The 101242-nt window shown below is 39.8% G+C and overlaps 5 protein-coding genes across 5 annotated transcripts; 2 read left to right on the forward strand and 3 right to left on the reverse strand.

Moving 5' to 3' along the window:
* Positions 1-15925: 15925 nt before the first annotated feature.
* Positions 15926-28465, reverse strand: LOC310997328 (uncharacterized protein; the record flags this gene model as incomplete). Its single annotated transcript, XM_083987003.1, has 18 exons — positions 15926-16065; positions 16510-16692; positions 17796-18010; positions 18130-18230; positions 18367-18493; positions 19887-20058; positions 20153-20307; positions 20411-20514; positions 21049-21459; positions 23265-23404; positions 23518-23700; positions 24557-24771; positions 24878-24966; positions 25193-25319; positions 25437-25608; positions 25719-25873; positions 27875-27978; positions 28046-28465. The coding sequence occupies 18 exons, from the start codon at positions 28463-28465 to the stop codon at positions 15926-15928; spliced, it is 3213 nt and encodes a 1070-aa protein (XP_083843129.1).
* A 7121-nt stretch (positions 28466-35586) lies between these two features.
* slc22a21 (solute carrier family 22 member 21) lies at positions 35587-44128 on the forward strand (the record flags this gene model as incomplete). The annotated part of the gene is made up of 9 exons (XM_083987231.1): positions 35587-35985; positions 36807-36910; positions 37998-38152; positions 38267-38438; positions 39458-39584; positions 40595-40692; positions 42355-42569; positions 42672-42854; positions 43989-44128. 9 exons carry the CDS (start codon positions 35587-35589, stop codon positions 44126-44128), a joined length of 1593 nt encoding a protein of 530 aa, XP_083843357.1.
* Positions 44129-46665: 2537 nt separating this feature from the next.
* Positions 46666-51823, reverse strand: LOC310997329 (organic cation/carnitine transporter 2-like; the record flags this gene model as incomplete). Its single annotated transcript, XM_083987004.1, has 10 exons — positions 46666-46805; positions 46904-47086; positions 47416-47630; positions 48198-48289; positions 48427-48559; positions 48702-48873; positions 48985-49139; positions 49367-49470; positions 49602-49784; positions 51617-51823. The coding sequence occupies 10 exons, from the start codon at positions 51821-51823 to the stop codon at positions 46666-46668; spliced, it is 1584 nt and encodes a 527-aa protein (XP_083843130.1).
* Positions 51824-52668: 845 nt separating this feature from the next.
* Positions 52669-61822, reverse strand: LOC310997330 (organic cation/carnitine transporter 2-like; the record flags this gene model as incomplete). Its single annotated transcript, XM_083987005.1, has 11 exons — positions 52669-52738; positions 53572-53707; positions 53797-53979; positions 55872-56086; positions 56246-56346; positions 57363-57489; positions 57799-57970; positions 58057-58211; positions 58782-58885; positions 59701-59883; positions 61616-61822. The coding sequence occupies 11 exons, from the start codon at positions 61820-61822 to the stop codon at positions 52669-52671; spliced, it is 1653 nt and encodes a 550-aa protein (XP_083843131.1).
* Positions 61823-63935: 2113 nt separating this feature from the next.
* Positions 63936-71720, forward strand: LOC310997331 (sodium-dependent phosphate transport protein 2A-like; the record flags this gene model as incomplete). Its single annotated transcript, XM_083987006.1, has 16 exons — positions 63936-64071; positions 64171-64314; positions 64443-64554; positions 64656-64851; positions 65288-65383; positions 65823-65874; positions 66147-66314; positions 66454-66570; positions 67172-67296; positions 67699-67811; positions 68341-68624; positions 68721-68942; positions 69048-69110; positions 69638-69738; positions 70392-70472; positions 71616-71720. 16 exons carry the CDS (start codon positions 63936-63938, stop codon positions 71718-71720), a joined length of 2115 nt encoding a protein of 704 aa, XP_083843132.1.
* Positions 71721-101242: the final 29522 nt, after the last annotated feature.

Consider the following 101242-nt stretch of genomic DNA (forward strand, 5'->3'; position numbering starts at 1 on the left):
ATATTGGAAAACACCATAGACAGGCTAACGGAAATTACCAACGCTATCGTGGTAATTTTGAACCAACACACAGATGTTATTTTAACATAAACATGGCATAAGAAACACGGATTTTCATAATAACCACAAGCAGATATTTTCTCTGCTCTGTGGAAATAATTTCACTTTTAGGTTTTTTTCTTTGTTGTTTTGAATGAGAAAAAAATACTAAAGCCTGAAACCTGAATGACTTGAAGCTTAAATGTTCGGTGATGAGTGTGAATTCTGTTCAAATGCAAAACAGTGACGAAAGTTATGGCCCATTGTTTATTCTAACAGTTAGAATAAAAAAGGAAGCACACTGTGTGATGTTTCGGTTCGTGGATTCGGTATTCGGCAGAAACCCCTAGATCAGGATTCGGTCCTACATCCCCCCTGTCCCACCACCACCATGACAAAACTGGTCCAACGCCTCAGAAACAAAATCATACACGACGACAACCTCTCCATCAGCACACACAGCTGCTGCCGTTAGGACAACGCTACAGAGTCACCTGCCCAAAGAAAAACACCTGGTGCTCACTCTCCTTTAACACTGCTTTTTATCTGTTAATGTGTTTTTAGATGTGTTTAGAAATTTTAATTTCTGCCTTTTTTTAATGGCAAGTATTTTTTCTGTTGTAAGATGACTCTGACTTTTCCTGCTCAGGTTCATCAGAGTATCTGCTTCCTCAAAACTTTCTATATCCGCATCACATACTGAGTCAGATTTTCAGTTTTCCATGCAAAAACTTTCTTACTTATATTGTTGATGCTTTTATGATGCGTTCACTGACTGATCACAGGACAAACTCTCTTCTACATGAACTTGGCAACTGGTCCAGGTGCAGCAGTGCTGTCACAAACTGTGAGTGTAGATAGATATATAATAAAGTACTATCTATCTATCTATCTATCTATCTATCTATCTATCTATCTATCTATCTATCTATCTATCTATCTATCTATCTATCTATCTATCTATCTATCTATCGATGTAGTTGATGTAGAAGAGAGTTTGTCCTGTGATCGATGATGTTTAGTCAGAGCAGGAATGTAGCAGTGTGTATGTAATCATCATCTCTCTGAGCTCTTCTCTGCTCTTCAGGTTTGTATTTGTTTGTGTTGTATTGTAGCACCGTGCATGCGTTTGTGTGCATATACAATATGTATCCATCCGTCGTCTAAACCTGTTTGTCCCGGCAGATGCCAGATGCCAGTTTACAGGAAACAGGAGCTGCGTTCGAGAGCAGTTACACTTGTTTCTAAAACAGGCCGCCGTCCACCTGTGTGAGTATTCACTTTGTTTAATGTACAAACAACTACATAAGAAACAAACAAACACACACACACACAGGAAAGATTATTCTCCAGATATTAATAACAACTCACACACGGACGTGAAACATTTGCTAAAGTTTGACTCAGAAACAGAACTGGGCCGATGCCAACAAGTGTCTTTGTGTGTGTGTTTGGTGTCGTCCATGTTGTAATATCAATGAACCCAGACAATTAAACACATTAACCTCAGACGGTTGCTCCTGTCAATATTAGTTTTGTATTATGTTACATAAATGTGCCAGTGTTCAGCTCCAGTTTGTAATTCTTTTTGTACAAGAGGGAGATTTTGCATCGGCAGACTAGCGATATATATATTTTTATTCTGTCCAGTTTTTGCGTCTCTTTTTTTCCTTCCCTTAGTCCTTTGTGTAAAAATATAATCAAAAATACCATAATATTCAGTTTATACTGTATACCCCCTCAATGCTGGGGGAGCATCACTCTGGTATTATCCTATTTTCCCTCTTCCTGTTTTTTTTTTTTTTGGTTTAGTCTTCCTGTTTCATCTTCCTGTTTTGTTGTTTGTTTCTTGTTTATTTGCATCTCCTGTGTGTTGGGTTGTAAACACCGTCCGCTATGGAAATATTTTTTACAGTCTATATACAGTACAAGCCTCAACATTAATACTGTTGGTTGTGTTGTTATGTAACCAGACATTTGCCACGTGTGCATTAATATAAAACGGATTGAATGGGTTTATAATTGATACTCTAATGTATAACTGATGGTAACATCATAATTGACTCTCTCTCTCTCACAGAAAGTGACATCATCTAATACAGAGAAACAGTAATGGGAAACACGGCCACGGTCTGACAGTTAAAACCCAACAAGGTAAATCCTGTTTTTGCATGACAATGACGACGTTTCACAGAGTCACATGTGATAAGTTTATTAAACATGATACAGGTTATATTTATACTTTATAGGTTACTCATAATTCATATGACAGCTTTTTATTCACAGTCACAATAACCGCTTCTCCTTTTGCACATTTTGCTTAAATGATAGTTTTACTTCTTCTTACAGTTTTACTTTTTATTCTTCACTTGTTCTCACCGTTCTTATCTCGTTTACCGCAGTTTAATATTTCGATCTCGTTTCTTTACATTTTATTTATTGTGATTCCTCCATTCGATTTAATTTGTTGTTGAGTTCTCGTGTTGGACTTTATATGGTTTTACAGTATGACGCCCTGATACTTGTTTGTTTTTCCGTTGGTTCCTTCAGGTTCCTGTTTTGTTTGTTTTTTTCTCTTGCATTTTAAGGATCTAATATTGATAAAGTTATTATCATTATTATTATTGGCTTATTTGTACTTTTTTAATTGCAGTGTTATTTTTACCCGAGTGATGCATCCATCAAACGTGGGCGTAGGCTACTACAACTCTGTCTGTCTGGTGTCATTCGCAGGATTCCTGGTTTTATTAATTAATTTGCTATGAAACAATGCCACAAATAGTAACGCACATTCACCAACTGTGAAGAACAGGAGGTGGATTTTCAGGTTTGGACGTTTCATCTCCTTCTTTTGCTACTGCTGAACCAACAGGGAACATACCAAATGTCAGAGGTCACAACATTTAGCCCGAATGATTGACTTTAATGTGCATAGTACGATAGTAATTAAAATACTATGGGGTGTGATCAGATGCTTCGCGGAAACAACTGATCCCTGATCAGCCTACAGGATCACTGACATTGTCACATTCCTGCAGGCTGAGCTGCCGTACCGCTTCACATTCATCTGATTTATTACCAACCTTAAAATAAATAAAGAGACTGTGGATGTTGCAGGAACAAGTCGAGGTTAGAGACCGGGTCACATGATCCGTTCTGGCCTCGCACAGATCTAATGACTCACCTGATCATCAAACTCTGCATCTAAAAAACGCCCACCAAAATGATAATGATAATAATAAAAAAAATGGAGCTCAGCAGTTACACATTAGTTTCATAATGAGTCAGCAATGCTTCATTACAGCTTACTCCTCAGCCCACGGCCCCGAGCTGCTGCCATCAATCACAGCAGCTGCTTCAGCTCCTCCCACAGACTCCTGTCATCTGCACAACACTTGCTCTGAGCGGCTTTGCACAAAAACACAACTTCAGGATTAAATTTTTTTTTTTTTATGAATTAACAGGATTTAGTGTGTTAGTATTTACTTTACAAACTGAGCTGAAGGGCAGATCTGAGGAACCACAGACTCTTATTGTGAAAAGCTGTGTGTTCATGATCTGGGAGAAGAAGTTGTTGACTCAGTTTCGATCTGAGATGATTGAAAACAAAGGCAGGAAGCAGAGAGCAGCAGTCTAAGGTTTTATCTCACCAACTGGAACCAGCATGAAAAAAAAATGAGAAAAAGATGTGTGTCGTCATGTGTGTTTAAGGATATTTAACTTCTGAATTTTAACTGTTTAAACCAAAGGGGTCGTAGGCTAATAATCACTCTCACGCTAATTTACTGGATCAATAACAGTCAGGGCGTTGCCAGGGCAACACGCACCAACCACTGATACCAGCTGATGTGGAGTAATGAGTCAGACCTAATGATTGATCACATGAACATTTTAACGCTGAGTATTTGTTTGCATGTGAAGACTTGAAGCTGAATTAAGAGCATTTATCTCCACATTTGTGTCTGAGTGTGTGAGTGTGTGCGTATGTGTGCGTCTGACATAGATAAGGAGAGAGAGAGAGAGAGAGAGAGAGAGAGAGAGAGAGAGAGAGAGAATGAAACTAATAGCGGTGATAAGTCTGCTGATTTACTGGAAACACCAGAGCTGACTTTAAGTGACAGAGAGAGAGCGTCAACAATCTGAGCTGTGTCGACTCACAGCTGTTTAAACGGTTAAATGTTTAATGATACCTGGTCAGGTATGTGTGTGTGTGTGTGTGTGTGTGTTGACTGTGGGGAGAGACCAGCGTTGATATGAATCCACTGTTCAGTCCAAAAGGAGACAAATAGATAAATATAAACATTAAAACTGTCTTTCACAAACCAGCTGTCCTGTCCTGTGCTCCACTCAGACAATCAGCTCTAATCTCTCACTTCAGCGTTGAATGTTCAGGTAAAGAACGAGCAGGTGTGTGTGAATCCGCATCTGTCATTTTAAATTAATGTGCAGGAGGAGATTCAAGAGTGAATCAATAATAGATGATGAATCGGACGGATCGAGACTGATGTGTCTGAGCAGAAACCAAACGATGGGCCGGAAACGTTTTTAATTTAAATCTGAACTTTGATGACGAAGCGTCTGTGTGTCTATAATAATCGTTACACTTTGATGCAAAGTCTGTTTAATTAAATACTGTACACGTCTTTATGCTCGTATGACATGTATGTTTGTGAAGCAGATTGGTGCAAAGACTGTTTGCTTTTAATGAAATAAACTTATCTACATATGAACCAGTTCTAACATGTTAAACGTGTGTCAAAGTTTGATCTTGACACAGACAGTTGGAGAAGGAGCAGAACTGCCCAACGGTACGTTTAACTAACAAAGCTCCATTCACTGCCTCATTAATTCTGTTTTCTGTCTAAAAAAAACAGATTTTAACTTATTTGACTGACTTTATATCTCACATTTTATTCATCAACTAATATATCTGTTTTTTACTCTTTGATTTCTGCCTCTTGTGAACGTAACTTTGTAAAGAATGTAAAGAAAAATCAAGTTTTCTTTATAATAATGATCAAAAACCTTCCATTACATAATAAGCCTGAAAATCACATGAAATTTCTTATAGTTTATTGTGTTGTTTCCAAGTTGGTTCAGACGAGGTGAGTGTTTTCTAGTCTTTTCCATATTGGTTTAAACCAGACGAGACGACGGCGGCGACTGAGCAGCAACGACATGAATCAAAACACAGGTGTCTAAATAAATACAGAACAAATAGAAAAGATGAACCACCTGAGATAAAAACACAGGTGTGATGTCGACCATTTGATATAGACACTAAATATTCCTAAATCCTAAATATCAGAAGGTTACTGGTCTGTCACATTCACTCTGATTCACTGTATTTTTAATGTTTACGTGCTGATTTGTTTGCCGTCCCGCCAAATACAAACGTGTTGCCGCTGTGGCGACGGGCCGGCCTCATGATGGTGAAGCAGGAGGCGGGAACAGTGAGTGTTTGTGGAGTCAGATGATGCCCTGCTCTTTGCAAGCAGAGTGAGATCTGGACGATAACAAACTTGCTGCAGCTTGTTGAAAATGCCGTTTCAGAAGAAGAAGATGAAGATGAAGAAAACATATCCTTTAAGAAGAGTGTATTTTGACAGTTTACCGAACAAAATCACAAACAAACAAAAGTTCCCTGTCCTCTTTGAGTGAAAGAATGACGTGTCTTCCATAACTTACAGTGGACCTCTGAGTTAATCAATAAATCATATACAACATTGTAACTTATCCAGACCACTCATCTATTAATGTGGTGAAAAAAGCCTCAGACCCGGCTGAAAACATCTTCTCTCCCTCATCATTAGTTCGATCGGATCCTTAAAACAACAGACTGGACGTCTTCCAGTGTCTCAACATGACTCGACTTCCTGTCAGCAACCAAATACATACAGCTTTGGACTTAATAAGTTGTCAACGGAATAAATTATTTAGAGGAGTAATGAGCTGCTCCCACAGCCGTGCCTATAGTTGTTCCAAAATTCCTGTGAAACGAAACTTATCAAAACCAAAACACAAGAGTGTGAGGACACACACACACACAACACGAAGCTGCACAACTCAGCTTCTCCTGCCAAAGACAAAGACAGGGCAAACACAAAACAAAGATGTACAATGGTAACAGCTGTCAATTTATGGAATAATCTGGCAAATGACCTAAACTCATGTAGTACAATAACCACTTCTTTATATTAAACACTTAAGAGTAGGATGATCAACTTCTATAATTCTTCTATGCTGAAGAGTTTTGGGGGGGTTTGTTTGTTCATTAATAAAAAAACAGTGGATTATAGTGTAACATAACCTTTTTTGTAATAGGGTATGTGAATATGATACGCTATGCTTCAGCCTACACCTTCTTTATTTCTTTATTTGTTTGTTTCTTTACTTTGATTTGCTTGTTTTTGGTTGGTCGTCTTTTCTTGGACCTTGTCTAGCTGCTGTATTCATGTTGAGTTGTAATTTCTTTTGCACAATGAGGTGCTGTGTCAAACCAAAGACCGAAATAAACTAAACTAAACTGCCTGCATAGTCAACCTGACACACACAGCGACAGGTTCAGGCGAATTGTTCCAGATGATATTAAACTGACATTGTCTATTAAATCATTAGAAGCAGCTCTGCCTCCACAGAGTCTGTTCATGCAATAAATCATCATAATAATAATTTATAATATATTGTTTAATATTATAACTCTCACAGGAGCCATTACTTTAAAAAAACTGGTTTGACTTTAGTTTTCCATTGCAGAACTACAAGTTGTGATGTGACATTTTTTACAGTGTGATACTTGTATTTAATGTCTTCCTCATGTTTCTCTTCTTAACTCTGTTTTAGGGACCAAACTTGAGTGAATATGGGAACAATCCCAAGATGTGACAGCATATCCTTCTGCGTGGGTGAGGACTGAAGGTGTGGGCGAGAGAGATAAACAAATAGAGGCAGAGAGAGAGGGAGGGAGGGAGTCTAAGTCAGCTGACTTACTGGAAAGCCTTAAGCCATGTTTCTGCAGAGAGAAGAAGGTTGCAAGAGTTAGCTGATTTACTGGAAAGACTCGAACCTGTCAGTTACTCTGTTGATGTTTGATGCTGTCCTACACACACGCACGCACACTGTGACCACGTTACCACACTGTGTCAGACCAGCTTTACCAGGCAGCAGTTGGATTTTATCAGGTGCAAACCTCATGCAAATTCACATCATAACAAGTGAACGACTCACACACACTGACTCCTGCAGTGAAAACACCTGACCCAGTTTTGAACCGGGTCACTTCACCTTTTTATCAATAACTTCTCACACTTTCTCATATACAAATTTGTATAACACACAGCTGCTGCTGCTGCTGCTGCTGCACACAGTTTCCCCTGATGCTTTTCATGCTTTTTTTTTTAAAGTGTATATCTAGTTTGCAGCAAACATACTGTAACATGCATGCCTGACATTTTTATCTGGCGTGTTCACCCCTCTGACTGAAACAATGGAGGAGGTCTGGTTTTTTGGGTCATAAATCCTGAGTGCAGGAAGTTTGAATGAGTCCAGTCCTCGGCTCTCGGCCTGTTTTGTTTATCACTCGCTGGGCTGCAAGACAAACTGCTTTTGAAAGAGAGAAATGTGACTGTCACCGCTTTGTGAATAAACCTATTTAATGATTTAAGGTCTTACTGTAAGTTCGCTATGGTGAAATAAAATCATCTTGAAAAAAGAGGATTTTGCTCATGTTAGAGAAGCACATCCTCATCCCTTAAATGATAAACTATAAACTATCCTCCTGCTCTTCTCTGTCCTTGTTTCTGAAAACATGCCTGTGTTTTGCTTTTTGCATTATCTCAATAAAATAATTTCTTTACTATAGTGCCAGCATGCCTCCCCCCATCCCCAGTTGCCCTCATACTGTAGTTCGGCTATTTTAAACCATAACACCCACCCACAGGCTCACAACAGCCTTTGTGCTCAAATTTTTGGAGAATTGTGTCACGTTATTTGAGGGCGTGTTTTCCTGGGAATAAATTCCAACAACTCTCTGTATCCCAAAGGTCGATTAACCCCTTTTTAAGAAAACATCGGTGACTGGGCAACAACCTGGAGATGGTTGGCAGTCAACAAAACACCTGACACACTGACACACTCATCAATGATTCAGAGAAACTTGCATTAATCAACCTGTTGCACTGATTCACCGAAGGTTTGACAAATAATTCCTGCACATGGCGGTGGCAGGTCCAGTGATAATAATCTAAAGAGCAGCAAGAACAAACAAGTTGGCAAATTTAAAGATAAGTGATATGGTTTCTAAGGGAACCAGTGGGCACATCTGGTCTGTGAACATGACAGGAGCAACGGTGAGTCCTGAACCTCTGCAGGAAAAATAACACACCACTGCTCATCATTACTCCTAGAATATAATAACAATAATCCAACAAGCTCAGTTGACGAGGTTTCTTTTCCACATTTCTATATGTGTGTCAGGTTGTATAATGGTATGTGTGTCACAGTAAGAAATTATCAGAGTCAGCAGTCTAAACATGCGTCTGGATGGAGTTAGTCATTCAAAAATAACGAGGTGTGTCTGTTATTTAACACTGTGGACACGCTTTGTTCACATTAACCTCCCTGTAAATGACCCAGATGTTCTACTGTTGGTCTTTATAGTGTATCTGGTGTATATATATATATGTATGAGTGTATAATCCCATAACATGCACCATCTATATGTAATTCCCACAGTTCGTCCCCCATTCACCTGAACTGACCTTGCATTGTGAGTGCCTGTGTGCTGCCGTGCCATCTGCTGTGGGCGTGGCCACAGGTGAGGCCAAGTGGAAAGTTATAGCAACAACAGTAAAAAAAAAGAAAGAAGAAGATAAACAAAGAGCGGTGAGGTTGAATGTGCGGGCCGAGAGACCGGTTAAAAAAAAACATACCTTAGATTTTTATTCACGTAAGTTTAGGAGAGCCTGTTTTCATGTGGTTCAACAACCTCACCTCAGCTCTGCAGCACTGACACAAGAGCTGAGGTTAAACACCACTCTGTCTGTCTGTACCTCAGGCTGCCATGTGGCTTGTCAGTAGTGTAATGCATTCAGTACTTATTTTTTTAATTATTATTTTTACTCCAAGTTAAGAAAGAATTCCTCTTATTTCTTGCAACATTCCTCCGAATCCCCCGAAATGCAGAACTGCACACAATAGCTTCTCTGTGTTTTCTAAGAAAACATCATATTTCTCCAGCTTTACTCTGACAACACAATTTGTTTCACGAGAATCTCTGGTGGATCAAAATCTTTAAATGTTCAGGTGGTGGTAAATGTTCAACTGTTGCCTCATGTTGCTGCCACAACAACAACAAAAAAACTGAGATGCATTTAGGATTAAATTCCACATTTCATGTGCACGGCCCACTTAGAGCAAATTCCCCTTTACTTTATAACCCCCTGATAAGATAAATAATATAAAAACCCACAAACACATAATGCAATTAAAGAAAAGATTGCTGAGTCAGGAGCCTCACAGCTTCTCTGTAAGGTTTCTCAGCCACACTGTGACCCGCTCTGAGCTGCAGTCTCGATTTCTTCTAAATCACGTGACTTCATTGAAAAGCCCTGTGAAGTAGCACCGTCCGACCAGCAGGTGGTGTTGTTCAGCGCCGAGGCATTTCTCAGAAACAGGCCCCCGAGTTGGGAAATGAACACCTAAGTTTTATGGCCTCTGTATCTCCTGCCAGTGTAAACTAAACTGCACCTTTACAGTAGCAGCCGGATGAACCACCGTCTTGTGACTTATAACTTTGTTTTTATTATGACTTATGTTATTACTTTGTTTGTCTTATGACTATTACTTTTCCCCTCAGGGCACCTGATCAGGTAGGTTCAAGTGGATGATTTGGCTGCTGGTTCAGTGAATGAAAGACAACATTAACAATGTCTTATCTCGCCACATCTCAACTATTATGCCCAAATCTGCAAATGCCTCATTGTTTTTAGAGAATCAGGATGGGTGGAGCGGCTCGCAGCAGCACAGCAGCTCAGTTACCAGTCATAGAAATAGCTTGGTAAACAAAGTCGTAGGAAAATAAGATAACATCCAACAAACTATGTGTGTGAGACTGAGTGGAACTGGGTCATTTACTGTCAGGAGTCGGTGTTTGACTTGAAAACACTGTGTTTGTGTGTGTGTGTTGAGTTTATCCTTCTGCCATCAGTGTGGTAGCCGGTCGTCTGTTTGACAGTTGTTACATCTCAAGAAACTGATCATAACTGATAAGAGAGACACTCAGGAAACAATAGGGTTGCATGAAACCTCAGACAGAGACAGACATACCTAAAAGCTCAAAGGTTAGTTACCATGAACCGTGACACAGACAGACTTACAGCTGAAGATGAGCAGCACAGATCTTTGATTATCTCTTTTTTTCTCCCCTCTGCACTGTGGAGGAATGAGGAAGTCGGCATTAGCTTTGTGATGTCTGTGGCACGGCTGTGATACTTGTTGGTGCTCAAAGGTTCATGAAATGCTGTTATGTAAGCCCCCCTCCTCCTCCTCCGACCTCAGCTTCTTGGCTTCAAACCTAACTAGATCAAATTTCACAGCCCCCGATTACAAGATTCATTTCCGGTTTGTACTGTACAACTCTTTTTTTACACACACACACACACACACAAACACACGTACAAACTCCAGCTCCATACGTGACCATGTCAGGGTTTAAGTTTCAAGTTGAGCAGGTATCCACAGAGAGTCAAGTCACACTGAAACCCCCACACTTCCCTTTTTTTTTTTTTTTTTTTAATTCACAGGCACCAACAACCACCAGATAAAACGGTCACAGTGTCATGTGTTTTGTACCGTGGTCTCTGACGCCATCTAGTGGTTTGTGGTCATAATACAGCGTTTATGGACCAACACTGACCTCTGGTGGCAGGAATAAGACACAGAAAAGAAAAGAAAAGAAAAGAAAAGCCTGAACTCCACCAGCTGTGACCTTCTCCTGACCTCACCACCAACCTTAAGGGTACACTAGGTACAATGACAAACGCACAACAACACATTTACATGAACTTAAACGCATCACTCGCCTCTCTGAAGAGTAAAAGGTTCATTATTTGACCCTAACACTGAGGAAGTGCTATGAAAAACACAAACCACTGTCTTTCCTTTGAATGTAACAGTAACAAACATCATATAGATATAGATAGTGACTGGGAAACTGCATATATATTAATACTGACGACCAGACTGGTAGTTATCATTCTCCAGGATCAAGTAGTCAACTGAAAGATGACAGAAATCTGATTGTTTCACTTGTTTTGAAGCTTGGTCGATTACAGATAATTGACTAATCACTGACTTGCCGATGTGTAAACAGTATTTCAGTGTTGCATTTGGTCCAAACAGCTCCAGGTTTAACTACTTCAGTATCAATGGTTGTTCTTTGCTTTGTATTTCCACTTACTTTACTACTATATAAGAGATAAACTTTTTTTTTACTTTAAGCCTAAGGCGAGAAACTACAGGCAAAAACACTGTTTTTTCATGCATTGATCAATTTTGAGATTTTGGGCTATTTTTCTTCTTTAACAGGTATTCTTTCAGAAAAGTCGAAAGAAATGGTAGAAAATCCACATTAGGGTGGTTATTTTACTTCATTTTGTCTCTTTCGTCTGTAGATTTCTCCTAAATTCACCAAAAGTTATGATGCTACAGTGACAAACTGTACTGTGTACCTGTTGTCTGACCCATGTCATGTCAGGTATCATTGTAAAGCTCTCTCTCCCCTGAACAGTTGGGTCCAAAAATTTTAATTTCCTCTGTATCCGCAACTAATCGTAAAAGTACCATTTACATTAACAATCTATGGAATTTTATAGTACAAGTCTTAATAGGCCGTTTTCGCAAAATGAGATTTTCCTCAGGTTTTGAGCTAGAAATCTCCACTTCAGCAGCACTTACAGACACCAAACCTTCCAGTTTTATTCTTGTCTATATTCTGAAGGTTTTTACAGAGGGGATTGTTGATATATCATTCACAGCCTCATTCATACAATATTTTATGTAAAGCACCTTGGTCAACCTAGGTTGTTTATAAGGTGCTCTATAAATAAACGTGACCTTGACCTTAACATTTTATCCCTAAAAACATGCTGGGATAAGCTGTTGACAGTATTTTCTAATTTACAGAGTGATAAAAAGAGATATCCAAAATCCTCCGTGGTAAAAACTTCTGACTCTAATATGTCAACAAAATAAAACAAGAATTTTGAAAGTGGCTTTATCCATTGTTCAGATTTCCGTTCTGGAAATGTATGCAAATTAGCACATATTTCATTAGATACTGCCTCATTTACATATTTAGACGTAAAATTTGACAAAACTTGTAATACAAAAAATATTTGTCTTAATGTAAGTGATAAACTTGGGAGGTTTTATGGCGATATCTGTTAGTTAAATTTTTTTTACCCTATTCACCTGTAGGCACCTTAAGTTAGTGAGGGTTTCAAATAAACAATATAAGAGTAGTTCATTAAATGTGATGCACCGATAATACTTAGGTTACACAGCCTTTTAATTAACTGAATTATACAGTGTATTTTTTTTTATATTGTGGTATTTTAGTGGCGTGTCCTAATCAGCTGTACTTATCAGTTGGATCAAACACAATGCTGTGTCACGAGGTCATTTCCTGTTTTGGATAAGTTGCGGAAAAAGCACTTATAGAGCCAGAGTAGAGTCAAAACAAAACCTCAAGTTCAATCTCTGACAATTGAGCTGCACACAGGTTCATCATCAGTTTAAGAACAGTTTTAGTGTAAAATAGAACCAGTAACTCCAGATACCTTAACTGTAGTACAATAAAAAGAAATATGTACAATTTCCATACATAATGAAAATGACTGAGCAAAAGAACAAATACAGAAGCTCGTTAAGTTTCTATTTCATACACAGACTACTAACTTTGTTTTTTATTTTATTTTTTATTACCGTCTATATTTAACAAACTACACCAATAAAATGTTGTTAATCCATTTATCAAATTCCAAAAACCTACATGTTTATATGTAATGGAAACACACCGGCCACTGAAGGATACACAGCAGCAGATGCTTAGAAATAATCATTTACAGTATATTATCTTTATTTAAAAGGATCTCGTCATTTAAGCCTGCAGCGCGTTTGGCGACATCTGGTGGCCATTTATCACATTTACATGTATTTACATTTTTGACTAATGCACCGTTACTGTTGTTAGGAGGAGACTGGGCAGGGCTCGGAGATTTAAAAAACAATTAAAGACCCTGAATTCACTCACAGTGAATCAAAATTACAATGAAATTAATGAATAATGTTGATGTTTGAGCTGTTTTAGCTTCAAAACTGGGACAAAAAGTTCAGTGTCTTGTCCTGTCTATACATTTCCTATATGTTCAGATTTTGATATTCATATATTTACATTTACTACATATAGGACCTATTTATGTATGTGCACATACACACAGACAGATATACATACACACACACACACAGATATAGGCCTATTCTATAGACAGTTATAAGATGACTGTGCAACGAGTGGGAGGAGAGAAGAAGAAAGAGAAAGAATAGAAAATAGGAAAAAAAAGAGATCAAAAGATCAAACGAAGATTAAATGATGACGATGTTTTGGTGTCAACTGAGGTGGAAAAAAAACTTTCATTAACACACGATCACAGATCAATAGAGATAAATTGTCTTAGGTAACGACACGTTTCAGGAATTAATTTCTCAGTTACGAGAAGAGGTGGAGTTTAATTTCAGAAACATCAGAGCTGCTCTTTCATTAAAACCGATTTAAAAGCTTATGTTGGTTTAAATAAATAGAGAATAAAACTCACCTGGAGCTGTGTCTTCGTGTGTTTATTCCCTGTGCAGATCGGAGGAGGTAATAATCCACAGTGAACAAAGACGATCGACGGTTAGACTCCCTCCGTGTTGTTGACTCTTGCTTTCGCTTTTACTTCGGTGTAACCCCTCCGGCGGAATCTGCTTCAGCAACAGCAGCAGCAGCAGCAGCAGCTGACCTCAGATCAGTTCACCACAGGCCCTTCCACTTAACTGCAAAATGAAAACAACGGCTCCGTTTTAGTTTTTAACTCACAGACTCAACGCCAACGAGAAGTGTTTTGTGGTTTGATTTCGACTTTAAAGCTGCAGAGAGATTCGTGTTTAGACCGCTCACCGCTGAATCCTCGCAGCAGCTCTGAAGTGAAAGTGCAGAGTCTGCTGGTGGTTGGACTTTCCAGGGAAACAGATGACGCGTCAGCTGCAGGTTTAGTTTAACTGCACCAATGATCCCCCCCACCCCCGTGACATTCAGATCAAAACCAGATACGCGATTTAACTGGTTTTAATGTAAAGGAAACCACTGTGATCAAGCTGCAACACGCTGAGTCACGTTTAGTGTGAAAGCGTCAAACAGCTGCAGGTTTCATGTGCTGGGCTGGTTTTTCTTTGTCTTTATTGTTATGTTTTTTGTTTTTAAGTATTTTACACTGTTTAAACTTTTCTTTTTAAAACAGTTTTATTTACACATTTAGAGCTGAACAAAGTGTTAAGACAACTGAATAGTGGATGAATTGTTCGTTTTGTGTTTGGCTGCAGGTTTGAATCAACAGTTTCATCTTCACTGTAAAATCCTGTGTATGATATGAAGAGTTGGAAAAGCAGCTTTTACATAAATCTGCACATTTATAGCACCGAGAGATCAGTAGCTACGACTGACAGTGTGCAAGTTTTATTATAGTGTTTCACTGTTATGGTGTAGAAAACTGCAGCTTTGCAAAGACAAAGTTGGACATGAAAAAATGTTTTTCTTCATTTTCATAAAGCTATATACAGCGATTTTTTCCCCCTATGTTTTTTTCCCCGCTGGAATTTTTTTTTTTTTTTTTTAGCTGGCCCTAATATATTCTTTAGTAGTTTTAAGACTCATAGGAATCTAAATAGAAATAGAAATATCACTCCACATCACAAATACAAATTGATAAAAAAAAATGCACTGTTTATCAGTTCTCATCAGTGGCTCATTAAACATCTTGATTAATCTTTAATGTTATTCATCACGCTTGAAAAATAATCTATTATTGACAAAAAACTTCACAGCCCTCCGTCAAAAAAACACAAAGACTCACAAAACATAAATACACTCTGAGTTTCCTTTTTTTTTTTATCACAGCACTTGGAGATTATTATTTAATCCATTGATAATAAAAAACAAAACAAAAAAAACATTGACAACATAGTTTATAATAAGTTAAGTGGGTTACAAATACAATAATTCTCCATAACAACATCCACACGCTACATTATCTCTTACATAAAATATTCATACAAAATAAACAGAAAATAAGTCACTTGCAGTCTGTGACCATTGAAATAAATGAAAACTAATTATAATTTTGACTCTTTCCTCTGGTTTTCAGTCGCAATCTCTCCATTTTCTGCTTCTTTTGCTTTTCTGTCTCGTCTCCTGTGGTGGAAGTGGAGACATTAAATGTCATTAAAGGTCTGACATGTCTTTGTTACATTTATGTTGCAGTTTTATCACAGTTTGTAAAGTGACTCATAAGTGAGACTGAGAGTAAAATACAAACAAATAAAAGAGTGAAACTGAAACTAAATGACATCTGTGTCTGTAAAGTTAAAACAAGCTGTGCAAATTATAATCATCATCTACACTGATAATTATTTTGTTTATTTGTATAATAATCAGAGATATATAAGGTGTAAAACACCGTATCGTAGTGTAAGAAGATGATGCTGTGACTTGGTAACGTTTTATTGAACTGTTTTTAGCTGAAAGTCAAAGGTTAAATTTAACCCTGTGCCTTTTTTTTAGTGTGTTAACTCACCTGCAGATCTGCTGCATCTGTGATACGGTCTCTGGTAAAGCCTTCCCAAAGGTCTCCGGCAGCAGGAGACACAAGACGGCTCCAGAAATGGCCAAACAACCCATCAGGATGTAGGGCAGAGACTTCACATATTGTCCTGCACAGACAGAGAGACCGTGACCATGAGACACAGGTAGAGGAATCACACACCTGGACATTCAGGAAGTACAAACCACAGCTACTTCCTGCTTCCTGTTCACTGACTGTTGGCATAAATATGAAACTTACTCATTTTGTGAGAAACTAAACTCTGAGATTAATAGAGAAGATCTGACCCCATAGTGACTAGTTTTGTCGTTATTGCTGCAAATTATGTTTATTTACAGTCTGTAAACTTATTTTATTCACTTTACTGTGATATAGGAGGAAGGAAAAGAGCAAAGTGTCACATTTTAGAAGCTGAAACCAGAAAAACAAACCAAAATGATGAAATAAACTTGATCAACTCATCAACTCTAATTGACTGATCACTGCAGGTCTAAACTCCAGTATTAATTCAACCTACTTAACTGCTCATTAACAGAAAACTAAGCCCACTCACCCAGGTAGAGGATGAAGGGGGAGATGATGGTTCCTATGCGAGCGGCCATGGAGCAGCAGCCCATCGCTGAGTTTCTGATGACGGTGGGGAAGAGCTCGGACGTGACGGCGTAAACAATACAGAACGCTGCCGTGAGGCCGAACTTCCCCAACATCTCCAGAAACACGGCAACTCCCGGTAAACCTGCGGAAATTACAACAAATGACAACTTTTATTACAGCAAATGTGTGAAAACTGACCAGTCGGGACTCTGATGATGGAAGCTTTAGTCCATCGGTTCATTATTTCAGTGAGTTTATATAATATTCTATTCTAGTTTATATAATATTCTATTACCATGAAATATTAGACTTTAACAACTCTCTGGCTTTTTGTATCGCACCAACATAAGATTCACCTTTGTGGATTTAGGTTAAAGGAGCTACACGTAAGAAAAGTACGGCAAGTAATCATAATGTCACCAGAGAGTAAAGAATTATGTTACTTTGAAATATTGATCTAACTGACAACAATAATACAGCCAGAATATTCACATATAAAAATTGTATGTATTTATTTTTGATTTTGTGTTTTGGCCTGTTGCTCCACCCACCGCTGAATCTCCCAATCACAAAGTCGTAGTAGTATGTTGCCAGTTCCCACTGAGCTGCAGCTACAAGCATTGTGGATAATGTCTGATGTTACTAACATTAAAAGACCTTGCTATGACTCTCAAAAACATCTTGACAAAAGCAGAAACAAAACCAGTATCAGGAGATAAGTTTGAAAGATGGAGACGGCTGAAAGAAGAAGAACTTGAGGACAGATGTCGGAGTGGTTCATTTTCTCCTGGACACACACCTCGCTTTTCGCACAATAATCTGTATCCCCAGTGCATGTATACAGCTTTATACGGTTCATTTCCCATTCATTTCCTTCTATTACTATATTGTAACGGTGGCGTAGAGACTGTGTGAGTGAGTCTCACGCAAAGCTGGAGTAGGGCAGAGGTTAACATGTAGCTAAATATCTGGCAACCTCAAGTCTGGGGAGGAAAGGGAGGGGAAACAATGCGCTGCAGTATTTTGGATTTGACAGCAGCAACAATTTTGGCCTCAGTCTGACATACAGCTCCTTTAAATATCTTTGTGTCCATCACAAGATGAAATGTGAAACTTTGGCAATCACCTGGTTTTTCTTCTGGTGCTGGAATCGAATAAATTTGTCATCAATTGAGGAAGATCTGAGAGTCCGTTAAAGTCCTTGAAGCACCAACCTCCCTCAGGAGCTAAAAATGTGATGGTTACCTATGGGGATGAGGTGAACACAGAGGATCATGGCGCCTCCGAGGAAGAGCGAGGACGACTGACAGAAGCGCCTGGAGCAGCGCTGCAGCAGCAACAAGGCCATGATGTAGGCCGGCACCTCGGTGGCCGCTGAGAAGAAGCAGTTCAAGTACGGATCTCCGTGCAGGTTGGACGTGTTGAGGATTAAAGCGTAGTAACCGATGGTGATGACGATCCTGCAGAGACAATGAGAGGAAATGATAAGAAATATGTTGATTTCTGTTTGATCAAAGTCTGTGAATGAAGGTTTTTTGTCTTTTGGTTGATGTGATGTAGAAGCACATTGTTGACTTACCACAGCAGTGAACACAGTAAAGTGATAGAAAACATGTTGCAGCTTCTCAGGATGACCATAATGCTGTATTTCTTTTCTTTCATAGCCAATGCGTCTTCAATCTGAAAAAAGGAGGAGAAGAAGAAGAAGAAGGCATTTTCAACATGAAACATGAAGCATGAGCGCTGCTGCACAAACAGACTGAAACTGTGCACGTGATGATGATTGATTATAGTAAAGCCTGAACCATGAACTCACCTCAGCTTGTGTAAAAATGGCGGCCGGAGCCTCGATGTGATTGGCCTTGGCGGCGGCTCTCAGGATTTCCTCGGCCTCCTGCACTCGTCCCTGAGAGAGCAGCCAGCGAGGAGACTCTGGGACCAACCTGCACAGAAACAGCATCAGATTCACCGTGTGGACTATCATTTAACATCATTAAACACCTCTCTACTGATGCACTGGGCCTGTTTGGGAATATCTCTCATGTACTCCCTGCACCAGGTCTCCAGGGGGCAGCAAAGAGCCCCTGACTTACTTTAAAGGGACAACGAGGAGTTTCTATTTGGTTATAAAAAAGTTTCACGTTAATGTGGATGAATCTACGCTACCCACACTTGTTAATGGCTCCATTTTCGATAAATATATAGTTTTGTCTCTATCGTTATTTTGTTATTTTAATTAGTGGCGGAAATGCTGGGCGAGCCGACCAGCGTTTCCTTACTTTCGGTTTCGCGGACGCTGCCCGGCGGGTCATGAGAATAACGCCGCCGAATCACCGTTTATGGTCGGAACTACGACGGTATGTGATCGTCTTTGAACCTCCGACTTTCATTCTTGTCGAATGAAAACATTCTTGGCAAGACGTCCGTCTTGCGCCGGTCCAAGAATTTCACCGTGCGCGCGGAGGCTCATGGTAAGTGTAGTATGAAAACACTTTGCTTTCCAAAACTCCTCGTTGTCCCTTTAAATAACTTGGACAAAGAAGAGATTGTCGGACCAGTTGTTTGATCAAAACCAAATGTAGTTTTTGTTTCACTACTTTGTGTGATCAGACATTAAGTAAGTTTCTATCTGCTTTTTATGAACATCGTCACAGTTGCCAAAGAGTAAAACAGCAACTTTTTATGTTTTCTGAGAATTTTGGTTGTCCACTCACTGCAGCGTCTTATCTTATTGAACGTCTTTCTTAATTTGTTTATTTCCCTGACTTCCTCTGTCCCTTTGTATCTTTTTCATATCCTGTTTTTGGCTTTCATCCTCATTTTCTTCCTCACTCTCTTATACTATATTTTATAAATATTTTTTATTTGGGGTGGCTCACTGTGTACCATGACCCTGCACCATGTGGGCCCAGTTCTAGGTACAGTAGCCTTGGGGTTTGAACCCGACCTGTGGTTATTCCCCTCTGTCTCTCTCCACTGTCCAAATAAAGGAAAAATGCTCAGAAAATAACTTAAAATGTTTTATCTATCTGTGTCTGTTGTCTGTATCGTATCACTTACTTTTTCACAAGCAGTGATAAGTTTCTCACAGTTTTTAAAAATGATGAGTCAATGCATTTTTTTAATTGCTGGTTGGTGATATCAAAAGCAGTCAGCAAAGTAAGATGGCAAGCACTTTTAAACTGCTATATAAATATATATTATTATAATAATTATTATTATCATGAGTCTTTAACACAGAGAATTCACACTTTTCCTGAAGTCACGGTGTCACTGAGTGAAACCACAACCAGACCAGACAGTGGCAATAAAAACATAATGTATGAATGTTCTCACCACCACAGAGGGATGTAGATGAGGCCGGACGCGGCCATGGGAATCAGCAACATCCTCCAGTCACGGAGGAAATAGGCGACTGCAGGCATCAACATGTAGCCGACAGCCGAGGCCATGAACACCCCCAGAGAGCAGAAGACCACCCGGGCTTTAGGGTTCAGGATCTCTGTACCTGTGGGTGGGAAAAACAAATACATATATGATATAAATATGAAGAAATAAACCCTCTTTACAAACATATGATCAATACTGTGTGGACAACACACCCAGCACAAATGCGATGATGTAGTTGGAGAATCCACCTGCTCCCACAAGGCAGAAAATGAAGGTGAAGATTTCCCAGTTTGGAGAAAAGATCTGAGCTGTGATGGTCACAGTCTGAAGAATCATCATGACGAAGAGCGCCGGCTTCCTCCCGTACCTGCGGAGGAGATCAGTGCAGCTCAGTGTTAATAGATATCAGATAATATCATGTTATTTACCTGTAACAGTGGGTAATTAGTAAATTAGTAAGAGCTGCAGACCTGTCAGATATCTGTCCTGAGATAAACGCCCCCACTAACACACCGACGTAGTTCATGGAGGTGGTGAGTGGACTTTTATAAGCGTTATCACACACCAGGTCCCACTGTGAATCAGTCAGAGCAGTTAGCACCACACAGAAATAATGATTATATGAACTAAGTAATGTTATTACAGGTCATTACATGACAGACTCACAGTTCCTTCATTTAATAACAATAGTTATAAGAATAATCAATTTCAATGTGCTTTACAACAGCATAGATAATTAAATCCCCAGTGCATTTCAAAGTAAAATAAAAAAAATAAGTGATAGAAGAACATTTTAAACTATTATCCTGATTTTGTGAGCTGCAATTTAATTTCACCTTTTTTTTTGTTTTTCAGATTATTTAGTTAATCATACACCTTATTTACTCATGTTAATTATTGTTTAACTGAAAGCAGAAGAGTTTAACCTTTGACCCTGACAGTGAAGTTGACACTGACAGTGAAGTTAAAATGGTCCTGACTTTAAACCTTTTTTATTTCATAGATTATACGTCTATTGTTTAACTTTTTGGTTTCCTATAGGTACATGAAAGCTGTTAAATATCATATCTATGTGAAGAAAGGTATAAGCGACTCCTCACTCACTCACCTCTGTGACGATGGTGGACTGGTAGATCTCCCTGCTGTACGTCCATCCGTCCACACATCGCTCCAGAGGAATCTCACTCACATTCACATCCACGTTTGGGACAAAACCGTGCTGAGAAAAGTTCCTGACAACATCGAGGTTCAGCCTCGAGCACGAGCTGCGCTTTGTGATCCCGTCCACCGTTTCCAGAGGAATGGTCACGTTTCTCCACATCTCACTGATGCTGTAGTTTTCAGTAGGGATGAAGCACTCGTGAGGCGGAGTGTCACCTACAAACACGATGTAAATGCCAATAAACCCGTTGGGGAGGATGCTGACGGCGAGAGCTAAAAAGATCCTGATCTGAAAAGGTCCCCAAGATCCGAGGAAGGACGTGATGCTGTCGTAGTCTCTGATTTTGGGGTTTCCCATTTTTAAAAAATGATTTAAAAATGAAGTAATAGAAGGAGAAAAGACGAGCAGCAGGTTGTCAACACACAGGGATAAGAGAGAGAGGGGGTCAGCTCTGCTTTACTTTTATACAGCAGCTTCAGTGAGTCCGGGTGGTTACTCAGTGACACCAAGCAACTCCACAGCTCAGTGGAAATCACACCGACACTAACAAAACCAACCCTAACAAACATCAACATCACATGCGTTCTTGTGTTACCTGTTTGTAGAGCCACAAAAACGTTCAAATACATTTGATTTAGACTGAAAACAAAAAGAAAATCGAATCGATTATATAAAACGTTATTCAATGAGATTCATATTCCAAGAAAGCTCAAAGAGGGGAGTTAATCATTCTCAAGCAGATGAAACAGTGTAGAAGCATCTCATAATCTCTCTGGCTGTTACATGTGAGGTGTTTATTGCTTCTGGTTGAAGATAAAGAAATCTCAGCTCAGTTTCCTGCAGAGCTCATTTAACTCCTCCTGTATAGCCTATACCGGTGACCAAAGTCCTGCTGCACAACAGCCTGAGGCCCTTTAGTGCACAATATACAGTATAATGTAAAAGTTTTACATAACATCCAGCAGCTAGTGAATGTTCAGTCCTCAGATCATAAATGCATAAACACTGACTGTAGTTTTTAGATCTGGATTCATTTACACAAGCCTGTGGATCCTCAGATGACCTGCATGGGTTATATCTGTATTTATCTGAGTCATTATACCAGTTTACATCTGTTTCTGCTTCTGTAACAAATAATTTAAGAGTTGCACACCTGCACTTTGCATATTACATTGCACACATTACATTGAGTTATTGTAAATGTGTCACATAAAAAATGTATACAGGTTATTATTTTTTTCGTTAATACTTTTGCTAGACTAAGTTAAGTGATTTTATTTCTTCTAAGTTATCTTATCTTTTATAGCTAGTGTATTCTATTGGAGCTGCTGTGACACCACAGTTTACAAAGGATCAATAAAGTACTTTTCTATTCTTCTATTCTATATCGAACTATAGTCGTTGGAAATGAGCTGCCTCCATAGAAAACCTAACCTCTTTTTTTTTTCATTCAAGGATGAAATCACCCCAGGCTGTGTATTAAACTCTCTAAACAAACTCTCTAAAATAAACTCTCTTGAATTAGAAGGGTTCATATGTTCATTGTTTTAATTACACGCATTGTTCATGATACAAATTTAGAGTCTGATCAGATTCCAATGTTCATATAAAATTTAAAGATGTCTTTTTTTTCCTTTGCAACATTAAAAAAAAAAAGTTATTGAACTAACAACCAACAACTGAGTATAAAAATAACAGTTATTTTAAAAAGAAAATGATAACAAAACAAACAAAGAGTTCTTGGAAATGGGCTTTTGAATCCCCACTATTGGTGTTTAATTTTCAAATTTCAGGTTCTTTTCTTTCTCCGTCTATGGAGCCAGTGTTTGCACATCTGATTTGGTGTCATGTTGAATGGGTGAGTTCCCTCTGCTTCCATATTTGTTCTTTTTGGATCCACTACACAACCTGGAAAAGACAGAGAAAGTGGTTAAAAATGGAAGAATGAGCAACACATATACCACAATATACAATATAAACAATATATTTAATATTCCCTATACTGCAAATGATCACTTTTATATATTTGCACTTCCTGTGTGTGAAGATATCAGCATTAAAATGTACAGTATCCTCTGTTTATAATGGGATACAATGAGAAATTCAGTTCATCTTCACATAATCAGCTCACAATCACGTTCTGTGACCTTAGTGAACAGTACCAACCCCTGACACTCCTGCATCTGCTCCACTGTTTCTGGAAGATCTTTGTTGAGAGTTTCTGGGAGGAAGAAGTTCACCACAGAGGAAGCGATGGTGAGACTTCCCATCAGGATGTAAGGCAGAACCTTATTATAAGTGCCTGTAGGTTACAAAGAGGAACATTTAGAAAAAAAACAACCAACTATTCAATGAATACAGACAGACAAACAAAAACACTGTGGGCCCGAGAGAGACTGAACCATACAAACAAACCTAAGTAGATGACGTATGGAGCCGTGATGCTGCCAATACGAGCGGCGGATGAGCACATTCCCATGCCGACGTTCCTGAGCACGGTGGGATAGATCTCAGCCGTGTAGATGTAGACGATGCTGAAGGCCATGGTGAAGCCGAACTTCCCGGTCATCTCCAGAGCCAGAGCGACAGACTGCAGGGCTGAGGGGGAGGAGGAGGAGGGGGATTTAACAAAATGAAGTTTTTGATAAACTGAACAGCTGATATTATCTGATCATATCAAGGTATCATGTGATTGTGTTTGTATGATTTAAGGACACACTGTTGTTACGTATTGAAACCCTCGCTGCATCCATGTGAAGACCACATAATGATTTACAGTTCTAGTGTAAATTACACAATCACCAGTGGTACAGTAGTTAAAAGTTCCTGGTAAGCAGCCTGTAAGCTGTTTTGTAAGAACTTTCCTTGTTATTTACATATTTCTAAGAAACTGTCACATCCGACCTCAAGGTGCAACTCAATGTGCTTTACATAAAGACAACACATTTAACAGTAAGAATGAGAAAGTACAGGAAAAAATAATATATATATATAATAAAAATAAAAACTATACTAAAATAGAGCATAAAATATGAGTTTGGAGCATGAAAGATTAATTTGTATTAAAACAATTAAGAGGATTTACAGTGCAGATCCAAGATTACGATTTAAATTTCTTTAAAAGAGCTCAGCCATGAACATGAAAAGAGAAATATTTTTAACCTGGATTTAAAAGTGCTTAAAGTTGGGGCTGATTTCAGTTCTGCTGGTAGTTTGTTCCAGTTGTGTGCAACATAACAGCTAAATGCTGCTTCACTGTGTCAAGTAGGCTAGAGAACAAAGTTCTTTGGCATAAGTTTGTGAATGTTACAATAAAAAAGTTGTAGTCAGTGCAGATAACTGACAGGAGTATCTTGGTGGTCTATAAATGATTAGAAAAAGAACTTCGAGCCGATGAATTTCTTTTTCCAGTGCTGCTACAGGTATCTATCTTCTGGAACAGAAGTGTTCTTACTGTCTGGGATGAACTGGATGAGCAGGAGAACTCCTCCTCCGATGACGAGGAACGACGACAGGAGGAGTCGTCGTGGACATTTCTTCAGCAGCCACGTGGACACGACATACGCCGGGACCTCGGTGGTCGCCGAGAGGAAACAGTTCATGAAGGGGTTTCCACTCAGGTTGGACGTGTTCAGGGACAAACCGAAATATCCGATGTTTATGGCCATCCTGGAAAAAGCAGAATAACACGTGATCAGGAGATGAAGGTTTTCTACTTGTTTCTTCAAAAAAAATGTGTCACTTAATTAAAAAAAACAAAAACAGAAGCACTCACCACAACAGGAGACACATCAGTGTGATGCATCTGATGTTCTTGGATCTCAACACATCCAGCATGGTGTAGGTTTTACACCGAGCCGCGGTCTGCTATCTCAAACAATACATGAGCAGATTAGATTCAGACTTTGGGATGTTTCATTCCAAATATCATCAAACACTTTCAGGGACAGGAAATACATTATGTAGTATGTGGTCAGTTGACACATCTGACCCAGAGGAACCAGGAAAAAGCTTTTTTACTCACATTTAAAATCTGTTCTGGGCAATAAAGACTTTATTTAGTGTTTCCATGTCTTGATGTGGACATTACCTCAGATCGCTTGAATATCACAGTTGGAGCTTGAACTTTATTTTTCCGTGCAGCCTCTCTCACGATGACCTCGGCCTCGTCCACTCGACCCTGAGTGATGAGCCACCGAGGAGACTCTGGGATAAACCTGCAGAAAAAAAACATTTAAATACAGCTCAACACAGCAGCTCAGACTGTGGATGTTCACTGTCACTGTGCACAGACTGTATCAGTATCGGTCAGAGTGATGGGGAGATGAACGCACCACCACAGAGGGATGTAGACCACCGAGGTTGCAGACAGGACAGCGAGCAGAGTCCTCCACTCTCTGATGCCGTACGCGATCCAGGGCAACGTCATGTAGCCGATGCAGTAGAAAAGAAACGCGCCGAGAGTCGTGAAGAGAACTCGCATGGTCTTACTCAACACCTCCGTCCCTGTCCAGGACAAAAAAAATGAAAAGAAAAAGTCACATCAGTGCTATTCACACTGATATTTGTGCAGTAGCGAAACACAGAGTTGGTGAGGAGTGTTTCACAGTTCATACCAAGAACAAACGCTGAGATGTAGATGGAAATCTGTGAAGCTCCAACGAAGAGGAACATGACGCAGAACATCCTCCATGAATGAGAGAAGGACTGAAGCAGCACGGAGACGCACTGAGCTGCAAGAGAGATGAAGACCACCTTCTTCCTCCCAAACCTGAAACGATAAAAATACAAATCAATTACGGAGAATCACAGACACAGATCAAGGATGAAGGCAGTGATGACCATGGTGTTCATCGGAGAGAAGAGAAACGTCCATTGTTCAGCTGGTAATAATAATAATAATAATTTTATTTATATAGCGCCTTTCATACATGAAATGCATTAAAAACGGTATTAATCAACAATCAGGCAGTAAAAATACACAGTGACAATAAAACAATAGCAGTGATAAAACAAAAACAATCATACAAATAAAATTAGGCCAAGTTAAAAACAAATCAATTTGAGGAAAAAATAAAAAGATAAAAGATACCATACTCAGATCCCTAATTATATGCTCTATTAAAAAGGAATGTTTTAAGTCGATTTTTGAAAATAGAGAGAGTATCTGCCCCACGAATTTGAATTGGTGGAGTCTGTTCATGTCTTTGATCAGTCGCCTCTGTGGGTCATTGATACATTATTAACTTTATTTATCTTAATATGAACTCGATCGAGCTCTTTGTGACAGTGATGGCGTCCTCACAGCTCCAACATAGAAACAAGCTGCAGAGATGTATTGTATCTAAATACCACAGATGAATTTATTGAGGACAATGCCCTTAAATGTCTTTACTGTGAAACCTTAATGTTACACAATAATCAAAAATCTCTAAAACTTCAACCTCCCTCACCCTCACCCCTCCTCCTCCTCCTCCTCCCTCATTTCTCATCCACTGAGTTTTCACAGCTGCGTCCTGAGCTGCGTGATTCTCTACGACCCTGAACACAACACTGAACTCCATTAGAGCTGAACCTTTAAAACAAATACCGTCAAGTAGTTCACAAAGTACTTTACTGTAATGTACTATACCACACCTGTCGGGTTCCACTGACATCTAACAGCTGCACAACGTCCAGATCGAGCTGATTTACATTTGTTTTTTTTAATGGACAATAAGTAAAACCGGTACAAACCAAGACAGTGAACTAGGAAGTTAAACTGACAGATAAATAACTACTAAATAAAAGAGAAGAAGTTATCATCTGTAGCTCAGTTCAACCTTCAAACTGAGAATCCAGGAGAAGTCAGAGGAACTTGTAAATTCCCAGTTTGGGATCAATAAAGTATATCTATCTATCTATCTATCTATCTATCTATCTATCTATCTATCTATCTATCTATCTATCTATCTATCTATCTATCTATCTATCTATCTATCTATCTATCTATCTCTAGTTGAACATCCATAACATTCATTGTCTCGATACTTTGCCCTAAGGGTGTGGATTGTAGGAGAATGAGAGCCAGGTCACTATGACCTGGACTGATGTTGAATGTATCAGGATCACACCTTGGTTAAAGTACAAGACAAGTAAAATTGAGAGATGTGGCCCCCCTTCTTTAGGATTTGTGATAGCCAAAGAGGATGAAACCTATCCACCCACACACACACACACACACCCTGTCTTCGGTATAAAAAGGTGTCACGTCGTTCTGTAATGTTCGTAGATATCTCTGACTACGTTGTTAATAGGGCCGCTGTGAATAAAGAGATTCCCCATCTGACACCTGTGTCTCAACCAGCTGATTCCTCTTTTAATCCACCTCTTTCTGCCCATACAGGATCCACTTCTAGAAAACTAACCCTGTCTCTCTTCATGAGGACAAGAGCATTTTCAGATTTGTGGAACATCAGTGATTTCAGCGAAAGAAACTTTTATCTGAGTGGAAATGAGTAATGTCTTGGAGAAAGTGAACTCCACCAGTAGATGGGGCCGTTGCTGCATGAATGACAGCTAATCAAGTCCAGCTCCACTGTTACAGTCACTACAGTATCCTCACTTTGTAAACCAAAGTCCACACAAGTCAAGTTCATCAGCTTTTTTTGGGAAAGACTTCAACTGAAACCCAAATTTCTTTGTTGATAACTGCACCACTCGCCTGTGCAGCAGTTTAGGAACAGAGATATGAAGACACAGAGCTCATGAAGTTGAATTTTGGATGAGTTACCTGTCAGAGAGCTGCCCTGAGATCAACGATCCAACGAGGTATCCAACAAACAGAGTGGACGAAGCAAAGGGAACTTTCCACTGGTTATCACAGACAAGATCCCACTGTGGACAGATGTGAATGTGTCAATTACAGATGTGTTTCAGCAAAAAAAAACAACAACAAAAAAACAGTAACAAACACGTGCATGTTCACACTGACCTCAGTGACGATGTTGGACTGGTAGATTTCTTTGCTGTAGCTCCATCCATCCAAACATCCCTCCTGCTGCAGGCCGGTCAGGTTGACGTCTCTCCCGGGAACGAGTCCCTCGGCCGAGAGGTTCCTCACCACGTCCAGCCGGTACCTGCTGCACTGGCTCTGCACCTCCTCGCCGTCCACTATCCTGAAGGGGATGACGGCCTCCCTCCACTCCTCCGTCAGGTTCACGTCCGGAACGAGACAGTGGTGTTTGGGAGCTGCTCCGACAAAGACGATGTAAAGCCCGTTGAACCCCGTTGAGACGAAAACTGTGTTCAGGAGGAAGAACGTGTACCAGAAGTAAGGACCGGTCTGTCCCAGGAAGGCAGTGTCTTCATCATAGTCTCCCATTCTTTAGAGTAAAAATAAAAATACCTCCCTTGGCTCAGTAGGGAGAGAAAAGCCCCAGTGAAATTCCTTAGGGTATGAGACGTTGTATCCGTCTTAAAGTCTTCAGCTTTGTACCAGAGTGGTCGGGTTGAGCTCTGTGTGGGGCAGAGCGAGCCGGTCCCTCAGTGGGACGGAGTCACAATCCTAAAAAACTTCTGTTCCTAATCCTCATTAAACCTCATCTGAGAACCACTTCCACTGTCGAAACCGAGCCCAGAGGAAACTATTTATCTGAGATGAGTTCAATGAGACACGTCTGAAACCTCTGACTTGATTTTCTAGAAGTGAAATGATCAAAAGCTTCAGAGAGAGGCCGGTCTGCCCACCCAGCCCCCGCACCACTGTGGTGGTCAAAGTGGTATTTTCTCTAAACAACATTCCTCACTTTTAAATACCCCAAAGAAGTGCACGTGCCTGTACTCTAAATGTTGCTAAGTAGCATTAAGACTCCCACTGGACTATTTTTAAGCCTCACTACAGAGGCAAGAGGAAATTATAATAAATCTCAATATTGGCTTCATCAACTTCATTTACTTAAATTTAGAATTAGAATAAACTGGTAAAATTGGTTAAAAAAAAATTCTGAAAACTACACTTAACTTTATAGTAATGCATTTTACGCCTTTTACCTAAATACACATGTTTTCTGCATTTTTATTGTGAATCCTGATGATCACATGAATTTGTCTTCAATTAAATGTAGATTTGGGTTGAGAAATGGTTAATGAACTGTTCCCAAAGTGCTGCACACACACACATACACACACACACACTGTGGTGATACATCTTGTTCTGTTCACAAACACACACACGCCTGCAGGACACCACTTAGTGCTACATCACAAAAATGTGAGCCGTGTACAGATGCAACCTCAGTTCGACCCCGTTGACCTTCTAACAAACCCACTATCACAGCTGGATCAGAGCGTAAACACATCTGTGCATCTGCACTGGTTTATCAATGTGACCGGTAATGAAATGTTTACAGTGCATTTTAAAGGTTTAAATTTATCTAATCTAATCCAAACTAAACTAAACTATAATCCGCACAATCTGAAAACTCATCATGTTTCAGTTACAAATGATTTTTTTTCTCTCTCAGTTTCCTATAATTACAGAATAACACTGTAATGATACAAGACAACTGAATAAAACCGCATTTTAACTAAATGTAGGTGAATTATGTTATATTGGACCAGTTTACTGCAACAAACTAAATCACAGAAAAGCTTAATTACATATCGATATTAAAACACAAACTGCTGTCAAGATGTGTTTGTTCCTGTCTTTCTTTTCTCTTTTGGAGAAATTTAAAGTGTATTTCATTAAAAGTTGCCCTTATTTATCCTCATCTTTAATAGTCACACCAAGATGATAAGTTGTCTTAAAATGCTACTAATGAAATAAACCTGTGTAAAAAAACAACCTATTTTAATGCGGGTTCTGTTCATGTCAGCCTTTATCTTTCTTATCAATCACTATTAATCACTTCAATCAAAACTTCCTCCTCACATGAAGATGATCAGGAATCTATAGGATGTGAATGTGTCAGTGTGTGTGTTTTTACTCTGCTGTGCTGTGCTCTGGTGATTAAGGACGTTTAATTACATCACTGTCGTCTCTTATCACTGACGACTCCCAAACAACAAAAAAACAATCAAAAGACTGAACGATCCTCTCTGATGAACGTGTGATCCTGTGAACCAGGAGAAGACGATGGTCACGTGCTGCTGTACTGTAGGTTTGTTATTGGAGTAAGTTTGGTACTGTATGTGAATCATGAGCGGATAATGAGCTTAAATGATTTAACCACGTTATCGTCATCATCATCATCATCATCACGTGTCGACTGAACATCCGTTTGACTCTAAACTAAATGTCAATAGATCGCTCTCCTTTCTGTTTATCTGTTCTGTTGATATTTCTAAATGCTCTGGTCATAAACCACAGTTTGCTTGAGGTTATATATATACGTTCCTCGGTTTCTCCCTGAAGCAGAGTCTCTGTCTAATCATTAAACTGGACTTGCATGGCGCATGCATGTAAAGAGTCCCATCAGCTGTTGAGGTCGTCGTTTACACAGTTAAAGTTTTTATTGAGTGTGAGTGAAAGTGATTTCCTGCACATGACACGTGACAGCACATGAGTGTCATCAGCACACACACAGAAAGAGCTGGAGTTTGGTGTCTTTCTGTTTTCTGTGGGTGGACGGGGGACTGACTGTGGCTTTATTTTAAGGTTTTTTTTGTCCTGTATTATAATTATATATTATTTAAAATGTTTATTAATCTATTTATTATTGATTTTTATTATTGATCATTCACAATTTTGAGCTCAGTCTCACTTTTGATTTATAATTCAACATTTATCCTTTAGATAATATCACCAGATATTACCTAATGTTAGAGGTGTCTTGTTTTAGATCTTTTAAAAAATATATTATCTTATGTCTAAAAAAAATGTAATGTTGATTGGTACAAGATTGATCAGTTAAAGCGTGTTTGCTTCATCTGAATTGGAAAACGTGGAACGTTTTTTTCTCAGTTTTGTTTATCAGTTCTTTGCATTTATGTTTATGTTTTGTGTTGATTTATAAAACTGGTTGAAGATTGTGTATCACTCATTAAGGGGAAACGATCATACATGTAATCAACATCAAGACAAAAGCTGTGTTGTCACCTTGGGCAACAGATAATATATCACAGTTAAAGTGGAGATAGAAAGGTACAGAGAGCAAGTTGTGTAAAATGAGAAATGTTGAAAACTGTGTGTTGCTATTGTGGTGAAGGAGGGAGAGAGAGAGAGCTGTAGTGACTGTCTCTTGCTCGCCCTCTAATGATGGACTGACAGTTGTTGGGTTTTTTTATGCCTCCATCTTCAACACACACACACACACACACACACGCACACAGCTGCACAGTGACTAATTCATGCTGTTATTCCATGCTGCACGTTTGCTTCAGACAGACAGGGCCCCGTTTCAGGAAGAAGCAGGCTCAACAAACTCAAATCCCGAGCTCCGGGTCGACTGAGCCTGAGCTGGAAAACTCTACGTTTTTGGTTTCAGAACAGCTGATCAGAATTAGTTTGGTTCAATCAACCCTGAGTATGTTGATGAGCCTATGGGGGAGGCGCTTTCACCGTGAACACAAGAAGCCATCATCACATTCACAATGACAGAAATAAAGAAAGAAACAGAGCCGCAAATTTCACTCCAACCCAACTGGAGAGTTTAACGGCGGCGCATGTGGAGTATGAACATTATACTGCAGTGCACTCTCTAAAAAACTAGGAGAAAACAACAAAACAACTAATGCTATGTGTTGTCATGTAGCTCACTTGGTAACACATATATCTTTGCAGTCAGCCCGGGTTCGAAATCAAGGGATTTGCATAGATTTTGGTCAGCACTGCATTTTCTCATGATTATAGATACAGTATAAAAGAGTAGCCTATGTGGTTGTGTGTAATCTGTGGCCTGATGGCTATTGATTTGTTCAGCTGTAATCTACTTCAAATCAAACAGTAAGACATTTAGCTTAGTTTCATTCTTGCAATATTTGGCTTCGGTTCATTTAATTGCTGAATAGTTGCTACTGTATGGACAATTTCTGCTCACACTGCCCCACATGAAAACCTGCTCGGTCTTGTCTTATAACAGAGCCACATGAGCCGTTGTCTATGATGTGTTCACTGTCTCCGATGTAAATTTAAAAAAAGAAAGAAGAACTTTTAAAAAGCTGCTGTTGGTGAAGAATCTAATGACATAGGAGTCGCTATGGCACATGTTGCCATAGCGACTGACACTGATCCGGTTCATCTCAGGCTCAATATACTCATAGTTTCCACTCATCCTGCTTTCTGAAACAGGGCCCACAGGTGTAGTAGGTACAGATATACACACTGCATATCTCTTTATAGATACTGTGTTCCTGTTTTAACTATGGTTTCTAGTTTATTTTTTGTCTTAATTTGTATTTACAGTTGTTACAGTTGTTGCTCTTTGACTTATGGGAGACCAGGGACAGTTGCAACAGTGGATGGTTGCAATATGTCATTTTTCTCCGATCAGAAACAAGAGTGATGACACTCACACTGCACATGCTCAGTTGGATTTCACTGATTTTTGAAAAGATGCTCCAGGATTTATTGAAAACAAAAAAAGAAAAGAAAAAGTTTTTGAGGTATGAACGTTTTTTTTTTTTTTTTTTTTAGGTTTATAGGCTACATGTCTGTGCCCTTGCATTGGTGCAACTGTGTGTTTAATGTGCAGAGGAGGATACAGTGAATAGTCTAATTATCTAAAAAGTATAGGCTACATATCTGACTCCTTACATTCAAATGCAAATTGTGAAGAATGTGGATTTTGTAATAATCTTTAAATTGTTTTGACTATTAACAGACAAACATTTGGTATGTCTAATCCAAACTGTCTCTGAGCAACAGAGTCAAATGCAAAAAGTGTTGCAACTGTCCCCAGTCTCCCCTAACATGACTGTCTGCACTTGTCATGGTAAATTCTTTGTAGGCCTACTTGTCAATAAAAGTTGTTGTGATTCTGGTGATGGACAGAAACTTTTCATCACTGAAATCTAATAGCCTATATTTTTGTGTTTTGACATCCATGCACTTCAGTTCAGGATGAACTGAGATGACACTTAAGAAGCTCTGTAAAGATAAAATATACTGCTTCTTCTGACCTTTGGTACCGTTTGTTACCATGCGGTGTTTTATTGTCTGTCTCGTCTGGGACCCTGTCAATCTGCTGCGAGTTTTTTTTATTTTTTTTTATAGATCTTAAAAGTGCTTTGGTCTCATATTGGATCAAGGATTGCTCGGTGAACTGAGGATAGGCTACCACGCAGTGATGGGAATAACGGCGTTAAAATAAACGGCGTTACTAACGGCGTTATCTTTTTCAGTAACGAGTAATCTAACTAATTACTATTTCCACCGTTACAACGCCGTTACCGTTACCGACAATTAAATGAGGCGCGTTACAAACTACTTTGAAGCCGTTGTCCTCCGACTTGGCTCATCTCAGACACAGAAGCTGCTAAACTGTTGTTGTTTTTTCCTCCTCTCCTTTGGTGAGGGGAGGGGGGAGGAGGGAGGGACGAGACAACCGCATAAGTGATGATGATTGGTTGAGGCAGAGTAAGGTTTCATGCTAAGCCAATCAGAGGCAGTGTTCAGTTTGTACACAAACCACACACGCACGCAGTTTAGCCTCACACACACAGACTAGCAGAGGGAAGCTGCCGAGTTCGGGAAAGTGGAAACAGACACTACTTTAATCTCCCTGAGGTAAAAGACAAGAACATGTGAGGTGTAGCTACATTATGTCCCGGAGCGAAGTGTTTGTCCTGAGCTTCTGCTCACCTGACTCTGTGCAGCTTCTTCATTAAATCCAAACAGTCCGACACAGCGACGCACTGCTCCTCTTTGACCCCAAAGTCTCTGTAGCTCATCAGCTGGAACTCTTCCAGAGCAGCTACAGCAGCGTTGTGACCTCAACCATGGTTGGTGAGAGCAGAAATGTTGTTGTTGTAGTGAAAATGGGCGGGCTCGTGAAGACGCGAATTTACACAAAGTCAAAACGAGCGATAAATCGCATTTCTCGCGTATCTCGCGTTTGGTCGCGCGTATAAACTCGAGCGAAAAAAAAGCGTTCCTCGTTTCACACGATGAAAAGGACGAAGACGCGAAGGTCCCGTCGCCATAAAAGAATCGGGTGTATTGCGTCGCAAAAAAAAAAAGTCGCGTCTACCGCGTCTCGCGCCTAATCGCGTCTCGCGCCTAATCGCGTCTTTGCGTCACGGCCTTTTACACCGCGGACGTAACGAATAAACGGTGACGGTGTGAACGAACAACATAGAACAGGACCAGACGTGGCGTTGTTTCCTCTTTTCACCTACAGCTCCACTCTCCCTTACTTACACTAACTACTGTTATTGTTGAGGCCAGATAATTGTGGGATTTGTAGTTTTTGACCAATCGTGTGCTCTTTCTTTTTGTGATTTTTCCGGTTCACACATGTTTGTTTTTTTTAGGGGCAAATGCGAGTGAAATGCTCGCCCATGGTGGGCATAAGAAAATGTAAGACCTGTCTAAAATTATTTAAGACTTGAACACAATAATTCAACAAATTTAAGACATTTTAAGACCTAAAATTTAGATTTTCACATTTTAGACTTTTTAAGACCCCGCGCGCATACCCTGTTATTTCATATAAAAGTTTAAGTGCATACATATTTTATGATGCTGTGTATTATATATTTAAGACCATCTTAGAATTTTCTAATAAATGTAATAGCTACTTTTTAAGGCCTTAATTTTAGATACATGAATTTAAGACTTTTTAAGGATCCGCAGATACCCTGTTGTGCGCTCGCAGCAGGACAGATAATCAGATGGATAATCGGTAAAGTTAATAATTTCACTTAATGTGGCCATGAATAAATTAATTTCGATGTTTCGCCTGTTATTAAACGCAAATCTTGAATAGGTCTCCGCTGTTTTCACATTTAAAAAGGTCTTTGTTGTCTTTGTACAGAGACAATATGAGATTTGCTTGTAGCCACAGCACTTAAAAAACCCACTGTAACCTATTTTCATAGGCACACCAGCCTCGCTTTCAATAAAACACACACTTGCGTTCCATAATTGCGATCAGTGAAATATATGAAAACAATAAAATACAATTTAAAAATGAGAGAAAAAAAATCCAAATTCTTCGACATATTTAAACTTAAAAAAAAAAGAAAGAAAAAGTAACGCAATAGTTACTTTCCCTGGTAACTAGTTACTATTATAGTGAAGTAGTGGAGTTACTAACTCAGTTACTTTTTGGGAGAAGTAATTAGTAACTATAACTAATTACTTTTTAAAAGTTACGTTCCCAACACTGCTACCACGGTCCAGTAGGCTACGTCCAGCGGGTGGTGGGTGGGATGGTGTCGTTGCTCAAACAAAAATGACCACAGCAAAAACTCCCACACTCGTGTCTCTCTGTCCACCACCAGGTTCGTGCAGCTCCAGCTCCAGCTCCTCTACAAAACAACAACAACTGCAGCAGCAGCATGACGGACTACGAAGCGGACACCGCCTTCCTGGGAGAGTGGGGTCGTTTCCAGCAGCAGGTGTTTTTCCTGCTCTGTCTCACCGTCATCCCAAACGGCTTCGCGGCTCTGGCCGTCGTCTTCCTCGCCGACACGCCGCTTCACCGGTGCTTCATCCCCGCGCACTTCAACCTGAGCGCGGCGTGGAGGAACAGCAGCATCCCGCTGGAGCAGGACCTGCACAGCGGCGCCTTGGTGCTCAGCAAGTGCTCCAGATACAGACTGGAGGATGTGCTGAGCTTCTCGGACAGAGGGCTGCTGCCCGGAGTGGACGTGAATCTGTCCCAGGTGCCGACGGAGAGCTGCGTGGACGGCTGGGCGTACGACCGCAGCGTTTACATCTCCACCATCACCACCGAGGTCAGTTCACCTGCAGCAGTTGTTTTGGGTTGATGATGAGGTAAAGTTGGAATGGTTCTTCAGAAAAGAAGTCTTTACTATAGCTACTTTCATAAAAAGTGCCCGGTCAAAAAGAAAAAGTGAATTATTTATGTGAATTCCATGTGGTTTTTGTTTTTGTTTGGTTTTGTCTGTGCTCTGATGATTTTGTTTGGTGTCTAAATATGATGACAATGTGTCTTGTAAGCCCTTATAGGCTGGGCGCCTTAATTGGTGCACGGCACGTAAATAAATATAAATATAAATTCATTCATTCATTCAATTTTGGTGTAACCCATAGTATGCTTTAGGAGTGCTGTATAACCATGTCAGCTAATCCCTTTGATGATACCTGTGTCTCCTTATCTCACTCACCATACCCCCCTTCGACACAGGTATCATCAAAGGGATTAGCTGAGTACCACTTTCCACAAGGTGAAAGGAAGTTCACTTAGTTAACATGGTTATACAGCACTCGTAAAGCATACTATGGGTTACACCAAAATGTCCCATTACTTTACACCATTTAAAAAAAATACCCAGATACCCTACAGAACAGTGGATGGAGTTGTGTATTGAAGTGTGTTATAATAGTTCACCAATTAAAAGCATGTTGGAACACATCTATCACCAAGTCCACAACACACTGCTGCTATAAAGTCTCACCAAAAGTGAACGTTTTAAACTCCACATGGGCAGTAATTAAGATAATGATTATTGATAATTATTGTGCTTCTCATATTGTTTATTTTCTTGCCACTGAAGCTGTGCTCAGATCTGTGAGGCGTGTGTGTGTGTTGCAGTGGGACCTGGTGTGTGACAACAGGTGGAAGAACCCACTGACCTCCTCCATCTTCTTCTGTGGAGTTTTCGCTGGCTCCTTTGTGTCAGGACAGCTCTCTGACAGGTGATACAAGACAAAAGACGCAAAGGCAAAAAGGTCAATGGATGTTTCAGAGAGAGAGAGAGAGACATGCATGTGTCGGCCAATCATTAAGTGTCTGCTTTAACCTTTAACAATATGTCTTTTTACACATATCTACTCTAGACTCAGTCAATCAATTACCATATTTTTCAGTTGCTCTGGGTAAAAGGTCTGAGTGTGACATAGATTTACAACCAGACTTTAGGTCACACCCATCAGTGGATCAGGTCTAGTCGACCTTTGGCTATTTGTTTATAAAATATCATCACTTCATTGTATCGTCGAAGAGAGTTGAATTTAACTGTGAGTTTTTTGTGTGCTTTTTTTTAAAAGCACACAAAAAAACATGTTGGGTCACAGTGACCTCCTTAGTAACTCATCTTTGAGAGTCTGAATGAATGTCTAAAATCTAAACAAATTCCCTCAAATCAAGAAACCAAAGCTGTGTTCTGTGGGGACACCTTGACCTTTGACGACCAAATCAGTTAATCTTTGACGACCAAATGAAGGTTTGTGTTTTGAACTTGATGAACAATCCCGCTGCTTTGGTGGAAAAAGTTGAGTGTGTGTGTAACTTTTCTGTGTCGCCAGATGAAGTTGCATCTGATGAGGAACCTGAGATTAAGTCATCAAAATTAAATTGGCAAAAAAACAGGGGGAGGAGTCCTGGAGTCTAACTCAATAAAACCCTTTGGCCAATTTCTTATTAAATAAGAAATTGGCCAGAAATTTTCTGCTTGATGCTCACATCACCTGCTGCCAGGTTGGACTGTGGTGCCAGGTTTTAATGACTGAAACAAAACTACATCTTTTTGTTTCTTAATTAATTTTGATCATTTCGTCAATCATGAGTGCACAACAGGAGTATGTGCTGTGTGATTTGAGTGAACCACACTGTCAGTGAAACATAAAACCAAAACAATGAGTCAAGAGAAGCTGAGAGTTCGGTAAAACCAGAGAAATTAGGAAAAAATCCTCTGTTGGCTCATTTGTATGTAAAACATCAACACTTCTCATCTTCTGACCCTGTGTTTGATGATGACGTATCTGTGCTTCATGTTGTGTTCAGGTACGGGAGGAAGATCGTGTTGTTTGCCACCACCGCGGTCCAGGCAGTGTCCACGCTCATCCTGTCCTTCTCTCCCTCCTGGCTCGTCTTCTGCATCGTGTTCTTTGTTATGGGATTCGGACAAATCTCCAATTATGTGTCTGCATTCGTCTTAGGTATCTGCTCTGCTCCGTTCACTGACTCTCACCACAACTTCCTGCTCACAACAAAGTTCACAACGAAGCAGAGGACGTATTGTTTTTTATTTTTTCTCCTGTTCCTGTGTCCAGGAACGGAGATCTTAAGTCCACGTGTTCGGACCATCTTCTCCACAGTGGGTGTGTGCATGTTCTTCGCTGTGGGCTACATGCTGCTGCCGGCCTGGGCCTTTTTCATCAGAGACTGGAGGAATCTGGCCATGAGCCTCTCGCTGCCCTGCTTCCTCTGTTTGCCTTTCTGGTGGTAGGTAGGTGTGTGCTGGCCTGTGTGTGTCTGTGTGGTTTTTAGAGGTAAATGTTCACAAAATTGTTGGTACCCTTCCGTTAGAGAAAGAAAAACCCACAATTGTCACTGAAATAACGTTTGCGTTTTGTTTCAAATGATGGTATAACTTAATATTTTATTGCACAACCTTTAGACTAGAGGCAATCGCTGCAATCAGGATTTCTGTAACTCTCAATGAAACTTCTGCACCTGTCGACTCCTCGTGAGCAAACTTCTCGTCTCAGGTTTGAAGGTTGTCCTTCTCCAGACCAAATGTTTCAGCTCCTTCCACAGATTCAATAGGATTTAGATCAATGCTCATTGAAGACCACTCCAGAATATATAGTCCAGTGTTTTGTTCTTGGGTCTTTTTTTTAGCTGCTGTGTGATTTGGGACAATACCCTGTTGGGAGACCGACCCCCTGACATACGACTTACCGAAGCCGAGCTTTCTGACACCGAGCAGCACATTTTGACCCAGAACGCCTTGATAGTCTTGAGATTTCATTGAACCCTGCACAGATTCAAGACGCCCTCAGCCCCAGAACCGAGCCTGATCCATGTTTCACAGTAGGTACAGTGTCCTTTTCTTTGTGTGCTTCATTTTTGCATGAAGTCACAGCTGATGTGACTTTCCAAAAAGCTTCAGTTTTGAATCAAAAAGCTTCAGTTTTGTCTCTTCTGTCCACAGATCTTCTAAGAGAATGTCCTTTCGTCCTTTACTTTTGTTAGTTTCAAGTTATTTCAGTGACAACTGTGGGTTTTTTCTGTTTTATTTTTATTTTGTCCACATCTATCTATGTATACATAAATTGATTGTACCTTTATCTATTGCCAGTTTAACAGCCACAACTTCATGAAGGCTGGTGTTGGGGGCGTTTTACTTTAACGGAGGCTGTCGGTTTAAAATGATGATGAATCACACAGTGAGGATAGAGGGCAGCTGCTGTGTGGTTTGTGATTGAACTCGTCTCTCTCTTCGTTGTGGACTGAGGCAGGTTCGTCCCAGAGTCTCCTCGCTGGCTGCTCTCTCAGGGAAGACTAGAAGAGGCCGAGGCCACAGTGAGAGACGCCGCTAAGAAGAACAAGGCCCAGCCCCCGTCGGTCATCTTCGTTCCCTCACAGGTGAGAGGCAGATGCAGTTTCAGGTGTCTCTTTAGTTTCTCATTGTTGTGTTTCTTGTGAACAGTCACGGTGCAGACACGTCCAGTTGTTCACCTGTCTCTCTCTCGGTTCTTGCTGTGACCCTGTGACCCTTATACCTCAGCCATTAACCTGTCCTACATCTCCCCACTGTCCCTGCTCATACTGGTTTGCAGTGGTTGAGCTGTTCTGGGTTTGTCGACTCCACTTGTGTGTCTGTGGTGTAAAGCAGCTCTACTGAGGCTGTAGGTTGACTTCCCACGTGTTTTGTTTCTCTACACGTTTAATTTCATCTACAAACCAACAGACGTCACTTACTGACTCCAGTAAAATTATTTTTTTGGAGGCGGGTTTGGGAGTCGAACCAGCGATCCACCAACCTCAGCACTGACTGCAACACAAACAGTGACCTTTGTTCCAGAAAATACTCTGTTGAGACACACTGGTCCACCTGAATAATCCTCTGCATGACATACAGTTATTTATTTATGTTTATACTACATGAGTAACACTGGAGCGTTGATACAAGCAGAAGTAAATAAACATTTTAATTTGTACCACTTCTGCTTCTTACAGGTGGAAACTGGATTAGATGGTGTTGTTATATTGTTTTCTAACTCTGTGTCAGTGTTTTTTTTTAACATGTTTTTGAAGCTACAGGCTGAAGTCTGAGTTGTTTTTTGTTTAATCCTGTTGATGCATGGATATCTGATGAATATCAACAATCATAAACATGAAGTAGCTCTGAAAAATGAATGTTACTAAATATAACAAGTGTTTTGCCTTCGAGTTTGTGACAATTTCATGTTAGACGTCTGCCTCCATGTCTGATCCTGGTGTTTTTGTACTTTATTATGAACATGTGCACATACATGTGTTCACTCAGCGAGCGGCCGCTCCATCACAGCTTTGTGTCTAATGAAATGATTTCTGGACCGATGGCTCTGCTTGTTAAGTGTGTGTGTTGTTCCACGTGCTCTGCTGCCCCACAGAAAGAGAACGGGCCCGAGAAGGCGGCGGCTCACAACATCTGTGACCTGTTACGTTCTCCAAACATCCGCTGGATCTCTGTCACGCTGTGGCTGGTCTGGTGAGTCCCCGCTGTCCCACCTGATCCGCACTCTCAGTGCTGTGACCCTGCACGCACAACCACACACACACACGCACACCTAAGCACTTGTATAGACACACACAGTTTCAGCATGTTCAGGCAATCACTTCAACCACATGTCATCCTGTCTCAGTAACAACAAATAATGATCTGTCGGGTGCTGTGAAGCCTGCAACTAAGATCAAAATCAGCTTTTATGTAACTCACAGTTTGACTCTTTTCTCCTGCACACACTTCCTTGCTGAGTCCGAAAACAGGTGCAGCTTGATTTTTCTTTCATTTACAAACAAACTCCATTAAGTCTAGCACTAAAAAGTCTCATGATCTAATTAGAATTATTAGAATTAATACATTAACTTAAAAATGTCACCAAAACTTCTTTGTTGACTATTTTGCAACTCAGAAAGGAGCTTTAACCCCTTAAAATCCACCCAGCATGCATACTGCAAGAAGCAACACAACCCACAGGCCAGAGGGTGTTAAGGGGTTAAACAACAATTACATATTAACTGAATTTGTAAGCAGGTCGGTAACTATTTATATATTCAGTAGATGGCCGAATCTGTAAAAAAAAGTGTGGACTGATAAAATAAACAATAACTAGGTTGCTAGGTTTCTCCCATAGAATATATAATATTCTTACTGTAGTTGCTGTGTTGTCATTGACAGTGTGTTTGTGTCGGTAAGCATCCAGTCTGGCCTCCGTTTTGTTCTCCTGGTAGAAGGAAGAACAGATTCAGTTGTTAGTAACCACCACATACTGTATACAGTGTCATGCAAAAGTTTGGGCAGCCCCGGTCAAAATTTCTGTTGATGTGAACAGTTCAGCAAGTGGAAGATGAAATGCTCTCCAAAAAGGCATAAAATTACAGATGACACATTACCTTTACATATAAGCAATATATATTTTCATCTTTTACATTTTCAAAATGACAGAAAAAGAAAAGGGCCCACAGCAAAGGTTTGCCCACCCTGCATAGTTAGTAACTACAGTATCCCCCCCTTTGGAAACTATCGTAGTGTGCAAATTGCAAATAGTAGTAGCAGTTTTTATTATCCATAGGGAAATTGGGTTGCAACAGATCACACAGATTTATTAAATATCTTGTCTGATACCTTGGTCAAAGTTAACTGAGAGCTCAAGTCTCCTGAGTTTCCCATTCTTTTGCAGACTGCTGCCTTTTTCACTCTATAACTGTAGAAAACAAAAAAGAATACACAGATTTTGCTTAAAATATTGCAAGAGTTGTTCATGTTTAGTTTGAGATCATTTCATCTTCCACTTGCTTAACTATTCACTTTTACAGAACATAACAGAACAGGGATGCCCAAACTTTAGCATGATGCCAAAGTGTGTGTGATTGACACACTCGACTAATTGACTAAACACAGCATCACCACATCACCGAGGTGTCAGGGTCCATTAGTGAAAATATTTCTCTGTGTTCGGCTACAGCTTCTGATTCAACCTAATCTCATATTTCATTCTTTTTTTTCTTTTTTTTACAGATTTCATCTTTCAGAACAGAAACTAATACAACTGCTGATCCATTGTTGTTGTGTTATTTAGCTTTACAGGGCAGTGAACGCCTCTTGGACTGTTCTGTGTGTGATTAACATCCATCACACCATGTCCCACAGGAACACCGTGACCATCGCCTACTTCGCGCTTTCCCTGAACACGGGGAACCTTCACGGCAACGTGCACTTCAACTGCTTCCTGTCGGCGCTGGTGGAGATCCCGGCCTACACTCTGTCATGGGTTTTGTTTCGCTGGTGCTCCAGGCGGCTGAGTCTCTCGGCCACCCTCATCATGGGAGGGACGTTCATATTCTTCACACAGCTCATACCAGCAAGTACGCACCGCGCCTCAGTGGATCAGATTAAAGCCAAAAACTTTACACACACCTTTTATGTCAGGTTTGTGTGAACGGTAATTTGAATTTTTATTCCTCTAGACCTGATTTATTTCGCCATCACACTCGAGATGATCGGGAAGTTTGCCGTGACGACGACATTTGCCATCGTGTACGCCTACACAGCAGAGCTCTACCCGACTGTGCTGAGGAACACGGCTCTAGGTGCCTGCTCCATGGCCTCCAGGATCGGCAGCATCATCGCTCCGTACTTCATTTACCTAAGTAAGGATGAACTTAGATCACTCTAAGCACATTAGGGTTGTATTTCCTATCACTGATCCTGTTATACTCTTTATGTTTTGACATTCTCAAAATTCAACATTGAGGCATAAAATCTCCACAGAGGAGCTGAAAACTTTTCTCATAGAAAACCAGGGTGTGATCAGCTGTTTGATCTAAAGTACAAACAAATACTCATCAAATGTCCCTCTACTGTGGAAACATGGATTCATGTCCTCATGTTCTTTTCCGTCTCTGTCTTGTATTTCTTTTCCTTCATTGATTACATTAATCTGAAGCATCAAAGCAACAGTACAGTAGATCTGTGTTTTCATGTGGTGAAAGTTGCATTTAAAAGGGAAACTATGCAAGTCCTGTCGCTTTTCTGCTGTTTTGCTAACCCTCCTCCTGGCCATGTGCATTTGTTTACAACGAAGCCAGCAAGAAAGCAATCAATAGAGCGGTGGATAACGTAATATGTGTATATTTGTGTAGTCTTATCTGTCATAAAAAGAGATTACGGGTTACGGGGTGTGTGTTGAAAGCTGGGACACCGGGTCGGAGGCTCTGATCTTACAAGGTTGGTTTTCAGCCATGAGATGCTAGGTGGAAGGCAGAGAGCCTCCTTTCTCCCTGGAACAAGTCACAAGTCATTTATTTAACCAGCACTTGTACTCTGAAGCTGGTTAATTAAGGTAAAAATGTAGCAAAGTTAAGGTAAAAATCCTGCATAGTTCCTCTTTAAAATCCTCCATGTGTCAGATGAGTTTGATCCTTGGTGTCTGTCAGATTCAGGGTTTGGAAAACTCAGATATGGGCTTCTATATTTTATTTAAACATATATTTGTAATAGTGTTATTAGTGTTAATAAAGGTACTCCAGACTCAAGAGGCCAAGCTGGACCCTCTCTAGAACACAGGAACAAATGTCACCAGAACAGAAACATAAGAGCAGCACTCGGTTTGAATAAACCAGCCCAGTTAAGATTTAGTGAGTTGGGTTTTACTGATGCATTTTTTCTTCCTTTAAAAAAAAAAAAGTCTCCATCCTTTGTGTTTGTGTTGTTTTACTGCTCTCCACCACCGCTGTAACGGAGAGTTGCTTTTCAGCGTCTGCTCCTCTGATGTGTTGCCACAGGAAGCTATTCTGTTTCACTGCCTTACATCCTCATGGGAAGTCTCACCACCCTGGCCGGGTTGCTGAGCCTCCTGCTGCCTGAGAGCTATGGAATGCCTCTGCCCGACACCATCACTCACATGCAGCAGTTCCCAGGGTGAGATACCCCTCCCCACCCCTCCACCCCCCGTCATCTCATTCACTATCACACTATCACACATCTCAGTTTATGTTTTGCACAGTTTTTTTTCCTTTTGTAACTAAGTTTGAATCAGTTCTCTCTCTTTCTGTTTTTTTTTTTTTGGAAGCATTTTCATCTTCTATTCTAAATCCTGATTCATGATACAAGCGCAGGATTTAAAAAGTGAATACCATTCCTGTTCACAAGCTGCTTCACTTACAGGTCTTTCATGCACCACGTCCATTTCCTTTGGCTCCTACAATTAAACATATGCGCACAGAGCAGATTTATAAAAATGGTGCTTTAAAAAAAAGTTCAACTGAAAAAAAGGCAGCACGTGGTTCAAGTATAAATATTTATCTCAGTGTAAATGCAAATATTGTTTTTTTTATGTCTGCTGCTGCAAGACTGGAAATTTCCCCAAAGAAGGAACTACACAAATGAGCAAAGCAAATAGAAATGCAAGGATATAACTTATTATTGAAAGCAGCTCAAACAGCAATTCTGATATCAAACTTTTTTTCTCCACATCAGTTTGAATGCTCACCTCCTTCAGCATATGCTCAGTATTTTTTTTTTTTATTATTTGCTGTAGATGTTGTCGGAGGAAATCGTATGTTGCAGCTCAGACTGAAGAGGAGGAAAACGCTGCAGACAGGAAGTCTCACGTTGCCCTGTGAACACTGAGCAGCAGCAGCAGCAGCAGCAGCAGCAGCAGCAGCAGCAGCGACGTCCAGCCTGAGGAGGGAAGCCGCGTCTCTGTGGACGTTTCTACTTATGGACTTTTTGTCAGGTGAAACTGAAATGATGCGACTTCAACAGAACCGAAGAACACAAAATAATATGATAATGATTTCTCTGACAGTGTCTAACTACTGTCACATGGAGAGTGAACCAATGCAACTGTTACTATACTGATATTATACTGTTTCTGAAAATAGCAAAGCTTTGAATGAATAAAATTAACAGTGCACATATATATATATATATATATAGGAGGAGGTTTCTAATAATCTGTACCAGGGCTGTACGGCACTGAGCTGCAACTTTTATTATTTTACATTATTAATGTGCATATCTTTTCACATTTAATATGTGCAGATCTTTTTTTTTTTTTTAGGAAATATTCTGTACACGTGTTTATGATGCAGGACAACATGCCGTGACCTGAAATGTATTAATTCCTGATGAAATCTAATGGTTCTGTAATGAACACAACCTCTATGAAACTTGAATGATTCTTTAATAATAAAAAAAAGAAAAAAAAAAGTTTAATACCAGCACATCATATATCATGTTGATATTTTATTGAATTGCCCTTTACTGTAAAAGTTTCTGATGTATTTACTTGTTTGTGTATTTAATTAAGTGATGATGAGAAAATATGAGAGCAAGAACAACACTACAGAGAAAACAGTCAACGTGGAAATTATTTTCTGACATTTTTGAACAGTAATGTCACTAAACTATTGCTGTGATATATGAATATGAATATTTCTTATTGTTCATTCACGTGAATTAAGTTTGAGGTGATCAAGGTTGAGTTTCAAAAAGCACCACAGATGTTGAACGCTCTTTCCTTTTGATGAATGGACACGAAAAGCTGTTGGAACAAATGAACATCACAAGATGATGATGATGAAGAAGGTGCGGTTTTGTTATTTGTTATTTCAAGTCTGATAAAAATCCTCTTTTCTCGATGATACAAGTTAGTTTGTAAAATGTTATGACTTTTCTAAAGAACTGAAAATACTCCATCTTTTTATTGGTTATGTTATTTTAATCCTTTTATGTGTGTTGTGAACCTTCAACTCTGGTGTTAACTGTTTAAAATCCACAGCTGAACTTAAAGTTAGAAAACAAGCTGAGATCAAACCCAGTACAGGTCCGGTTTAATTATCGGTGCATGTTGTTTTGAGATCCGTGGAGCAGAGACGTGAGCTGCTCAGTGAACACAATGGAGGTGAACGGTACAGGTCCCCTGTCCCTCATCAAATACACAATATAACAACTCCAAAACGCTCTGGTGGACAAGTTGTGACCTGCACATTCACCACGCTATGAAATAATCATGTAACATTACGAGACTGAGTTGTTTTCAAGGCAAATGCGTAGCTGGAGCTATTTTCCATACACGGCTGCTGGGCGGAGTGATTTCAAAAGCACAAGTAGTTCAGAGTATTTGCTTCATGTGTCATAATGTTACATAATGTTACATGATTATTTCATAGCGTGGTGAATGTGCAGGTCACAACTTGTCCACCAGAGCGTTTTGGAGTTGTTAGATTGTGTATTTGATGAGTTTGATGAGGGACAGAGGACCTGTACCGTTCACCTCCATAGTGTTCACCGAGCAGTTCACGTCTCTGCCCCGCGGATCTCAAAACAACATGCACCGATAATTAAAAGGTAATGAACCTACTCTTATGACTGTAGGGATTATGGCAATGGGCGAATTTTCCAAAAATGTCGAACTATCCCTTTAAAGCAGGCTGTAAAAACCATCATTAAAGTCTCTCACCTTTCTCTCTGATGCATCTCATCAAGAGTTTGAGGCAGAGGGCGTCTGAAACTCTCTGGAAGGAAGACGGCGGCGAAGGCCGACACGACAGCCATAGTCCCCAGTGTGATGTATGGCAGGTAGTGAAAGTAGACACCTGTGCACAGACAGGATGAAACGTCAACATGATGACACATACACATGTAACAAATGTTAATAGTCAATTCAAATATTCAAATAGACCAGTTCACTCACTCAGCTGAAGCACAAAAGGGGAAACGCTGCTTCCGGTTCTGCCAGCTGTCACAAACGCGCCTGTCGCTGTGTTCCTGAGCACTGTGGGGTAAAGCTCTGCACTGTAGGCATATATGATGGCCAGGCCTGTGGTGATACCAAATTTACCCATTATCTCCATGGCAACCGACAGATCTGATAAGCCTGAGGGAGAGGAAGTGAACAGAGAAGGGCCGTCATCAACTTTGCGGCACTTTTGCTCTGTAAACTCACAAGATGATGCTACTTCTCCCCACTGGTCATCACCACTGACTGACTGGGATGTTGTTTTACAAGGAAGCAGTTTAGCATGTGCATTTTCAACAGGCTACAATGTGCATTTAACTTATCACTAGAACAGAAAAACAACTTGAATCTGAAACACATGGTGGCACAACATCAGCATCTCTGTTGTTCTTATACTGTATGAGACCAGAGAGATCATTCTGTAAGTGGAGCTCTCCATGACAGTGTGTTGAAGCCTTAGTGCTTACGTTGAGGCACCAGTGGGATAAAGAACAGTAACACTCCTCCGAAGACTAAGGTGGAGATGACAGTCAGTCGTCGAGGAAAGTAGCGCAGAGTCAGCCAGCTAGCGATGTACGCCGGCACCTCCACAGCCGCTGAGATGAAGCAGCTTAAATACGGGTTTGCATGGAGTCGGGACGAGTTCAGAGAGAGGGTGTAGTAGGTGGTACTCAGACTGAACCTGGGGAGACAGACATAAAAACAAGACATGTTAAGTCAAAAAGGTTAAACAACTACCAACAATGCTTCCTCTCCTATAGTCTCATCATTGCAAAGAAGCTACACTCTCCACTTAGAGAGAATAAAATATACTCTTATGGATAAACTCCCAGACTTTGAAAAAATTTGGTCACCTCTCATTCACTATCTCAAACCTGGTAGTGGAAATTAATGTTTCCCCCTTACCATAATAAAGTAGTATTTAGACTGAAGGGTAAGGCTGGGTAGAGTGGGAGGGAGGGATTTATTTAGGTTTTGTTTTTGTTCGTTTATTTTTCTGTACTGTGTATACATGTTTATCTGTTCTTCATTTACCATTGTTATATGTTCTAAAAGCAAAAAGAGGACAGTATGTCCTAACTTCACACATTTCTATATGGATATACATTATACTCTTGGATGTATGTGATGTAGATAATATAACAATGTTACAATGTGCTCTAATAAAAATATTTGAAAGAGACATGTTATAAATGACTACTAGTAATGCTTAAATCTAAGCACACGGTGCTGTATATACAATACTCACCACACGAGGAACAGAATGAGACTTGTGATCCTGATGTTTCTGGAGCGCAGCAGGTCTAAGACGTTGTGATGCTCTTTAGGAGGCGTCTCTTTCTGCAAAACACGAAACCTCAGTCTGACCAGCGGTGCGTTGCTCCAGAGATTATTAATCTTTCTGACTGTCGTTAAATCAGGACGTAATCGCTGGAGCGAGAGGCGGGGTACACCCTGGACAGGTCGATGTAACTTACATGTACTTTGTAATCTTCAAAGATGAACTGTGGTGCCTCGACTTTGTTCTTCTTAGCAGCGTTTCTCACGACGGCCTCGGCCTCTTCCACTCGTCCCTGAGAGAGCAGCCACCGGGGAGACTCTGGGATGAACCTGCCTCAGCATTCAACAGACACAGATGTTCAGGCTCCATCAAAGGTGGAGGAGGTTCAAATCATACAAAGAAGGTGCATCAAGTGTGTGGTAAGAAACTGTATTCAATGTACAGTATTTTCTTGTAATGAGAGCAACCTACCACCAGACTGTGAAGTAGAGCAAGCCTAACACTGACTGAGCAAACAGCAGAGAGCGCCAGCCTCTTAGGAAATAAGCAATGAGAGGCAGCAGCATGTAGCCAAGGGCAAAGCTCAGACACACGCCCATAGATGAAAACACGAGCCGCACACCACCAGTTAAGATTTCAGCGCCTGCACAAAGGGAAAATGGCAGAAATACAAGAGCAATAAATCAGAAGCAACAAGAAGCAAGAAGATACATGTGATAATAATAATTATTCAAACTAATGTTGCAGCCTTTACCCAGCACAAAAGTGGTAACATAGGTGGACATCTGTCCAAAACCACGGAGGAAGATGAATATGGCGAGCAGGGTCCAAGACGGTGAGAAGCTTTCAGCAAAACCAAAGGTTGTGTGAAGCGTCATGGTTGCCAACAATACAGGCTTTCTTCCAAATCTAGTGGAAAGCCAAACGTACATCAGATACAAAACAGCATCCTGCATCACAGAAAATTTACTCAACACAGAAAACAACTGGTAAACTAAAAAAAAATGCATCAATGTTCCTGTAAGTATCTGATGTCTTATTTAGTGAAAAGCAGTGCAAGTTTATCTTAAGGAATTAAGAGAGAAAGAAAAATAAGTTTTTCTTCATGGTGGGGTGTGTTGGTGGTGTGTTTGTACCGGTCTGAGAGCTGCCCCGAAAAGAAAGATCCAATTAGAAATCCTATGTAGAAAACCATGGAGGTGAATGGCTGCTTCCACTGCTCCACGCACACCAGGTCAAACTCAACACACAAAAGAACAGAAGAACCGTTATGATCATTTCTCTGTTTTTTTCAAAAGCTGCAGCATTAGTCAGTATCACTTACGACCTTAAAACTACAAGACCAATCAATGCATACACAAACACACTCACCTCAGACACTACGGTGGACTGGTAGATGTCTTTGCTGTAGCTCCACCCGTCCACACACTCCTCCTGCTCCAGGTCCGTGATGTTAACGTCCCTGCCAGGTGCAAACCCCTGAGCGGAGAGGTTTCTGACCACGTCCAGCCGGTATCTGCTGCATCTGCTCCGCTCCTCTTTCCCATTCACCACCTCTCACACACACAAACACACACACTTTATTAATGTCCAACAATGAGCTTTGGATAATATAATGTTGTCAGCTGTTTCCTTATGAATCTCTCTGTACCTTAAGAGGCCAGTGCACAACTTATAAACATAATATGCAGACATACTTTTTTTTCCACCAAATTTTAAAATGGCATTTGCAACTGTGACTGGAAAGTAATGTGTTTTTTTGCTGCCCAATATTGTGTGACACTATTTAGGTGGAAACACAGAGGTAACTTGGTGCATATTCTCATTTGTCCAGGTCATAGTATTTCAAAGGAGGTTAAATCGAAAGCAACTGGACTTAGTTATTTGTCTAGGAAGACGTTTCACCTCTCATCCAAGAGGCTTCATCAGTTCATGTACGCAGCTGACCAGGCTGGGACTGGTCCAACTATCTGGTGTGGAGACTCACTATTTAACCTCTTGTGTGGGCGTTTCACAAGGGTGATGATGTCACTGGTTCCCTTTTGTGCTCCAAGTGCCAACGACAGTCGTTGGAGTGACAGTCGTTGGTGGGAAGTTGGTTTCGACTTCGTTAGTGCCCTATTGTGTTCTAACGACAGTCGTTGGAGTCACTTGCCACTTGTGAACAGTAGTTGTTCTTTGAGGCTAGATTGTTGAGTCTCCTGGGAAGGGATGAAAGGGCAGCATTGTAAATTGGCGATAGGTGGTGTCTCAGACCTCCTCCCCTGTTGAGGGTTGGTTTTTCTACTTTTACAGAAATGGCTTCTTTAACTCCTCTTTCAAACCATCTGTCCTCTCTGTCTAGGATTTGGACATTGCTGTCCTCAAAGGAGTGGGCTTTCTCCTTGAGATGTAAATGGACAGCAGAGTCCAGTCCTGAGGAGTTTGCTCTCCTGTGTTGGGCCATGCGTTTATGCAGTGGTTGTTTTGTTTCTCCAATGTAGAGGTCTTTGTATTCCTCGTTGCATTGGACTGCATACACCAGATTGCTTTTGTGGGTGTGTGGTGTTCTGTCCTTGGGATGTACCAGTCTCTGTCTGAGTGTGTTGCTGGGTTTGAAATACACAGGGATACGGTGTTTGTTAAAGATCCTCCTGAGTTTTTCTGATACTCCAGACACATATGGAAGGACTATGTTTTTTCTCTTGTTTTGTCTTTCTTTCTCAACCACTTTGCTGGTTTTCTTTCTGGAAGCAGCTGCAGTTTTCACAAAGGTCCAGTTAGGGTAACCACAAGTTGTGAGGGCGCCTCTCAGGTGCTTGTGTTCTGCCCCTTTGGCCTGTGAGCTGGTGGGCACGTTATCAGCTCTGTGTTGCAAAGTTCTGATAACACCAAGCTTATGTTCCAGAGGGTGGTGAGAGTCGAAAAGTAGATATTGGTCTGTATGTGTGGGTTTTCTGTATACCCCAATGTGGAGGCTCCTGTCCTTTTTCATATGGACGTCACAATCTAAGAAAGGCAGACTATTGTCCTTGACATCCTCTCTGGTGAACTTGATGTTTTTGTCCACTGAGTTAATGTGTTCGGTAAAAGCTTGCACTTCTTTGGTTTTGATTTTAACCCAGAGCCAGTGACATCATCACCCTTGTGAAACGCCCACACAAGAGGTTAAATAGTGAGTCTCCACACCAGATAGTTGGACCAGTCCCAGCCTGGTCAGCTGCGTACATGAACTGATGAAGCCTCTTGGATGAGAGGTGAAACGTCTTCCTAGACAAATAACTAAGTCCAGTTGCTTTTGATTTAACCTCCTTTGAAACAGAGGTAACTTAATGAACTGTTGAGAACTTTATAATCAGAAAACGAGGCGGCAAAGCCACAACTTGATCCTCCTGAGTCTTCATTACCTCTACTGGGATGATAGCCTGCTGCCAAGCTTCAGTCAGGTTAACCTCTGGCACCAGGCAGCGGTGACTGGGAATGTCAGTCAGGAAGACGAGGGAGAAAGCCCCGAATCCAGAGGGAATGATGCAGGCGCAGAGCAAGAAGAAGACGAGCTGCTGGAAACGTCCCCACTGACCCAGGAACGATACAGTTTCATCATAATCCTTCATCATCACAAAATCCTGAGTGTGTCGTTAAGGTGTAGGCAGCGTAGTTTCCTAATCTGAACTGGCAGTCGGCCGCTCCCTCCCCAAGCTACAACTACTCCTGGTTCAAAAGACGTCACAATGTACTGTGAACTTGGCAGTAAGTAAGAATACAGCCACAGCTGACAAGGAAGCAAATAATGCTATTGATTTTATTTGCAATAACAATTACCAGGGATATTTTAAATCAATATTTAACCCAATCAAAACTGATTGTTTTGCCAAATCATGTTTCTGTTCAAGCAAATGTCAGAAACAATCTCCACTTCTTAGGTTTTGTCTATTTGTTTATACAGATAAATAAAGGTAATAAAAGGTTTGATGGGGCACTTATCAGGTATCACAACACAAATATGAACTTTGAAACTCTTAATCACTTCAAACACTGGTTTAATGCCAGATTTTATTTTATTTTATGATAGGCTACTGCAGCCTTTATATAAAAACATCCGTGTTTATATTTGTTTGTAATATTGTTTATTAATTAAGGGATTTTACACTTTAAACAGCTGTTTTTCTGTCTTAAAACAAAACAAAACAAAAATAACACACAACATTACATAATATAAAAATATTACAAACTGTAAACAACAGTAGTGATGTTCGGTTGTAACATGACACATCGACTCCCTGTAAAATAACTTGGTCAGTCAGGTCAGAGTTCATGAATGTCGTGGTTTTATTAGAGACTGACTGTGACTGTTTTCTCATTGTTGGCTTGTTTTCTTCTGCTTTTTGTCTTCATTGAAAACGAGGGCCGCCCCTCAATGCATCTGTGAAAACGACCTCACCTTCTGTACATCAGATAATCATAGAGGACTGTCTGGGTGTTCCCTGTATGCTGAGGTTTTGGCTTCACTGATGCACGGACACTTTATCCTGTTGAGAAAAAGACAAACAGTAAATGCTTCAGTCTCCTGCAACTGGTTTCAATTTCATTACCATCATCATCACAAGCCGTTCATTCATAAAGTGGCTCATGTCACATTGTTACATCTAAGTGAGAACATGTTTTATACACATTTTAATGAGATTTAACATTAGACAGAAGCATTTGTGCAGCTGCAGGTTGGTTTGAGGACTCTCCATAGTTTCATCACTTATGACTCCTTTCACTGTCACATTGTTTCCTTTGACATATTATTATAAAATTTATCTTAATTTAAGGAACATGGAATAACCACTGAAAATAAAAATAAATGTATTCTTTCAGTTGTTCATAATAAATTGTGAGGGAAAAAACATGCGATGATGGATAAATGTGTCTGCCTTTATTTCTAAAAAGTAGCAAAATCTGTTTAAAATTTGGTTTTAAAACCTTCCTTAAACTTATCTGTTTACTTTCACATATTTCATTTACCTATTTGTATTCTTATCTTATCAGAATTATATGGATGCCTGAATCTTTACTCCCAAAGCTTTCCACAGTAGTTTCTTCTCTCTAAATGGTTATTTTAATTAACTTTTTTAGCCTCCTCATTATTTTGTTTTTCTTATCAAGGTATTCCTATGTAGTATTTTGGGATATGTTACAATAAAATGTATTTTTTCTATGTACACATACAGTCAACTCAACAGGAACATGTTTAGTATAGGGTTACAGAAAGTGAAATTATGATAGCTTTTAAAATGTGAATTCAGTTTATCCAATATCTAAATAGGTTATAGAAATGCGTTTGGCACAGCAGAAGTTTGCAGCACACACAGAATACCTTTCTCTTTTACGCATCTGTTGTATAGTTTCTGGCAGAGGGTGTCCAAAACTCTCAGGCAGGAAGAGAGTGGCAGCAGCCGACCCGACAGCCAGAGTCCCCAGGATAATATAGGGCAGGGATTTAGAGTATAAACCTGAAAAGAGTTGGTGAAGTTCAGATGGGAGAAAAGCCCTCTGTGATTATAAAAAACATGAAATGTTGGTCATTTTTATCTTTACTCACTCAGCTGCAACAATAAAGGCATCAGGCAGGATCCCATTCTTCCGATTGTGCAGATCGTCCCTGTTGCTGTGTTTCTGAGCCCCGTTGGGTACAGCTCTGCTGTGTAGGTGAACAACATGGAGAAACACGTGGTAATGGAAAATTTACCAAACATCTCCAGTGCAAGAGACAGATTGGACAGATCTAGAAAAAAAGAAAAGAGAGGAAATACTTGTTTTTAACTGAACACAACACATAGAGAGTCTTAACCAGTATGTTAACGAGGCTGATGGGTCTTCATGGCTGATATTCATGAAACGTTTCATCAGTTAAGTTTTCTTTGACTATGATTTTCTATTGTTTTTCTGTCTTTTTATTACAAAAACACAATGAGCTGTTAAACTTTAGCCTGTCCACTCACCTTTGACACCATTACATCACAATTATAAAACACAAGCTCAGGTGATAAATTAATAAACTAATAAGAGACTGGTCAGTTAATGCAGTGTTATTGAGACTTCTGTGTGAATACAGTTGTGTGTTTACAGCAGCAATATAAGTCAGCTTATTACTCTGCTCGACTCCCTGGGCCCTAGTCTCGTGGACCGGGCGAAGTCTAACCTCAGCGCAGCTTCGCCACGTCAACGGGGTGTGGCCCAGGTCCATTTCGCAAGATTGGTGGGCCGCGCAGTCAGACTTAGACCAGCGTAAACCCTCCCCTTGTCCCTCCCACCGGCGCAAACGGCAAAGAGGGAGGAGAGAGGGCGGGAGGGAGACAGGAGGAGGAGAGAAAGGCGTGGAGTGGGTTTGACACAGCCGAGTCAGATCTTCACCAATCAAATGAGCTCCTCTCCTCACCTTTAACTGCGCGGCAGGTGATGCGCGCTGCAAGTTTGTCATTTTATACTTGGACATGGACGGAGGAAACAGCGACGCCAGAGGCCGAACCTCTCCCCGGAGGAAACAGCTGTTTTGGTCCGGAGGTCCGAGATCAGAGTGACCAACAATGAGTTTACTAATATCCTTAACCAGGATTGATCTGATACACTGAGAACCGGTGCTCAATAAGAAACAACAACTAATAAACTAATAAAGAAACTCACATTTATTCAAACCCTGTGTAAGCAAGATGAGAGGTGTAGGCTACACTAATCACAACATAAACAAACACCATGAAATCAGCGTAAAGGACGCGCTCTCTCTCTCTCTCTCTCTCTCTCTCTCTGTCCGTCTCTTTTTTTCTCTTTTTTTTCTGTGATAGAGAGTATACTGTAGTAGGCTATATACTGACTATCTGATACAGAGGCTGTTGTGGTGGACTAAGACAGATGATGATTTGTGTTTTGTTTTTCATTACGGCTGCGTGACGACGTGGTCGCTCGCTCTAATGAATTAATAAGTAAATAAATAAATAAAGCGATCATCACAAGGGCAGAGTGGTATCTCAACACGGCAGCGACATGCAGTCATCCACCCTCAGTCCTGCTTGGGACATCCACAGCTGCTTTTCAGTGCCAGTTCGTCCCTGCTGTGTTAATTCAGGTGGAGTTTCCTTTACGCACCGACAGCCTTTGATCTCTGCTTTGATCTGACGTCAGATGTGACGGGACAATCTATATAGATATAAATTCACTGTTGATTCCATTAGTTGCATTAAATAGTGGTTATTGTGGATATTTATTGCATTGAAATGTGTCTGGAACTGTGGAGATCTGCCTGTGAGGTCTTGGTGACATGTGTGCACTGCAGGTCAGTCAGTCAAACTTCCACTGCACCTGCTGCGCTCCGCCCTGCGCTGAGAGTAGACCTGGTTGGAGGTGGCGAGCTTTCAGCGTAACCTCGGCGAGACATTTTCGCACAAAACTTCCACTGCACCAAGCTGAATCTGTGACGCCTCCCCCTGCTGCGCGGCCACGCCTATCTCAGCGCAGCGCGATCTGCCAATCTTCCAATCTGACTTTGCGCTAGGCTGCGCTGGTCGAAACTTGCATTAGACCAGCTGCGCTACCTTGCGCCACCTGCGCTGCGCCAGGAAACTAGGGCCCCCTGTGTCTACAATCTCAAGTCATCATGTTCTCTGTCTTTTCGTTGCTTACTTTCCGGTACCAGTAGAATGAGGTACAGTGGCACAGCTCCACCCAGCATAGTGACGATGACAGAGAGCCGCCGTGGGAGGTATCTCAGAGCCAGCCAACTGGAAATGTACGCCGGGACCTCAACAGCTGCTGAGATGAAGCAGCTGATGAAGACGTCAGCGTGGAGGTGGGCTGTGTTGAAGGACAGGCCGTAGTAACCGATCGTCGCAGTAAACCTGTCGACACACGGCAGGTTAGAGTAGAAACCTGGACACAAACAAAGGTTCTTTAATGACCATGCAATGATTAATTTTTATCATGCTGAAACTATTAACAGCGCTGTAAATATCTTGATGAGTCCTTGGTGATTGAAGATTACTTTTACGTTTACTCACGCCACCAGGCAGAGAATCAAGGTTGTGAGTCTGATGCTACTTGTCCTCAGCATGTCGAGGAAGCTGCTGTCTTCCCTCAAGTTTGTCTTTTTCTCAATCATCTGCAAGATACAAGAAGTCCAGTCTCACTTCACTTTGACGTCTTTTCTCAATGGCCAAATATGACATGTTTTAGATATAAATACAAAACATGCATGTGTAATATTCAGATAACACATGAAGTATGTTCTCATTTTGCTAACCAATGAGGATGTCCTGATGATTCATGTTGATTAAAGTTGTTTAACCAGGAATTTAAATAAAAAGGTTGAATTTGAAATGACTACATTTGCTCATTTCACTGTGTCCTGGGTGTTTTCTTACCAAATACATACAAGTCACAGTGAAAACTAGAATTTACAGGGAGCATCCTGTTTGAGCAAAAAAGCTTCTTCAGATTTATGTTCATCCATATTCCTATACAAATCAGAAAGTTTTCCTTTTTTATATAAAGGACAAGATCATTGATATAATTGTAATGACACTGTATGGAGGTGTCTTAGTTGTCAGTGCCTTAAATAACTTTTGGACAATGACTGATACACATCTATTTCAAAATGTTAACTCCACATTAACTCATTTTTTCAGCTTTCTGCCACCCACTTCTTTCTCATTGCCCAATGTCTGTTTTTTTTAAAAGGGATACTTGAACCAAAATCGATAATTCACCAATTTTCTACTCACGGTCATGCCAAGGAAGGGTTCGGAGAACTTTCTGAGTTATCAAAACGCTTTTGGAGTTCCAGGGGGGGTCCGGCTGGCTGGCTACAATGATGAATGAACATCTTGCAGCAAATCTCGCTAGGGTCAGTACGAACGAGCAGCATGGAGGTTTCATAGTGTGTGTTTTGGACGATTCAAAAGGGAACCCTATCTGCCGCCATTATATGAAAATCCGTAGCCAGTCGGACCCCCCCTGGAACTCCAAAAGCTTATTGATAACTCTGAAAGTTCTCCGAACCCTTCCTTGGTATGACGGTGAGTAGAAAATTATTGATTTTGGGTGAAGTATCCCTTTAAGGGATCTTCATCACCTTGTGTTTCATCCTGCATGATTTCAGATTAAGTCAACACTCACACTACAGTCTGCAAAGATGACCCTCGGAGCCTGAACTTTGTTCCACCTAGCAGCCTTTCTCAATATGGCTTCAGCCTCATCCACTCGACCCTTCGAGAGCAGCCAGCGAGGAGACTCAGGGATCAGCCTGTCTCATTACACAACACAGACACAACAGACAGTCTCAGTCTGAATGAGAAGACAAAGCAACAAAGACCGTGATAAGGAGTTAGGACTCAGTTTGGTTGTTATTGACGATCACAGTGGGTCCTTTTTCAAAGCGTTAAAATCTCTTACAAGTGGATGCACAAATAAAGAGCCACAGGAAACAACTCTGCAAGTCAGTCCTCTGCTCTGAACACAAATATATGTCAAGTTTGTCAGTGCATTTGCTTCATAAAATACACAAACACCCAGGTAAGAATATACTACAAGTGTTGTAGTGAGTGCAACCTACCACCAGAGGGGGAGGTAGATCAGGCCAGGTATGGACATAGCCACCAGAAGAGATTTCCAGTCCCTTAAAAAGTAAGTGCACAGGGGCAGCATCATGTAGCCGATAGCAAAGCCCACCATCGTGCCAAGAGATGAGTACAAGATTCGCACGTTGCCAGTCAAAGTCTCAGCTCCTGCAGAGAGACAAAGAAACCTGATATGAACAAGGAAGATTAGAGGCTGTAATCCTCTACTCTTCCTTGTTCATGTTTGTAATTACCCAGCACTAAACCAGCGACAAAGTTGGACATTTGCCCCAAACCATTGAAGAAGAGCAGGATGGTGAACATCGCCCACGAGGTGGAGAAGACTTGTGCAAAGGTAAAAATAGTCTGAATTGCTGTGGTTGCAAAAAGAACTGGTTTCCTGCCAAATCTGTGGGGAGAATTTGAATGAGAGAGAAAAAAAAAGACTTTTACTGAAAAGCCAACCACCTCGGGGGTTGGACTTCTGAGCAGCTGCAACATAAAGATGATGAATTCACTTTAAGATCATTAAGATAATAATATCCACCCCGCTACTGTTGGTTCTGCTGCAGGAAAAGTTACAACTTGATGATCCCTATCAGTAAGCAAATGGTATGCTTATGGTAACTCTCAGCATAGTTTTTCACAACTCAGCTAACGCAACGAGCATAAGTTGACTATTGTTCAGTACATGTCTTAACATGTACATTGTTACTATAACTGTTCAGTAAAAGTAAAAAGTAAAACACAAATTATGTATTATTTGCCTGCAGTGAAGTACAAAATAGTACAGTAACTAAATGATATTCCTATATTTAACTATTCATACATACTATGTAAAAAAAAGTATAATTGTCTACTGTAATATAGAACAACTGGGTCAGTAACTGCTCAATGCAACATTATGTGTAATATGTTAATTCTGTAAGCTGAAGGTAGAACAAGTTAATTGTGGTGTGAGAGTAGGTGTGTTTGGCACTTGTCTGAGAGCTGTCCTGAGAGGAAGGATCCAATCACAACTCCCGTGAAGAAAACCATGTTGGTGAACGGCTGCTTCCACTGCTCAGTGCAAACAACGTCGAACTGGAAAAGGCACACACATTCAGATACGATGAGAAACCTGGTCCAGGTTCAACCCAGGACGCTTGAAGCTACTGTATCATATTTCTGAGCTACATAAAAAGATACTGATAAAGATTAAAAGAAACTGAGGATCCTGCTAGGTTTCTATTAGTATTCAATATTTTTATCTTTAAAAACCACAACTGGGCATCAAACAACAAGTCCCAGCAAGATTCATAGCTTTTGTTTGTTTTCTGGAGCTACAGTGTGCTGCGTTGTCAACACCAGAATCTTCTTTTCCCTGCATGACTCATGTAGTTAACATGCATGAAATATCAGGGTCAATCTACAGATGTTAGATTACGCACTGCGTTTTGTAATACAAGGATCTGTTGTGTTGTCCTGTATGCCTTACTACATGATCGAGTTTCCTCAAAATTTTCACCTTGCCGTGACAAGGATGAAACAAAGTTCACACACAGGAAACACAATCAAATCCTTCCATGCAAATGCAAAGCGGATGACTTAACCATCAGCAGATACAAAGACAGTGAAGCTTGATTGGGCCGATTGAAAAGACAGGTGGAATTAAAAAGACGGTTTCAAACAAGTTGAAAAGCCATTCAAAGGGTGTGCCGCCACGACAACAAACCAATCACCAATCCTCACATTGTTTACAACGGAATAGTTGTGTAGCAGCTGTCAAGCACTAAACAAACAGTTCCCGACACACCCATAACCTGGAGGAAGTACCTGTCTTGCAATGAAAGGCAAATAAATTACAGCTAAAACCCAACAGACAGGAGGCCATGCAAGGTCAGGTCACGCACACTCACCTCAGACACTACGGTGGACTGGTAGATGTCTTTGCTGTAGCTCCACCCGTCCACACACTCCTCCTGCTCCAGCTCCGTGATGTTAACGTCCCTGCCAGGTGCAAACCCCTGAGCGGAGAGGTTTCTGACCACGTCCAGCCGGTATCTGCTGCAGCTGCTCCGCTCCTCTTTCCCATTCACCACCTCTCACACACACACACGCACACATACACATAGACTTTACTGTTTGTGGCTTTTTTGAGGGAGTTGCTATGTACAGTAAGATGTTAAGTGTTAAACCAATGAATGAATGAATGAATTTATTTATTTATTAACAGGGACAATGCACAAAAAACATTAATCTTGTGAAACAAGAAGAGATGCTTTGAGCCAGGTTATAGCAACAATTGCTAATTCACGCCTGTAGTCCCTGGGCAGGTAAAGTGGGAGCAGATACAGTATTAAAATAATTTGAAATAGGACATAAGTGACATAATGACCATAATATTTTAAAAATTGACAGAATACACTAATAAAAGCAGGGAACAAGAGTGCCAAATATGATGTTGACTGTGTCCTACAATACCCATCTCTCTATAAAGTTTAACCTGCTGTGTGTATTAGGATCTGTTTATCAGATCTTGATCTTTACAGTTGAAAACAAACCACTAAATTCTTGTTTTTATACACAGGTACGACAAGTAAAAAAAAAGAAAAGAAAAGAATTTCTTTGCCAAACTAACAATTATGCTGGAGTGGAATGTGGCTGGTATGGTGGACTGTCCAAATACTAGCATAATAGTGGATCACATAACATTGCTGAAGGTGTGTCTCTCTCTCTGCCCTCTAATTTTCTCTTTCCCGTCTGTCTGTCACGACTGAATGAATAAAATAACCTGAAAAAAAACAAACAATTATATATTGTATGTCAGAGCATGATGTAACTGACAGAGGGGAAACTGCATCTCTTCACATAAGTTACACAAATACAGTTCTGTAAACGACATAGGAATATTATAACCAAGTATTTTCAACAATGTATTGTATAACATTTAGGAAAATTATGTTATATTATCATATTTCACAAAAGTATGTGCGTGATCCACATCCATTACCCCACAGTCTTTCTCTCTCTCTCCAACAAGTTGTTTAATTGTATGTTATTGTTTTTAAACTGTAACAAATTTGGTTTTTGAATATGTGGGTGAGGTTTTTATACCTCCCCTTTGCACATCCCAGTCATGATGATTGTCCATACTGTTTTTAAATATTGTTCGTATAAAAAAAATATAAAAATATAAAAAAAAAAAATTAAAAAATGTTTTTGACTTAGGTGGAATAAAAAAAACATCAGATGTTTCCAAGAGAACTCCCTCGAGGTCTGTGAATTAGTGGGTGTGTGATGTATTTTCCACATGTTTAGCCAAAATCTGTTTTTCATTGTTCTTTTATGTATTTCGTTGAGTTTTTTTGATATCAATTCACTTCTCTGAGGAAATTGCATCTCAAAGGTGAAAAGAATATTTGAATGAGCATGGTCTTATATGTGTAATTCTGAATCGACTAGAGTGTAGATGTGGTCGAGGCAACAGACCAATTCCCAGTTAATCATGAGAAGTGTAGTCAATAAATTTCCAACCTGACATGTGCATTAGCACTCACTCTCTGACTTGGCTTTGAACACTCTTGCACACTGATGTAACATTATGGCACAGTTTGTTTCCTTCTCTCCCCAGGTAGATGAGTCGACTGACAGCGTGGAAGGTTTAATCTTTAACAAACTGTGTGATCAGTGTTGCATTTTCTTTATTCCATGGAATAATGACAGGAATACTGTAACATTGGGACGTCCTTTTACAAATGCGTTATGAATCATCTCAATAATTCTGCACCCAATAGAAAAAAAACATTTACTGATTTACTGGCCCACACTCACCATTATTGGGATGGAGGCTTCACGCCATTCCTCGGTCAGGTTGGCATCTGGTACCAAGCAGCGGTGACTCTGCACATCCATCAGGAAGACGAGGGAGAAGGCACCGAATCCGTTGGGCATAATGCTGAGACAGAGCAGGAAGAAGACAACCTGCTGAAAACGTCCCCATTGTCCCAGAAAAGCTATAGAGTCGTCGTAATCCTTCATAGTCAGAGTCCCCTCTTCTTCTTCTTAGGACTCTTCCTCTTCTTTCCACCGTCTTCCAGCAATGTCTTTATGTTGTGCACGGAAGTTTTTCTTCCCCCAGCTGCGTAAGTGGAACTGAAAAATGATCAGTCATGCTCCGACCTGCCTCCGTCACAGCTGTCATTAAGCAAGCTGCTCAGTGCAAATGAAATACCAACACAACTCGCATTCATGTTGGTCACATCAAAAGGCTTGATGCAACTTCACACGACTTGTCCACAGAACAGAGTTCAGTGTCAACGAAGGAGGGAGATGTGTCCAACGGCAGACATGACATCACACATACTCACACGCTCCAGGGGCTGCTAAACCAGCCAACCTGAAAAACCTGTTGGTTTACTGCTGGGAGTGTAAGGGGATAGTTCAACATTTTGGCAAATTGGCCCATTACCACAATCCCTATAGTCATAGCAGTAGGTTTGTTACCTTTAATTGTCAACTCCAAAACGCTTTTGTGGACAAGTTGTACAGTAATAATAATGGAACATTACGAGACAGAGTTGTTTTTGAGGCAAATGCAAAGACTGCTTGCTGGAAAACTGCCCCCGACAGAACACGCATTCCTCGAACAACTCCATCTCATAACGTTCTGTTATTATCTCATAGCGTGGTGAATGTGCAGGTCACAACTTGTCCACCAGAGCGTTTTGGAGTTGTTGGATTGTGTATTTTATGAGTTTGATGAAGGAAACCAAGAAATCCCATGAGCCTCCGTAGTTTAGCTCTGAGCAGCTTGCGGCTCTGCCATTCTAAATAATAGCTTGCACTGACAATTAAAGGTTAACGAACCTACTGCTATAGTAGTAACCTATACTGACTATAGCGATTATGGCAATGGGCCAATTTGCCAAAAATGTTGAACTATCCCTTTAAGCATTATGGCAAAAGGTGTACACTCACCAAACACATAACTGCAACACTTGCTTTTTCATGAATTAAAATAACAGATTCAAGATTTCTTCTACATACTGAGAGCACGACATTTTGTCCACAATCATGTTTAAATCCATGTTAAACGAGATTAACGCTGAATCTAAAATGCAGTTCATTGGTGAATACTTTTCCAGAATCACTGATGAGTTCACCGTGGGTTGAACAAAGCAAAAGAGTTTTTAATATAAAATGTACTGTAGCTCTCAGTTTCACTGAAAATAATCTAATCTTATAACAGAGGCAGTAACAACAGATGTGTACATGTGAAATGGGCCAATTCCTATTGAGATCATGATAAATATTCACATCCATAATGTTTTTTTTTAAATTAAATGCCTAGAGAAGGAGAGGATACTTAGTGAACAATGACAAAAGTAATGTTACGTCAACAACTGTGAATACAATCCACCAGCAGATGTTGCTGTACAGTAGTTGACTTCACTTTCGTAGTATCTACACTTCAGTGTTTTTGCGTAGCTTTTTGCGACCTTTGTAAATTAGTTACTTTGATTTTACATAATCGACTTCATACCTTCTCAGATCCAATAGAATGGTAAATTAGAAAGTTATTCTTTGATGATTTGACACATTCTTTCCATGTGTGTGCTAGTTTTAATTATAAAGAGGTAAAGAGGTATTAAACTGAAAGAAAAAACAATAAGGATGGTGTTAGCTTTCCATTATACGTCTGTCATGCATGCTTTACTAATGGAGTTAATCTACACCACACAGTAGCACCTCCCTTTCAGTTTTTTCCATGTCTGTCTTTTCTCTTTCTCACCTTCTCGTTTAATTTTGTCTCTCCTTTTTGTCTTTTCCTCTGTGTTTCCTTATTTCCTACTTGTTAGTATCAGTTTAAATCAGTAATTACCTTCTGAAGGAACTGCACCATTTCATCATAAGGTATGTTTACATGTTATTTGTCAATGTATGTACTTGTACAAACTGCACATTCTTCTATATATGTACTCTTTGTATTATAGTGGTATTGTCAGTAAACCTTTACATAAGCAGTCTATTGAACAATAATATGACTAAGTATTTCCAACACTCTTAATACTACCTAGACTTCAACTTCAACTACAACTCCTCTGACTGTCACACGTATTTCACATTATAAATTCTGCTTCAGAACTGAACCATGGAGACACAGCTGAGATCAGAACAAGTGAAAACAGTTGTATCTGCTCTCTGCAAAATCCCGCTCCTCTTTATCCTGTTGTACCTGTTCGTGTGCTCCCTTGACATTTTAAGCTCTGCCTTTCAACTCTCTGGAGGTAACCACTGTCTATTTGTCAGTTTTACTGTAGTTTTTGATTTTGAATTTTGTTTAGCAGTGTGTGCTACTGTCTGTCTCCCATGTCGCTCCTTTCCAGGCAGGGTAGCGGGAGATATCTTCCAGGAAAACGCCATCCTGTCTAACCCCGTGGCAGGGCTGGTGGTGGGGATACTGGTGACAGTGTTAGTCCAGAGCTCCTCTACCTCCACATCCATCATAGTCAGCCTCGTCTCATCGGGCTGTGAGTTAAAGTTTTAACTATTCTGCAACAGTAATAATTAGTTAATAATTAGGTTTGTACAGATAAAGGAGAAACGAGAGACCTAGCCAATCGATCAATCAGTTTAATCTAATTATCTTTGACTGCAGTGCTGGATGTTAGGTCGGCCATTCCTATCATCATGGGCTCCAACATTGGTACATCAGTCACCAATACCATTGTTGCTCTAATGCAGGCTGGAGAGAGGGAGGAGTTTGAACGGTACAGTGGTGTGTGAATGTGTGAGAGTGAGTGTGTGTGTGTACCTCATAATTTTGGGTGTGTGCATTTGAAAATAACATGTGTAATTGTGTTAATTCCAGGGCGTTTGCTGGGGCCACAGTCCATGACTGTTTTAACTGGCTGTCAGTTTTGGTGCTTCTGCCTCTGGAGGCAGCGAGTGGTTTACTGAGGCACCTGTCACAGGCCACAGTCGACACGCTGCAGCTCAGCACCGGAGAAGAAGCTCCAGAGCTTCTTAAAGTGCTCACTGAGCCACTTACTAAAATTATAATCCAGGTAATTTGCATGTTTGCTTAGACAAATATAGAAGCAAAGCGAGTATGCGCCTCATAAGAACTTGTGAGGTTTTTTTTTTTTTTTTGCTAAAAATGCTACTATGTAAACAGGTAGGTAGTGATATCAAACTGATTTTGCACAATTATTCCACATCTGTTTACGAACACAGCCATGGGAATAAACTAGATACATAATGCAAAATGGCCCTTTATACACACCTTTCACAGTTAAACATTGTATTGCTGTTTACATCTGAGTAAGGGAAACAGAGGTCTGTATTATTTATAGTTTATGGTGAGAAATCTTGGTCCAACCTTTAGAGCTGGCAACAAAGTGTTGGTGGTTGATATATTGTGTATTTTTTCAGTGAACAATCTGCACCTAAATATGTTAATGATAATATTATATCAATAATAAAATGGTGCTGGCTTTGTAGCTGGATCGATCGGTCATTTCAGCCATCGCTATGGGAGACCAGAGTGTGAGGAACAAGAGTCTGGTGAAGCAGTGGTGTCGAAGCTCAACTGTGGAGGTAATGATGGGAAGTTTTTACTACTGCCTCTCTTGTAGAATAGAATAGGATATAGTTTTATTGTCCCAGTGGGGAAATTCGTCTCGGACTCGAGTGCCTTCACAAATTTGAATAAAAAAACAACAACATATAAGCAGCAGTTTAAAAACACCCAGAACAAATTAACTCTTGATCCAGGTCAGTTTATATCTTGAGGGGACCTGTAACTAAGAGCTCGAACTCAGCATGAAGGATGTGACACACAACCAACTGTGCGAGAGAAAGTTCACAGCACAAGCTTGTTTTGGTACATCAAGCTTCAATATGCATGTTCCACCATCTAAAGCGCAGTGTTTCATATATATTTAATGTGTAATACTAGAAGTGTACAGATTTTGTTACAGTTTTCCATCATCTCCTTGCCTCAGTGTGCCCTCCATCTGTTTATCATTGCTAACAGGTCAATGAAACATCTTGGGGAACACACAACCTTTCACAACAAACACAGAAATGTATGCTACTTTTTGGTTTTTAAGATGTCTATAAAATAAAACCTCCCCCTCTCCTTGAATGCATTAATTTCCCCTTCCATTTGTGTTCTCCTACAATGACTAGATTTCACTTGATCAATCATCAATCAATTTGCACTGCAAGTAAAACACACCAATTATCAGATTTTGATGTTTTTTCAGTCTCTCTCTCCTTTACATCTTGGTTGTTTCTTACTCAGTTCTTGTTGTCTGTATCAGACCTTCATTATATCTTATCTCCGTCTCCTGCTCAGGCAGACACCTCTTTGTGGACTGCTCCCTGTCAGACTTGACCATCGGCCTGATCCTACTGGCTTGTTCCCTGCTGGTGCTGTGCAGCTGTTTGATTCTGCTGGTTAAACTGCTCAACTCTCTGCTCAAGGGCCAGGTGGCCAGTGCTATTAATAAAGTCATTAACACAGGTAACATGGCAGTTTGACGTTGCTATTCTTAAATGTATTGCAGCTGAACCAACAGCTTTTCCAGTTAACCTAACCTCGAAGTTGCAATTTGAATTGAACAGTGATAATTTACCCCCTCCTCTCCTGTCTTGGCCCGTAGACTTCCCTTACCCCTTCACCTGGCTGGCAGGTTGTCTGGCTCTACTAGTGGGAGCAGGAATGACCTTCCTGGTCCAGAGTAGCTCTGTCTTCACTTCTGCCATCACTCCTCTCATAGGTAAGATACACATAAATAAATATAGATTTCATTAAAATACAATGTATTTCAAGGGATGTTGCAGCTCTATAAACGTTGGTAATGCACACTTACATTTACAGTGTGTACTAGCAGGAATAGTAGAAACAGCTCTTTTACTGTCAATCCCCAACAGTTAATAAATAACATCCTGATAATTTTTACAGTTCAGCTTTAACAGGAATGTCCAGATCACAGCTCAGCACGTGTGAAAATTGAGTTTGAGCTTTGTTCAGTTTAGTTCCTTTTGATTAATTGTTTTGTAGCTTAAACTGTAAACTTTTACGAGAAACAGGTCATCTGCCCTGATCTTGGACTGACTTATATTTGCTTCTCTCTTACACTTGTTGACCACTTACTGTAACTACTTATTGAAGTTTGAAGTACCTATCAACAATTTTTTAAGTTATCATTTGACATCTCAGTGAGCTATTACAGTCGTTTGACCTACCGATGGCTCACACGGTTGATCTTTCTTGTTGTTCACTTAGTCACGTGTTTTGAATTAACTTAAGTGTAGATTTAGTTCAAATGCGGAGAAGGAGCTGCTGCACCTGTTGCTAATCTCACTATGAACCCTCAGGGATCGGTGTAATCAGTATTGAAAGGGCCTACCCTTTAACCCTGGGGTCCAACCTTGGTACCACTACAACAGCTACACTTGCAGCCCTGGCTAGTCCTGGAGATAAACTAGCAGCTGCCACACAGGTGTACACACACACAGACACACACATACACTCTTTCTTTCCTCAGTAATTACTTTAAATTATCGGTTAACTGTTCACCAGAGGACTATACCGTCAGTCTCCTTATCTGGATCTGCTGAAACATTCATAGACTCTCTACCATTATTTAACGTTCATTCCTGATGCATTCACTCATAACTTATATCTGAATGGTCCTGTCAAACAAAGTGGCTCTATACTTATCCCTCCACTGGGACTGTCTTTGTCTACGTCTTATCTGTGCGTTTTTCACATATTTTAAAGATTAGATGATAACTCAGTCAGTAGTTCTCAGGGTGTTCCTCCTGTTCTCACTTGTTGTCTCTCCATTTAACTTGCTTCTGCCCTTTTGCATCTTTTATCATCACCTGTGTCTTTATTTCAGGTTGCTTTATGTCATTTTTTCTTTAACCTCTTTGGTATCCTGCTGTGGTATCCAATACCAGCCACCCGTTTACCCATACGTATGGCCTGTGCTCTTGGCAAATGCACTGCCAGGTAAGAAAAGGAAGAGTTTCTGTTTGTACAACATCAACATCTTTGACAACAAACGAAATGTCTAAAAACCTTCGAGGGAAAACAAAACATGATATCAAAAAAAAAAAAAACACACAAGCTGATTGTCCATGTGGTTAAATGTCTCTACCAAATTGCAAGAAATACGATCACAGTCTTCCCTTTACTCCATTATTACATCACTAACTGACTAATGGAAGGACATGTATATCATATGAACCTCATGACTTCATTTTATCCTACTAGACATTTGAGTGTGTTAAAACGTGTCATAGTGTAAGAGTTAATGAGTTATGGCCGAAATGAACTGATGTCACAGCGACCTTTGACGACCAAAGTCTAATCCACTCAACTGGCTGCAAATTAATGTTTTGTGTCAAATCCCTCCAGGCATTTCTGAAATACTAATCTAGAATGGGATGTACTGTACAGACATATGGGCAATGACTGGAGGCACAACATGACTCCACAATGGAGAAAATGTAAACTAACATATTTCACACATACTTAGATATCGCTGGTTTGCTGTTTTGTACCTCCTCCTCTGCTTCCTGTTACTTCCATCCCTGGTGTTCGCCCTCTCCATGGCCGGCTGGAAGGTGATGACTGGGATCGGCGTGCCGGTTATTATGGTGATTATATCTGTTGCTACGGTGAACGTGCTCCAGTCAAGGAGACCGGGATGTTTGCCTCTCAGGCTGAAGAACTGGGACTTCCTCCCCGTTTGGATGACGTCCCTGCAGCCCCTGGATAACCTCATCACCACGATGACCCTGTGCTGCCGGCAAGGAAGAGGTAAATATCTCAGCTACTATATTAGGATAAAAAACAACCTGCACTGACAGTTATTTATCTGAAATGCTAACCTTTGGCTTTGTCTTTTGCTTCTAGGTTGGAGTTGTAAGAGAAGTGACGTCCCGGCCTCATCACTGGAGACCATTAAGGTCAACTCTGAGAGAAAAACAACAGAGACTTGGAAGCAGAATGTGGAAACACCAGAGACTGATGAGAAACAAAGAGGACTTAGTAAACCTGGATGTTATGTTGTACAGCACACTGTGGAAAACAACAGGGAATTGGGAATGAACAGCATGTCTCCAGGCAACAACAGCTGTAACATAGGTGCCATGTGGTCCAACAAGAAAAACACAAATTCAAACAGTAAGGGCACTCGACTGACTAGCACTCACTTGTAGGGCTATCGTGTTGTGTCTAAAGGTGCCAGGTGTCTCACGCATATAAAGACAGTAGACTGGAGCTCAGTGGTGCAAACTCTACCAGGTGAGCCACATCTGAGAAAACAAAAAGACAGAAGAGTGAGTCTGTAACAGGTTGCAACAAGTTGTTCTGACATTCAACTGTGTAAAGCATGGACAGAGTTAATCAACAGCATGCTGGTGTCTTCCTGTACCACCACACACAGACATAATTATTAACAGACTAGCTTTTATTTAACGCAACTGATGCAAGAGGACTTGGTAAATCCTTACTGAGATATTTAGATTTGAGAAGTTTGGGTCAACAGGTGAACAACAGGGAAAGACATAAACTTTGTACATGTATAGAACTACAATTAATGTATTGCAGTAACTGCCTTATTAAAATGACTTCTGAAGTCTAATTTGCTCCCCGCTGAGTGAAAGGAGAAGCCTTCTACAGCAGGATATGAGATGGTCTGCACTAGTGGTGCTTGGTTTTGTGAATTGTTTGAAAATTGTGCATGGTCAATTGTAAAAACAAAACAAAAAAAACAACAACAAAAAACATATATAAGTTGTAGAAGTTTATAATTGTTGAATGTGTCAAAGGTGAAATTGCAGTAATTGTTAGTCGACTCTATGATCACGCTGAACCCCTGGAGGATGACGAGCATAAAGAAGGTGGTGTTGCAATCATCAGTGGAAAGCAAGTGAATTACCAGAAGATGTGAAACACACATGCTCTGATATTTTTGTTTTGAGAATATGTTTCTTGAAATAAAATAATTGTTTTTTCTGAATTCTTGCTGTGTTGTCACAACCACTGATTTCTAACTTTACCATTTTAATCAAAACACTGTGGACAACTGTACGTAATATCAGTATGCATTCACCACATCTTTTTGAATTCAGCATAAATAAAACGAGCTAATTCTTTCCTGATTTATACGAACAGTTTCCAACTACCTGAACAGACACATGGGCCTGAAGCTTGAAATTAGGTCCTGTGACAAAGAAACAATCTGTGGTTTTTAACCATCGCTCTCAAAGTTTAATTTTATATTTTACTTGTTTCCTGTGAGAACGTTCAGCGAAGCGGATGTGTCTAAGTGAGAGTAATAAATGGGTTGGTTATATCGAGAAGCAGGAAATGTCATGTAGTCTGCACAAATATTCATCGTCATCATCATCATCTCATCAGGTCCAGTTTGGTTTAAAATGTAAAAGCTGAGTGCAGTTGCACATTAAGTCTAAATGTAGTCAGTTGTATGACGACTACAAAAGGAGATATTCATCCTTTATTACTTAGTATTTCAATTGTACATTGTCAGTAGTAACAACCACCTCTTTACTCATACCACAGGACCACAACGATCAGCCAGTGGAGTATTCACAGGTCAACTTTAACCAGCCACGAAGACGACATCACACCATGATGAATATGGTGAGTAACAGTTTGATTTTTAAAGTAGATTAATTAAAGCAGAAGTAAGCGGTATTTTTGTGTTAATATAAGTCTTAAATAGTTATATCTTCCGACAGCAATCACTTACATAGAGTGTTTGGACCGAAACACGGGTCTGTCAGTCACTCTGCTCTGCTCTGAGCCGAGGAGAAAACTTTTCTCGTATCCTACAGTTTTTATCCAATGAGGAGAGAGAACGGCATGCAGGGCTGTGTGTGCAGCCAAGGAACGCCGTGAATGTGGTGACGTAGGGACGAGGACTGTTATGGTGCGTTCAAGGCAACCCGTAACTCGTGTTTTTCCGACCTGTGAAGTCGTACCAGTTCGATCTGGTACGAGTTCACGGGTCGTAAGTTACGAGTGGCCGTTATAGTGACTTTCACAGGTAAAACAGGTCGGAAAAACACGAGTGGGTTGCCTGGAACGCTACAAAGTCGTAAGTTGTGACTTGAAGCTGTAATTTACGGTTTCAAAAGCCTGCCTGGAACGCAGCATTAGCCAAAACGACTGGATCGCTTACTTCTGCTTTAAATTGAGCAATGAATATTGTTATTAGTTTATTTAACCTTTTCTAAAGACATCTTTACATTATTCATTTCTTTATTGTCCTAGATTGAATTACAAAGTAGCGTAATTATTTTACAGTATATAAATAAAGCTTAGCATAAAAATTACATTTACTTTTTGTGTTATAACAGACAGGGATTTCCATCTACACGATCCTCACTGTTCTGACAACAGCAGCTCTAGGAAAAGGTACGTTTCACTTTTTAAGTATGTTAACTGTAGTAGCCATTACTGAGACATCGTGTTCACAAGATGGAAACCTTGTTTTGTGAGATCGTCTCGACCTTGACGTTTGACCACAAAGATATAGACTAATAAGATTTTACAAAGGCTATAAAAAGGACTTGACTTAAAGTTAATTTACAGTAACAGTGTCTTTCAAAGGAAATTATGATTGTCTGTTGTATGATGTTGATATAATGTTGAAATGGTTGTGTGGCATATTTTTTTTCCAATTGAAATCAAATGCTTAAAGTGAAAATGTAGAACACATTGGTTTTTTGTTTGTTTTTTACTTAAAAACCTTTATTGTCTTCCTGTTTTCTTGTGTTTTAGGGGCAGTTGAGTGTAATTTTGAACATACCAGAGGTCAACAGTGTTTTGGAGCAGTGGGGCAACCGCTGCTTTTTCATCTGCCAGCTGCAGCAGATAGAGAAATAAAGTTAAAAAAGGACGACAAACAACCGATTTTAAAAGTCAAAAATCAGGTAGTGATATATTGTGATAACGATTACCGGTACATTACTCCGTCTGAAGGCTACACCAGTGGAACATTAAACTTTGGTAACGCAACGAAGAAACACTCTGGAGATTACACTTTGGAAGAATTTAAACTTGACGGTGTTTCAGTGAAAAAAACAATAGTTCATCTACAAATACAAGGTAGGTAAAATAAATGGACTGAATAAAATGGGTAAATAAAGAACTAAATTATGTAAATATGTTTAAAAAAAATGGTGGTACATGGTTTAGGTTACTGCATCTATACTGTGTACATCCAATGACTGGTCCTAATCTGAAATTGCAGCTTTGTGTTCAGGTCTGTAAATGAACCGTGCACCAAACCTCTACAGATGGTTAGAATGGATGGATGTTTTTTTCCTTTCACAATTTCTTCAGCTAAATTTAGTGTATTTCATGTCAGTGCTTTAAATGGATTGCAAATATTTAAGAAAAAGAAGAAGACGGGTACAACGAAAGTGGTGATGCTACTCCTAAGGTGCACATCAGCATTCCAGATAAAAAAAAAAACACACATCCACATGTTAGAATAGGCTTTATGCACAGCTCCACTACTTCCTGAACTTAAACCAGCTCCTTTATTTCTTGTCTTACATTATTGGACAAACTGATTAATCCAGGTGTGTCTGGCTCTGACCTCAGTAGTCACAACAATGGTCAGACACACCTGGATTAACCAGTTTGTCCAATAATGTAAGACAGGAAATAAAGGAGCTGGTTTAAGTTCAGGAAGTAGTGGAGCTGTGCATAAAGCCTATTGATGTAGAACATCATGAAAGACAACAATGAAGAAGACAACAATAAGACTGTTTCAAAGGTCCATAGTGCAATACTGCATCAGGCAGCAATACTAATGTGCAAATGTAGCGGATGTGCACTCACTCCACCCATAAAAGACGTGCTAACCAACCCGCCAAGTGGTTGTCAACCTCTTGGTGAAGAGGTTAGCATCGTCGCCTCCGGTGCGGGAGGTCGTGGGATCGAACAGGCCGTGAGAAACACAATGCAGAGGGCCAGATCGACATCGGCTACAGTGGTGCCGTGACCCGGATGCCCTGGGTGGAGTGAGTTCAGCGGGGGTGAGTGTAGCGGATGTGCACTCACTCCACCCATAAAAGACGTGCTAACCAACCCACCAAGTGGTTGTCAACCTCTTGGCGAAGAGGTTAGCATCGTCGCCTCCGGTGCGGGAGGTCGCGGGATCGAACCCCACCTAGGGCAGGCCGTGAGAAACACAACGCAGAGGGCCAAATCGACATCGGCTACACAAACAGCAAAGATTGTGCACAATTGTTCATGAAGTTATTGATAATTTAGTGCAGTAACTGTTTCTACTGCTGGCAGTGACACTTTGCTTACAATTATGTAAATATGTATGTGTTTGTCTTCCAGCTCCAGTGACTGAACCAGTTGTGTCTCAGGTGTGTTTGTCAGCAGAACAGATGAAGGTCAGCTGCTCCTCTGAGGAAGATGGAGTAGAGTTCACTTGGACTTTAGACGGTCATTCACTGACACAGACCAGAGACCCAAGTCTGTCCCCAAGTAGCCGCACCACAAACACACCATCACTGACTGGAGAAGCAGCTGAACAGAACAAAACCAGTGTTTCAAGCGTTTCCATCAGCTTACATGGTCAGCTGACAGGAGACCTGATGTGTAATGTTCAAAATAATGTCAGCAGAAGTCAAACCGTTTTTCACCTGACAAGCTGCAAAGGTAAAGTGTTAAAAGAGAAGAATGGTTGATTTTACTTTGTAAGTTTAACTCTTGAACATCATTAAAAATGTTTAGACTGGCAAAAATAATAAATACATTGATAGAGTAAAAGTGAAACTTTGCAGGCGGCAACTAACTGTCTGGTTTCTAAAACAGCCTTCTGTCTCACTGTGCTATTGTTTTTTTCTAAAATAGCCTACATTTTTATCCACAGCTACTGTGCATGTTCCTGTGTGACAGGCAATAATGTGTAAATGACATGCAATAACTTTTTTTTTTAACATTTTGTGTGTGTGTGTGCGTGTGTGTGTGCGTGTGTGTGTGTGTGTGTGTGCGTGTGTGTGTGCGTGCGTGCGTGTGCGTGTGTCCTACATTTAGCTTCCTTGCCTGTTGTTGTGGCTGTGAGAACGACCGTCATCATTCTAGTTCTTGTCACTTTTTGCCTTGGTATCTACTATTTACGTAACAACAAGATGAGAAGAGAGAGAAACAAGATGGTTAATGAAGGTAAGAGAATGTAACATCTATGATAACTGGAACAGTGGAGAGGCCAGAAAACATACATGAAATCTTTTAAAGCATCAACTGATCATAACATGTGACCTTCATCTAATTAAATTAACTTCGAAATCACAAATGTAGACAAGAGTCCCGAAGCAACAAGTAATCTCACACAAACAATGAATGACAACCTTTTTCTAAAGGAACCACAAACTATGGTAATAGTGCATCTAGAGAATGTAAATCTGAACTGAGCTCAGTGAGAGTTGTTTGACAACTCATGGTCACAGCTCCTTGCTACAATAATATTGTCGAAGGCAAAAACTAAAACAATCAGGACATGTGCATATGATGCAGTGAATGCAAAGAATTATAACGCTGTACCAAAAACAACAATTATTTAAATTATTTTTTGTATTTTTCCAGGTATTTCCAAGGACGCCGCTGATCCAAGTGACATACAGAATCCAGCATAAACCATAACATCAAGCTTGCAGTAAATTTTACAACAACTGTGTGTTTATGTCCCGTTACCCAGGGAGGAATACTGTGGAGTCTAAACTTTTGATTCTGTCTCTTATCAAAACCTCTGCCTGCTCTCACCAACATGCTCCATTTACTCAGACTGCTCTCTTTTTTTTGTCTGCCATATCATTTTTTAACAAATCGTTTTGTCATTCTGTATCAGTGAAGGTTCCATTAAACTGATGCTTCATATTGAACTTATATTTATCAACGAAAACTGTAACCCATGAGTGACATCTGGAGGATACACACTGCACTTAGTAAAAAAGGAGTATAAGCTGCAAACAATGTAGTCACCACGAGGTGGAACTAAAATTATTATCCTGTAACTACATGAAGGCCATGTATATTTTCCTAGAGCTGCTCACTGTACATACTTGAATGAGACACTGTTTCCACCATGACTTTACATCACTGTACCTTGTTAAATGACAACAATCAAGTGCACACTGGCCGTGGATCTTTTACTTGTATAATTCAGCTCAAATATTCAAAAACAAATCTGGTCTCCCAGCATTCTTGCATTTGCTTTAAGTGACAGATTATTTGGCATTGTATAAGATTTTGAACAAATAAACAAATGATCAACTTACCCAACAAATTCTCTCTTTACTCTAGTGTTGAATTATTTCCTCCCTGTGTTTTATTACGTATTTATTCACTATTTTCTATGTAAATGTGAATTGACATCAAAGTAAAGTGTAATATCACTGATACCAGGTCACACTGTCAATATTTTATCATCGCTTCTAAAAATAACCACTGTGACACTGTGTGACATGATATTAAATGTACAAGAAAGAATAGAACAAAACAACACATTTCACCACAAGGTGGAAACAAACACACACTGGAGTGGACCCCATTGGCCGCTGCAAAGGCAGCACTCTAAGCCAGTGGTATGGCGAAGACCCCACGTGCCAAGAAACTCTGCTTCTCAGCTGAGATGACATCCACCAACCTGCGACCAGACCTTGTTCTGTGGTCGGCCTCGCTCAAACTCGTCTACATCATCGAGCTCACGGTGCCCTGGGAGGGTGCAGTGGAGAAGGCCTATGAGCAGAAGAAGCTGAGGTACGATGACTTGCATCCGACACTCAACAACAAGGCTAGAAAGCAGAGGGACGCCCAGTGGAGATGCTGAGAGGCTGCAGAGGGTTCGTAGCCACCTCAACATCCAGGCTAGATGGGAGTGCAAGGGAAGGCACACCGGCAAGACCTCTCTAAGGCTGCTGAAAGGGGGAGCCAGTGGCTGGGGATGAAGAGAAAGGACTCCATCTGGGCCTTCATGTGAGTTGATGGCATCTAGGGAGTTAACCTGGGACACTGGGATTCACTCTGGAGGTGTTGTGGGCCTATCAGCAAAACACCCAAGAAGAAGGGCGCCCACTTGACAACCCAAAGGATGCCATCACTCAATTGACCATCCCACAGAGTCGCATCGGTGTCTCAGGTACAGTAAGTATCTATTGAGGGATATCAACATCTACAGTAGTCCTACACAACAGATCTCGCCACACACCCCACTTAAATGTAATATATACAGTATGTAACATATGTAGTAAATACTGTGATCTATGCATCATGGATGCTCATAACGAGCACATGACAGACAAACTGAGGCTAGGTTGTTGCCTTCATAAAGTTGCACAGTTTTTAACTGAATAAAATTGCAATCTTTTACTGTTATTGAATGTCGCAACTTAACATTAAAACTATGACTGCAAATCGATTACTTGTGTTGCACTACACCAGAGCACAGTCACTGCATGTGTTGCAGAAATATAGTTAGTACATGAGCTCTTTAAGGTAAATAAAGATGAGCTCTCCACCACTAAAAGTCACTGTGTATGATGTGTCATGACACCTAGGCAACCACTTAGATGTTTATTTACAGTATGTTCTGTCAAACAGCTCAGTCTGTCCATGTTCACAGCAGAGACATCTGGTCTGACAGACGTTCAAATGACTTATCGTGTGTGTTGCGGTGACAAACAGAAACAAACTGTGGTTTTTAATGGCCTGTCTCACTCTGGGTCTAATTTTCCATTTTACCTGTTGCCTATAAGATACTTCAGTGATACACATACACATGTACAGTGCATCGACAGGCAGGAAATGTTTGCTGCACCGTGTGGTCTTTGCAGCATGCTTGCATTATTCTGAGAAGAAACATTCACATTTTCTGCTGTAGAGCTACCTTTGCTGTGGCCAATTTAATTGTCTCTGCAGGGTCCCACCAGGTTGAAAACAAAGATTATGGACTATGTTTTTATTTTCACTGGAGTATAAAATATGAGTGAAATTTCATATTAATCTTTCTGGAGAGAAGATAAGTTTATGGTTTAGCTAACAGTATTTTTATCAATATCTAGACACATTTAGCAAATGCAGAAAATCTTAGTCCTTTGTTCACTGGCCAACTGTGTGTGACCACACAATAACCGCTTCCTTGATTCAGATGACAAAGAGTCAAGCAGAGCACAACCATCAGTCAGTGGAAATTCACAGTCAACCTTAAACAGCTACAAAGACGACATCGCACCAGTGTGAATGTACTGGTGAGTAACTAAATTTTGACTTTCAAGAGGACTTTTTGAAGCGATCTCCATTCTCCACTAACCCAAAGGTCAGTCATGTTACTGCATGAAATGTTAATAGAAACAAAAATTATAAAAAATAAATAAACAAAATAAGATAAAAATTAGGGGTGCACCGAATGGCATCTTTTGGCCGAAGCCGAATACCAGATAAAATCAAAACGCTTGGCCGAATAACTGAATAATACAGAATACCGAAAGTGGTTATAAAGTTTTTAAATAAAATATTTTTTTAAACTTAATTTTCAAAGAAAGTAAATGTTTATTGACTATTCTGACAGTTTTTGCCGTTGCTCATCAAAAAAGCACAACAAGTTATATAAAGTTTTTCATTTAGGCCTATATCGGCCCATTGTGAGTGCTGAAAGATGCAAGCATGATCTGATATCACCAAGTATGCAAGTACATTCCAAAAAAACCCAAGTGTCTTTTAAAACAGTGGTTCCTAACCTTTCTTGGTCAGATTTTTTTTAATTCATCAATTAGGCTACTAGACATTTCAGGCGACCTCATTTGAATTTCAGGTGACCCCACGTGGGGTCCCGACCCCAAGGTTGGGAAACTCTGTTTAAAAAGCTGTCGGCCACGGACGGAGTGGGCGACATGCTGGGACGAGGAGCTTTCGTTTTAACTGCTGCAGTCGTCTCTCCCTCTCGTACTCAGCATGCTGTTCAGGGTGTTTGGTTTTTAAATGATTAATTAAAAGGTGCGTTGCTACGGGAACGGTCCCCTCCGTCGGCCCTCTCAGTGGCCGACCGTGTCTCCGCTGCAGACAGGACGCACCAGGCTCTTGGAGCGACGTGCAACGGTGCTCCCCCCAAAGCTCTTGTTGCTGTTGTTTTTCCAGGAGTAGGAGTCACTTACTAATAAAGCTGGGGTTTAAGCTGCCGTTTCCATCGTCGCGCGATCGCGTATTTATTTATTTATCTATTTTTTTTAACTCATTGAGTGTCGCGCTCCTTTCCAAAGTTTTAGTCAAGTGTACCGGCAATTTAGACAATTTTTGACTTTTTATGTAGAGCCATAGTGTATTCTATATTATTGCCACCAACACATACTGTAGCTCAATTGAAAGGTTTAACTTTATGCTTCAAATGGCCACAAACCGTTTGTTTCTACGTGCCTCTGTTCCTGAGAAAAGTCAAGCTAAACATGGCTGGGTTTCACCAAAATCCCTCCTTTTTTTCTAGAAAAGGAGATAGAGCGTCTTTTATGAAAGGTGCGCTGTTTGTGCCTGTCGCTCTTCTGACACTCGCATTTCTGGATCAAAGGGCTCGTGTAAGATAAATATATACAACAATTGTTGTTCTATTCACAAAACCACCATCGGGGGCGGGGGGGGGCGCCACTAAACAACAACAACACAGACGCGCCGTGCCGTGTCACAGCCTCTCGCCGCGGAACGTGAGGGTCTGTCGGCCACAGCGGCTCGGGAAGACCGGTCCCGCCGGTGGTCGCGGTCCTTCTGTGGTACGGGTCGGTGATGCCGGTCTGCTTTGGCCCAGAGACCATCACATTTTACCGCGGGAGGACCTTGGGGAGGACACGGTGTTGCTCGAGATGAAGACCGGGCGGGACTGTCGGCTGAGAGCTTTCTGTTTCTGCTCCGAGCTGCTGGAGCAGCGCGGGTGAGAGCAGAGCAGCTGCTGCATCTGCATGCAGAACTCTGTTTGAAAAAGCCGAGTTATGATAAAAACTTCCAGATCATGAGCTGTCATGAGACTTTGATCGTCATCTATTTCAGTTCTGCTCGTCGTAGAGTCCCCAAATTTACATATAATGTGTATTAAAGTGTCTATTTTCATAATTAAAAAAAAAGCAAAAAACGTAAAATCTTGTTTTTGGCACTCAACCAAGGGGGGAGTTGTGGGTCTGAGAAGTGAAGCTCACTTCCGCGTTCAAAAAACTGCAATCCCCTCGGATTCCTCTGGGGGCTGGTGTCAGAAGGGAGCATTCCCCATAGACCCCCATGTTAAAATCGCCGATTTTACATCCTCAATAAACATGTTAAAAGCCTAGTGTCAGAACGTTTTTTTTTCTCAATCGATAGTTTCTACCCCCGCAAACACTCTGAGGGGGGTGAATTTTTTTTTAACTCTACCGTTTTACTGTTATTAGGTTAAAACTCTGGCCAATTAGGGCGCGGAAACGTTGAGTGACAGGTCCGAGCAGCTCCGTGGACAGCTGCTTCGAGGCCAGTGGGCGGGTTCTCGGCCGGCCAATCCAACATGGCGCTGTCCAGGCCGCCATATTTGAGTCACAAAAACGACTCCCCAAAACCAATGGGTGACGTCACGGACGCTACGTCCATTCTTTTTACAGTCTATGCACTCAACGCATGGGAACGAAAAACGAGAAATTACGTGGTTGGCACTCAGTGAGTTAAATATTCGGCCTTGCTTTGCGCTCATTCCACCGAAGGCCGAATGATGCTTTTTTTCTGATATTCGGCCGAATAGGTGCATCCCTAATAAAAATCTTTTTATTTTTGTGCTACAGATAATACAATGATTTCCATCTACATGATCCTCACTGCACTGACAACAGCAGCTCTGGGAAAAGGTACATTTCACTAGAATAATTCATTTTGAAAAAAAAATTTCCCCCCCAAGTATGACAGACAAGTTTACAAAGAAAATCACTGATCTGTTGATTTATAATAAAAAATGCTGTTTTAGTATATCTAAAATATAATGTTGAAATGGTCTTTTCCGTACTGACATGAAATGTTGAACATTAATTACAGATTGTTTTATACATTTTACATGAACCTTTCCATTATTTTTGTGCTTTTTTTTTTTAGGAGCAGAATGTTATTTCTCTGAACCCACCGGAGGTCATCAGTGTTTTGGAGCAGTAGGGCAGCCGCTGCTATTTTATCTTCCAGCTACAGCAGATAGAGAAATAAAGTTATTAAAGGACAACAAACATCTGATTTTAAAAGTCAAAAATCAGGAAGTGTTATCTTGTAATAACGATTACATTGTTCAGTCTGGACGCTACACCAGTGGAACATTAAACCTTGGTAACGCAATGAAGAAACACTCTGGAGATTACATTTTGGAAGAATTTAAACTTGATGGTGGTTTAGTGAAAAAAACAAAAGTTCATCTGCAAATACAAGGTAAGTAAAATAAAAAGACTAAATTAAATGATGGGGGGAATTCCCCCGGGCATCATATGGGGGGATTTTACTTTGTTGGGGGGGGACTACGGGTCTTATATGTCATATTACCTGAATCACATTTTGTCGCTCTCCTCACACTTAAAGGGATAGTTCAACATTTTTGAAAATTGGCCCATCGCCATGATCCCCCTAGTAATAGCAGTAGGTTCGTTACCTTTAATTGTTGGTCCAAGCTGCTTTTAGATCGGGGGAGAAGAATACCGAGCGGCGCAGCTACACTACGGAGGCTAATGGAATTTCTTGGTTTTGCTCATCAAACTCAGCAAATACACAACCAAAAAACTCAAAAACGCTGTGGTGGACAAGTTGTGACCTGCACATTCACCACGCTATGAGATAATAGCGGAAAGTTGCGAGATGGAGTTGTTTTAGAGGCAAAGTCGGACTTTACACTCTAGACGGCTGCTCGGCGGAGTGATTTCAAAAGCGCCTGTTTACTGCAGATACGTCCGTATACTACGGCACTGGCTGAGGTGCGCACACTGTGTCCCTCCGACCAGTGGTTCACTGAAGAAAGTAGTTCCGAGTATTTGCTTCACTTCTCTTAACTTTCCGCTATTATCTCATAGCGTGGTAAATGTGCAGGTCACAACTTGTCCACCACAGCGTTTTTGAGTTTTTTGGTTGTGTATTTGCTGAGTTTGATGAGCAAAACCAAGAAATTCCATTAGCCTCCGTAGTGTAGCTGCGCCGCTCGGTATTCTTCTCCCCCGATCTAAAAGCAGCTTGGACCAACAATTAAAGGTAACGAACCTACTGCTATTACTAGGGGGATCATGGCGATGGGCCAATTTTCAAAAATGTTGAACTATCCCTTTAAAACCCTATTCTCTACTATACACATTACTGTTCTTGTCTCTTTCTCCTTCCCCTCTCTTAGTGGTCATACTTTGGAGCTGCATCTGTTTCTTTAGTCTTTGTTTGCGTGGCACCATCTTCTCTCTCATCTCCTCGCTATTTTTCCTTCTGGAGCCCAAATATTATATTTTATGCTTCAGTCAGAGATAAATGATGCTGCAACTGCACGGCAGTTCAAAGTTCAATTTTGTAACGGTCAATGTCACTGAATATTTTCAATGCCAGGAAAAATGATTTATCCTAATTTGTGTGTGTTTCTTAGATTCTCCATCTTCCCTCTCTGTTGCAACCGTGGCAGTGATAGTTTGTATCGTCACTCTCCTCTTTGTGGCTTTTTGTCTCGGTATAAAAAGTCTTTACAACAAATCAAGAAGACCCACAACCGTTAATGCGGGTAAGTGAAATGAACAAGTCATCTTTCATCTCAATAAAGACAACACTGACTTAAGTTAGATTGTCATAGTTTACATTTCATGTATTTTTCTTTGTGTTTATGTAATCCTCTTATCAACTGTTCTTCAGCACGGTATACACAACTGGCCCTTGTGTGAGTGAGTGCACCCTAAGATGTATCTGTTGTCTGTTTTTAGTTTCCACCGGTAACGCTGACGTCATCTACGCAGATATTCAAGTGACAAGAAAAGTGAAGAAACCACAACCAGCTGTACAGAACACACCATGAGCTCCTCTACAGTCCTTAAGTGTCAACCACTTTTCAGCCCTAAGCTTTACCCTGTTCTGTTGATGTCTGTGCACATGCGCGAGATTTGCTGCGAGATGTTCATTTGTCATTGCAAACCATTGGATGTTTGATGTAAACACGGAAGAACATCTCGCAGCAAATCTCACACAGCCACTGGGAGCTGCTACTACAACAACAACAACAAGGATAAAAACAGATTAGATACATTTTTTCCGAACAACTTTTTCATGTCGCGGCTTCAGGACACTTGGGTCAGTACAGACGAGCAGTATGGAGGTATTTGGATGTTTCATAGTGTGTGTTTTGGACGATTCAAAAGTGAACTCTATCCGCCGCCATTATATGAAAATCCGTTGCCAGCCGGACCCCCCCTGGGACTCCAAAAGCGTTTTGATGACTCTGAAAGTTCTCCAAACCCTTCCGTGGCATTTACAGTGTTATTTTCTCGTGTTTTTGTCTTTGCAGAAACGTTGTGACTTTTGTCTCTATTACTTCAATTTTACCTTTCTCCCACCTTGCGCATCGTGACATCCACAATACCAACTGTGGGAAATATCAGTGTATGTGGTTGTGGTGTATGTGATATGTAGTAGAGTCTGTACATAATGTTGCTGAGTGGACAGCACAGAGAGGAGAAGCAGACAAGGAAAGCTTGAGTAACAGGCTTGGTTGTGTGTGGATGGAAAATGGTAATGGTAACTGCGATGAACACTTTGCGCTCGGCCTCTGTAGCTCACCTTCCTCCCACCTATTACTTCAATTTTAAAGAAACTCCTACATATCTATAATAATGTGATGACTGTTTAAACATTTCCATTAAACTGATACAAACGAGTACTCTTGCTTCATATTGAACTAATATTTATCAACAAAACTGTTTCCTTTCTTCTTCTTTTTTATATCATAACCCCCTCCTTTTATTGTTTGCTTGTTTGTTTTGTTTTTCTTGTTTGATTTTTCCCCTTTTCTTCTGATCCCCTGCTGGAGGAAATGTTTAATGTTTGTTAATTGAAAAAAAAAGAATATAGTATATATAAAAACTGTAACCCACAAGTGACATCTGGAGGATACACAGTGTTCTGCACTTAGTACTATGTAAAAAAGGAATATAAGCTGCAAACAATGTAGTCACCACGAAGTGGAGCTAAAATTATTATCCTGTGAAGTCCATGTACTGTATATTTTACTAGAGCTGCTTATATCACTGTACATACTAGAATGAGACACCGTTTCCACCATGACTTTACATCACTGTACCTTGTTAAATGACGACAATCAAGTGCACACTGGCTGTGGATCTAATTGTGTAATTTAGCTAAAATATTCAAAAACGAATCTCGTCTCCCAGCATTCCTGTATATGCTTTGTGTGGCCGATTATTTGACTTGGCATTGTATAAGATTCTTAACAAATAAACAAATTCTCTCTTCACTTTAGTGTTGAATAATTTCCTGCCTGTGTTTTACTATATATTCAATTTTCTTTGTATGAATTGCCATGAAAGTAAAGAGGAATATCACTGAGACCAGGTCAGACAGTCAATATTTTATCATCGCCTCTAAAAAATAACCACTGTGACACTGTGTGACATGAAATACTGTACAGTATGTACAAGAGAGAATAGAACAAAACAAAAAAAATGACCACAAGATGGAGACAAACACACACTCAGATTACTGATCATTTTGTTAAGCGCACTTCTCAGTTCAAACACAAAACTGAACTTAGCACATAAAGTTCAAAAACGAAAAAAATATGTGAAGTTCAACTATGAAAATAACAAAGTACAAACAAATATATGGATTGCAATAACTACTTTTTTTCTCAAAAGCGTTCTGCTTTCTCAGAAAGCAGCACAACTAAGTAAATTAGTTATAGACATGTTTGAGCCACAAACTAACCAACTAAGGACATTTAAGCAGACAGAGCCCAGACAGAGAGATACAAGAGGAAGAAGAGACAGCTTCAAGTCTAAGATAAGCTTTTATCTGAAATCATGTTATACAAGTGGTTAAAGAGGACTACAATGATAAGAAACTGAAATACAACACCTTAGATTGTTTCATCGCACTTTGGTTTGCTGCTGCTACAAAACTTGTTGTGTCACGTCACCACAACTGTCAGTCAGCTCGTTGACATCCGTCTCCACACACACTGCACTTGTAAATGCTATGATTTGCATCATGGACATCAATAATGAGCACGACCTAGGCTAGGTGGTTGCTTTCACAAAGTTGCATGATTTTTCATTTAATAAAACTGTTACATGATGTCACAGCTTGACATTAAAATTGCAAATCGTTTTTTTGTGCGGCACTACAACAGAGCATGTGTTGCTAGCTGCTAACTGCTGCTATAATACATTTAGTACACTAGTTCTTTAAAGAGGAAATGAAGCACTCAGACAATTTAACATAATTAATTAAATGGATTTCCAGTGTACTTAAAAACTGTCAAACTAACATATGAAGACTAACATTAATGAGGAATTTGAAGTTTTCCTCTGTGTGTGACCGGAGGTTTCAGCCTCTCTCCCTGCAGTGACTGATGTTTATCATGGTGTGAATACGTGGGCCGGTCGAGGAGGATGCGCTGTAGGCAGTGAAACTGAAAACTGGCTGATTCAGTGAATGATCAACATTCCCTACTCAAAGTTTTCCTCTGGATGTAAACATGCTGGAATAAATATCACACAGACCGTGGAGGTGGAGATTAGCAGAGGAGTCTCTGTTTTCAGCTCTGCCAGCCACCGCAATGGTGCGGCTCCTTTTTAGCGGTAGTTAATGAGAACAGACTGTTTTTTCTACGTTATTAACACTGTAAAACTCGTTGTTGTACTGTATCCCATGTGTCCCTTCCAGTTTCATTTTTTACTGTCTCTGTCTGTAGCCGTCCTGAACTTCCACTGTCTGACGCTGCCTGCCAGAGGCAACCAACCCTGTGATGTCATAGACTGTCGCCTAAGCAGGGTGTAGCTGAAAAACGCAAAATTAAACTTCTCTTTTATATTTTTACATGTCATGTGTTATTTTGACAATTTTATGTTTACAGTAGTTTGCTGACTGTTTCACTTGCCCGTTAAGGTAAAATAAACATACGCTGTCCACCACTAAAAGTCACAGTGTAGGATGTGACATAACACCTCCTGGGCAGCCACTTAAAGCCTCCTTCCAAATTAAAAACAGACCTTAAAGGAAACCACATCAACCACTTTTTGGACACCACCAGACAGGGACACACTAATAACCACCCACTCAGTCCAGTATGAGGATTAGACCTTACATCCATGAATCCATACAGCTATTACAACAACCTGACAATAATTTACTAGCAAGTTAGTAACTTTAACTGAAAAAGCATCTAACAGTCAACAACACAACAAAATTATGTTCGGTCAAAACAGCTCAGTCTGGGGCGGTGCGTGGCGCAGTGGTTAAAGGGATAGTTCAACATTTTGGCAAATTGGCCCATTGCCATAATCCCTATAGTCATAGCAGTAGGTTCGTTACCTTTATTTGTTGGTGCAAGCTATTTTTAGAACAGCGGAGCAGAGCCACGAGCTGTTCAGAGCTACACTATGGAGGCTAATGGAATTTCTTGGTTTCCCTCATCAAACTCATCAAATACAAAATCCCAAAACTCCAAAACGCTTTCGTGGACAAGTTGTGACCTGCACATTCACCACGCTATGAGATAATAATAGAACGTTACGAGACAGAGTTGTTTTAGAGGTAAATTCATGCAAAACCGCTGATGCGCGTTGCGTTCAGGGACAGTTTTTCAGCAAGCAGACTCTGTATTTACCTTGAAAACGGCTCCGTTTCGTAACGTTCCATTATTATCTCATAGCGTGGTGATTGTGCAGGTCACAACTTGTCCACGAAAGCGTTTTGGAGTTTTGGGATTTTGTATTTGATGAGTTTGATGAGGGAAACCAAGAAATTCCATTAGCCTCCATAGCGTAGCTCTGAACAGCCTGCCGCTCCGCTCCTCCGTTCTAAAAATAGCTTACACCGACAAATAAAGGTAACGAACCTACTGCTATGACTATAGCGATTATGGCAATGGGCCAATTTGCCAAAATGTTGAACTATCCCTTTAAGGCGGCCGCCCCATGTAGAGGCTACAGTCCTCAACGCAGGTGTCCCTGGTTCGAATCCTGCGTCGGGCAGACCATTCATGCATGTCATTCCCCCTCTCTCTGCCTCCCCCTTTCCTGTCTATCTCACTATGTACTATCAAGACATTCAAGACTTATCGTGTATGTTGCGGTGACAAACATACATGAGAAGCTTCAGTGATACGCATGTTTCTGACTAACGTGGTTTTAAAATCAAAGGCTTGGTGATAAAGTGCATCGACAGGCAGGAAATGTTTGCTGCACCGTGTGGTCTTTGCAGCCATACCCCTCTCAACTTCAGGTTGGTCTAAAATGCACTTATAAGGGTACAGTGACAACAACAAATCTCGATCCATTGGGTTTTTAAAACACGTCAGACACACTGTCCTTCCAATTCCCCCCTGCACACATGCCTCTATGAATAAATATTCTGCACAACAGTTATGAAATCAGAAATATAGCCCTATATAACAATAACAATATAACAGTCAATCCCCAACAGAAATCAGCTGCTGTTCAGTGGCAGTTTGACAAATTCTGAGATGAAACATTCACACCTCGACACTTTTAGGGTTGTAGTATACGTCTGGAGCTGCAACAGAAAGTCACACTTCTGTTCTCTAACAATACAAATTCTTCTCATCTTTTACAGTACTTATCTGCAGAATGTTACAGTTGAACACTTGAGTTTGCAACTCTGGTCTCACTGCATTTAGGAAAATAACACGAGGAAAAGGCTGCAGTGTAGAGGAGGCAGGAGATACGACAAGATAACAGTTAGTCATGATATGACTAAGTTTGGAAAATCCTTGTCACTAAAAGTTTTCACAGATACAATTATGTAGAATTTGAACATCAAATTTTCTGTAAGTGTAATTTTCTATTACGTATATTACCTTTGCTGTGGCCTATTCAATCGTCTCTGCAGGGACACACTTGGTTGTAAAAGAAGATTATAGACTATGATTTTATTTTCACTGGAGTCTAAAATGTGAGTATAAATTCTTATACTTTTTTCCATATTTATATTGGGTCTTTCTGTGGAGAGAAGATAACGTTGTAGTTTATTTAAATCTGTTTAACAGTAGCTAACAGTGTATTTCTATCAATATCTAGCACATTTAGTCTGAGTGTAGTCATAAGATGTTTTGTTTATAGGAGCAAAAGCAGAGAATCTTAGTCCTTTGTTCACTGGCCAACTGTGTGTGACAACACAATAACCGCTTCCTTGATTCAGATGACAAAGAGTCACGGAGAACACAACCGTCAGTCAGTGGAAAATTCACAGGTCAACCTTAAACAGCTACAAAGACGACATCGCACTAGTGTGAATGTGGTGAGTAACAATTTTGAATTGAAAGATTTATTGATCTTTTTTTTTTTTAAACTAACAACTGACCCAAAGTGATGATTGATTTTTGTGCTACAGATAAAAAATGATTTCCATCTACATGATCCTCACTGCACTGACAACAGCAGCTCTGGGAAAAGGTACATTTAAATAGAATAAATATTTTTTTTATATTCTAAGTATGGCGTTTAAAAAGACAATCACTGAAATTTCTACAAATATGTTTATTTACAGTGGAAGTATTTCTATCAAATGTTCAAATATTCTTGTATTATTTTCTTTTCCCTACTGATATGAAATGCTGAACAACACTACAGATTGTTTTATAAATTTTACATGAACCTTTCCATTGTTTTTGTGCTTGTTTTTGTTTCCCCAGGGGCAGTTGAGTGTAATTTCTCTGAACCTATCGGAGGTCAGCGATGTTTTGGAGCAGTAGGGCAGCCGCTGCTATTCTATTTGCCAGCTCCAGCAGATAGAGAAATAAGGTTAACAAAGGACGAAATACGTCTGATTTTAAAAGTCAAAAATCAGGTAGTGACATCTTGTGATAACGATTACATTACTCAGTGTGGAGGCTACAGCAGTGGAACATTAAACCTTGGTAACGCAATGAAGAAACACTCTGGAGATTACACTTTGGAAGTATATAAACATGATGGTGTTTCAGTGAAAAAAACTAATGTTCATCTCCAAATACAAGGTAAGTAAAATAAAAAGACTAAATTAAATTATGCTCATTAAAGATTGAAACAAATATACTGTAGATATATGCGTAGGCTATAAAGAAATATGGTGGTGCATTACTGTAAATGTTTACACTGTACTATATACTGTAATGTATCCGTCCTTATACTGTACAGTAAAACCTCAGTTTTAAGATAATGTCATCATCTGAAATTTCAGCTTAGTGTTAAAGTCTGAATAAACCAGGCACCTGAACTCTAGAGATGGTTAAAAACAGGGTATTTGTGATTTTTCATTATTCATTTTCTTATACATCTCCTTGTTATCTTTCACACCTATATGCTCTGCATTTACTTGATTTAAATTCAAACTTTTAAAGATACGGCTATATACTAACACAACATCCTATATTAGCAGCTGCAAGTGATCGTTTTCAACTTGAGACTGCGAATGCTGACGTTAAAAGTAAAACCAGGTGAAAGTTAATTGACTATAACTCAATGTCCTTTAAAGGTGAAAATGTTTGTCTAGAAGTATTTGGAATAGTAATTGATCAGTTTCATATTTTGTGTTCTTCAGTTTGAAATCAAATAATGGATACTACGTGAAAAGCAACACATTTCAGAATATGAGAAGGTTTATGTCACTAGGGACAGTCAGTGAGTAGATTACTGTTAATAACTAAAATCTACTGTAATAAATATGATGGCTAGAGAAAAGTGACCATGACACAGAGCCACCACCCCGTATGTTGAACCTACAGTATGCTCTGCATTTACTTGATTTAAATTCAAACTTTTAAAGATACAGTGGTTCTTTGATGGCTCAGCAGGACACTATTTCCGCTATGAGTGTAGGCTACAACGGGAACTAGGTTAAACTGTAATGGGGATATGGTGCTAATAACACAACTCACATAAGGTGAAGTTGGCCATAGTGCAACAATTCATGCTGAAGCACAGAGAATATAAGAAAAACCTCTGAGACAGCAAAAGATAGATGGATGACACTTCAGGGCTGCAGACAATGATAGCTTAGAATAACACACTTCACCACCAAATACACTAAATGGTGTGAGATTGAAACAAAATTACTGTGCGTAGGCTATAAAGAAATATGGTGGTGCATTAAATGTATACACTAATACTGTAATATATCCATCCTTATACAGTAAAACCTACAGTTTTAAGATGATCTGTCATTATCTGAAATTTAAAGTCTGTGAATAAACCAGGCACCTGAACTAGATGGTTAAAATTTGTGTATTTGTGATTTTTTTCAGTCATTATTAATTTTCTTATACATCTCCTTGGTTATCTTTCACACCTACCGGTATATGCTCTGCATTTACTTGATTTAAATTCAAACTTTTAAAGATTTCTAAACACAAAACTTTTGCATTCATGAGAAGCGTCCTAAGCCACTGAATTAACTGAATAAGAAAGAAAAGTAATGACTGGAATAGGATTGATTTGTTTAAAGATAATAAAAAATATTATACGTATTTGCTGATGCTGCAATTACCCACTGACTGTATCATCATCATTTAATTCTATGGTCTCAACTACATAAACGCCCCTAAAAAATCTAACTGTAATTCTTCAAGATGCCATTTAATGAAAAAGTCTAGTTCAGCTGGTCAGCTGCTCCTCAGACGGAGATGGAGTAGAGATAACTTTGACTTTGGACGGTCAGTTACTGATACAGACCAGAGACCAAAGTCTGTCCCCAAGTAGCCGCACCACAAACACACCATCACTGACTGGAGAAGCAGCTGAACAGAACAAAACCAGCATTTCCATCAGCTTACATGGTCAGCTGACAGGAGACTTGATGTGTAATGTTCAAAATAATGTCAGCAGAAGCCAAACTGTTTTTCATCTGACAAGCTGCAAAGGTAAAGTGTTTAAAGAATGGTCGATTTTACTTTGTAAGTTTAACTCTTGAACATCATTTAAAATGTTTAGACTGGCAAAAATGATAAATACATAGGTCACTGATACAGTAAAAGTGAAACTTTGCAGGCAGCAAGTAACCGTCTGGTTGTTTCTCAAACAGCCTTCTGTCTCACTGTGCTATTGTTTTTTTTTTAAATTATTTATCCACAGCTACTGTACATGTTTCTGTGTGACAGACAATAATGTGTTGATGACATGCAATAACTTTTTTTGTGTGTGTGTGTGCGTGTGTCCTACATTTAGCTTCCTTACCTGTTGTGGCTGTGGCTGTGAGAACGACCGTCATCTGTCTGGTTCTTGTCGCTTTGTGCCTTGGTATCTACCATTTACATAACAAGACAAGAAACAAGATGGTTAATGAAGGTAAGAGAAAGTCATCTTTATGATAGCTGGAGCAGTGGAGAGGCCAGAAAACATACATAAAATCGTTTAAAGCATCAGCTGATCATAACATGTGACCTTCATCTAAGTAAATTAACTTCTAAATCACAAATGACAAGAGTCCCAAAGCAAAAAGTAATATCACACAAACAATGAATGACAACCTTTTTCTAAAGGAACCACAAACTAACAATGCATCTAGATAATGTAAATCTGAACTGAGCTCAGTCTTCACATAAGAGTGTTATAAACATCACAGGTGTTTGGAAACTCATGGTCACTTATCTTGAGGAGTTTGTCACGGCTCCTTGCTGAAATAATATTGACAAAGGCAAAACTGAAACCAATAATCAGGACGTGCAGATGTTTTATCTTTGGCATCTCAGTTATAATAACTATGAATGACAGCACATGTGCCAGAGATGTACATGATACCAAACTGGTTTGTAAATTTATGTTGGTAAGTATTTTACCACAGAAGGATGTGCTGTAACAATAACAACAACAACTTAAAGCTCTTTGTATTTTTTTTTTTCAGGTATTTCCAAAGACGACGCTCTGTGGTCCAGTGTGACATACAGAATCCATCATCCTCAAAAAACATCGAGCTTACAGTGAATTTTACAACTGTGTGTTTATGTCCAGTTACTTTTGGGGGAAACTGAAGTCTGAACTTTATGTCTCTTATCAATATCAATACATTGTAGTCACTGCTAATATACTCAATTAACTGCTCTCTCTTCAAAATTAAGTGTGTTTCTCACAAATTTGAAATTATGGAATTTGTTAAACCTTCTTGCGTTTGCTTTATGCGACAGATTATTTGACTTAAAAGACAAATAAACAAGTGATCAACACAACCAACAAATGTCCTATAGTGTTGAATTATTTCCTGCCTATGTTTTACTATATATTCACTATTTTCTATGTAAATGTAAATTGACCTCAAAGTTAAGGAGGTCAGACCGTCAATATTTCATCATTGCCTGTAAAAAATAACATATCAAACCACTGTGACTCTGAGTGACATGATATTGCACATACTGTACAAGAACAAAACAACACATCAACTAACACAGGTGTCAGGTCAGAGTTTGTTGGTGGTTCCCCCTCACCCACTTTAGGACCAGAGGTGACTGGTCCTTCCAGGCAGTGGCACCCAGCTGTAATGCTCTGCCCCTCCCTCTAAGATGCTCTGAATCTGGGGACTATTTTAGGAAGCAGCTGAAAACCTTTTTATATAAGCAGGGGCTTTTAGTTAGTGTGTTAAATTGTTTTATTCATTGTATTTTTTATGTTTTTTTTAGTGTTGTATTTATTTCATTGTAAAGCACTTTGTGATTTTCTTATCTGTGAAAGGTGCTATATAAATAAACTTTACTTAACTAATATGGAGCAGTACAGAGAACATGTTTTATTCATCCCGCTGGAGGGAAATTCACGTCATCCAGCAGCTTACAGTACAAGAACACATGACAAAATAGATAACAGAGCAATAAATGGATGTAGTGACTATTATTTGACCAAGGTGGAGACAAACACACACTCAGATTACTGATCATTTTGTCAAGTGCACTTCTCAGTTCAAACACAAAACTGAACTAAGCACACAAAAGTTCAAAAACTACAAAGTCTATACTAAATTATATGAGTTGTAATAACTTTTTTCCCCAAAAGAACAGATTTCTCACACGGTAGCACAACTAAGTAAATTACTTACATTGATATTTTTGAGCAACAAACTAAAAAACCGAGGGCATTCAGGCAGACAGAGCCCAGACAGAGAGATAGGTAGAAGAGATAGCCTCAAGTCTCAGATAAAGTTTGCTCAGCTTTTATGTGAAATAAATTTATACAAGGGGTTAAAGAGGAACACAATGATCAGCAACTGCGTGTTCGGTCAAACAGCTCAGTCTGTCTGTGTTCACAGCAGAGACATCTGGTCTGACAGACATTCAAGACTTATCACGTGTTGCGGTGACAAAAATAGAAACAAACTGTGGTTTTTTACTGCCCATCTCACTCAGGGTTTAATTTTCTACCTTACCTGTTGCCCATGAGAAACTACATTGATACACATGTTTGTGACTAACGTGGTTTTAAATTCAAAGGCTTGGTGATACAGTGCATCGACAGGCAGGAAATGTTTGCTGCACCGTGTGGTCTTTGCAGTCATACCCCTCTCAACTTCAGGTTGGTCTAAAATGCACTTATAAGAAACTAAAGGGCATTATATGACAATAACAAATCTCCATGTGTATGATCCATTTGGTCTTCAAAACAATGTCAGACACATTGTTCTTCCAATTCCCCCCTGCACACATGCCTCTATGAATAAATACTCTGCACAGCCCTGTCTCTGAAAAGTATTAAAAGAGAAATTGGTGCCACATACACAAGCAGAAGAACAAAAGTCAGTTCTCTTAAAATTCAAACAGCAGAGTCAAATCCCCAACAGAAATCAGCTGCTGTTCAGTGGCAGTTTGACAAATTCTGAGATGAAACATTCACACCTCGACACTTTTAGGGTTGTAGTATACGTCTGGAGCTGCAACAGAAAGTCACACTTCTGTTCTCTAACAATACAAATTCTTCTCATCTTTTACAGTACTTATCTGCAGAATGTTACAGTTGAACACTTGAGTTTGCAACTCTGGTCTCACTGCATTTAGGAAAATAACACAAGGAAAAGGCTGCAGTGTAGAGGAGGCAGGAGATACGAAAAGATAACAGTAAGTCTTGATATGACTAAGTTTGGAAAATCCTTGTCACTAAGAGTTTTTCCAGATACAATTATGTAGAATTTGAACATCAAATTTTCTGTAAGTGTAATTTTCCATTATGTTTATTACCTTTGCTGTGGCCTATTCAATCGTCTCTGCAGGGACACACTTGGTTGTAAACGAAGATTATGGACTATGATTTTATTATCACTGGAGTCTAAAATGTGAGTGTATTTACTCTTTTATATATATATATATATATATATATATATATATATATATATATATATATATATATATATATATATATATATATATATATATATATATATATATATATATATATATACACTTTTTTCATATTTACTGTATATTGGGTCTTTAGATAAGGTTATAGTTTTTTTTAATCAGTTTTACAGTAGCCAACAGTGTATTTCTATCAATATCTAGACACATTTAGTCTGAGTGTAGTCATAAGATGTTTTGTTTATAGAAGCAAAAGCAGAGAATCTTAGTACTTTGTTCACTGGCCAACTGTGTGACAACACAATAACCGCTTCCTTGATTCAGATGACAAAGAGTCACGAAGAGCACAACCGTCAGTCAGTAGAAAGTTCACGGGTCAACCTTAAAGACGACATCGCAACAGTGTGAATGTGGTGAGTAACAATTTTGAATTTAAAGATATATTGATCTCTTTTTTTTGAACTAACAACTAACCTAAAGTTCAGTCATGTTACAACATATGAATAAAATAGAAATAGAAATAATAATAATAAAAAACATCTTGATTTTTGTGCTACAGATAAAAAATGATTTCCATCTACATGATCCTCACTGCACTGACAACAGCAGCTCTGGGAAAAGGTACATTTCAACAGAATAAATATATATTTTTTTAATATTCTAAGTATGGCAGACAAGTTTAAAAAGACGATCACTGAAATTTCTAAAAGCAAACTTACAGTGGAAATATTGTTTATCTAATGTTGAAATAGTCTTGTATTATTTTCTTTTCCCTACTGATATGAAATGCTGAACAACCCTACAGATTGTTTTATAAGTTTAATGAACCTTTCCATTGTTTTTCTGCTTGTTTTCTTTTTTTTTTTTTAGGGGCAGTTGAGTGTAATTTATCTGAACCCATCGAAGGTCAACGATGTTTTGGAGCAGTGGGGCAGCCGGTGATATTCTATCTGCCAGCTGCAGCAGATAGAGAGATAAAGTTAATAAAGGACAACAAAAATCTGATTTTAAAAGTCAAAACTCAGTCTGGAGGCTACAATGGAACATTAAACCTTGGTAACGCAATGAAGAAACACTCCGGAGATTACACTTTGGAAGAATTTAATCTTACTGGTGGTTTAGTGAAAAAAACGTATGTTCATCTCCAAATACAAGGTAAGTAAAATAAAAAAGACTAAATTAAATTGTAACTCTTTAAGAATGAAACAAATATACTGTAGATATATGGACTTGCACTTATATAGCGCTTTTCACTGTAGGTCACATTCACCTTTTCACCCCCTTTTCACTCAATGTCCTTTAAAGGTGAAAATGTTTTCTAGAAGTAGCCTATTTGGAATAGTAATTAACCAGTTTAATATTTGTTCTTCAGTTTGAAATAAAATAATGGATACTACGTGAAAGCAACACATTAACAGAATATGAGAAGGTTCATGTCACTATGGACAGTCAGTGAGTAGATTAAAATCTACTGTAATAAATATGATGGCTAGAGAAAAGTGATCATGACACATTGCCACCACCCCGTTGAACATGGCTCAGCAGGACACTATTTCCGCCATGAGTGTAGGCTACAACGGGAACTAGGTTAAACTGTAAAGGGGATATGGTGCTAATAACACAACTCACATAAGGTGAAGTTGGCCATAGTGCAACAATTCATGCTGAAGCACAGAGAATATAAGAAAAACCTCGGGGACGGCAAAAGATTGGCTGTGGACAATGATAGCTTAGAATAACACATCACTTCACCACCAAATACACTAAATGGTTCTGAGATTGAAACATATATACTGTAGATATATGCGTAGGCTATAAAGAAATATGGTGGTGCATTAAATGTATACACTAATGTACAGTTTTAAGATGATCTGTCATTATCTGAAATTTCAGCTTAGTGTTAAAGTCTGTGAATAAACCAGGCACCTGAACTCTAGAGATGGTTAAAATGTGTGTATTTGTGATTTTTTCAGTCATTATTAATGTTCTTATACATCTCCTTGGTTGTATTTCACACCTATATGCTCTGCATTTACCTGATTTAAATTGAAACTTTTAAACATTTCTAAACACAAAACTTTTGCATTCATGACAAGCGTCTTAAGCCACTGAATTAACTGAATAAGAAAGAAAAGTAATGACTGGAATAGGATTTATTTGTTTAAAGATAATAAAAATATTATACGTATTTGCTGATGCTGCAATTACCCACTCACTGTATCATCGTCATTTAATTCTATGGTCTCAACTGCATAAACACCCCTAAAAACCTTACAGAAAGTCTTCATTTAATGAAAACATCTACAGTTATTTTAACTTTGGGAATTATGATATTGTGGTTCTATGATGTGCGGAGTTGGCAGTGACGCTTTGCTTTAAATTATGTATTTACGTATATGTGTTTGTCTTCCAGCTCCAGTGTCTGAACCAGTTGTGTCTCAGGTGTGTTTGTCACCAGAACAGATGAAGGTCAGCTGCTCCTCAGACGGAGATGGAGTAGAGTTCACTTTGACTTTGGACGGTCACTCACTGATACAGACCAGAGGCCAAAGTCTGTCCCCAAGTAGCCGCACCACAAACACACCATCACTGACTGGAGAAGCAGCTGAACAGAACAAAACCAGTGTTTCAAGTGTTTCCATCAACTTACATGGTCAGCTGACAGGAGACTTGATGTGTGATGTTCAAAATAATGCCAGCAGAAGCCAAACTGTTTTTCATCTGACAAGCTGCAAAGGTAAAGTGTTTAAAGAATGGTTGATTTTACTTCATAAGTTTAACTCGATGCCACTGAACATTTTTATGTCTGGAAAAATGATTTGGTCTCATTTGTGTGTGTTTCTTAGATCCTAGCTCTTCCCTCTTCTTTGTGACTGTGACTGTAGCAGTGATAGTTGGTATCATTGTCCTCCTTGTGGCTTTTTGTCTTGGTAGAAAAAGTCTTCAAAACAAATCAAGAAGACCCACATCCGCCAGTGTGGGTAAGTGAAATGAGCCACCCTTCTTCCACTGACTCAAGTTAGATTGTCATAGTTTACATTTCAGGTATTTTGCTTTGTGCTCATGTAACCCCTTACCAACTGTTCTGTGGAGAGAGAAAGACTAAGACGCATCTGTTGTCTGTTTTTAGTTTCCGCCGGTGACTCTGAAGTCATCTACGCAGATGTTAAAGTGACAAGAAAAGTGAAGAAACCACAACCAACTGTACCGAACACACCATGAGCCTCTACAGTCCTGAAGTGTCAACCATTTTCAACCCGAAGCTTCACCTTGCATGTAAAGAGGTCGTTGTCTCTGACTGGGGGAAACAGTGGAGGCTGGAGATTCTCGTCAAATGACTTTTTACCTGTAGGTTCAAGTTTGTTTTTCTTTTTTTCTTGTAATAACGTTTTTTTTTTGTTTTTTTTTAATAAATGTTAAAATTATAGCCATGTTTTTTGAGCATTTTGTGCTATTGCTTATCAAGGATAGGAGTTTATAATTTTATTTTCTGATGTTTTTTGTCTCTTTGTATTTCTGACTTTTGTCTTTGTCTCTTACTTCTATTTTAAGAAACATGTTATACATATCTATAAAAAATTATGACTGTTTTTACGTTTCCATTAAACTGATACAAACAAGTACTCTTGCTTCAGATTGAATTTATATATTTATCAACAAAAACTGTAACCCACTCATGACATCTGGAGGATACACAGTGTTCTGCACTTACTATGTAAAAAAGGAGTATAAACTGCAAAGAATGTAGTCACCACGAGGTGGAGCTAAAATTATTATCCTGTAACGACATGAAGGCCATGTATATTTAGTAGAGTTGCTTAGTACATAATTAAACGAGGCACTGTTTCCACCATGACTTTACATCATTGTACCTAGTTAAATGACTGTGACATTGGCCATGGATGTTTTAATTGTATAATTCAGCTCAACCAAATCTCGTCTCCCAGCATCACAATCTGCTCTGCTTTGGGTTTTGATAATCATATTCCTGAACTGTATTTTATCATGGTTCCATTAGCCACACTGAGATTAGTCTGATATGGAACATCAAAGTATTTAGACAGATACATAAAGTCGATATGAAAGCTTGATTTGTTCGTCTTACAGACATCAGTTTACTACAGTATGACCACAACCCTCTCTCTGTTTTTTCTGTCCACTGTCTTTCCTCTTTGCAGTCAAACACAAACACCAGTTCGAGTTAGTGAAGCAGAAATATCAAATGCAAAAAGGTTGTGGTTTTGACCTGACACACAACTAAAACTAAAACGCACATCAGGCCTGCAAACCAACTAACATGTCTGCAACATCAAATGCTTTTCAAAGAAACAATGCACATTAAATTTGTATTTTACAGTAACATATTTGACTTGTTGTAAAATCTTAGTAATGAACATATTGGTGCAATGTTGCACATAGTTTTTATTTTTCTACAATATCCACTCACAGCCACAAAAGCATGATCTAACTTGTTTGCCTTATTTATATAATATTCTCCACATGAAAAATGTCTTTTTGTAACATTGAGCACGTGCATCTCTTTGAATTGAAAGAGATATAATGTTCAGAAAATGATGTGACGCATTCACCTTTACACATTTCATGACAAGAGCTACCAGCCACAGTGCCCCACAACTAAATTAGTATGTCAAAAAATAACCTGAGAAATTCACATGCAAATCTGACTGACTGATAATGGTACGGTTTAAAAGTAGAGCACAGTTTTATAACCCTCTCTCTACAACTAGACTTGTCATGCTGCATATGTGCATCTTGTTTCCTTTCAACGCAGGGTACACGAATATGTGCACATCTGTGCTTGCAGTAGGTTCATTACCTTTAATTATTGGTGTACGTTGTTTTGAGATCCGTGGGGCAGAGAATGTTACATGATTATTTCATAGTGTGGTGAATGTGCAGGTCACAACTTGTCCACCAGAGTGTTTTGGAGTTGTTGGATTGTGTATTTGATGAGTTTGATGAGGGACAGGGGACCTGCACCGTTCACCTCCATTGTGTTCACTGAGTAGCTCACGTCTCTGCCCCGCAGATCTCAAAACAACATGCACCGATAGTTAAAAGGTAATGAACCTACTGCTATGACTATAGGGATTATGGCAATAGGAGAATTTGCCAAAATGTTGAATTATCTCTTTAAGATTTCTTTGGATGATGCATACCATACGTGAAGCAAAGACATACACAACTTTTCTAGTACAATTTTAAAGTGAACCACAAGGAATACATAGAAAGAATGCAGTTGTCCATGATATTCCAGTTAATGTCAGTAGTCTTTACTTTATATGAAGGTTGTCAGCTCAGTAGATTTAAATCTACAAAATAGGTCCATCAGATCAGAGCTTTACTGGTGCTAAGGTGAGCGCTGTTTGCCACATCCTCAGTTTCACCCATACAGCAAAACAAGACCAGAAATATACTAACACAACATCCTATATTAGCAGCTGCAAGTGATCGTTTTGAACTTGACACTGTGAATGCTGACGTTGAAAGTAAAACCAGGTGAAAGTTAACTGACTATAACTCAATGTCCTTAAAGGTGAAAATGTTTTTCTAGAAGAAGTATTTGGAATAGTAATTGACCAGTTTCATATTTTTTGTTCTTCTGTTTGAAATAAAATAATGGATACTACGTGAAAAGCAACACGTTTCAGAATATGAGAAGGTTTATGTCACTAGGGACAGTCAGTGAGTAGATTACTGTGAACAAAAAAATCTACTTTCATAAATATGATGGCTAGAGAAAAGTGACCATGACACAGAGCCACCACCCCGTATGTTGAACATGGTGGTGGCTCTTTGATGACTCAGCAGGACACTATTCCGCTATTAGTGTACAACGGGAACTAGGTTACTGTAAACTGTAATGGTAATATGGTGCTAATAACACAACTCACATAAGGTGAAGTTGGCCATAGTGCAACAATTCGTGCTGAAGCACAGAGAATATAAGAAAAACCTCTGAGACGGCAAAAGATAGATGGATCAGGGCTGCGGACAATGATAGCTTAGAATAAACACACTTCACCACCAAATACACTAAATGGTCTGATTGAAACACCATGTTCTGGTTAACAGCAGTAATTGTGCTATCAACATGAGAACAGCACAAATTCATCAAACTAAAAAAATTGAGTGCTTCAGTACTTAAATGGAGGCACATGACCACTTCCTCAGTGCTGCCCCCACAGCAAGAATAAAATACCAGAAATACACCCGTCTGCCATCAGTAGATCACTGACAAGCCACACACCGCCGTCAACGCCGTGAGTAACAGTTTATGTTTACGTCGACTTAAAAACAAATGGTAAACACTGTGTAAATTGTATTATCCAAGTATCGATTTTGATTCTGACTACAAATTCACTTCTTGGTACAAATATAAAAGCAAACAACTTGTAATTGTGGGTGACACTGACCATGTTTTAAACTGAATTTCATTGTGTTACAACAGAAAATGAATTTCATCTTCATAATCGTCACAACTTTGGTGATAACAGCTCCGGTAAAAGGTAAACACTAACTTTTACATTTTAGATTCAGTGATACTGTATTTTTACTGAATAGCTGCTCACTGTTTATTAATCATTTAAAGAGACCCCAAGGAGTTTGCTTTTGGTTATAAAAGATTCTCATATTAATGTGGATGAATCCAACATTTCCCACACTTGTTAATGGGTCCATTTTCGATAAATATGGTTTTGTCTTTATAGTTATTAGGGCAGTACATGAAGGTCAAAGTTTATTTTCCCCTCAAGTGTCGTATACCATTTTTATTTTTGAGAACACTGTTTTGATGATTTTTTTTTTCTTTTCCATCAGGTGCTATGGAGTGCAATTTTGTCGCAGACACTGATCGACAGTGTCTCGGAGCACTTGGGGAGCCGTTGAATTTTAACCTGCCAAGTGGCGCAAATAGTCAGATAATTCTGACCAAGAACGACTTTAACATTTTAAAGATAGCCAATAATGCACGAACAATTAACAGCAGATACCAAGACCACGCATCATTTTTGGCAAACGGAACCTTCAGGCTCAAAAATGTGAGAGAATCAGACTCTGGAGATTACACTTTGGAAATACATGGACTCACTGATGGTGTGTTTTTGCACAAAACCACAATCCACCTGACAATACAAGGTAAACCCCCCCCAAAAAAATTGTTATACTCCTATATTGTGAACATTTTTAGTGAGCCAATGGTTTAACTTACAACATGTGTGTCGTATAAACCTAAAAAGGTCTCTGTGCTGAACAGGTTGTGGTTGTGTCTCATATTATGTGTTTTCCAGCTCCAGTTTCTCAGCCAGTTGTGTCTCAGGTGTGTTTGTCACCAGAACAAATGAGAGTTGGCTGCACCTCTGAGGGAGGTGGCGTGGGGTTCACTTTGACTTTGGACGGTAACTTTCTGATAAAGACCAGAGCCGGGAGCACAGACGAACACCACATACCCAGTGTTACCATCAGCTTATACGGCCAACTGACAGGAATCTTGACATGTAATGTCCAGAACAACATCAGCAGAGAGGAAACATTCATCCACCTCACGAACTGCGGAGGTAATGGATTTTATACCATTATTGAAGCTAATTTTTCAAAGTTGGATTTTAGATACAGTCCGACATAACTGGTCTTTGTGTTCTCCAGAATCCATTTGTCACTTCATCGTGGCTGTGAGAGCGATTGTTCTCACTCTGCTTCTTTTGGGTCTGTGTCTTGCTGTCTACCATGTACAGAAGAAAACAAGACGTAAGACTTAAGGTGAGAGGATTGATATATGAATTTTCTATAAAGCAAGTGAATATATGAACTAATTTGAAGTTTCTCAGATGCATTACCATATTGAAAAATATTGAGTTCTCAATGC

Source organism: Trachurus trachurus, assembly GCF_905171665.1.
Source record: "Trachurus trachurus genome assembly, chromosome: 14".
Taxonomy (NCBI): domain Eukaryota; kingdom Metazoa; phylum Chordata; class Actinopteri; order Carangiformes; family Carangidae; genus Trachurus; species Trachurus trachurus.